Source organism: Pagrus major, chromosome 23, assembly GCF_040436345.1.
Source record: "Pagrus major chromosome 23, Pma_NU_1.0".
Classification (NCBI taxonomy): domain Eukaryota; kingdom Metazoa; phylum Chordata; class Actinopteri; order Spariformes; family Sparidae; genus Pagrus; species Pagrus major.
The window spans coordinates 8,898,079-9,019,974 of NC_133237.1; the positions used below are offsets into that span (position 1 = coordinate 8,898,079).

The following is a 121,896-nucleotide window of genomic DNA, read 5'->3' on the forward strand; positions in this document are numbered from 1 at the left end:
CTTCACACTTGTGCATGTCAGATGTTCTAATAGGTGCTGATCTACTGACTCAGCTAAGACACAAGTGCAGATAAAAAAAAGGCACACAGTCAAGAGAGACCTGTTGATGATAGATCATCTTATAGGAGAGAAGTCCTGGAGGAGAGGGAGGAATGAGCAAGTGAGAATGGAAAAGGAGACTAAGAAGGAAATGAGGGAACTAGAACTGACAATACTTTATGTTGTCTGGATATGCTATAAACTCTGCATGTGTAAGAGGAGGGGTGTGTACCTGGGTCATCTTCTCCCTGTTGGCTTTGGGGTTCAGGGGGGCCTCTGTGAGCAGGACAGGGTGCTCCTCAGGGGCAACTCTCAGCTCGTTGTAGAAGGTGTGATGCCAGATCTTCTCCATGTCATCCCAGTTGGTCACAATACCGTGCTCGATGGGGTACTTCAGGGTCAGGATACCCCTCTTGCTCTGGGCTTCATCACCAACGTAGCTGTCCTTCTGGCCCATACCCACCATCACACCCTGAACACGAGAGAGATTGTTTAGTAAATCTGATTCTGCACTGAAACATTGAGATCCAAATCTAGATAGACAAATTACAATTTCATAATGAATGTGTAGTTTATGTTTAGATCAATTAAAACAAATGCCACTTTCAACTGGCACTAAAGAAAATAGCTAATTATATTAGGACATTAAAGTGTATTTATCAAATTAAAATTTGCAAATATTTATTCAAGTCGTGACTTTATCTCACCTGATGCCTGGGGCGACCGACGATGGAGGGGAAGACAGCACGAGGGGCGTCGTCTCCGGCGAAACCGGCTTTGCACATACCGGATCCGTTGTCAACAACCAGTGCGGCGATTTCATCTTCCATGGCTGAACTGTTAAGAGGGAGAAGAGAACCGTTAAACACTCGAGTCTCACATCCACCTCCCTCCCCACCTCCGCCCGCTGTACTCTGAGCTCTCACTTCCTGTTAACTCAGCCGCAGTTCACTAGGCTGGCCGCTGGGTGGAGCTCGTGCCCCACATTCCGACCAAAGCCAGACAAAAGGAAGTGGCGCTGCATTCTGTTATTACCATATAAGGACATGGTTCGGTTTTGAGCAGCTTTGCGGCTACCGGCGCCATGGCGCGCGGCCAGATAACTGTACAGCACATGAAGAAAAAGGAACATTCGACACCGTCAGACCCGCGACCACTCCCTCCACCTCACTGCGACTCCTTCCGTCGCCACCTCCCATTGTTGCTCACTCGCACTGGTTTTTTAATGCCGAATGAAAGCTTCAATATCACTGCGTCATCGTCGCCCTCAACTGCTTCATTCATTACCCTTACCGGCCGTCTGACACGACTACTTCTGTTACTCACAATTCAACTGTTTTCAAAATTATTCGCCGCCCCAACCGTTAAATACTGACCACTGGCTTTAAAAGAAATAAAGTTGCATAATGAAGTCATACGTTGGCTCAATGGGCCACAAGTCCTTGACTGATGCTCCATTTCCTGAAAGCCACGCCTTTACTTAGAGTGGATCATCTGTCATCCGCAGTTTCCCCTTTTCCTTGTGTGCGAGTTTACGACATTATTCATAGCGAGGCAGGACTTTTCTATTAACTAATTAATGATTTTTGCAGGCCTCCTTTTCTTTGCCATTTACGGATTAGAGGAAGTCTGATAAATGTAAATTATTCCGATGAAAAGGCGAAATTTAAACACGCCCAAGAAATGTGCACAAGTGTCCGTGAAAAAAAATTAATCTTGATTAAGACCACTACTGATGCAAGTCTGAAGGGCGGTGTTAGCATGGCGTGGCTAGGCTAATGTGCTAAAGTAGGTCACACCCCGCCGCATCGGGCGCACAAAGGGAGCAGCCGGGATCCAGACGACCTCAACTCAAAAGCCTCTTTCAAACTAACCTGCTGGGTGAAAGATATGAGCCAACATCGAGGACAACAAATGTTGCACAACTACACGGTGGCGAACCCAGTTTTACAGAGACTGTCAACTTATTAAGTATAATTAACCATAAGCCGGCAACATCCAAAGGCACCTGTCGCAAAGTAACCGTCTCTGGCCGTTAATAATGCATACATTTAAAACAAGCAAACATCACTATCATAATTACCTTTTTCAAAATCATTACGTTAAATTAGCAGTTCAGTGGTGAATGGCAGGACAAAGAACCTCGTGGTCTCTGCCATATTTCCATTTCAAAAATTACAAATTTCAGACAACAGCAACGAAAAACAAATCAACTCATTGTTTACTTGCCAAATATTAGCCAACAATTGGAAATATGCAAATAGTTTCTGTCTTCTTACCTTTGGGTGGGGGGCTTTTCGCTTTAAGGGAACCGGTTTCAGGCAAATGATATCCCGCACAAGCTGCGTGTGACGGCGCTCAGAGTGAATCTGTTAGCTGTGGGCGCATGCCTTATATACTCCGTCAGTTGCCCGGCTCTAGCCATAAAAGGTAAACTTTCGGAATGGCGCCCTCTGATTGGTCCAGCGTCATTCACTGGGGCACGTCGCGTGCACACTGTGGTGCACTGGGCGCTCGCGATTTGAGGGAGAGAGAGAGAGAGGGAGGCGATAATAGCAAAGGATTGGAGAAAATAAAAGGGAAGGGATTGATGTTGTGAGGCCTAGTAAGCTTAATCTCCTCATGTACTGCTTTATATACCGCTTTAATGATGTCTAAACTTTCACATGTGTGAAACTATCTTCTCTACACCTGCTCTGAGCAGTTGATCACAAACTAATATGATAATTGACAGAGCTTTGCACCGAGGACTCCTCCCTGTGAAGGCTGCAATGGCCCAGGACATGTTATCCAAAGGCTGTCCTCGCTCACAGCTCTTCTCTTAAGATAAACCTGATGCTGTTTGATATTTCAGACATTACAGAGGACGGAGGCGGCGACGCTGATGTCGCTGTCCACTGTCGCTGAAAGCCCCCGGCTGTGAGCTCAGTGGGCCTCGCAGCCGCTGCATCACCAGGTCAAACACATGACATACATAACACACACACAGCGTGGTGGAGCTGCCCTGCCACAGGCTGGGGAATGACCACTTATGTAGGCCACCCCTTCCCCATACTGCTTGCTGATAATGTTCATTTTGATCAAGCATTCATGTTCGTGGCTACATGGTCTTGGGCTCCTCCTGAATATCCTGTCACTGGCTGCTTGCTCGCTCTTTCTCTGCCTGTAGTACAATGGTTTGACAAAGGTGTGTCGTCTACAGACAGCATGGGATGTGTTTGCATTCTGCTTGCAGTGCACTAAATGTGAAAATTACAAAGAAATCACTAAAATGAGTGAAAGTACCGTAGGGGTTTTCAGTTGCTGTTTCAGCTGCCCTTCAATCATGTAGAAAACACCTCGGCTATTGTATGTCTTGTGCACCCATGAATGAGGAAGTGCCATGACTCTTCCCTGTATCAGACACACCATCTTCTCCTATTCACCTTTATTAATTGAAACTCAGACACACACCGCTCCTTGTTCCACTTCCTGATCCACTGCATTACCATAAGAGTGGAAATTTCAGGGGCTTTCACCCTCTGCCTCATTCACATCCTGACTAATGAGGCCCACGTGACACTATCTCAGACTTAAATTTGAGGCTAGCCAGGGGCCTACAGGCTGATCAAATTTCCATCCCTGATTCACAGCCATGTTAAGGTTCCATACACATTCAAACCATGCTCAATAATTATGCCGCCCCACTTGTGTGTGCTTTGCTCTTCTCCTCTTTAACCCTCCTCTCTCTCCTCTTTCCTCCATCTTTACCTTATTTATCTTGTCCTTCATTTAAAAGATCTGGCTCGCACTTTTATTCATTTTGTGCTCCTTAACTGTGAGTGTACATGCTAGAAGAATGATTGAGCGTCCTCAATGCCATTTAAAGCTCTAACTGTGGCCACCGAGACAACTTCTTCTCTTCCTCTTTCACCACTTCCTCTTCCTCTCTCAGTTGCATCAACTCCTATGTATCTTTCTCCCCTTTCTTCGCCTCCTTGCCTTAATTCCTGCTGTTAAGATGGCTTAAAATCAAGATTATTGTCGTGCTCACATGGTTCATATGACTCCTTTAAATTAGCTACAGTTGGGCATGAACAGCATGAAACAGCAGTCTTTGAATATGCAGGAAGATGGTGTTGGCTTACCCTGCAGAGTCTGAAGGGTTAATCAGAACATTTCATTTCACAGGGATTCATTCTAGCCCCGTTCCTAGACTTAAATAACTATTTGACGAAAGTGAACAATCAGAGCTAGAACTGTCAGTTTACCATCCGTGCAGTCTCATATGGACGCTGCTGAAGGGTTTTACAGATGGAAGAAAGAGCGTTCAAGGTGATCAAAGGTCTACTGAGCCCACTTATTGATTTACAAGCCTCAAATCTCATCATTCAAGGGGCACTTCAAACTCAGAATTCAAATATTTACAATAATAATGAGGCAATAATACAAACTCAGAAATATTTACATTTTCAATAACTGAATAAACAAGCTGCTTTAAGGGGTCAAATCACAATCCTTTTTTGTGTCTGTCTGACCTATCCGGTTATCTATTCTCGTCATAAAGTTGCATTTCTGTGATGAGGGAATGTTATAAAAAGGTGCGTCCAGTTGAAGTGGACTACATGTTGACGCTGTAAGGGTGTAAACAGGGACTGGCTAAGAAATGTTTAATCTGGCCTCAAGGGAGTGCCCCTCAAGTTCACAGTGTGTTTGATAGGTATACGTTTGCACATACTTTACACGGGTGACTCATTGTTCCGGCCCAGCCTACTGTGATTCAGGTGAAAAACATTAGATAGCATGACATACACTTCTTAGTAAATCCTGGATAGAGAGTGACACTAGAGTTCAAGTTTCATTCAGTTTAGTTAAGCAGGACTTTGGACATGCATGTACTTATGGACCACTGATGGTAAGTGAGAGGTCTCTGGTTAAGTGGTGTGTTGTCAACACTCCTCACTGGGAATTTCTACTATCCAAGTGCTTGGAATACTGTCCCAGTAAGACTCCTCTCATGTGTCATAACAGTGTGTGTGTGTGTCTGTTTACAGCCCGGGTGCCAGTGAAATGCAGTCTCTCTGAACCTGGACCTCGCTGCCAAGTTGCTTAGTGCAATAGAGCCACCTAATGAATTTTTCTGAGGGTTTTTCATCCAGACAAGAGTTTATACACAGACACTTGAGGTGTTGTGTATAATGACTATTACTATGAGTCGTGGTTATCTAAATAGACCACTTGTCAAACTAAGTGACACTTTAAAGAGAGCAACAAGTGGAAGCTCTGGGCTTAAACCGGTCATTTAGAGTTATGGAGCTCCTGCAAATAACTGTAATTTAGTTGTTAAAGTCATGTGCCCTTAGGTAAAAACACTGCCTGTGTTATATACAGACTGTGTATATACATATATACATATATATATATATATTGTATTTTCCTACATAAAGGATGTTCAGCGGCTGGACCGAGCGGCCACTGGTGGAAGCCAACGTGGGGCCAGAGTCAGTTGTTACAAAGGTTTTTCAGCCAGGTGAATTGTTCAGCTGCCTTTCAATGCTTGTTGTTACCACTCACCTTTTCTCTGTGTGGCATACAAGAGGCCGAGGGCTCAACCTGGAATATCATCACCCAAACATGTCGGTGGTTGGAACTGACATGGACCGAATGCAGTTGAAATCCACAGGGCTCTGACAGTGTGACTCACCTATAGCGACCTTTGCATTTGAAGGCCACTCTGCACAAACAAGTTTTTTTGTTGAAGCAACTGTTTGTGGACCACTTTGTTATAGCTCATTACCTTATTTAGTTGTTCGTCTTGGTTTTATTTCCCCAAGAATGCCACTTCAAATTTGCCAGGATTGTACAAGCGTTCTTAGCCTTGGGTTATCAGCTTCTTTATCCTGGGGCTAATAGGTTCTGAGAAAGCTTATAGCCCTGGGCTAAGTGCAGTGTGAAAAGCCCTAAAGTGGGCTAACCCAGTCTTCAGCCTAGGACTTGCTGGCTCTGCTCTGGAGCATGGTTAACCAAAAGTTTGCAGGGTTGTGTCCTGAATATTGAATAAAAACAGGGCTAAAAGGTGCCAGTATATACCGGGGCAAAACAGTCACATGTCACTCTAGAATGTAAACATTAGTTGCATCTTCTGACAGACATTTAACCTAGGGGGTAGTAAAAATAAGACTGATACCCAGTCTAGTCTGTAGAAAAAATGTGTTGCTGGAGGCAGATGCTGTTAGCTTAGCTTATCTTAGCAAAGCACAGAGACTGTAAACAGGTGGAAACAGCTAGCCTAGCCACATCCAAAGGTAACAAAATCAACCTATCAACAGGTCTAAATGCCAAAAACTAATATAATATGACTGAACTTGTTTATTTTTTACAGAAAGCTATGTGCTGAACTATTTCTTGGATACTGCCTGGCATTCAACAGAGACACACAGGTAGTTCAGTAGTGAACCTCAGTGGTGCTGACTTTACGAGGCAGATTTTATTACAATGAGACAGAGCCAAGCTAGCTGTTTCCCCCTGTTTCAGTCTGTATGCCAAGCTAAGCTAACCTGCTGCTGGCTGTAGCTTCATATTTACCATAGGCACATCAGAGCGGTATCAAGCTTTGCATCTAACTCTCGGCAAGAACGAAATGTCCCAAACTATTTCAATAAAGGAATGTCTATTTGGGAAGTCATCTGTCCAGCTGAAGTACATTGCAACTATCCTTTATTAAGCCATTATGTGATTAGCACCTGCAGGAGAGCACTTTGACTTTTTGCTTTCTTCCCTCTGAAGTCAACCATCAATATTGCCATGTGATAAATCAATCAGTAACCAACTGACCACTGCAGCACATGTGTTTATGCGCGAGACTCAAAGGTCAAAGAACTAATATGACAACATCTAATCATAACCCAATGCTATCTTTGATGACAGTGCAAGTGTGTCTATATGAGTAATTCACAGCTCAGTGATAAGCTTTATATGGATATATGATCAGAGTGAGTGCTTACATGTGTGTCCTATGGTCAAACAACAGACCTGACTCTAGTGACTTCTCACCACTCAACTACATGAATAAGAGTTATAGTTCACTGACATAAACATGCACGCACGACCCTTTAAAGTATCCACGTGTGTGTCTGTGAGCATGCATATGTGCCTGTGTGGACTCACTGTTTACCAGTGAATTAAAGCTGTTGTGACACCCACGTGTGACGTCATTAGCTCAGGTTTTTTTTTCTGCAAATAAGGTAACCAGCCATCCAGCCAGTAGCACCAGAGAACAAACAGTCTGTTCTGCAGCGTTGCCACTCCCTGCGTTGCTAAACCCATCCCACCATCGCTTCCTGTTCCTCTAATGAGTTGAGATGCCGCAAGTTTCTCTTTACTCTCGACCTAAGAAGGCCATCATTGACTAATTCACCCCTAACACCTCCTCTTCTCTCCTCTGTATCTACATCTATGGTGTCACCTCGTCTTCCTCTTGTGCTGCTCTTTAATATGGAAAATTTAATATTCTGTACTCATGGCACTGGCTAGCTGAGGCTATAAACAAGGGCATTCTGGTGTGTATGTGGGTGTGTGTTTGCGGGGGAGGGGAGAGCAACCATGAAAGGCCTTTTGCTAATGGGTAAAGCTGGCCATGGGGGTGGACATGAATACTATATCTATTATCCTCACAAACACACACACAGACAGAGTTAAACATCTGCTGCCTTGAGTCTAACTGCAACTAGACTGCAAGGCTGCAGCTCAATACAAAAAACATTAGTCGTAATTAGCCTTGAGTGAGGCTGAAAGCTAAGGCCTGGAAATGTGGACATCAAGAGAGGGGTAGAAAACAATGAGGGTGAGATGAGAGCAAGAGATAAAACCCTCAAATGGCATCTGAGTGGAGTGAAGACATAGACAGAGAAGAGGAAGATGATGGGAAATATGTTATGTCATACTGGAAATGCATCTCGTGTGTCACCCACAAGAGTTTCATTCTTGCTTCACTTAATTTTTTGTATGTGTGTAAAAGTGTAACTTACAGGTAGGAAGTTTGAAGGAATACTTCAACTTTTTGTAAAGTGCACTTATTGACTTTCCTGCTGAGTGTTTCTTGAGAAGATTGCAACTACTTTCATGTATGTCTGTTGGAATTAGAGCTAGCAGCTGATTAGTGTAGCTTAGCACAAAGATCGTCAACAACAGCTAGTTTGGGTCTGGGTAAAGGTAAATAATCCACCCACTAGCACCACTAAAGCCCACTAACTAACATGTTATATGTTGTTAGGTTAATCTGTAAAAAAGCGTAAAAAACAACAATAACATTCTTTTGGGAGGATGTTTTTTGGGTGGATATTTCGTGGCCAGTGCCTTCCCCACAGTCTCCGCATCTCCGCATGTTATCTTTCAACAGAGACAAGCTAGCTGTTTCCCCGTTTAAGCTAAGCTTTTGGCTCTAGCTACATATATTTAATGGACAAATATGAGAATGGTATCAATCTTTTCATATAACTTTGCACCAGAGCAAATAATTTATAACACTTCACAACATGGTGAACCTTTACTTTAAAATGCAGACTATTCAGTTTTTGATGCAGGGACAAGCTTTGTCCGTCAGCTGGACGCCCCCTCTTTCTCTCTTCTTCCCTCATTCTTCCATTCCCCAGTCTTGCTAAGCAGGCATGTCCATCCTCTCCTCTTTCATGACATGTTGCCTCTCTTTCTTTCTCTCTGCTCTTTGCAGCCTGGTGAAAAGTGACTAGCTGACCAATTGTTTGCCATCTGTGACTGGTCATAGTTTCAGAGAGGGAAGCCCTATTCACCGCTCTCCCCTCACCCCCTTCCTGCCTCACCCCCTCCTTCCTCTCTGCCCTCCCCTGAGCCAATAGATTGGTCGACTGCAGCGTCATTGATCCGTGGGTCGCCGTGGTGACAGTCTGACTCCAAGGCACGGGCCAGTCACCAGCTGTGTGTGTGTGTGTGTTGTGCCTGCCAGCTGGCCTGTTCGTGCTCCGATTGGATTAGCTTCCCATTTACGGCCCAAATGGATCCTTAACTCCAACCCCCACTTCTTAGACACACACACACATGCACACACATAGTTAACTGGCCACACCCAGTCCTCACCAGTATCTCATGCAATTCATCAAACTTCACACAATTTTAACAAATCATTTACACCTCTGTTTTTGTCCCCTGACGAGTTCATCCACGGCCGTGCAGCGTCAGCATCAGATTACTAAGCACATATTGTTGCGAGGATGCAAACACATTTTAGTTTACTTACAGGCTTTGCACTTCCTTTTTTTAAATCTGTGTCACAGCTCGTGTTGGGCTCGCTCCAGCCACTGGCATGGAGCTCTAAAAACAAATGTGATTTGCTTAGCGCTGGCTGCACACAAATGTCAAACGTCTCCTGCTAACAATCCATCAAAGTCTTGAGCTGAATCTCGCCGCTTTGTGTGATGAATGAAGGTAAATCTGATCATCTGATCAAGAGCTGGAAGTGTATAACCCAGTTTTCAGACTTAATTGTCAAACAAGGAGCTTCTCTGTGGTCAGACTGATGTAATAACCACATGCAGCGCTTGAGGCTGGATGTTTTTTTTCTGCTCCTCGTGAACACACACCAGGCCCTCTGTCCTCCTCTTCTTCTTCTCTTCCCCTTCCTGTGCACCACCTCACTTCCTCCCGCTGATCTGTCCTCTTATTGGCTCAGAGTAACGTCTGAGGTGCCTTTTAAGGTTTTATTCAGGTGTCGTGCACACAGGGGACTTCGACAGCCTCCATCGCCTTCACCATGAATGGAGAAATGTCTGAACTCAAAGCAGCACTTTTGGACACTACTGATGTGTGCAAAGATAGAATTGCATACATGATCACACACTCTTAGGTCCAAAATAAGGTCCACGTTAGAAAAACTTTGCAGTATACATGTGTCTTTGTGCAAAAATGGGAGTGACATATGAAAGAAATCTTGGAGCTCAGAAGAGTGACAGTCTTATCTATCTCTTTATCTAATTCTCCCACTGACGCACACACACTCCTTATTGACCCCCTGCATGGTGTCGAACCCAGGGAGGCTTATCTATCCTCTGCCATCTGTCTCTGTCTGGTGGGAGGGCTCCTCCCCTCACATTGGTTCATTTCACAGGCTGCCAGCCTCCCGATTGGCTCGTTTGGGGGGATTTTGAGCCTCACGGACTGGTCCCGGCCGTGCTTTTACTTCCTGATCTTCCTTATTCCAATCGCTGCCCCCTCAGCTGTAGCCCGAGCGCACTGAGAGAGGTCAGCCACCTACACACACGCCCATGCACTTTGGTCTGCAGTCCTTGGCAGTCAGCTCTGTTTGGACGTCGCTTACATAACATTACAGCCCGTCGTGCCTCCCTGCTTTGTCAATAATTTCCCTTATTTTCTTCATATCTCTGTGCCATTCTCTTCCTGTCTCTGTCTTCTTCTTATTCTGACGAAAATCAGATATTTGCCAAATCATACCTCTGTCTACATCCTCCTCTCCTCCCCTCTCCTCTCCCCTGCATAGTAACCGAGAGCCCACCCTCTCCATTTGCCACCGAAAAAAACAACTCCAATGCGGCGCTGCAGCATGCACCCAGTGCCCCTGAAATGCTGAGTAAAGTTTGCATGCGTTGCTTTGCTTTGTTGTATTGTAGCACCTCTTTTTTGTTTCAAGCCAGCAGGCAGGTTTGTTATGTGTCTGTGTATATGTGTGTGTGCGTGTGTGTGTGTGTGTGTTTGTGTGTGTGTGCGTGTGTGTGTATGTGTGTGTGTGTGTGCGTGTGCTCGTGGGTTATATTGTTTTGTATGGTGCGATGCAGTTCATTTCTGTTTGCAGTTCCCACCCTCCTCATCTCTCTCTCACACACTCGCTGTTTGAATGAGCTGCCTGCTCCGCGCTGATTGGCTGCTGGCGGCTGCCATATAAGGGCATAGGCCAGCAGCAGAGGCAGGAAGTGTGGTAAAGAGGAAGTGGGGAGCCGGCTCTCGGAGACCAGCAGCAGAGAATGTGCAGCCTATGGAGGATTCATAAGACACTGCCACACCTTTCCCTTCGATTCTTTCTCAGTCTTTTCTTTTCAGTTTAAAACATGTCATCTCTTCATTTTTCGGACATATTCTCCCCTCTCCTCCTCTCCTCTCTCATTCATCGTCCTTTCTTTTCTCGCCCTTTCCTCCCCTCCTTACCAAGCATCCTTTCCTAGTTAGCACAGTCAAAAACATGTGTTGTGCCAGTCACTCCTGTGTGTTACCTGCTGAACTTATGTTTGCTCCAAGTGTGTGACTGGAAGCCTCATAATCACCCGTGGCAGCAATCTTTCAGCTTAGTGCAGCACACTGGCCTTACTTTACAGCCGAGGGCCGGTCAAAGTCCACTTGGAGCTATGCAGCAGCGGCACATGTTGCTGTTGTGCAGCAGACTGTTATATGAGTACAGCATGATGTAATGCGTCAAAGCGCGACATGAAGGGAGAGAGCTGGGTTTATGATTAAAAAAATGCATGTGCTGGGCGTTTTATGAGTTGATTCCATTACTTTACTCTATTTGACCACTATAGTTCACATTTTATGCCTGGGGAGGGTGGAGAGGTGGGCTCCTTTGCGTTGAAAGGAGTCAGCTGAGGGGGTATAGGGAGGTGTCCTGATGCCTGCTGGAGACGCCTGAAGGTGTTCCAGGCGCATGGGGAGACAATGGAGAAAACCTACTGGAGAGAAACATCTGGCCTGGAAATGCCTTGGGATCCATAGCTATGGAGAAGGAGCTGCCATGCTTAGTCAGCTGCCACCACAAACAAGGCCAGGATAGGTGGTGGAAGATGGATGGATGAGTCAAGTATGGAAAGAGTTATGAAACAGCATTTAGACTTTCATGGAGGGGAATACATTTACAGAAAGTATAACAGAACAGTTAAAAGAATGGATTCATTCATTTAGCTAAATATGTTATTGCTTTCTTGCTGAGACACTGTCCAGTGCAGCAGCACTGTACCTCCACCACCTGAGTTGCTCTGTATTAGCTCCTGTCTCTTTACAGCCCTGTCTCCCGAATACCCAGTCTGCTCTGATTGGTCAGCTCACACATGCCTGAGCCAGCCGGCTCTGTCGTGTTTTCACCATCCAGTACACTTCTACTGAGAATATAGACTTAAATTATGTAAATGTATGACATGGTGATGCAGTGATGTCAAGAAATCACGGAATTGAAGGCAGGACTACTGATGAGGCGTTTCAGGAGCTGTGTTTTCTGTGGGAGAGAGGAGCTAACATTGGTGCAGACTTTGGGCTTTTTAACTTTCAAGACCTTTGACATTCACAAAAACATGTACAATGTAACACACTGAAAGAAACAAAGGAAAAGTATAATAAGTTTCTTTTAATGGGAAGATTGATACCACTTCTATGTTTGTATGTCAAATATGAGGCTAGAGCCAGCAGACTGTTAGTTTAGCTTATTTCAGCAGAGCACAAAGACAGTAGTTGGGGACACCTGGCAAACTCATGGTGACAACAAGACTCCTTTAGAGCATGGGTGGATTTTATTGCACTTTATGCTAAGCTAAGCTAACCAGCTGCTAGCTATAGCTTCATGCACAGACATGAAAGTAATATCAATCTTCTCATCTAAGTCTCAGCAAGAAAGAGAATATGTGTATTTCCTAAAATGTCTAACCATTCCTTCAACAGAATAAATGTTGAAAATCCAAGTATAATAAAAAGAAATGGTCAAACTTGTCTAAATGTTTTCAGGTGGAGCTCACGGCCTCCGTATTTCTTTAGCATCCTGTCTGCAGGCTTGTTACCAGCCAACAAATACATATCTTTATGATGTTGACAGAGGGAAAGCACAGTGAAATCTGATTATGATGATATACTAATAAAGCATGCTGCCGTGCTAACAACTTTAGCATAGGTGGAGACCTGGGAAAACTGGTCAATGTAGCTGCCAACACTGGTCATGCTAGAAAGAAATAGTCCAAGATGTTCAATGACAGAACAATAACATTGATGGTATTCATGCTCTCAGTTGGTTCTGAACTTTTAATTAAATTAATTTGAAATAATCCGCCCTGATGAGTCTATTTCTGTCTTGTTAGTGACTTTATGACTATAATAGTTGTTTAGTCTTCCGCAGCAGTGACTGTAACATCACCTCTCCATTTACCATTTACATGGTAACACTGACGTCAGTCTAAAAGTTAAACTGGTTTTCAGTCATAGCAGATACAGCATTGTGATCCAAGTGTTATGTCATACAGAAACTGCCAGTCAGCAGCAGACTGGCAGTACCTGTGACTTAGAGGAGGAGGACAGTGTGATTTCAAACTCTGTCACCCCCTTTGTCTTCCTCTGTGTGTTTATTTCTGTTTGATTTGACAAGAGTGTGTGAGGTGTTATGGTGTACAGCTATTGCATTCTTCGTGTGTGTGTGTGTGTGTGTGTGTGTGTCATTGTGATTGTGTGTGTCTTTGTTGACCTGGGAGTGTATTAGTGAAGCCACGCCCTCCTGTTAACGCTGACGTCCATAAAAGGAGATCTTTAAGTTTGTCACATGACAACAATCTGAGGAATGCAAGACCGGTCACATGGGATGCCGTCTCAAGGAAATCAGCTTCACCCCCTGAGGACTGCGAAATTAAGTGTGTGTCCTTGTGTGTGTAGATGTGTGTGATTGTCTCATTAGGTGTGTGTGTGTGTGTGTTCCTATCTGTGAGCACCTTCAGTACTTCCATATATGTATCAATGTGTCAGCGATGAACAGTGTGTCTCTGTCTTTTTGTAATGTGCATGTGTCCTTCAATGACTGTGTGTGTGTGTGTGTGTGTGTGCGCGCGTGTAATTACAGGGGAATTCACAGCTCGAGAGATTTCACTTCTCTTTCAGATGTGTTTCAGTAACTGGAAAATGCAGAGGAGGACATTTAATTTCCTTCTTAGACAGAAGAACAAGTGTGTGTGTGTGTGTGTGTGTGTGTGTGTGTGTGTGTGTGTGTGTGTGTGTGTGTGTGTGTGTGTGTGATGGTGGATTGTGTACTTAATGTGTGGCCTTTACAAAGTACAAAGGCGAGTGAGGTCAACCAGGATCAACACATAGCCGTGTTCTTTTATTATTAGAAACACCAAAATAAAAGTCCCTATTTCCTGTTCTACTATCTAATAGCTTTGTGCAGAATTAAGCATAAAACAATGCTATTTTTTTGTGTGAATGTGTTATGTGTGTGAGTAATGAAGATGTTGAAATGAAAATCAGCACTTAGACCACTTCCTAAAGCTAAAAGCCACTGTGTGGGCTGCAGCTGATGCTGCTCTTTGCTGCCTCCTATAGCCATCGACTAAAACCACAACGCTGTCACTACACACGGAGAGGGACTTCCTCTTTATTCACTATAAGGCACCATATAAGGTTAACAGTTGTCAGGTATAGACATTACTACACAGACAGTGGCATAGATGTGGAGCAGGGGGAGGCCATATCTGGGCAAACTGAGGCTGTTTATACCATCTTTCCTTTTATCTGCCGCCCTGTCAGCATGCATGTTAGTCATGAGGACAGGAAACTTTGGGCTGGTGAGGCTGTTTAGCTGTCATCAGCATACCATTTCTGTTTTTCTACAAACTGGGCCAACAGCATAAAAGAGTTCCTGTTTTAGTCATTTAAATGTTCCTGAGTTGAGAATTTTCATATCAGTGTTGCATAAATATAAAGCTTGTTTATGCCCAACATGAACCCTTAAAAATAAACATCGTCGTCACAGCCCGTCTTCACAACTAATGTGTCAATGTAGGCTTTATTTAAAGCAACATTATGTAACCTTTTTACCCTAAAGTAACAGCTTCAAAATCATTTTGATGGTACAGTGTCTTGTAATAGGGTGAATGGTGTCTCAGTCTCAGCCCCCATCACTTGTTTCTGCATTATGTAACTTCAGTGAGAGGGAAGGATCACAGTGTGACAGACATGATGACTTGATTTAGGACTCTGAAGCTCTGCTAGTAATTCAGAGATGCTGCACATAGTCACAGTTATGCTAACATTAACATGCTAACAATGACAATGCAAACATGCTAATGTTTGGAGGGTATAATGTTTACCATGTTTACCATCTCAAACACACAATATGTAATTTCTGCCTCCAGAGGTGCCTTAATCAAAACATTGAGACAGAAGAGATAGTTTGATAACATCATGAAGAAGTGTGGGATCATGGGAGTTGTTGTCTTCATTGTTTAACAACCACCATGCTGATAAAAATCTGTCTGACGTGACTCGGGCGGAAATGTTCACAGGCGAGGAAATGTATTACAGTTTCATTCACGCTACATTAAGTCATGTTTGCGGACTTCCTTCATCACTCTAATGTTTCATCTGATGTTTCCGTGAAAGTTTAAGCAACATGAAACCAGATTAAACGCACCCTTACTGTGAATAAAATTATAAATTTCTCTGAAATTGAAATTGCCGGAAACAGGAGAATTCTGTGTTCACGAGCAGACGGGACCGCCTCTTTACGGAGTTCTCTGTCCTCATGACAGGATAAAGTGGGCAAGGATACCAGAAGATTTCTTTTCTCTTTAAAGACATGAGCCAGGACATATAAATGTTACTACATAGTGACTACTGTTGGAATACAAAGCTATTTAACATTCATTTTAATAAGAGTAACACAGCAGCTTTAAGGAAAAGTTATTATAATTCATCCTGAGGGGAACATGAATGTCTAAACCCAGTGCTACCCCCAAATGTTCCAGTCCATCCAATAGATGTTAAAATATTACAGTGGATAAATGGCCGGCTGGTGGTGCGAAAGATTCATCCTCTTGGCACCATGAAAATGTGAACCTAATTTCATGTCTATCCCTCCAGTAACTATTGAGACATTTCAATAAAAACCCAAATGTCAACTCCTTAGCGGTGCTACAGGAGGAGTCAGGGGATCACCAAAGTCAAATGATTCATCCTCTGGGGACCGTGAATGCCATGAATTTAATGGCAATCCATCTAATAGATGTTGAGATATTTCAGTGGATTAGTGACCTGCTGGTGGTGCTAGAAGAGAGGTCAGGATATCACTAAAATCATAAAGAGTCATCCTCTTGGCACCATGAATATGTGAAACAAATTTCATGGCAATCCTTCCATTAACTGTTGGGACATGTCAATAAAAACCCAAATGACAACTTCCTGGCGATGTTACGGGAAGAATCCAGGGATCACGTCATTAGTCGTTAGGATTCATTCTTTGGGGGTCATGAATGTTCGTACATAATTTAATGGCAATTCTAAAAATAGTTGTTGAGATATTTCAGAAGTGAGACACAAACTCTGAATGAAAGTACTCTTCTTCTGCTGACCTTTGTCCCCTTCTCATCTGGGGAATGTGCTGTCCTGCTCTCAACCAGGAAATTAATAAACAGATTCTAATTTAAGCATCTTTCATCCCTTGGCAGATTTTCGTCGGTGTGCATGACCTCCACTGACTCATTTCATTCCCACAACCTCACCTCCACCCCCAGGCTTTTGCAAGAAAGGGAAGAGGAGACAGTGATGAAGAAGGAGAGATGAGAGCATGGGGGGAATAAATACAGAAGAAATGAGGTGAGAAAGAGAGCAGCCTGGCAGAGTTAGGAGACTACAGACAGGGATATAAGCCCGATTCATTCATGATCCTTCTCTGACTCTTTCCCACTCCTCCTCCCACCAACCAGAGCCATCACTCCCCGTGGCCTCACCCGTCCTGCCTGCACCAGCCCGACACACACATCCCAGAGGAAACAGGAGGTGATGTAATGGCCGACCGGCCCTCCTCGAGAATGGGCTGCTGGATTCCTCCTCCTTTCTCTCATTTTCTATCAGACGCACTGCCTCCATTCACTCACTTTGCTCTCTCCCTGTCATCTCCTAGACGTTGGTATGTTTCTCTGGCATGGCAATTAACTCCACCATCTGTGTGTGTGTGTGTAGGTTAACAAGCCTGTTTGGCAGTGTATCCACACCCCTCCCTCCTTCCCTCCTTCCCTCCATTTTCTCCACACCTTCTCTTCTCCCTCTGCATTGACCAGAAGATTTGCACAAAGCCTTGGCCTGACCTTTTCCCTCCTCACTTCACTTCCTGTGCAGGAGTTAAAGTGGAATCGCTCGTTTCACGGGAGAAGGATGCGAGGAAAGAAGAGCTTAGAAGAGAAAGGCAGGATGAAGCATGAGAAGATGTCTGTGTGTGCATGCGTGTTTGAGCTCATCCGTGTGTGTGAGTGTGTTACAGCTAATGATGTGGGATTCCCTGAGCAGCTGGATCGAGCCAAACCCCAAAATGTAGGTCAAGAGGCACCGCGTTTTCCTTGCGCTGTTGCGTAACCATGCACACACACACACACATATGCAGAATATAAGTGTGTAGCTAGATTCCCGCACAGCCAAGATACACGACGTAAGGCTGATATGCAGGGAACACATCCAGCGTAAGCAACCGTAAAAGCTCTTCATGAAAGCGTCCGTTGCAGATATTCCCTCTAGTGCCACACTGTACGCATAGATATGAAAATGTACAGTGCGTATATGAGTGTGTGTGTGTAGTAGTAGTAGTAGACTAGAGAGATAAGGCTTTTGCAGGTGGATGACTTACTGTGCAGCCATTGGCTGAGAGCTGCAGGTAATCACCAGGACTGGATTACCTTTGAAGGAGACTCTAATTCTATCTCTCCTTGTCTAGTTTTCTCTCTTCACCTCTGCAAAGTCTTTCTGATTCTGTTCACGTGCTCTCGAGGACAATTACAAGAGGAAAAGGAGGAAGAGGAGGAGGAGAAGAAGAAGAAGAAGAAGTGAGGGGGTGGGGAAGATGGGGGTTGAGAGAGGGGGAGCTACACCTTTCTTGGCTCATCTGATTGTAAACTGATAACCTGGAACGCACCAGCAAGCTGTTACATAAGCGATAGGACACAACCTGAGTGTGTGTGTGTGTGTGTGTGTGAGACACAGTGAGCAGCAGTCCCATTTCTCCCTTGTTTTCCCCCCGTTTCTTTGGTAACGCACTATAACATTTTTTTTTCTGTAAAAGGAATTTGCTTGTATCTCTGGTTCTCGTGTGTGTGTGAGTGTGTGTGAAGAAACCACATTGTTTTTGAAAGGAAATGGAACATGTTGTGTGTGTGTGTGTGTGTGTGTGTGTGTGTGTGTGTGCGGGTCCTGGCTTTAATTCCTGCTCCTTAGCCTGACCTAAATTCACATTATATCACCATATATACACTGCAGTAGGGAGCTGCCTGTTCATACATTATAGACGGCTAAATGTCCTGCCCAGTCATGCGGTGATGAATCCTGTAAACTCATCTGGATCATTTTAGAAGTAAAACAGGGAGGAGTTTAATGGGGGATGTTGCTGTTTGCATTAATTATTGAAAGTAAAACTTTGACAGGGGAAGAAAACAACGTACTATCCCTTAATTTCCATTCTGACTGTATCTTGTACTTTGAGAAAGTCAAGCTTGAGCAACCGTAAACAAATAGGGACAAAAACCTTTAATGTGATGATTATTTACTGTGAAACACAAGATGTTATGTTCAGCTTAGTATACAGATAATGTGTCAAACGTGAGTACTGTGTAACCGCACTGCACTTTACCTAATGACTAATAAATCAGAGGAAAGTTTTTTATACCCCCTGATGGGAAAACTGATGAGTCCTCTTTCATTTTCACTCAACAGCGACAGTGAGTGCACATCGTACATCAACAAGGGCTGCACAACACTCTGAAATATTTGTTTTAATAGGAAAAGTAGCAGGCAAATACAGGTCTGCACACTTACAACCACACTGAGAGGAAACAATATGCGCTCAAGAACAATGGCTCACGAGAAAACATTTTTTAACATGTTCTTTATCTTTAGAAAACATTCTGTAACTTTTCTACCTTATAATAACAGCTTCAAAATCATGTTGATGGTACAGTGTCTTGTATTAAGGTGAATGGTGTCTCTGTCTCAGCCCCATCACTTGTTTCTGCACTATGTAACATCAGAGAGAGGGTAGGATCACAGTGTTACATACATGTTTACTTCAACATACAAGTTTTCAACACACAACATTGTTATGATGTAATTGGTTTTGTTTGTAGTCAGCACCTACTTTACATCTGACAAATTGTTACAGAGCTGGGATTTTTGTTTACAACAGTGGTGTTACACTGTGGGGGGAGCCAAATCGCACAAAATGCAAATTTCTACCTAATGTTGCTTTAATGTACAAAAATCTTTTTTTTTTTTTTTTAAAATAGCTGGATTGTCTCAAAAAATATGAATCTCTATTCGTTTCCTCATCACCTCTCCTTTTCACCAGACTTTTTTCCTCCTCTCTGAACCCTTGCAGAATGTGTATTGCGTGCTGCACTTGTTCTTCTTCTCCTCCTTTTTCTTTTCTGTGTTCATAGGTGGAGTGCAAACCAACTGTAAAGGTCCATGCTGTCACCCGTAATGGACGTTGTCAAGTCTAATGTAGCCTGATATTTATTGTGCATCCCTACTGAAAACACAACCTAATGTGAGAAAGTTATCACAGATCATAGAACTCTTCAAAATGTAGTTGACAAGATACAAGATTGGTCAAAATTGAGTTATGACTGAAATTGGATTGTCTGTTTTATCTTGTGACAAAACTTTGAAGTTAAATCTATCTTAGAGAAAAAGCTGTAGAACAACTGCAGTAACTACAAAATCCAACAAAACCCAGAGGCTGACTGCAGTAAAGGTAGTTACAGCACTCTGCCTCGGCAGTTACTGCAGTCTGTGACAGCTGTCTAATAAGACAGGGACTACATTATATCGCATGAGAATATCATTCTTAAAATAGGTCTGCATACATTTTACAATAACACTACATATACTGAGCCAAGTTAATCGGTTAAACCTCACAAAATATTACTGGAGGATTGCTTGAATTTCTCTTAATTAACAATCTATTTCAGCTTTTTAACATGCAAACATTAAACTAATTGCACACAGATATGATGTGATAAGAAATAAAATTAGATTCAGATTTTCTCAGGAAGGAAGAGAGAAAGATTTTAGTTTCTGCACTTTGCCGCTGCACTACCTTGAAAGTCCAGTATCTGCATTTTTTAGGATCGTAGGACAAATAATTGATCATGATTGTCAAGACATGAAAATGTCCTCATATTTTATACATATTTAATAACAACGTCAAGAATCTTTCAAGCCATTTTTACTTAGTTTTCATTTTCTTACAGTGGCACCCACCTGAGTGAGAAAAATGTATAATATAGCTGTAATCTGTAATATACAATAGCTGGTTTTACTCTGGGTATTCCAAGAGTTGAGGTTAATTCCAGGGGCAGAACTGAGAGTGTGTCTGCTTTCAAATGTGGAAAACTTTAATAAACTTTTCTGTCAAGTTTGGTTCAGCTTCACTACAAATCCAGTACACTGAATGTGTTGCATCATACAGGTGGTGGCCAACACACTGCAGGTAACCCTTTGGAAAAAGTTGCTTTGTTATTATTTTTTTTTTACGTCTTTTATGAGGTAGATCTACTGTATCTGTCTGCAAACCGCGCTCAAACCAGTGTACCCCCAGGTTTGGCCCAGAAGGGTGACTGGCCAGTGTATGTGTTTAAAATGACCATCTGTGCCAGATGTTAATGATCCCCTTGTGTGTGTGTGTGTGTGTGTGTGTGTGTGTGTGTCAGCAGATGGTGTGTGTCTGTCACACACATGCTGTCTTCCATTATCATTTCTCGATCATCAATTATTCACAGCAGGAGTTTGAAACCAACCAAGAAAAAAACTAATTTACTGTAAAATCAGTCAAATCTATTCACATTTCACGCTATAAAAGCTTCAAAATTACAAAAACATTTTGTACTGATTAAACCTGGAATCTCTGAGTCTGTGTCTGCCCATGCTTTTATTACAAAACGTGTGTGTGTGTCTGTATGTGTGCGTAAAATGAAAAAGAACCAGAGCAGCTAAATCTTTCAGAGGGTCTGTGTAATAAGAGGCCAGCAGAGAACAGCTGGTGTTTGTGCTGGAGGACGTATGTGTGTATTTGTGTGTGTGTGTGAGTGTGAGTGTGTGTGTGTGTGTGTGTGTGTCCGTGTCCAAAGAGGCTCTGTAAGGGGGCCTCCAACCCTTTGTTGCAAGGGGGGCCATATCATTAGCATCTAAAACTCCTTATTGCCCATGAAGAGAAGGAAGGAGAGATGAAAAGCTGAGTAGAGAGGAAGGGATCGAGTGAGAGACAGAGAAGAAGAAAGGGGGTGAGGGAGGGAGGGAGAGGAAGAGGGGAACCCAGGGGATACAACAGGAAATTGGTGGCAATGACCAGCAACACCTGCCAGTTTAAACTAAATGTACCCTCTGTGTGTGTGTGTGTGTGTGTGTGTGTTGAGGATACACATGTGCTGCTCCCACTGTAGCTGTGTGGGTGTGTGACAGTGGTAATCGATGCAGGAGTAGGTGGATGATCTGAGCGGTGTAGTTTGCTGCTGCAGCCAGTGGGTGGAGCTACAGAGCTCCTTTAGACTCCACCGCTGATGACACAGAACAGAATGTTCATACAGGCAGCAGACCTGACAGCCAGTCACAATACTGTATGAGACACTATACAATAAAACTTTATTGATAAGTGAACAGAGGAACAGTATACAGTATGTACATTAAGATACCTTAGACAACTGAAGTGGCAACCACAATGTGTCAACTATATAAAAATATATGCATGTACTTTAGGTAAGTATTAACAATAATGAGTAATAAATACACAATATTTGATGTGCAGTATATTAGATGTATACACACAATAACAATACAATGCTATGAAATATATATAATTCTTGTAAAGTGTTTGTTACAGTGTGCAACATTAAAGGGGCAATATGCAGTTTTGGAGAAGAAATTCAATACTGACAATATTAATGAGGTCATAATACAAACTCAGAAATATATATTTTTTCCATAACTGGAAAATAAGTCCACAGAACAATGTTTGTAGCTAGAAAGGTGGCAGGGTCCGCCACAAGTAAAACAGTATGACACTGTGTTGTCCTTTAAGGTCAGTTTGTTTATTCAGTTTATTCAGTCATGAAACAACAATGTGTTTATTTACTTTGTTTAGGCATAAACAATCAATCAATGCAAAACAATACAATCAGTCAAATGAAGATCTTTCTCTTTTGATTAAAATTGAATCCCCAAAATTACATAATGCACCTTTAAAGGAAAACACCCAAAAATGAAAATTCATTGTCTACTCACCCCCATGCTGATGGAAAGTCAGGTGAAGTCCACAAAACCTTCCAGGAGCTTCGCAGCAAAACAGGGCTGAAGCATTCTCCTGAACAACTGAAGTAGATGGGGACTTGTTTTAAAAAGTAAAAACAACAGATAGAAAACATAAAATGGATCCACACAGCTCGTCTTTAGTCTTCAGAAGCCCTGAATGGACTTCAGAAGATGTTATTTACACCCCTTTTTAAGCTGAAATCTTCACTGTAGCTGCTGAGCTGAAAGCGTCAGCATGCACCTGTCTAAAGTGGGTGCACATTACCTCTTCTCAAATCATTTGGGGATCTCAGGGGCTTGAGACATTTGGATTATACCAGATGAGCTGTCTGGAGCCATTTTATTTTTCTTTTAGTTGTTTGTTTTACTTTTTAAAACAAGTCCCCATCTACTGCGGGTTGTTTTGGAGAATCCTACAATGATGTTTTGCTGGGAAGCCCCAGAAATGTTTTGTTGACTACAAAACTTCACCTGACTTTCCATCAGCATGAGGGTGAGTAGATAATGACTGCATTTTCATTTTTGGGTGAATTTATACAGGCAAAAACTGGGTTGTCTACAGGAATTGGTGTCTATATGCTATAATATATAATCTTGTCTTATTGTTTATAATTAAATACATACAATTATTATAACTAAATGTACAGAGTTCATAAAGATACTGAACAGAGTTGTTCCAGACACTTTTAAAGACCAAACATATAAAAACTTTGGTAAGATCCTCTAGTACAGATCACTGCTGCACATGATCACATTTAAAGCTGCTCTGATCAACATTCTTATATTTACTATGGATTAAACGACTACCTGAATGAAGCATCTTTCAGCCTATTGTTTTTGTTTTCCAGCCAATCATTTTGCTTTACTCTCACTGTTGTTTTTCAGCCAAAATAACCCTGATTAAACTCCTTGTACACTTCCTGCTCAACACCAAACAACAGACAGACAAAGCTAACGCCTTCCTGATGAACATAGTGTTGCATTTAGCTGCTTAAGAGCCAGATATTTCTCTCATGAGCTGATGGAGACCGAAACAGAGCTAAAAGATGGTGCTAATGCTAAAGTTGCTATGTGTCTGCTTGATGTGTAGTTAAGCCACTTTTTGCAAAAATGGCAGCCATGTTAACTTTATAAATGCCCCAGATTATATGACAATGTTGTGTTTACGGCTATTTCTGCTTAAAAATTGGCTAATGCAGCTTTAATATCTCGCATGTAACAGTCAAATAGACAAACTTCCATTTCTTTTTTAAGATAGAAATAGATTAATGTAACACTCTGCAGCTGTTTACTGCCTCGGGGATCAAAGTGGCTGCACAAGGTGTTAAGACAAAGAGGGTAAGAGGGAAGGAAGGAGGGACATTCAGCCTACGGACCACAGCAACACTGTTCATTCATGAGGACAGGATGTGATGTCACAGGCCCTCGCTGAGAGGCAGGAAGAGGTATTTTTGGTGGCATCCTGATCAAGTTTCCCTGTAGTCAGTACTGCAGGCGCCAATCAAGCACCACAATCAATCCAAGCACGCACACTCACACTCACACAAGCACACGCACACGCACACATTCTCATGACCTTGAGAGGAAAATCAGCGTCTCGTTTCATCTCGAATCAGTGTGTCTGCTGTGGGGGGATGGGGGACTTTGAAAATGAGATGTGACAGTTGCACACATAGCTGGCCGTCATGCTATCACACACACACAGACACAGACATACGCACACACAAACATATAGACATACATGACACTAGCATGCAAACACACACAGAGACACGCTGACACACAAACACACACCCTGCAGTGTCCCGGTCATGCCTCGCTGCTCTGCTTCTCTTGACTGACCTATATCTTTCTGTCGGCTGCAGGCATTGTGCCCCTAACACACACACGCACAGCTACACACTTAGAATAACACACACTTCATAATGTGTTAAACAGAGCTATGAAGTTGCTCTGCTGATTGCTGATCTTGGCTCGACTGCCTCGCTGTCGCCATGACAATAAGAGGGTGGAGGAGCTGGAGGCACCCCCAAAGCACACACACACAAACACACGCACACACACACACACACACACACACATGTTGACCTTTAACCTGACCGCTGTGCTGAGAATGGAGGCGAAGGCGAGGAGGGGAGTGTGTGGTGTTCCCCAGTGGCTCCAGCTTCCAGCTCTTTGTTGGTGGAGAGGAGGCCCTTGGTAGGGCTGCAGCTGTGCGCACACACAAGCTCACAAGCAAACACACACGCATTCCTTAGTGATTGCAAGAGACACCACACACACACACACATACACAGCTCAGTCATTCAATCATACAGCCGTTTCACACTTTCAGCATTGTTTCACACCACGTTTGAAAAAGACTGTGAGTCATTTTTCTATATAAGTTGTTGTGGTACTTGCATACTGGTAAGAACAATGATACCTTCCCCATCTGTCTCAGTTGCCTACAAGCCTGTGGACAATTTGTTTAAGTTGTTTAAATGTGCAACTGAACTGAACATGAACTGAACTGAACTGAAGAAATAACTGTTTTGATTTTATGACATCATTGTATTGTGTTACAGGTCTGTGGTATGCTGACCAGCGAGCCCTGGCCTGTCCAAAGCTCCTGTGCTAGTGGTGTAAACATCAACACTTCCCCGGTGCTCCGAGCTCCCAGTCCAGAGCACTAACTGCACAGCTAACTGAGCTAACTAGCTAATGGCAGCTACATTTAGCAGCAGTGAGTGTCTACCCTTGTGATATGCTGTTTACCGTGTTTTTCCTTTCCTTAATAGCATTATAATTTTCCACATATATGTATTACTTGAGTAAAAATTAAAATGCAATAATTCAATTATCATTCTCACATACTTGTATGAGCATTCTATGGCTTTATTAAAATGAAAATGGGAAAGCAGTTTGACATTTAATTTACATAGACTTAACCTAGTGCTGCTAACTTTGTTCTGTTCATACATCCATGACTGTAGCGAATGTTAGCCTGCTAGCTCAGTTAGCTCCGCAGCTACAAAGGGAGTGTTGGTGTTTACAACGCCAGCACAGGAGCTTTGGACTGCTGGGAGAAAGAGGTTTTCAGGCCCGGGGCTAGCTGGTTAGCATGCTAACTTCAATAGATATGTTTTGAATGACTCAAATTAAAATTCTTTCATGGACATTTTGAGATTAATCAGGTGACTCTCTCATGCTCCAGCCGATTTTAATAGACACGCTTGATCCTCATGGACAGATCTCTGAGAAGACCAGATCAAGGGTGTCAAAATAGAACTTTTACACAACTTAAACTAGATTTGACAAAAATGTCTCACAGTAAGTGGTCAGCTTTAGAGAACTTCTCCTGATGTTTTCTTTCTTTGTGTCCCTGAGGCAACGTGATCCTAACAACCAGACAGAGAGGTAAGGGAAAGAGACAGAGACAGAGGGACGGATAGAGGTCTGAGGACACGTGGCATCATGAAAATGATCAATACAATCAATAAAAAGACCAGCTGTAATCAGGGATACAGAATGAATCACATTAGAGACAGAGTAGTCACGAGACACTGAGAAATAGTTTCATGCTTTTGTGGAACCAATTTGAGATTTGTGTCATCTACCTGAGGCAGATTTATTGGAGTACTTTACTGTGACAGACTGTGACTGAGGCATGATGGCTTCACCCACATACAGAACCATCTATTTAGTTGGTCGATGGTCACAGTAAAATGTAGGTTAATGCAGCAGAGGTGAAACACATCTTAAGCCCTCGTGTTTGTTACAATCATTCTGCTGTGAGCCAAATCTCCTGTGCGTTCAGATCTGACACAGTCGTATGTTGACTAAGGACATTTTGACAAGGAGCACATACTCATCACATGGTATTTTCTACAGTTTTAGCTCATGGCTGAAATGACTGACAGAATTAATGTAGGTCAGAGGAGAGACAGGAGGCTACTCCCCGCCTCTCTCCATCTAATGTTCACTTCACTTCAATCTTCCTCTCTCATTCGGTTCTCTTCTTCCTTAGCTTATGTTTCCACTTTATTGTCTTTCTCTGTATCAAATGCATCTTTGTTGTTCTTCAATAAAGTGTCAGAGTCATGAAGAAAGCTGCAGCCAAACACAAAGAAAGAGGACATTTTGGCCATTAAATTAATCAGTCTCAGACCTCCTCGAAAAAAAAAATCCCTGGACTTTCCATCTCATTAAAAACTTCTCACAATCTGGCTGCTGGTTGGCTCATATTTTCCAGACACATCTGGAGATATGTTTCCCTGATTGGTGGGTGTTATAATGCAGCTGGAAAAAAGACGCTCTGATTGGCTCTGGCTCAGAGGTGTGTGTAAGGCGAGGATGCCGATTGGTCGGCTGTGTGTCTTCTGACGCAGTGCTGCAGTGCTGCGCCGTCTGCAGGTGTTGTGAGTGCAGCAAGTGTGTCAGTGTGTCAGTGTGTGTGTGTGTGTGTGTGTGTGTCAGTGTGTGTGTGTGTGTGTGTGTGCTCGCTGCAGCAGACCAAGAGATTTGAGGCTCGTCTCCATGGCAACCGTCCTTGAAGCCGGGTTTGTGAACAAAGATAGCTTCCCTCTGTCTCTCCCCTCTTGATTTGGACCAGCAGTGTGCGAATCCTGTGGCGACGGCTCTCCAGAGGCTATAATGCATATGTGTGTGTGTGTGTGTGTGTGTGTGTGTGTTAGGATGTGGTGTGGTTTCATCATACAGCACCGATTGTCTCATTTTATGTCAAAATCTCTTTAAGAGATGCAGAATCAGTGAAAACTGTGTGTGTGTGCATGACAGAGCATCTTCATTAAAACACAAATGAATTTCAAGTTGCAACAATGGAGGCGTCCATGTGGAGGGAGGTAGCATGAGGATGAATGCACTCACACACACACACACACACACACACACACACACACACACACACACACACACACACACACATACTACAGTGTCATTTATTTGTGGTTGTTGCAGCTTGTGTGACTCGTTTGGATGACAGCTGTATGTAGATCACTCTGCTCAGCTCACAGGCAGAGATTAAGAATCACTTTGCTGAATCGAATCGTTCAGTTCAGAGGTTTCAAGTCACCGAACATGTACTTGGTTCACTTTTTTAAAGCAGAGTGGGTCTATTACCTTTTCAATGCACTCTTCCCTACATGTATGAACACATCTTTATTCAGCGAGTCTTCAAAGTAAACTGACTGTACTGATTCACACGGTCACCGACTGAATCAGCAGCTTTTAACAGTGGAGCGCTTCACTGGTGACTGATTGGCATATTTGCCAACCCTGCCCATTTCCCAGGGTGACAATTCTCCCATATCTCTCCTGAGTTTCTCCTGACTACGGTGTGTAGTCAGCTGTACTGTTGCCTCATCCTCCTCAGAGAAATGGAGAGGAGAAAGAATATTTGAACAAATTTCAGACGCCCTGGAGAAAATAATTCACAATTCTTAAGTCAAGTTTGAAAGAAAATCTGTAAAACCTGCCAAATCGATTTTTTTGTTACAGCACTACGATCCCCATCGACAGGCTGACAAACTCAGGGCACAGACCCTCTAATGGACAGGGGTAAAAAAGGACATTGGAATAATGAAAAAGTAATGAATGTTACTTTATGCGGAAGGGCAAATTATTCTGCCTTGTTTTCTAAGAATAAAAAAAAGAATGTAATTTGGCCTAAAAAAAATGTTTGCATTTTCATTCTTTAAATGCAACCAGAATGCAGGTAACACAGTCCTCGAAACTCATTCTGCACAATAAGAGTCCACTGTTATTTAGTTATTTAAAAGCTTTTACTATGAAGCAGCAAAATCAGGAAATCTTGTTAGAGTGTGGGAATTAGGCTGTTGTGAGCTCAGATGTGAGTCACTGTACATTACGTCCCAGAGCTAAACAGTGTGGTAGTATGAACAGTGAATCACTCACTGAAGTACAGATGAACAGGGGTGAAGTGAAGAAACCTTGTGAAATCTTGGAACTGAACTGAACGAAGTGATTCAAATCGAAAAAGTGATTTGTAATTCCCAGCTCTACTTTGAGTAAGAGCTCATTTGTATTCACCTGAAGACCTCTGACTCAGCTGCCCTTCAGCTGTTCACGCCTCTGCTCGGTCTTGTTGGACCAATTTATGGGAATACAACAAACAAAGCTGAGTTTGTCTTTCTGTTTGAATCTCACAGACTGAACAGCTGGAATCCCTCTGTGACCAAGTTGGAAACAAACTCTTCCAGTTCATTGTGTTTTGGGGGGTTTTTGGTAATGAGGACGTCCTCTCCTGACCAGCACACAGACTCACAGAGGACCATCTGTGAGTGTTGACTGTCTGTTAATCTAACAACAAACCCGAATCAATTATTTATTTGGATCCTCTTAGTTAATTTGTGCTGCAGTTGGCTCAGGATGATGTGAGGGATTTGCTCTTTGCTGAGAGAGTTTATTGACGCCACTGTGCCAGGCTCTGTCAATCAATCCCAAATCGTTGACTCCTTCCATTTTAGGACCAGTATGCAGTAATTCTGCATATATAGGTCTGCTGCAGAGGCCTTATCACTGTCTTTAAACTGCAATAGACAACTCTTTTGCTTCTACTTCTATCATCCTGAAGTAAATACTGATTCTATAATGTAATGGATGTTGAAAAATGGCACTATCTACATATAGATCGGTTCCCTAAACCTCTCTTTCACTCTGCTATATCTGGTCTGCCCACCGGGATCAATTCTTCCCACAAAAATGAAATTCACATCACCTCACAAAGGAAGTGCATCTGTCATTGCACAACCAAAACAGGAAGAGAGAGTTTTTTCCCCGGTCACTATCCCCAGGTAACCGTGTAACAGCTGGAATAAGTGTGGCTGCTACTTGTGTGATCAACATTGCTGTACGTTTTATACTGAGTATATTCGCTAATTCAACTCCTAGACTATGCCCTGTTGATGTGCCGTTATGCAAGATTTTTCCAATTGTAATTATCTCCTCTGCCGTCATACTGAACCCCCCATACCATTGTTAGAATCGCATATGTTGAAGACCATTTTAAAAAATGTTTTTTCATCCGAGCCCTTATGTCCTCACCACATTTTGACACAAAGCGACGCCCTCGCTTGAGACGGTTCAAAACCGGCATTCTTTCTACTAGATCGGTAAGTCACCAAACCGGCCTGCTTATTAATACAACCGGGTGTTTAACTCTGTCTTCTCGAGGTCAAACTGGCATTCTTATGGTTGTTTTTGCTGTGGACAGTAACCAGGCTGCTAGCTGTAGCCATGTTGCTAATGCTGTCTTTGCGACAGGTATGCCAACAGCAATACAGCAGGGAAACACTGGGAGGAGGGAACATTGAAAAGTTGTCTGTTTCCGCTTTAAGGATGACTCAGACCATATATTAAAGGTGCACTATGTACGAATGTGTTGCAAAGATATCTAATTAAGTTAGCATGCTAACCAGCTAGCCCCCTGAACTCACAATGTAAACACCAGATTCCCATGTAGTCTAACTAGCTGCATAGCTAATTGAGCTAAAAAGCTAACGGCAGTCATGGATGTATATAATACAGTTAGCAACAGTAAGCAGTTACTCTGGTGATATGCTGCCCCCTATTTGTTTGGAGTAGAAATTCAACAGGTGGCCAATTCTTACATACTGCACCTTTAAAAGGAAAAGTGTTGGCAGTTTAGGAAAAACACTTACTTGCTTTTTAGTCCAGACCTATGAGGAGATCGATATCACTCACACATTTGTCTGTTCAATATAAAGCTGGAGGTTTGCATGAGTAAGCATTGAGACAGGAAACAGTGAGAAACAGACAGTCAGGCCTTGTCCCAATGTTACATCTTTTTTGTTAATCCTTGGTAGAAACTCCAAATTATGGTTTTAGGAGTTACGTACCATAACTTTCTGTCACAGTTTCTTTCTTAAAATTGTAATTAATCTTTTTAATATCCCCAATATTGTGCTTTATTTTTTTCTTGATATGTTGTTAAATATTAGTGCAGCCATTTCTTAAACAGGATTGTTAAAATTTCAGAAGCAGTAAATTTCTAAAAATAAATAAATAAATAAACAAGCATTAATGTTTCACCCAAGTTGTTTTTTTTTTTCAAATTAAAAGCTTCTGGTCAATCTTTAATTGCGCAACCTTCAAATGTTCTTCATTAATGTCTAGCTTTAGAAAATTAAGCTTAAAACACCGGCTGAAAGGTGTGAGCAGTTTTGGGAAATAATAACAAACTGAGTCTTGTTTAGTGCTTATTGTACTTCTTTTGTATTTTGTTGTATTTATGTTTTAAATCAAGAAGAAATACACAGCAGACTTGTATATAGCACTGACATCAGCAGCTAACAGCCCACAACATTTTATCCTTCAAATGACACCAAAGTTTGGATATTTCTGACTGGACCTGAAGGCAGCATTCTGTCTGCAGTGCAAAATTCAGTGAGCAAAATCATGGACTCAAATGCTGTTTTTGTGGTATAAGAGGGTTCAATTCAACATTTCACAACACAGAGAAGCAAATCTGTATCAGAACAGGTCTGCTGATTTCATTACTGTGTGATCCTGGAGCTGAAATTACATTGAAATTGAATTTATTTGAAGATGTTCTGACTGGAGATTGGATTTATCAGACTGCAGGACAAAAAGAGAGAGCTGGGGAGAGATTACCTATGATTAGATTACAAGTCAGGCTCAGATTACTCTCCCTGTGCAGACCCACCAGCACGCACGCAGGCGAAGGAGAGGATTTTTGATGCATGCTGGTTGTGACTCACATATTATTTATTTATGTGAGAAATCAACATGTCTTTTTTTAATTACTTCTGCTTTATTTTCGTTTTATGTTTAACTGTCCAACTCGGATGGAGCAGAGGAGCAATAATAGGGGTTATTACAGAGAAAAATGCTCCAGTTTTCTTCAGCTAAAGATAAAAAACACTTTAAACACTGAACTCAAGGACACTTCATCAGCTGAACTTGAGTCCTGTGGCTCACGTTTGGTTAGCACAAATTAATTCTTAATCTTAGATACTGCCTTCAGTGACGCAGACATGAATAATGTGTGGGATGTAATGGAGGTGGAGGATTAAACCATCACTCTCACTCTGATCACTTTGTCTACAGACACACAGACAGCGGAGCATCATCCGTGAGTATCAACGCTCATTCACCGGGAGACAAATGAGGTACGGACCACTTCTGCTTTGACCTTTGTGTGCGTGTGTTTGATCAAAAGAGATGTACAAAGTGTGCAGCTGCTGCTGATATGACCCCCACGCTTTTGTATACGTGTGTGTGTATGTTTGCGTGCACGGTCTTGCACTCACACTGAGAAGATGCCAGAGTGATCTGTTTGGCCTCTTTGTTTATGGAACCGGGCCTTTCCTGCCCTCTGATGTGCGTGCTCGAGCCATGAATGGAGCTTTGTGTGCGGACACACACACAACCCGTCCTCATGATTTGAATGCTGAGTCCATCTGATCGGTGTGTCCAAGAGAGAGCGAGTGTGTGTGAGAGGGAGTGATATGATGCTGAGTTCCTATACGTGAACGTGGGTAAAGGGGATGCTTATTTTTGGATGCTGAGGGTGCAGTACTTAAGAATTGGCCAACTTGAATTCATACTCCCAACTAATAGGGGCAGTGTGTCATCAGAGTAACTGCTAACTGCTGCTGACTGTGGTTTGTTGATGCATTCGTGACTGTAGCAAGTGTTAGCTCAGTTAGCTGTGCAGCTACCAAAGTAGTGTTGGTGTTTACATCGCTCGCACAGCAGCTTTGGACTGCAGGGAGAAAGAGGTTTTGAGGCAAGAAGAGAAGAGAAGAGAAGAGAAGAGAAGAGAAGAGAAGAGAAGAGAAGAGAAGAGAAGAGAAGAAAAAAGAAGAAAGGAGAAGAGAAGAAGAAGACAAGACAAGAGAACAAAACGAAGAAGAAGGAGAGGGAAGAAGAGAAGAAGAAGAAGAGATAACGTGAGGAGAATAAGAAGACGATAAGACAACAGAAGAAGAACAGAAGAAGAAGCACAATAGAAGAAGAAGAAGAGGAGGAGAAGATATAACAAGAGAAGAAAAAGAGGAGGTGGAGGAGGGGGAGAAAGTCAGGAGAGAAGAAGAAAGGAGAAGAGAATGGGAGGGAAGACAGACAGAAGAAGTAGAAGAAAAAGTAGAAGAAGAAGAAGAAGAAGAAGAGATAACGAGGAGAAGAAGAATTAGACGATAAGACATCAGAATAAGAAGAAGAGCAGAAGAAGAAAAGACAACAGAAGAACAGAGGAAGACTACAGAAGAAGAAGAAGAAGAAGCTTATTTGAATTTAATGGACAAATAACGGAGCAATAAAAGTTGACTTCAGCTCCCAGATCAGATTTGTCTCCATCAGAAGGGGCGTGGCCTGCGCTGCAACGTCACTGATGGTTATATAGGCTGCAGCTGTGGCGGCGGGCTCGCGCTGCTGAGACAGGCAGAGCACTGAGGACCGGCGGCGCGCGCTCACAGACTCCCACTCAGCTACACACACACATACACACACACTCCCCAAACAAAGAGAAGCACGCGAGGCAGCACAGCATCCCACCCTTTCAGCCGCGAGCTCACTTCCAGAACCACCCCCCCCTCATCCCTCTCACACAGAACCGGTCCGGTCCGAGGCTCGAGCGCACGCACACAACCGACGATGACAACCAACGGCGCGTCCAACGGAACCAGCGACATGCTGCAGATCCAGTTCGGTCTCATCAACTGCGGGAACAAATACCTCACGGCGGAGACCTTCGGCTTCAAAATCAACGCCTCCGCCACGAGCATGAAGAAGAAGCAGATCTGGACCCTGGAGCAGAGCGACGAGTCCAGCGGGAACGTGTTCTCCCTCAAGTCACATCTGGGCCGGTACATCGCCGCCGATAAGGACGGGAACGTTACCGGGGACAGTGAGAGCCCGGGCCCGGAGTGCCGGTTCATCATCACCGCCCATGATGACGGCCGCTGGTCCCTGCAGTCCGAGGCGCACGGCCGCTACCTGGGCGGCACCGAGGACCGGATCATCTGCTTCGCCCAGACCGCCTCTGTGGCGGAGAAATGGAGCGTGCACATCGCCATGCACCCGCAGGTGAACATCTTCAGCATGACGCGCAAGCGGTACGCGCACCTGAGCTCCAAGGTGGACGAGATCGCCATCGACCGGGACGTCCCGTGGGGGGTGGACTCCATGATCACGCTGGTGTTCCGCGAGCAGCGCTACCACCTGCAGACCTCTGACAACCGCTTCCTGCGGAACGACGGCGCGCTGGTCGCCACCACGGACAAGAGCACGGGCTACACGCTGGAGTTCCGCTCCGGCAAGGTGGCGTTCAGGGACTGTAGCGGCAAGTACCTCGCGCCCTCCGGGCCCTCCGGCACCATGAAGTCCGGCAAGAGCGCGCGCGTGGGCAAGGACGAGCTGTTCGTGCTGGAGCAGAGCCACCCGCAGGTCGTGCTCACCGCTGCCAACGAGAGGAACGTCTCCACCCGGCAAGGTGGGTGTGGTGGTGGTCAGAGGAGTGTGTGTGACAGGTGTGTGTGTGTGTGTGTGTGTGTGTGTGAGAGAGAGAGAGAGAGAGAGAGAGAGAGAGAGAGAGAGAGACTGTTGTTGTGTCATCCTCTGGCAGAGGAAGGGTTAAAGTGATGGAATGTCAGACTGCATCCCCCCTGCAGCCCACACACACACACACACACACACACACACACACACACACCCTAATGGGTAGGATATAGGACATGTAAATGGCCTAAACAATGCTTTGTCCAGATTCTTGCATGGAAATGACCCAAAACCATGAGAGGCCTGTGACCTATTAAAGTGCAGGGCAGCAGTTGTGTGATGCACACCATCACTGACTGAAGCTTAATCCATCGAATTTAATATCTTGTCTTCCCAAAGCCCGCACTAATCTGAACAGGTTAGAAAATCAGAGCTGATGAAAGCACCCTGAGTCTTGTCCACGCCGGCTGCGAGTGCTTTCACTGGATGTTCCCGACAACTGGCATGAAAAGAGTGTAACAAAGGGGCACAGAGCCCTCGGCCCTCTCAACACACATGCTGCACCGTGTGCACGTGTGCCAACATTCAAATGTAAAACAGCCTTAAACTGGCGAGAGGCTGAACTGGCACGAAGCGGAGCAGCTCAGAGGAGAGAAGAGATGTCTCAGAAACGGCACAATTAATCCAGATGTTTTGTGAGAGCAGCTACTTGGCGCCTGGTCTGTTCGTTATATGTTGAGGTTTATGATCCTTTTCATCCATGTTGAAGCATTTCACATCACCATTAACTTTAATGAGCCATTGAACAGAACTCCATCATCAGCATTTTAGTCCTCTCCAGAATATTTCCTTCAATCTGACTACAAAAGCTGAAGTTGGAGCATTTGAAAGCAGCTCCAGACTGATTCATGGCTCTTCAGTTATGTGTACTGGTTTGTGTATCAGCAATGATGAAGTACACATGTTACCTCGCTCAGGGGGGCTCACAAATGGGTTTTTTCTTCCCTTTTTCACATTACGTCACTGTTCGAGTGTGTGAGAGAGCGAACTCTGCCCATGTGTGTCTGGTTTTCAGCTGTCAGAGTGGGCCGAGATACGAACTTGTCCCTCCACCTTCTTCCTTCCTTCCTTCCTTCTATCACCTCCTTTCACCCCTTTGCTCCATCACGCCTTCCTCTCTCCCATCACCTCCCCCACTCCTCCCGCCTCCAGGCCCTGGCTGCTGTGTGTCTCGGGTCATTATCAGTGACATCACTCATCTGGTTGATGGGTGTCAACACAGAAACAAGCACGTTCAAGTTAATCAAAAGGCCTTGAATTTAAGGTCCCAGTGAGCGTGTGAATCACACTGAGTCAGCACAAAGAGTCACCGGTGTGATTTAGGTTGGGTGCCTGAGAAAGCAGAGACACTGTGGCAGTGACTGTCTGCTGTAATGAATGATAGGAATATAGTAATTGATGCTCTTTAAATCTATATTTAGCGTGTGGTCGGAGGAGCTCACCAGTGAGAACACCGTGCGGTTCTGTGGTTTTTCTTCCTCTTTTGAGAAAGTCTGATCCGTCTATCCTTTTGTTTTCTGTTTGTTTTCCACCCCTGCTTTGTTTACTCGTCATGAAAATATTTATCTCCTTCTCCTCTCCGTCACTTTTTCTCCACAAGTGGTGCTCAGTCTCGGACACAAAATGGAGGCCGGTTTTGGAAGGTGGAGGTTGAATAAAAGAGGGGATCACGAAATGGAGACATTATGAGTGCTAAACTGATGCGTTGGATTCAGACGATGACATCCTCTGTAATGCGAGGATGAACTGCAGTTTAATAATCCCTGGGTGAAAAAACGTTATTTTGCTAAATCAGATCATGGCTTTTTATTATGGAGAGTGCAGCTCAGTGACACGCCAACATCCTGCTCACTCTGGAATACTAAAACTATCACATTTAATACATTTATTTGGGATTTATAAAAATGCAAAAAGGCCTGGATGTGTTTCAGTATCCTGAATCAGAAACGTGCTGTCCTGGAACTGACAGTAATGACTTTTTATGGTTTGATATTGGCATTCAATTGCTTTTCACAGCCTTTGCATTTTCATTTGATATCATGAGGTTTTGTAGCTGCTAAGAGTTAAGCAGGACATTATGGCTGGAATCAGTTTAGCTCTGCCGACTTTAAGGGCCATTAGTCACAACAATAAAAGTCTTCAAATGCAGCTCTTGTTACTTGAGTGATGCTCGTATGACGCATTGCCTCCCTAGAAGTGGAAATGCTCCAGTACGCCGACATTATGAGACTGATCAGGTATCAGTCATGGTCTGGTCTATCCACACATTAAAGGTGCTCTGAGGAGTGTTCACACAAACCAACAAGTTACAGTTACATCAGTTTTTCTCACCAAAATACACTGTAGCCCCTTCACCACCAAATCAGTTCTGGTTCTGGAACTGTTAAAGATTCTCGGAACCGTGATGCTACCATGTGTAATAGCCCGCGTTTCCACCAGTGTTGCGCTGAACTGTTGTAATCAAGGTTGTGTCATCAACGGAGGGCGTTTCATATTGCACAACAATCTGTAGAATCGACATGCCCACTTCGGTTCCACTTCGGTTCCACTTCGGTTCAAGGAAAACCTGCTATTTTTGGGCTCCTGCTGGGAACAACCTTTACAGACTCCATTACAGGTATAATACGACCTGGACACGGTGTTGGAGACAGAGCCCCGTTCATTCTTATGAAAGCTGCTCAGTGGTGCTTGAAGCCAAAAAGGTGCCCGGCTACCTTGGGTGGGGATGAAGTGATTTAATTGTGCAGCTCTTCTAGACTTAATGGACCAAATGGTTCAATTTATGATAGTGAAATGAGGAGTGTCGCAGAGGTTGTGACACTGAAAAAATGAATCTGCCGTTTTACAGGTGCTTCTTTCACAACATAAACTTAAAAGTATTTGTAAGAAAAGTGAATTTTTGAGTCTCATTGCCAACGCGTCAAATACTTGACATTTTGGGATGGTAGGTCAGGACGGTCTGCACCCCAAAGAGTCGGTATTTAACGAGCTGGGAACTCAAAATTCAAAACTTTCCTTACAAATAGGACCTTTTTTAAGGCAAAAAGTATTTTTGGGCCATAGTGCATCACGTAATTACACGGTTTGGTCACTACGAAAACTGGGGTCTTAGGTCCAAACCAAATTTAAGTGTCTGAACCATAATATGGAACCAGCTCCGTGTTGGTGGAAATGAACCAACACGTTATCTTCTTATCTTCAACGTTATGCATTTTTGACATCCATGTTTGCCAGCTTGCAGCGGCCTTCTCCTCCCCTTTGTTGGCGTATTACTGCATTACTTTGCACGTTACAGCCAATTTTCACTCTGTGGATTAGTGTGAAAGTGGCAGTGGAAATGTTGTGCACATTCATCCTTGTGTGCACAATACAAATAAAACAAAGACCCATGTGTTAACACATTTGTCCTGCAACTAAGGATTTGTTTTAATAGTATATCCTATCTTTATTAATTAATTGATTAAGTGGAACCAGAGGTAAAAAAAAAAATGTACCTCTGGTGATTAGATCTTCAGTAATAATGATTTCAATGAGTCCCACACAGTGTCTTATACAGATTTGGGAAAAGGACAGCACTGGTGTCAGATAGATACTCACTATTGTTGGATACCTTGACCTGAGATATCAGGGTTTATGCTCTCATGTCATCCCTGCAGCTAAAATCTCTGTGTCTGAGAAATTGTGAGTATTTAGAGGAAGACCTCGTTCAACCCTCCAACAACTGGATCACTGTGATGTGGATTAAATGCTGGGAGGAATTAAACCGATTCCACATGTTTTTTAAACCAACAGCTGCTATTTGCCCAGCAGACCAGAGCCAAGATGGCAGCTGAGGTCTGCTGGCTTCCTTTAGGATTTTGATGCAAGCGGATTCAAGTGGGCTGGTCCGAAAGCTGCTTTGCTCAATCATAACGGTGGATTTTGTGACTTGCACTTAATTTGTCAAGATCAAGTTGAGATCTCAGGATTGGTGATCGTACTTGGGAGGGGTTACTGCCGTTGTAAATCTATGTTTACAGACAGCTCGTCCTTAAAGTAGAAGTGTAACTGTTTCTACAATAAATACCCTAACAGATGGTAATGATTGCCAAAACTACAAAGATGAGACCCATGCTGCACAAAAAGAGCAGAAATGTTCTTCAAGTTGCTCTAATTGACATTATTAAATAATCTCAACTGGTCCAAATTGGATCAAATGTTAAAGATAATATAATACTCTAAGGTCACTGCCATTTATCATGACTTTTTGGACATTAACTGATACCGCCACCAGCCTTTTAACTCTCCAGTGTCATTTATTTCTTGTTCTTCGTGCCATATCCATCATCAGTGCTTCTTTACTTTCTGATCCAATAATAACCAGAGGGAAGGCTTTTAATTAGGCCAACATGCTCACAGTGCTTCTCTTGTGTGGGAGGTGGGATTCTCTTGAATTTCTATCAAAATCTTTTAGTAAATCCATTAAATTCAGTCTGCTGTCTAGTCATGTCGGGTCCTCTTGCTTCCGGTGTCCTAATTTGTGTTCTGACCAGTCATAATTGTCATTAATCCGACCCTTGCTTGCCCGTTTCCGGACCTTAACGTCCACTCTTGTCATCCCTGGTAACAGAGATGGTCGCAAATTCCCTTAGACTGTTTAATGACCCTCATATGGTACGAGACACAATTATCAGTCAGTTAGCCTGGAGCTCAATGGCCTTTTAAGTGGCCTGTTCTGCCCCTAAACTGTGGTCAAGTGTGAGGGAAGACTGAGCCCTGGTTCATCAGCTTAAAGGATGAAAGCCCATCATATCCCACCGGCTACTGGCGTGACCACTGGGTGCTGACTGGTCTTTGTATCTGATGGTCTTTTCTGCCCCGGAGACGTAAGGGGGAGGTGAGCTGGAGTGTGATCCCTGTTGGGACTTTTCATATTTGTCAAATATGATGATTGGGCAATAATTCAGTGTACCTGGAATGTTTTCTGCCTGCAGCACTGTGACTAACCTCCTTTCTGTTAGCTGGAAACTGGCTTTAAGAGACTTAGTATGAATGTTCCTGCAAGTCCTATGAAACATGACTAAAGCCACATGACAGGATTGTGAAATGCCAGGCAACGGAAATATTTTCCATATATGCAGATCTTACATATTCACTTTCTAGTTTTTCTCATTCTTTGTCAGTTTAACAGTGTAATGACTAATATTTTCCACCATGTAACAGAAATGACACTATCAAAATATATAATTAATAATGTACTGTATAATTGAATATATCAAATGAAATATTCTCTATATATTGACAAATATACAGATTATTGGCATTTTTCATATACTGTAATGTAAAATATTAACCCATATATTCCAAAGATATAGGATCTAATAATTCCTGCAAAATATAATAATTTTCAAAGTAATATATTTTAAAGTAAGTATATATACCAATGTATTAGTAAAATATACATTTTTATATTTTGAAATATATTATTGAGGCAAAATGACAATATATTCATGGGGAATGTCACGGCACCCGGCCACAAAATATTCCGCCACATAACCTCCCCAAAAAACACAAATTGTTGTTTTTACACTCTGTTTTTTTCTAGGAAATAAAACAAGCAAGATATTACATGTCAATAATTGAAACTTTAGATGTTTCAGGAAGGTAAAATTTGTTTGGACAGAGCCATGCTAGCTGTTTTCCCCTGTTTCCAGTACTTTGTGCTAAGCTAAGCTAACCGGCTGCCGACTGTAGCTTCATAATAACGGTTGAAACATGAGTGGTATCAATCTTCTCATCTGACTCTCAGCAACAAAGTGAATGAGCTTATGTCCCAAAATCTAAAACAATTTAAAGCAACAATATAACTTTTGGAGAAAACCACTGGACCCAATCCGCCAATCCAATGTGTCAGTATTTAACAGCTTGGGAATGAGACTCAATAATTAACTGTCTTTCTCCAGAAGTCACATATTGTTGCTTTAGCAAATGACATTTAGACGTCACAGCTCAAAGTATGCGTTCAGATTCCGATTTCAAATAAAAATGTGTGAAATTTAAAGTTTAGACTGGTCTAAGAGGAGGTCTGACTGTGGCTGTGCTGTTTGGACACTAACTCAAAAGCGTAGAAAAGCAGTCATCACGTTAAATCACAGTCATAATCAGACTTTGAATCATGCACCGTGCCGCATGTGGTTAGAGAAGGAGACACAAACTGTGACTCCATGTTGTGTCTGGCCATGATTCAGGCCCTGACACCCTTTCTGTATCCTTCAACCCCCCATCGCTGGCAGGAAATGAGACATGAGACACACAACTCCGACCTTGGCTGGTGTGTGTTATTCCCTGCAGGGTGTAAAGGGTGAGGATTTGCACATCAACTGCACACTCACACACACACACACACACACACACACACACACACACACACACTCGCCAGATAGAGAAAAAAATGAAGCATGCAGTCGATTTATACATCCTTGGTAGTGTTTACTGGCTGCGACATTTAATGTGTTTAAAGACCCTCTGTGTGTGTGTGTGTGTGTGTGTGTGTGTGTGTGTGTGTGTGTGTGTGTGTGTGTGTGTGTGTTGGTAGCGTGCCAAGGGAGCACCAGGGAACCTCTCCTCCTTAATGTCGTCTACTTTATTATAGGTTAGGCTTTAGCTGCTCTCTGGGTGTGTCTCCGCACTAATGCCCTCTAACTCACAGTCCGACCGCTCTTCAGTCGATTTTTGCAACACACTGGACACAGAATTGGGTTAAAATCAATTCACCAAAAGATTTGGGACATCCCCGGGCGCAATACTGTATCTCGTATGTCTGACCTACATTTTTTTTCATTTGTCCGAGGAAATGGGAGCATCAGAGGGTCCATACTGTACGAGCAGCGGTGTTACAGTCAGCACAGTATTTGGTGTGTAGGCTGGCTGGCTCATCGTGTGTGTGTGTGTGTGTGTGTGTGTGTGTGTGTGTGTGTGTGTGTGTGTGTGTTTGTTTTTGGATCAGAACAAAGGCCGATGATCTGCCTCCCTGTTCGTGCCCCAGCTGGTCGCCTCCTCGGTCAGGCCTGCTGAACAATAGCAGACACACACACAAACACACACAACTGCACTTGATACAATCGCGTGTGTTCACAGCAGGCCTCTGGTGCTGGCTCACAGTAACCGGGGCCAACAATCTGTGCCTGCCGCCATCAGGCTGAATGCGGTGGGTGGGGTGGACGGGAAGATGGAGGGGTTGTTTTCAAGTGTGTGTGTGTGTGCGCTGTGTGTGTGTGTGTGTGTGTGCGCTGTGTGTTTGGTGTGGTTTGGGTGGATTCTGTATGTGTGGTCGCTACTTTTGGTGTGGTTTGGTGTGTTTAAGTGCGGACCCTCTTCACTCCTCCTCCATTGACCCTGTGAGCGTTACAAAGTGATCAGCGTAGACATATCTGGGAACACACACGCATAGACAAACCCTGACAGGCAGCCCCGGCCCCTCTCTGGGTCATGGAGGCTCTACAGGCCTCAGGGTGAGTGTTTTGTCTCCGTCAGTCTTGTATTTTCATGGTGTGTGTGTGTGTGTGTGTGTGTGTGTGTGTGTGTGTGTGTGTGTGTGTGTGTGTGTGTGTGTGTACCCACCCACCAGTATTTTTCTTTCCATGTGATAACTTGTGACCTGTTTGTGTGTGTGTGTGTGTGTGTGTGTGTGTGTGTGTGTGTGTGTGTGTGTGTGTGTGTGTGTGTGTGTGTGTGTGTGGAGATGAGACACTAAGCCTCTGACTGAAGAGACAAACACTTCCTCCTCTCACAGACGGTTAGTCAAATATCAGCGTCATTCCTTCAAAACATCCAGGTTTGTAAATGATGTTGACGAGAGTGTAAGGTTTTAGGTGATAATCTATTCAAAGCAGCTCAGTTGTGGAATAAACATTGTAATGTAGTTCTCAGTACTTTGCTGCTTTATTTTCATACAGTGATATTCATCTTTTTCCTTCCTCTCTTGCATAGAAACTAACACTCCCAGTATAATGGACTAGTGTGGAGTTTTCCAGCTTTATTTATAAATGTATACATTTATTTGGATTTTTGATTTATACTAATGAGGTGTAACAGTTCAACCCACAGCTGTGATGTTTGGTTGTTTATTGTTGATGTTTGGATTTATTTATTTAAGTAAATGTTGATCTTGTCTGGCTATTTTTAGGCTGAACTCAAGGCCTGTACATATTCCATTATTGTAGGGTGAGTTAGGAGCTGTAGTAGTAGTGTTGCAGGGATAAATTATATTTTTAAAGATCAAGAGCATCCCAAATGTTTCCAACAATGTTCAAACTCAGAGGAATCCACACGTTTCCTCAAGGAAACGGAGCGTTACATTTGTTCGTCTGTCGCTGTAACTTCCGGGAGAGAGTCGGAGAGTGAGGAAGGAAGTTGGTGAATGAGACTAAACATAATGTGAAAAACGTTACTTCATCTGTGAACATCACTGCCCGAGTCACCTCAGATAGATTTTCATCGGCAGCGGTGGTTGCTTTAGATTACTGTACATTAGCTGTAAGCTAGCGAGCAGGGTATGTGTTTCTCTGGGTTTGAATTCAGGTCAACTCTCACTGAACTGAGCACTCACCAGAGACTCTGGTTCTGGCCTTTCTTTTCCTCTCTCTCCTCTCTGTATAGTTACATTCATGAAATAAAGTATATTTGTCCTCCACCTCCAGTCGGCAGTCAACATTACAGAATATAAATGCCCAGACTTTTCGTAGCAGTGTGGAATAAGCTACTTCATGACGTAGGTGAGTCAGGAATCCCACTGTAAGTTCCTGGTGGGTAGCAGCAGATGTTTTACGCTCTCTCCCTCTTGCCACAGTAACAAATGGGCTCTCCTGCGCTACTGTACTGAGCGTCGGCGTTGGCCGAGCAGGAAGCAGCGAGGATTAGAGCAGAGTGCAGTAATGTGACTGATGGTCCCGGAGGCGAGCAGAGTCTGACCCTCTTCTCTCCTCATTTTTCCTCCTGTTCTCCTCCTCTAATGTGTTCCTTCAAACCCTCCTGTCTGTTGCAGCTAAACTTACATTTCATCTTCTGTGCCCCCCCCCTCTCCACACCATGTGGTTCCCATTATGGTCAGTTATATTTTCCCTCTCAATCATCAGCGTGTGTGTGCTGCATTGGTACGTGTGCATCCCCACATATTTCTGCAGAAACTCAATCTGTTCAGAGGCCAGGGTGCCCGAGTTGACTTGGAGCACTCCACAGGAGAGGACTAATATGCGTTTTTCTTTTTTTCGTCTGTTTTTCAGACACACATTGTGAGCAGTAACTCTTGTGTGACCAACACCTTACATAATACTTTTCTTGGTTGGTTCTGAAGAACATCTTTGGCTTCAGCTGGAGAGAAACATTGTACAGCTTGTACTGAGACGCCATGTGTTATGTGAAAGGACAAAAGAATACTAACTGAGAATATTGTGAAACTTGTGAACTTTGCTGACTTACTAAAAAAAGCAAGGCCCTCAGAGTCATTAATATTTTCCTTGGATTGTCCACTTAAGTTAAAAAAAACACTAACACTCCAACAAAATCAAAGTGGCTCAATTTATTTCATTATTTAAGTGGAACTCCACTGATTTTACACATTACAGTCTGTTTACTGGAGTATTAATGCCTCAATTTATGTCATTTGAATCAGCATCTGTTGGGACTGAAGACTGTAAATCTGAAAATTAAATCTGGGGGTGTACAGTTAGAAAAAAGTGAGCCAACTAGAACACTGCAGCCCGCTCCTGATCTCAGCTCGAGGCTACATTAGTCACTAGTAGTATAACACACCTGACTGTACGACCCAACTGTTTACAATCAAGTTGAATTGTGGGTGATGTAGCTGCCAGGATATGACAAAAAGAGCAATGTGTTGAAAAGACATCATTTTTGGCACTGCTGCATCTGAGTCTGGGAACGTTATAGGAGCTCAGTGCTAAATTGGCTGAGTAGTTTTTCAACTAAAGGAGGCAAAATAAAGCAAAAGGAACAATCACTTTTAAATACCCACTGATCGTGCAAAAATCTAATTAGCAATTGTCACATTAATGGTAAACACCATTGATTTGACCATTAAAATTAAACTATACTATAGGACGGCTGCAGCTCAGGAGGTAGAGCAGGTCGTCCAGTAATCGGAAGGTCGCTGGTTCGAAACCCAAATCACTCCTGATGAGCCGGTACCTTGCATGGCAGGCTCTGCCATCTGTATGAATGTGTGTGTGAACAGGTGAATGTGACGAATGTTGTAAAGCTCTTTGAGCGGTCAGTAGACTGGAAAAGTGCTGCAAGTCCATTTACCATAAAATGGCTAATAAAAAGTAATAAGTAATAAAAAGTGGTAAGTAAACAGTGATTTCTGCCACCTGGGTCCAATTTGAATTATATTATGGGCTAACTTATTATGACAAATAGGGTTGGGAATCATGGAGTAACTCATGATAAGATATGATTTAAGATACGTTGCCAATGATAACATGGCATCTCGATACAAAGTTGCGATAATCATGACACTGAATGACAATCGTCTACTGATACATCACAACGTCTGTCTAACTGAAGAACACAAAACACCCATAAAAAGCCAAAGTGCAGGAATTATGTATTTATTCACTGCATTGTTATGTCACAAAATGTTTAACCTTTTTTCATGTTTGTGAAGGTGGGAGCACATTCATGTGTAATAGTTATATTCATAAACATCTTGTGTATTCTGTGTTTCTCAAAACTGATTATGACTAAACATCAAACAGATGTTTTCCTCTTTATATGAAAGGGCATACATTTATGTCACTAAAGCCTTCATTCGTAAATATTTAATCATTTTTTAATAATAAATCTGTTAAAAATCTAATAAAATATGAATGTGTGGTGAGGAAACATCATAAATGAAGCACCCCTCTCGTGAAAAAGAAAAATGCATAACCCTCCCCTCTAATAATGTTCATACAGTCCCTCAGCTAAAAATATCATGACCAGAAGACATGCTTCCAATTTTGACACACATGATCATATTATTCTTTATTATCAACGGCATCTTAGGCCAGATTTCCCCCTTTTTTTCAATCAATGTGACCACTGCAGCCAGTTGTGAGGCTGTAAGAGAGCAAAGAAACATGGAACAAATGAGATGCAGTGGGGGGAGGGTGTCACACATGAAGAGGGAGGCGGATGGGGAACACATGAGTGTGCTGGTTTGTTTTCTCAAACACATCTCTCTTTCTCTGTCCCCGTCTCGCTCGGCACACATTTACACAGCGGTCCAACAGACAGTCCATCTCTCTCTCTATCTGCCCTGCAGCTATAGGTCCGTCCACGCCATGACCTCATCATATACAATAGCACACATTGTGCTGCATGAAGTGTGTGTGAATGGTTGTGTAGGAGAGTTATACTAGAGGGTTGTGTAGGTCTCCATCCTATAGTTCTCTCGTGTTTGATTACCTCTTTGTTGTACTGAAGTTTATAAGTGGGTTGATGGGATTTTAATGAGGTCTGGTGTTCTGTACACACAGTCTGGCGTATGGACACACACACACGCACACACACACACACACATGCACATGAGCTGTTAGGACAACAAATGTAGTATCTGTTGCTCCTATAAAAGTAAGCAATTTAACAATTTGCTATCATTTCTGTTTGTTATGATATTTTTTGTATCTAAAATGACTCAGTCTTGTTACTTAAATAAACTAAACAATGCGTTGCTTATGTGTCGATCGATTAACTGTTTCAGCTCTACATTCATGGTAGCTCCCCACGAAGATTCTTGTGGGATTTTTTCTGATTTCTGCGACCGTCCACCATGACGACTAATCCTTTGAACTCGAGTGGGGTCTGTCTGGACTTTGACAGATGTGTGTGTGTGTGTGTGGGTGTGCAGCTGTGTGAAATCCTTTACTAATCCAAACCGTCTGATGTTGCTCATTTAGTACGTCTGATCCTGACCAGAGGATGTGTGTGTGGTTAGGTGTGTGTGCGTGTGCATCTGGACTGTTGGTTGATGACGGTCATCTTCTGTGGCTATTTGCAGCCTTCACATGTGTGCTGGATTCATGACTGACCCACTAGCCTGTATTTTAGCTAACCCCTCCTCCCCATCATCTCACCTCATCCAGGTATGGACCTGTCAGCCAACCAGGACGAGGAAGGCGACCAGGAGGTGTTCCAGGTGGAGATTTGTCGTGAAAACAGGAAGTGTGCTTTCAGGACCGCCGCTGGGAAATACTGGACCCTGACTGCCAACGGCGGCCTGCAGTGCACCGCCTCCACCAAGTGAGCATCACACACACACCGCTGTCTGTCCTTCTGTACTAACACATGTCTTAAACTTCAAAATCCACCACGACCACACCTGCTCCAATCTGTCCACTCACTCACTAATCAGAGCCAGTAAATGTATGTGAGAACCTGATACTGGTGTGTCACAGCTCCTAGTCTGTTCTCCTCTCTGGTAATTTGAGCTGACTAAGGAGGTTTGTGTGTATTTGATGGGGGTGTGTGTGTGATGTGTGTATGTGTGTGTGAGCAGTGGGGGGTGGATGACGAGTGTGGGAGGTGAAGAGTGAGTGACCTTGTGTCATGGTTCTGGCATGTTGTGGGAGATATAGCGCATTTGTGCGACCTCAACTTGTAGAGAGTGATTTTCTTTAATGTGCAGTGGATCTGTCCGGCCAGAGTGCTCACTGTTGACTCCTGACCTTTGACCCTGTACTCCTGGATGATTTCACTGTGAGGCTCCGAACAGATGCAGGAGTAGAAGCTTAGACTCCCTGGAGTACTAAGTAGAGTACTTGTGTGTTTTGGCTCATGTTGCTTTAAGCCCCCCCCCCCCCCAATCTGCTCTGATTGGTCAGTTTGCCCATGCCTGAGCCAGCACTGTTAACAAAGGCAGAGCAGCTGTGTTAAATTTATTCTCACATGCCAAACTAGATGCTGGCATTAATTTATGCAAATGTCTGATATGAGGACATGGTGTGATGTCATAAAGAATTGGAGGCGAGACTACTGACGAGGCGTTTCAGGAGCACTGTTATACTAATGCTTTTATATGAGTTGTATAAGCAAATGAGACCATTAGTGAGTGACTGGCTAGTTAGCCTGTATATAGTCATTCATAATGCTTGCCACTGTTAACTGAAATCCTTTTTCAAGACATTTAACCCAAAACCCATTCAAAAATGGGAACCCAGATAACCTGGGTTTTAGGACTCATTCCTGCTGCACTCAATAGAAAAATAGTCAAAAACAAATGCTGTATTAAATAAACTTTACTTACTTAAATGCACAAGCTAGCTAGATCAAGATCTTTAGACACGAGGCAGGGGTGTCCAATCCGCTTTTGTCCACAGGGGCTGCCAGAATCAACACATAAGGAAAGTGCCTTTTAAAATGACGTTTATTTTGAAAATCGTAGTGTTTGTAGTGCAGAAACAGAAGCTGCAGATGTTCAGTCATGAAGAAGGTATGTATGTGTGTAGGAGTGACAACAAAAAAACAGATCCAGAGTGGCCAGAGAGGTGTCCTGAGTTAACCCTCCATTTCTCAAGATAAGCTGGAGCAGAGACGCACTGCAGGGCTCTCTGCAGGAAGTAACCAAATTCCTCCATCACATTCTTGAGATTCGACTTGCTTCACTCTTCACTGATTAAACCACAGAAATGTTTTCTCTCACCAAGTCCTCCTGTGGTTTGAGGGGAACATTTCAGAGCGCCTCTTACAAAAGTTAGCAAGGCCCAAGAATGTGACGAGGAAATAACACCCTCCTCCGGGCCAAGTGAAAGGATTAACAAGCTACTTGATTCAACTTAACCAAAGACTACAAGTGAAGCTGATCCCTCCACCCTGAGCCTACCTATCCAATTACCCAACAATTAAGTTGTGGATAAAGCGGCTGGGTGTAGTTTTCTGAGCAACAGGAGAGCTAAATGTCACGGTGTGTTTACACTTGACACTCACACAAGTGCTACTGGATATCCACATGCCATGTAGAATTAATTATCCTTCTTACCTCTCATGCCTTTACTCTCTCTCTCTATCTCTCTCTCTCTCTCTCCCTCCGCAGGTCAACTAATTGCTACTTTGACATTGAGTGGCGTGGGAAGAGGCTGACTCTCCGGGCTGCTAATGGGAAATACGTCGCCGCCAAGAAAAACGGCCAGCTCGCAGCCACCATCGACTCTGCCGGTCGGTGAGATTTGTTGATTCAGCCGAATGTTCAGACAATGACACGTTCGCTAACTGATTTACTTTTCAGCAGAGATGGGGGGGCGGGTGGGTTTCAACACTGCAGAAGTACAGTAATTAAATCATGACTGGATGTTCCAGTTGTTTCTGGCTTCAAAGGCTTCAGCACTTCTCAGCAGAGCGGTTCTGTTTCGTAACAGCCGAACGTCGCTGTTTGGTCTTCAGAGATTCAGATTAGTTGCAATCTTTTCTCTGTTCTGTTGCCATGTTCATTTTAAATTAATCATGTTGATTAGAACAGTATGTGAAAACTGAGCAGTCTGCATTATGTCACCGAAGTAACATTTACTCAACTACTGTGCTTCAGTACAATTATGAGGTACTTGTTCTCAGGCATTTCCAATGTATTGTATTGTATACCTTTACTCCACTACATTTATCTAACAGCTACAGTCACAGCTACGTCAGATACATTTACGTTTAGGCTAATATTTTGGTACTTTTACTTAAAGGGCAACTCCACCAATTCTTAATGAAAGTATAAAGCCTTTTGTGGCTTTAAAGCTGCATGTAATCTGATAATTACACGCAGCTTCCCCTGGAGCCACAAAAGACTTTTTACTACTTTTCTCACATATGGTGTAGTATTCCCCAAGATCTTTAAATACACTTTAAATTACACTTTAATGTGTAAAATGTGTGAAGTTACCCTTTAAGTAAAGGAGATCTGACTACTTCTTCCACCACTGCAACAAAATATCACCTCAGAAAGCTTCCTAATGATGCTGGTCAAACAAAAAATGTCATTACATCTGTCACAACCATGCCCCACATATTAAGATGAGGCCAAATGAATATACTTCCACATTGTACTTGGGAAATGCGCTTATTTTCTTGGACTTCTTCTCTGAGCAGTAGCAACCGGTGGAGACTTCAGTAGTTGCTCCTCTGGGCCAGGAAATAGTCTGCACATAATCCCATGTAAAGCGTCAAATTGTTTTACAGACTGACATAACATTTTAATTATTGAGCTGTTATTATAGAGGTGCTGATAGGTGGAACAAAAGCTCTCTCTCCCTGTTTCCAGACTTTATGCTAAGCTAAGCTAAGCTGCTGGCTTGCCTTACAGTTAATGGACAGATATGAGAGTAGTATTCATCTTCTCATCAAACTCCCAGCAACAAAGCAAATGTATTCCACAAAATGTCAAAGTCTTCCTTTAATAACACCGGCTCAGCCAGATTATTATAGCACACGGCTGCTTTCATTGCAGCAAGCAGATCAGAAGATACTCCAATTAAAGCAGCGTCTGTGTGTGGATCAAAGATGAAGCTTCACTTTGTGCTGCAGGATCTGATAAGGCTGTCGGCCACCGCAGAGCTCTTTTTAGGGCATATTAGAGCTGAGTTGCTTTGCATAAATTTTTAATAATATGTATGTAAACTCAGCACTCTGAGCTCGAGGCATGAGCTGCTATATAACACACAAGTCGCTCTTATAGGACAGCTTTTGGCATTTTGGAGGTTAGAACCAAAGTTTTGTGTGATAAATCAATTAAAATTGATTATTTGAGCATACAATGAATCGAACTGTTGAGGTCGTCGTATCCTCACAGTAGTTTTTACACTCTGAGTAAACATGCAACGCTCTTTGTCTCCAGGTGAGACCGAGGAGTTCATCATGAAGCTGATCAACCGCCCGATCATCGTGCTGCGCGGCGAGCACGGTTTCATCGGCTGCAGGAAGGTGACGGGGACGCTGGACTCCAACCGCTCCACCTACGACTACTTCACTCTGGAGTTCAGAGACGGAGCCTACAGCCTGCAAGGTCAGTTCAGACAGAATACACGGTCTTTCTTTCGGCGGCTTCCTGACAGACACGTCGGCTAACTTGCACATGTGCAGCAGCATTACACATCCGGCAGAGAGGTATTTCGTGTCGCAGCATGCGGAGGGACCTCCCGCAGGCATACAGGGGATTAAATCATTTAACGGATTCTCATTATGGATTTACTCATGAGGCGTTTGTGCCAAAAAGAGGGATTTGATTCGGATAATTTCCCAGCCTTCACATTATGTAATTCAAACAAAGTGATTATAAGCCAAACCTTTTGTTCCCTCCATTTTTTTCACACCCTTCCCCCACTCATTCAACTCCACCATCTTTTCTCTCTTGAATCCATCCGTCTCCTCTCCTCCCGCAGACTCGACGGGTAAATACTGGATGGTGGGGAACGAGCAGTCGGTGGTGAGCAGCAGCGACACGCCCGTCGACTTCCTCTTCGAGTTCTGCGACTACAACAAGCTGGCCGTCCGCCACGTCGCCGACAGCAAGTACCTCCGCGGCGACCACGCCGGCGTGCTCAAGGCCAACGCCGACGACCTGGAGACCGCCACGCTCTGGGAGTACTGAGGCGGTCGCCCACTGCTGGGAGGCTGATGAATGAATGAGGTGTGGCGACGCAGCACGGCAGCACCACCCGTCCATACGTCTACCTATCCCCCCGCTCCCCTCCCCCTCCCGCTCCTCATATTATATCCTGTACTTATGACTTTATATGTTGATGAACTGCACAGAGAGAACAGGAAGGATAGAAGATGAAGGAAGGAGACACTCCCTTCTCTCCTGCCTCCCTTTTCCTTCCCTCCATCCTTCCTTCCTCCCTATACCCGGCTCTGCTCTGCAGCGCCGACCTTTATCTGTTGCCATAGTTACCGTGGGGCTGTGCACTTTTTTTCTGCTCCGATCTGGTTCGCTGCTCGACCTGTCACTCACTCCCCTCCTCGCCTTACGTATGGGCCGTCTCTTTCTCCCAGAGCAGAGCAGAGCCACGTTTAAAGAGCCCCTCTCTCTCCCTCCCTCCCTCCCTCCCTCCTCCCCCCCTCCTCTCTGAGTTAACCCCCTCGTCTTTCTACTTGTCTCTATTGTCTGTGTGAGCAGCACATGGTGGCAGTATTTATGGTATCCGACCTGGTCTGCTAGATCTGTTCCTACCTGATCTAATCTCCAAAAACAGATCCCACCGCGAGGATGAAATCTACTTCAGCTGCTTCCTGTTAGCTGGAGGGTCTGTTTTTGTGCGTTTGGGTCCGATCTTCTGCTTCTATCAGACCAGGTCGAGTATGTTTGTTTTCATGAGCAGGCCCTGTTGCCTCTGTGTGATGACTATGTGATATAACTGGAGTGGATCTGATGATGATGATGATAAAGATATCGAAGATGATGTAACAGACGGGTTTAACCCCCCACCTCCTCGCTTCATCTCAAGTGTAAAATACTCAAATGTTTCCTGTGTCGTCCTTCTAGCTGTGTTCTCATTGGTTGGCGGGGGTTTCTCCTGGACCAAACAGGATGTAGGAAGTTAAAACCCCCTTTACCCCCACTCCCCCTCCTCCACAAGCTAAACCTATTGTCCTGAGAACAGTGTAAAGAAAATAGAATTAAAAACGGTGCGGACACACGCGTTTACTGCACTCACCTGTCTTACTGGAAGAAAAAAAAACACTCGCTAACACACAGTTGGATTTCTTTTTCTACGTCCAAGGCACAGACATTATCATGGGTAGGCGTTCAGTAGGTAGTGGATAAGTTTATAGACCCTTTTTGAAAGCTGCTTTTTTGAATCCCTCGACCAAACTTAGACCTCAGCCTTTATCTACACCAAACCTTTGATACTGGATTAAACAAACTGTCATCTCACACACACAACTGGCCAAACTGGAACCTGGTGCTACTAACTCATGTTACAGTCCTGTCACGCATCTCGCACAGCGTCCGGTCCAACAGAGAGTGATCTCCTGCCACGTCTCCGTCCCTGCCCTCGAGAGCCTTGCCATATAACCGAATGAGCTGCAAGAGTGCCCTTAATGACCTAAACCTGCTTCTTCTTTGGTTTTTTTAATTTCTGTCTGAACTTCGAGGAGTATCATGACAGCCTTTTTCAATGAGAAATGACCAAATTGTGTTTGTTTTTGTTGGATTTTTCTGTTCCTGACTCGTCAGTGAAGGTGGGAAGAGTTATGTTTAAAAAAAAAAAAAAAAATAGAAAAGAGGCAGACTTTGAATTTCTTTTATTTAACTGAAATGTCTGTTATGCAGTCATGTAGCACATTGCACCCATAGGTCCTGCCCTCTTTGATTCTCTACCCTTCAGCAGCCTGTTTTCTCCATGACGCATTCAGCAGCAACGGCTTCTGTCTACTAATTTTTATGATAAAGCAAAGGGCCCTGAATGAATGGGCTCCTCCACCCGTCATCGTAGTCCTCATCAAGCATCCAATCATTGTACTTCTATGAAATGATACATGACTGTAGCCAGCTCCTCACCAACTCCGTCCAGTTTTGACCGTTTTTGCATGAAGGGTTGAGAATCTCGAGCGAATAAAAGGAGCGGTTATCCTCGGAGAAACAAGCGTCTCCAAGGTAACCAAGACCAAGGCTTAGACAAACGGATGTGGAAGGGTAAACATGTGGTAATGACTGTGCCTTACTCTTGAGTTTTTGGGCAGTAGGAAAATAAAAGATGAAAAAAAAGAAGAATGATGAAAGTCCACATCTTTGCTTTGTATAACTGGAACTTCTTTTTGTATTATTATTTTGTATAATTTTTTGATATTGTGGATTAATCTCTCTCTCGTGCCATTGGTTCACCTGAAATCCAACGACCAATAAAACTGGGATTTGGAACGCTACGTGTCTCTTTCATGGTTTCTTTTTGTCCTTGTTTGGTGAGTTTCACTCGCTGTTCCCCTTCTTAAACTACCAATTTGACTTTTTTATTCATATAAACCTTCCATTTAGTTAACAGTCACATCACACATAACATATTATGTAACTAGCAGATTTTATCAGCTGTAGCTAACTAGCTAATCAAGGTAACATTGTCTCCAGCTGAGTTTTTAATGTTTCCAATTACAACTATATCATTTTAAAATGAGATCTCTGTCAAGGATCTTAAATATGCATTTATTGGCTTCATACATTTTATATACACCGATCAGCCACAACAATAAAACCACTGCCAGGTGACGTGAATAACATTGATCATCTCATCACAATGCGATGTTCTGCAGGGAAACCTTGGGTGCTGGCATTCATGTGAATGCCACTTGACACGCACCACCCATCCAAACACTGTTGTGGACCAAGTACACCCCCTCATCACAACAACACTACCTGATGGCAGTGGCCCCCCAGCAGGACAATGTGCCCTGACACACTGCAAACACTGCTCAGGAACAGCTCGAGGAACACAATAAAGGGCCCGAGGTGTTGACCGGGCCTCCAGATTCCCCAGATCCCAATCTGATCGAGCATCTGTAAGACGTGCTGGAGCAGCTTTATGTGCGTTTATGTGCTTTATATACATATAAAGTAATTGTTGTATACAGCTGGTCAATATTAGCCTCTATATTAAGTCTTTTATAGAGTATAACAGAAATGAAGGCCTACAATCAAACTCTATGCCGTGGACCATATTCACAAGGCAGCCATTTTCCTCTGACACGTTGCTCAGGGTGGGAAGCTCAGATGTTGTACAGCTGTGTTTCAAGTTGTATGAATATAGGGAATCTGAATCTGTTATCATTTCACTGCTTCCTGATTGATTAGCAACTGAAAAGATGATGGATGGTGAAAACAGACCATATTTCAAGGTAAAACAACATATTTGTTAACCAATTAGCTAACATTAGCATTCAACCGATGAGGGTAAGGTGTGGGCGAAACGGATGTGTTTTGTAGAGCAGAAAAACACAGTTTAATTCATTCTCAACACTTTTTTCTCTTGTATTTCTTTTTTTAAAGAAGGTGTAAAAAGAAACCTTCATTACCGTGGGGCTTGACAAACCTGCTGAACCGGGTTGCTAATCTTTCCACAATCACTAGACATGGGAGGTGTTTAGCGGTCATCTGGAAAATGGCTGTTGACTGTTGATGACCATTATGCAAATTTTCCTTGAACGTTATGTTTAGGAGACCGTTGGAGCTGGAAAAGGTGATAGATGATTGATTTCAGTTAGATCTGAGCAGAAAAGAGACACGTTACTTTACACACACAGGCCTGAATTCTTGCATCATGTTATACCTACAAAAAAACCCTTTGTTAGTCAGTTTGTTACTCACAGTCCAACCTGCATCATTCTGGAAATCACAGCCTCTTCGTGCTCACTCTCATATATAATCGCGGTGCTTTTTACTTGGTCTCCCGCCAGTTTCTGTCCACAGCGGCTCCATGTGCTGTCCCACTTACACACACATACATGGAAACACACACACTTTTTCCTGTCTCCTGAATGGAGCCTTTGTGTTGAAACATTTATTCTAGTGCAGAGAAAGGGCAACCCCCTCTAAAGATTCACACACACTCATGCACACACATGAACACCATTCAGGGAGGTAATGTAATGATGGAGCCTCCAGAGCAGGTCTTTAAGCCCCCCCCCAGCACCCCCACCCGTCAGGCTGGCAGATCCCAGAGGAACACCCAACATGGCAAAACAAACACACACCACCCCTCCATCTCATCTCCCCCCCTCTGCTGCCTCATCTCCCCCCCTCCCTCCTAATCTTTCTCCCCCTGCTCTCCCCCTGCCAACCATCTCCTCCCATTAATCCCTCAATCCCTCATACAGTTTCTCTCCCACTGCTTTATTCCTCCCTTTTTTCCTCCCCCCTCTTCTGAAAAACTGCTGAAAAGATGAGTCACTGAAAATATGACCCAGATCCCAGAAATGGGTGCAGCGGTTTGTGGGTAAAGTGTCAGGCTGCAGGCAGAGCCCTCTCTCTCTCTCTCGCTCTCTCTCTCTGAACAAATGAACGAGTGACGAGTGGAGATGGAGGGGTGGGGGGAGGGTTAAGGGAGGGAAGAGCGGCTGTGTGCGAAATGGCCGCCGTCTCCACCCACATCTGAGTCCCCCAACACCTCAGCCGATCCCCTTGTTACCATGGAAACACCAGCTGCTAGAAGCTGAAAGGTCTGAGTGTGTGTGGCGTCGTCAAGGCCTCAAATGTCAAAAACCTTAGTTACATCCAAAATGCGGGCTGATTGAGGGCCTGGTAAGGCTTGTGTGGTTTGAAGGGGTGGGGGTGCAAAGAGCTTAGGGAGGTTAGGAAGATGAAGAGCCCCGCGGAGCAGCAGGAGGACGAGGAGGAGGAAGTGGGCGTCTGCCTTTGATCAGAAAAGACCTCATCATTGAGGAAACAGCACGAGGCCAAGCTCTGCTCAACTACCTCCTCCTGTATTCAGCCATCTACTCGACTGCAGAGGATGTGTGTTTGTGTGTATTTACCGTCCCCTTTCTGCCAGCTCTCTTCGCTCTAATCGAATCTATAGCCAGCCATATTTTTCCATCACTCACGTGTCCAGGCAGTGAGTCAGTGGGCCAGTGGGTCAGTCAGTAATCTCTTTAGGGGATGTGAAAGAGCAACATGGGTCGTGCAGGATGAAAAGCACGTTGACTCAGTATGACGGATCAGCCATCAGAGACAGAGACGGCACACTGGCATACTTTCACATCCAATGTGTTTGATCAAACCTGGTGTAAAAATAAGCCACACATTCCCCTTGAGTCAGTCATGCTACCAGCTGCATGCGGATGTGTAAGTGTGGGTGTTCTGTGATAGTATGAGGTAGCTCAGCTAGTGTGCCAGAGAGGGCAAGACACAGACTTCACACTGTGTGCTTTTATATTTTGTAAGCGTTGACCTTGTTAACTGGTTCATTGATTTTCTGCGGAAACATAATGTCAGCTATAAGATCCCGTGTTTTCTTGTTTCATAGAGGCAGCTGCTAAAACTGCACGGCTATGCTAAAGTTATTTTTGAAATAGTCAAGTCAAATAATTAACCCTCACAAAACATTTGGTAAGTACAAAATCAGGTAGAATTACAAATGGGTTTTGATAAGATTTGGGTGCCAGGCCAGCCTTGCGGTGGCGATCCAGATGTTAGATCCCAACAAGGGATGTGATTGATGCTATTCAGTCAGTTTTCTGTTGTGAGATATATTGTATTATTGAATATCTTCATGTAGAGCATGTTGTACATCCCAAAAAATCACTAAAAATGTAATTGTATATTATTGTTTAGTCACCGTTGTCATCGTGTAGACAGGTTATTTAAACATCCAACAAAGGCTGTGTGAGCAGGTCACAGCTGTAAAAGCACACGCTCATTAAAAATATACACACTCATTAAAGATACACACAAACAATAACAGACACAAACAACGCCAGCGGAGGTGGAGCAGCAGAAGGTGTCTGGGGAGCAAACGCTGCCAGACACCAGCGGTCCTTGAGGACGAAGCAGCAGAGGGCTTTAATATGCATGCACACACACACACATACACACATGTTGGTCTCTCTGTAGTTGTGAGGACCCTCATTAACATAATGCATTCCCAAGACACTTACCCCAGCCTAACCATCACAGCTACTGGTAAATGCCTATTTCAACCCTAACCCTATATCCAACTATGTGATCCAAAAAAGTGTCAATACAGATACAATATAGGTTCCAACCGACTCCAAATGGCCTGAGACATGCTCCTAAACACTTTCTGGAGGAACCGTTTTCGCCCTGACACTCTGTGTGTGTGTGTGTGTGTGTGTGTGTGTGTGTGTGTGGACACGTACTGTTACAGTCGCACTAGCTCTCACAGAAACATGAATCCAGAATTACAGGATGCTGCATCAGAGGTGGTATTTGTCCTTCTCAGGTGTCCCAGGAGATATGCAGGTCACAGCTGGTTCATTATTGACTTTGAATCTGTCTCATCAAAATCCAGTTAGAGCAGCAGGTTCCCACCAGCTATTCATTGAAAGGCCTGAATGCTGTTTTCAGTGGTTTGAATAGGGAACATTGACACTGTTATCTTACTGACTGATTTATAGTATATACAGTATATCTGGAGGCAGATAAGGTGAGGCCGGTACGACACATTTCTATACACAATAACAGTTAAAGGTGCCTTACTTATTGCATAAAATAAATATAACTGAACAACAAAGATAGAAAGAAAAAGCAACAGTAGTAGAACAACATAGGGTAAGGTGTGGGCGTAACGGATGAAATGATACATAACTACATAGTGCACCTTTAATATCAATATATGTATTGATGTCAATTCTAGCATTTACACAAAGCAGTAACACAAAGCCTAGTTAAACCAGAGATAGCCTAATAAAGAGGGGGCTACCTGTAAACAGTATGATTGTGTCTCTGATAACTTCAAATGAAAAACTGATGTCGTCTAACAGTCCATATCATCATATTGTCTCCCTGTGTTCAAATATCAAAACAGTCCACAGTTATGCTAGCAGCTCTGTGAGGCTGTACTGAGGAACAGTGGTGCTTTTTAGCTAAATGCTAAACATTACCGTGCTAACATGCTCTTTAAATGCTAACATGTTGATGTTCTGATGTTCAGCAGGTTTAATGTTGACCATGTTAACCCTCATGGTTTAGCATTTGAGCATGCTAACATTTGCTAATTAGCTATAACAGAAGGTACACTTTAAGCCAGTAGTGCAGGTGTTTGGTCATTAATCAATGTGGCAGAGGAATACAACTTCTGACCTGATCACTGAGGTCAGTATGGATTCATCCTCTGTGCACCATGAATATCTGTTTAGTAGTAAGTAATGGCAACCATAACCCTAACCCAACCAGTAGTTGTTGAGGTAATTCAGTCATTCCTATGTGTGTTTGCACCTTCCTCTACTGAGGTTTAGGTCTCCATCCAACAGCATTTTCATTTTCATGTCGAAGTGAGCGTGGGACCTCCAAGTGTGTGCGAGTGACAGCGCTGCATTGTCAGAAGTCTCCTTCATTGAGCGTTATCACATCATTAAGCCCGTCCTTTGTTCTTTGAATCAAATGAGTCATTAGCAGATAATACTCTATAATACTATCCCACTGTAATCCATGACTCACACACTCGTCTGATGGGCCGTGGGGTGTCTTCAAGGACTAGAAAAATAAAGCACAGTAGAGTGCGATTCATTCAAAAATAAGGCGTGATTGTTTTTCAGGGAGGCATCACAGCTTTGTCCTCAGAGCAGCAGGGACAGTCAGGGTGAAGGGTCGCGGGCTGAGGTCAGGGCTTATGGAGGTGATTACACTCAGCTGAGCAGCCATCATGTTTACAGTGGTCATGGGAGTCACACACACACACGCTCACACCGACTCTACCGTGAACCTATTTAACACATTAGGATAATTTTATTCATCATGTTGAGTGCCGCTCCGCTTATAAAAACAGCTGGCAGTCATGTCAACAGTAGTCCGCTGTGGTCAAGTCTGATGTCATGGTGATGTCATAAGAAGTGTAGATCTGGGTCATCTCTGACAACAACTGCCATGAAATTTGGTCCTGACATTCATGCCCCCTCGGGATGTATGGTAATGGCTGTGACACTCCCCTTTTTATTTATCGCCACCATCAGGTCAAAATGATGTCAGCGTTTGTTCAATACTTTGGTTTATGACCTAATACCTTCATCATCATCAGCCTCAACGCAAATTTTATGAATGTGCAACACTAAATCAACGCTTCAATGATTGCGCTGAGGTCTATTTTCAACTGTGGCAATTGTCTACGTTGCTCCTCTCCTTCTCATTCAGCAGAATTACTTTTGGTGTTCTTGTTGTCACATAGTTTCAGTCAAGCTACATTATCACAGTTAACACTATGCCAGGATTTGTTGGAACAAAATAATAAATCACACATTTAATTGAAGTCCATATTTTGTTTCTGCTGTCTCAAGCACCAGACGACACAGTATTAAGCTGCCAGCTCTGCCGCTCATATCCTTATAGACTATAGAAACCCCTGCATGTCCTCGTGTGTCTTTGTTATATACATTATCTCATTCATGACGGCTCGGCTGGTGTTAGGAGATGCCGGTTCTGATTAAAGTCTGATTCTGGCCCTCATACAAACACAGTCTGTCTCATACCACCCATGACTAAAACCATTAGGACCCCTGGGCTAAAACGGGGGTTCGCTGTGCCGCCTTTATAGTCCACATGCAGAAACAAGAGGCTGTGAGTGTGTGTGTGACTGAGTGTGTGTAGCAAAGTGATTTGTCACACTCGCAGCACACTTGGCTGAACAAAGAAGTCCCCTCTCTCTGTAACATCACAAAGCCCGGCTGTCGCTATGCCATGATTGGTAGAAACCACCCGCTCTGTCATGTGATTGGTGCATAGCCCAGGGGCTCAGTTATCATGAGTCAGCCCCTTTTTGATTTTTTCAGCATGAGACGAGGGAGGAGGCGGTGGGACAGACGAAGGAGGGGGGAGACAGACAGAGAGGTAGTAAGTTTGTTTAGGTGGAAAAATGACCAGAAAACCTTCACAGAGGCACAGGTTTGAACTCTTCTGAAGCAATGTGAACAGAAAACTTTATTAGAAAACTGTGGTCTCAAACATGTTACACAAAAGATACAGGGAATGCTAACTGTTTTTTTTTTTCAATTATTTACTCAAAAATATCTGTATAAACTGGAAATAAATTGCCTCAAGATTCTATACCGTTCATCAGTTCAACCCCAATATTCAAACCGAAAAAGATGAAAAAAGGATCATGTAACGTTGGGATCCACTTCTTTACTGAAGTCCAAAGCTCAGGGGGAGAAGGCAAAGTGTCTGTATGTTTCGCTTTCTACAGATGCACTTATCATTTCAGTGTGTTTTATCATCGGAAACAGAAAAGAATAAATCAAGCGGCAGGGCAGAAACCTGCATGAGTGTGCAGGAGCTGTGAAAACGGATGGAGAGGACCCATAGAAAAAGGTGACGCACTCTGACATCATGACATCAGATCTCAAAAACAGCACTGAAATGAAAAGTCTGACTGTACTGAGCTGATCGCACCAGGACCGACACACTCGTCACGGAGTGTGTTAGAAGCGTCTGTAGTAGCGGTGCGGCCCATAGTGCATGGGCAGGTCAATGTTGTGGTGATGAGGGTTGACAGGAGGGTTGTGGTGGTGATGGTTGTTGTTGTTGTTATTGTTCAGGGGGGGCAGGTGCTGTAAAGGGGGAACGTAGGGTGCGGGGGGCAGCCGGGGCATGATCACCTGGTGGTACATCCCCCCTTGGGGTGGAGCCGGTGGGTAGCGGGCGCGTGGAGGCACGAAAAGGGGAGCTTGTACCGCCTGCGGGTGAGGAGGGGCAAGGGGGTTCGGGTTCGGTGGGTTTTCAGGGGGCGGACCCACGCGTGGTCGCTTGATGTCGGTGATGGGCTCCGGAGGAGGGCCGACCCTCTTCCCTGAATTATCTGAAGGAAGAAGAAGAAGAAAGGGAAGTTATCGATGCAGCCGTCCGGTTTTATAGCATGTTGACGTGTTGTAAGACTTCCCCCCGGAGGTTTGGATCTAATCCCGGTCCACCCTCGCCTGCCTTACATAATTTACACAAACACATTGAGGCAAACCAAACACAGGAAACACCCCTGCAACCGCTGCCGGTTGATGCTGTAAACAGGCAACTTGTGTGAATAAATAATGGTTTAAAAGACAAAGAGGAAGCAGCAGAGAGGAAGAATAACGTTGCTGCAGGGCAACGTTTCCCTGCTGGGGAACATAATTCACCAGATTTGATGATTAATGGGACAGAAATGTTGAGCAATACTCAAACGTTGTTAAAGCGGACAGTACTGACCTGCAGACTTCTTATTCAGCTCTGCCTCGCCTTCTTTCTGGATCTCCTGAATGATTCGCTCATCATCTTGCTGCAGAAACACACAGAAGTTTTCAGAATTATTATTTCCAATAAGATGAAGACAACGGGTGTTTTACTGGTTTATCAAAGGGAAATCAACTCCTGTGGTAGATAATTAACTTGCAGTGTGACAGCCGCAAATAAACTCTCTTTACACAGGAAAAACAGAGAGACCTTTGCAAGATAATCAGGGTTCCTTTCGAGGCCCAATTCCCTCAGATTCAGGGATCCCAACACAGCAGAGTTTGAGACACAGATCAGCGTTAATCACTGATACAATAATGAGATTTTTTAATGAGAACTAGCAGGCGTTACAGAAGCCCACAGACAACAACTGAAGAGAGAGAGGCTTGAGTGTGGGAACACTTCTCTGCTTCACCTTGTAATGCTCATCTGTAATTAAAGCTTCAGCCAACACAGCGTTTGTTTAGTTGTAGACTTGCTGTGTCTGAGTTTAATACAAACTGTCTCCAGACAAGTGGGAGGGACGGCAGTTTGTACTTGTTTGTGACACGAGTGTTTCTCCAACCTAAAAAATTAACTTTTGGGTTAAGGGAGCATTAACTTGTGAGCCGTGTCAAGGAAATCCTTTAAATAATGATAAGACGACAGCCGACCCCTTTCACCATCCCTCCAGTGTCCCTCGGGTTACCAGTATTTATCCATTTCTTGGCATTGCCTTCAGGAGCAGCTCTTGGCCAGCTCCTGTGCCTCTCTAGAGCGGCTGGAGACGCTCCAACTCATTAACTGCTCGGGCACTAATTGTTTCTCCTGTTTGCCAGTGATGCTGTGGCCAGGTAACTGTAGGCAACCATGAAGTCAGATGGTCAGGGTCAAAGTGCAGCGAGAGATGGTCAACATGTTTCTGAGTGTGTGTAGAGGACCACGGACATATCTTGAGAATGGATGTGCACTGGCTGAATGATTGGACTAAATCAGACTAATTCTAAGTCTTCCATCAAAGCAAAGCCGGGCAAGAAGACAGAAAAAGTCCCTGGTTAACATGTCTGAAAGATTACCGTGGGGTCGGTCCAAAGGGAGCACTTGCGGCAGTGGCGGCAGGGAGCGCCCGGAGAGCGGGCGTGCTGGCAGAAGTGGTTGTAGCCTGTGATTGGCTCTCTGCAGAGGTAGCACATGAAGCTGCCGCAGCGGCACGACATCCGGTTGCAGCCCTCCGACTTGACCAGGCCCGTACCGCACTTGACACACTTCCTCACCCGAGCTGCCGTCATTCGCTCCTCACTGCGGCACAGGGAACGTGGCCAGAGTTAAAAAAGAAAGAAGAGGAAAGTAAAAGACAAAAGTAGAGTCGAAAAGAGACATAACAGCTGCAAAAACATGTTACTGGTTTGGTGGCTGCAGATAATCACATGAACTTCTTCCAGCGTGTCTCAGGGACAGAGTCTCCCTTGTGTTGCTTAATTTTGAAGTGAAAACAACATTTGTGTCTGCGGCTCAGCTTCATGTTAGTACAGTCATGCGAGAGACCGTCGCCCAGAGGATTTGTTCCAGGGTCAAATATACACAGCTGTCCTGGAAAATATTTTAATTTAACTAGTTAACTGCAGCTTTATAAAGTTCATAAAGTGACATACAACACAATTGATGCTGCTGGAATCAAAGCTAATTTGATGTCAAGTGTTGGTTCAGTATGGGAATGGCGGACTCCGCCACTAACAAAGATCTCCATACAAAGGTAGTTACAGAATGTAAAATAAACAAATTGGCTTTGACCATAAATTGCATTAAAAAAACTGGGCTTTCATGCAAATTTTAGGGATAATAACTTTAAGTACATGGTTTAAACTAGGAGGAAGCTGACCCTATAAGCAGCTTACAACAGGCAAATGAATGTAAATAAAGGGCATGTTATCATATTGCACCAGGAACATGATTAAATGAGCAAGGTGAAAACACAGAGAGCTTTAAAAACCAGAATAGCCAAACAAGGAAGTTGCATCTGCTCCCTGGACCGATGTGACCCGCTGGCAGTGCACCGATATCCAACATGTTAAAACCTCCAGCAGAGGAAGAGGTGACAGGGCTGGACACACAGTATATATGGGTGTGGTATCCATTTTTAAACATCCTGACCTGAAGGGGATCAGTGGAGTCAGTGTGTGGTTGTTTGGGACCAAACCCTAAAATCTGGAGCGGTCTAACGTTGCTGTTGTGATTCTTTCACTGATGTCCTGTTAGACTCATCAGGTCAGTGCTGCTCAGACCTGCTCCACTGATCTTTCCACCAGGCCACTTCCTCTCTCTTTCAGCATCAGGAAGTAAGAGGATCTGTGAGCGGCTCAAAACAGGAAGTGCTGCCTGTGGGCCAGCTGGGCCGCAGGAAGCAGCCGGCCTCTCCGCTTCCTGGAGTGTTGTCCGGGAAACTGAGCTGTGTACCCAGCATCCTCTCTGAGTGAGGAGGAGCAGAGGGGACAGCGAGACAACAGAGAGGCCCTCGAAGAGTCACAGTGTGGATAAATGGGAGACGCCCACTTTTGTTTTAGTCTGACTTTATTCTTTGTCATGTAAAACTTTACCATGACAGGTGATTTCTGGGAGCCTGAGCACAGAACTGGTTCTACTGTGTTTTTCATGAGAAAATCTATATCAGACGCCCAACAGTATAAGACACTAAAAACAAAATGAATAAGCGAATAAGGCAAGACATGGACTGATGGGGAACAGAAAGGAAAAACCAACGCTTTATTCTGAAAGAATAGTGTGAGGACTGAAGTGTCGGCTGGTTGGTGTCTTATGTTTTAGAGTTTATTGAGAATCCTGGCTCCCAAAACAACCACAAAAGCTTCATGAAATCCCATCAAAGGACATAAAATGATAGATAATATTAACATAGATGGCTGAGTGTCGGCGTGTGCGTCCTGCAGAGTCATGTTTGTTCCTGTGCAACACGTCATCACACCTAAACGACAGAATAGGTCGTTTGCAAATGGTTCCTAAAACGAAATATGTGACAGTTCCCGTAACGACGGGTTTGATATTGGATTGAGCTTGATTGAATTAAAGAGGACTGTTGTGCCTTGGTGAAGCTAGGAGACGTTCTAGTTACCACAACCCCTACAGGTCACCACCAATTTAGAAATCGGTTGTTTTCACCCCGTTTAACAGTCAACCAGTATTCTAGTTTTTCTGGCGAGGACGGGTTGTTCTCGTGAAAGAACTTACAAGAGCACCCTCATGCGGATCTCGTCCCTCTCCAGGACCTGCTCACACGTCTTCCCCACGTGCTGCTTCCACTGGACGTGGCACTTTCTGCAGCTCTCCTGTAGAAAACGCAGAGAAAGACGTGAGACACAAGACAGTGAGAGAATGACAAAGCAAAAGACTGAATCTTTCTTTACAATAACTCCTTGTAACATTTATTCACATGTTAGTTATCAAACACCAACAGATGATCACATTTCCACCTCCGCCCATCACTCCTCCTCCTCCTCTAACATAACTCCAGTTACTGCTGAATAAGAGGAGCGCTGCAGTCGTCTCTGCTCTATATGCTGCTGGTGCCGCCACTGCAGGGACTTGCACTCGCACATACACAGCTAGGTGTGGCTCTCCCTGCAAGTGTGTGTGTGTGTGAGACTGCAGCGAGAGTGTGATTTGCTCGCCACTGACTGCTCGGTTGCCTAGAAACAGCAACTCCATCCTCCAGCCATCATTCGACGTGTCGGCCTGAGACGTTCAGTTAAAGGGCGTGCAGGGCAGACAGCATCACCGCACACACACTCGCACACATTAGCTATTGGTTGCCTCTCTTGCTAACCCTTAGCTAAGTGGTGCCACCATAAATATTTGAACCCCGCTCATCTAATATTGAAGAGTGTGGCATGTGACAGCTGATGCAGCACGGTGTGATCCATATCTGCACGTCTGAGCCTCAACCCCAGAAGGAAAGCCCTACATTAGTCACAAACACACCCTCTAAATGGTGTCCTATGACCTCCTCGCTCGCTGTGTGTGTGTGTTATTTCGTTGTGTGCTTAAGCTGCCTAGGGGCTGTAGCACTATATTCAGTGAGACAGCTGTGTGTGTGTGTGTGTTTGTGTGTGTGCAAGGTCAGCCAGAGGGTGGGGAACTGGGTTGGAGAAGAAGCCAGTTTTTGTTGGCATTTGGAGCGGTTCGGGTGGAAACATTTAAGACTCTCCGAAGTCAAATCGTGGAGCCTGTGTGGTAGCATTGAGCTGAGGAAACACGTAACAGATGAAAGGTCGACCAACTTTTTGTGGCGTTGCACATTCATAAGGGAGTGTCCCAGCAGAGAGAAGCATGAAACACGGCCGAGAAACGTGGGATTGTGCGTGACAAACTTAAAGCATAACAAGAAAAAACACTCTCTGCTCTATGATTTCAGTTAAATGAGAGTGTTTAGATGAGGAGGAAGAGGAGGAGGAGGAGGAGGAGGAGGAGGAGGAGGGCAGGTTGTGTGCCAGCCGAGAGGTGCAGAGCTGGACTCCAGTGTCAAGAAAAAAAGCCGGATCACACAAAGACAGATAGGCAGAGAGTGAGAAGAAGAGGAGGCTGGAAGGCAGAGTGGTGAAAGATCACCCCCTAGTGGTAACTTATAGACCAGGAAGAGGGCCAGCATGAGACAGAGACAGTGTGACAGAGTGTGTGTGTGTGTCTGGGACCTGTTTGACAAGCTGTTGAAAAGCAGGAACACACCTGAGTTCTTATAGCGCGGCTAAAAATACAGCCCGTGACGTCGGAGTCAACCCTTGCACGGGGGCGTGGCTTCCCAACCTCAGGTGATTTACGTGTATGTGGTTGAAATGTGAGGAAAAGGTTGCACGCACACACGCACACACACACACACACACACACACACACACACACACACACACACACACACACACACATGCAAAGGCAGAACTTTATGATGCACAAACGGCAGCAACGTGAGCAGCTTGAATCTTTAAAATAGTGCATGTTCAGCTGTATTACTTCAGCCTCTACATCTACCTCTACAACCTTTTCCCCATGCTGTTCAGACTTGTCCTCCATCGCCATTCACCGCACTCCTCTCCCTGGGGCTCTACCCTCCCCTCCTCCCCTCCATCTTCATTCATACCTTGCCTCCCCTCCCCTATCTTTCACTTTTTCTACCTTCTCCTCTCACGGTGCAGGCTGCAGCAGCCCTTATAAGGCAGTGCGAGCAGCTCGCAGAGCCTCTGATTGGGGGGCTGCATCGAGCCAGCGTGTGTGTGTGTGTTTGTGCATGAGTGTGTGTGTTTTTTTGTGGGGAAGTGGCTTTTACTGCAATCAAACTGAGTGCAGAGCAAAGGGCAGGGACGAGGAGAAGAGATGACGGCCTGACACGATATTTTACAGCTTGATGATGTGTGATGTAAGATGCTTTTATTGCAGAACTGATGCAGCGCATGTGATAATGTATGAAATGCCAACTGGTGCAACACAGATTCACAAACACTCTGGCGCACAGAACCAGCTCTTGTTTTCACTGTGACAGCCTTCCAGTGGCCTACATTCCTCTGCTTTCATGAAGTAATCACACACAGACCAGGAAACAGGCCTGTCCAACTGTCTCATAACCACATGTGGAATACATTAGGATCCGCTTGTGTGCATATATGTGTGTGTGTGTAGGTCAGACAGAGCCAAGGGAGGGGAGCAGGAGAAAGGAAAAGAGAGGGAGAAGAATCTGGGTCAAACTTGATGCAAAGCACATTTGAAACGGTGGACCAAGTGCGTCCAACCAGTAAGAAACCAGCGTAAAGTGCAGCCAGCCAATGAGGCGGCGGTGTGGGAAAAGGCGGGTGGGCTCACGGAAGTGTGTCAGTTACATAATGAAGCCCCTCCCTGCTGGGAGAGTGAGCAGGCCGCGGGGCCAACTGTACAATGACCGTCTTCAGCCGCGCTGATGCTGACACGACCGGGAGCCAGGAGAGAAATATAAAAAAGAAAAAAAAGGGAAAAACACAGAAAAGCTGCTTAATGAAATAATTATATTCTGGTGACAATAGCTGGGTTAGTGAGGGGGTTTCCACCACAGAGAGGGGAAACACAGCAGCCACACACACATACACACACCTCACATCCTGATTCCTGCACACATTTAAGAGGAAGCAAGTTAACTTTCTGTAGCACTTGACTCGAAAAACAAAGAAAGTATAGGGCATGGGTGTTTTTCCTTTCATAACTCTACAGTGTCCCTTTATGACCTGTGAGTATAAAACTGTATTCTAATAGTTGACCTAAATCTGCGGTCGTCTGCAGAATAAGATTCAGAAAAGCATCCGACCAACAGATATCTGGAGCATGTCGAACTTTTTGTATCTTTGGGTGTGGGTGTGTGTATGAGTATGTAATGGGGTGCAGCTGTGGAGTTACACTGTGAACCTCTGGCTCCACCTACAGGTTAATGGACAGAATTGCAGGAGAAACGATTACTTTAAGCAGAGAGGACTCTGGGTGTCTCAGCTAGCAGACACTTTAATTTAACGCTTTTAAAGACATTTTCAAGATAATTTTAACCAAATTTAAGACTAATTTTCAAATCATCTGTTATCTTATTAAAGCATTACAGGTATGTAGACAGGTGTAGTTTAATGTGGTCCTGTACTGAGGTAGGTTTAATGTAGGAATATGGGTATTAGAGTGAGTTAGGTAAACCAATATGAAACCTTTAGGTATATATAAGGTAGAAAGTGATAGCGCTTAGGGTCTAACTGTATCTAACATAAACATAAAAAATGTGGAGATTGACTCACTTTGACAAAAATAAATTAAAAGATGGATAAATGAAATGAGATAAAATGTAGGACAGCGGGTCCATCTCACGATCCAGCTGTTAACATAAAAGCCACTGCAAAGAAAATGCTTTTATAAAATAGGGCTTTTGAGTAGCAAGAGGGAACTTAATGTAAAATTACACTTTACAGAGACAGAAAGTGTCTGTGTCCAACAGGACAATTCTGTAAATGTACATGCAAATATGTAAATGTATACTAACATTCAAACTGCATATGTGTCGCCATTGAGCCTTTTTCAGTTGAGGCTGAAGTGGAGGCGCCCCTAGTCGTAATTCACTGATACCAGTGGCGCCCAGTATTTTATTGGAGAATGAGAAAGCTGTTTCTGAGGTTTCTTTCTGAGGTGTCTGTATTTGACCACTGTAGCTGCATTTTCACTGCAGGGACTAAAATTAAGTTACAGGGACATTGTTTATCCTCCAAAAAGTCTTTTCTGAATGTTTAAACGTTACAGCATTTTTTTCCAGCCATCATTTTTAAACATCTGCAGCTGCAAACCAGTTTGTTTTTTATTCATTGTGCTTTGACACATCCACATGGAGGAACAGAAGAAAGTGTATGACAGATGGGCTGACAGTGAAGTCAGGTTATCATCCTTGTTGTATAGTTGCAAGTGGAAATGCATTTTTTTCATACATCTACAGACTAATTGACATAACCTTGATGGGTCATTAGACCACGCCGGAAATGCAGATGACAATGGAGTGAAGGAAGCTTTTAGTTTCTTGAAAAGTAGCTCCTGGGACTTAAAGTTTAGGGACCTTGGGTGGAAATGCAGCTTAAGTAACCGTCGGCCCTGCCCCTGCAGTTTCTGAACAATCAGAGTTTACTTCCACCAGGCAAGGACAATTGCTTTACACCTGGAACTATTGTACAGGAAGTCATTTAAGTCCCTGGTTCCTCCGGTCGGAACACAGGTTTAGTTCCTCAAAAAGATCTCTTGCTCCCCAGGTAAAGTTCCTGCTGTGAAAACGCCCAGTAACACAACAAGTATGCAGTGATACACTACCAAGCTCCCGCTGAGGCTCTTTAAAACACAGACACAAACACATTTCTTATTGTCTCCGTGTGGTGTCTGCCCTGCTGTGAGAGCCATTTAAAGGCGGCAACATCAGATGAATCACAGTCCCATGACTGAAACTGGTGTTAGAGACTATAAAATATGTTGCAATGCAACTTGAATTGAATTATTCTCATTGCTGATTAATCATTTGACAATTTTTTTAACTTGACGGATTAGTTGTATTGATCTACAGAATATCAGAAAACAGAAAAATCAGATCACAACCTCTCAGAGCCAAAAATGGCATTTTCTTAAACTGCTTGTTTTGGACCGTCACGAGTTAAAACTACAAAGAAATTCATTTTTATATCATATACAAAACAAAAAGCAGCAAATCCTCTCATTTGAGAAGTTGAAACCAGTAAATGTTTGTTTTTTTGCTTGACAATGGTGATTAATGTCCTTCTAACCTCCTCAGATTATTAGCTCAGAGTTACTAGAGAACTCAACTCCAGTGCCATTAGGTGAATACACACATTTATTATTTTGCATGTGTTGACACAAACCCGTCTCTCTCTCCCATTCCGGGAATGTAGTGATAGCAGAAGTGTGTGTGTATGTGTGTGTGTTTGCTTGATGAGTTACAAAGAGATAGTGGTGGTGTGGCAGGAATGAGTGTGAGACACAAGAACAGAAACAAAAAGAGATACAGACCAGCAGGAGACAGAAGGGAGTGTTTTTTGTTTGTGTGGTGAGAGCGCAAATATGATTGCAGGTATGTATGTGAGTGTGTGTGTGTGTGTGTGTGTTTCTGCCAAATAATGGAGATTTTAGACTGGAATGCATGTGACAGCCTTGGCAGACACAAAGCTTTGCCTCCCTCATGCATTCCTCAGACAGAGGGAGGAGGCCCAGAGATAAACAGAGAGGGAGAAAGAGGTGGCGACCTCGCCAGATGGAACCGTTTCATCGCGTCCATAAAACTATTCATCAATCTTTCCTCTCTAATTCTGATCTCTGTCTCATGTCCAGGCTGTATGGAGATGATTTATGCTGAAGTGGACGATGCACGCAGAGCTTTCAGGTTTTACCATCGACTGAATTATTCATGAGGTCTCCTTCTGAAGTCAAATCCAGCTTCAATCTCTCATTTGTACACTATGACTGAACTCTGACATATGTGATTACATCAGAGGATGCAAATACTGAGCAAGAGCCAAAGCATTTACCTACACTTGACCGAACATATTTATGAAAAGAAGAGTAGCAGCACGACTTCCCCAGAACAACAGAGTGTTTAATGAAGTAAATAAATACAGATCGGGACTGACCTTGCGGCACCGAGGGTTTGGACAGCTAAACAGAGACATGTCTTTGTCCAACAGGGCTGGGAAGTTGCAAAACGGACACCTGAAAAGACGAGAGAGGAAGGAATGGTGAGAGGAAACATACCATGCAGACATCCCTGACATAAGAATCCCACTGAGAGGAAACACAGAGGCATTATTTCAGACTTCCTACAGACTCAGTAATTTCCATGATGGATCATCTGCTGATTATTTTCTCCTCTTGTTGATTCATGGTTTAGTCTTTATAATGTTAGAAAATATTGAAAACTGCCTATCGCACTTTCACAGAGCCTAAGTTGATGTCTCTAAATTTGTTGGAGTTTCCAAACAAGGAAACAAAGAACATCAGCAAATCTTCACGTTAGAATCTAGAATTTGAGGCATCTTTGCTTGTAAAATGACTCAAACAATCAATTGATCATCAGAAATTGGTGGCAAATTAATGTTCAGTGGCTCTACAGATTGATCCTGATCTATAAGTGATGTAAACATCACTCACACACATACACACACTTACCTCACAAGTTCATCAGCACAGGTGGCAGCGACAGCCTCCTCCGCCTGCCTCTCGTAATATTTACACAGTATGTTCTCTGGTAGGACCTTCTCCAGCTCACACACTGGGTAGGAGCACAAGCAGCCCCCCTCCATGCAGCTCAGCTCCGACTGAAACGACGACACGCACACGTCAACGCACGCGCCGGTAATTACACATGCACAGGTACGTTTAAAAAAAAGTCAACGCTCAGAGCGCAGATACAGACACTGAGTTAACAGATGATTCGGTCCATTCTGATGGCTGTGAATGGAGGTGGACAAATAAACGAATCACCCCTTTTATTAAAATGCAATCCGATACAACAGCGTGACAAATTACAGCCTCATAAAGCAGCAAAGAGACGATTTATTACTGAGCAGTTTTATTGGATTGCATTAGATTATACAGGCGTACCTAATAAACTGACAGCTCTGTGTATTTCACACCATTTTACTACTAATTTTATGTTCATTATTTATTGCCGTGTCCCATGACATGATTCTTCTTGTTTCAGTGCAGAATAAAAATCAGCCTGCAGAGACTTTAAAACTGAACCTTATCGACAGACTAATTAAATCGCTTCCAACTTACTCCGATATTACCATACAATGTTAATAAAAACAGACAGGATTTGCCCTGCAAGCTTTAAAATAGTACAACTAAGTAAAACTAACTAATTCTCTAGCTCAGAAAGACATTGTCTTTTATATTCAATAGTCATTTGTAGTAATTTATAGTTGCCTGGCAACATTAGCAGTTACTTCCTTTTCTGATGTGAGAAAAACTGTGTGCGTGTGTGCGTGTGTGCGTGTGTGCGTGTGTGTACCTTCCCGGAGCCGAACACTGCCTCCTGAGCGTATTTGACCAGACACTCTTTACAGAACAGGTGGCCGTCTGAACACTGTGTCATCTTCTCGAATGCAAACTCCCCGTAGCAGCAGCCACATTCGATCAGCTGGCCGTCCTGCAGAAACAATCATACACAGACATGATTTATGCAGCTCAGATGTTTACAAACTTCATCTTTTTCATATTAATGGCAATGTCAATCGCCACATGGTAGTAAAAAGGATTAAGAAGTCAAATGAACCTTCAAAGCAACCAGTCTACAGCATTTTCTATAAGTAGGCTGCTTTTCAAGGACCTTTACAACTTTAAGATAACCAGCTATAATCAGCTGTTTGACTTTGAGGGAAATGCAGGATTATTTCAATATTTGTCACAACTCTTAAGTGTAACCAGGATAATAATGTAGGTATCTTCAACATATATTCATTGGATTTCTATATGGCAGCATTACAGTCGGTCAACATTGTTGAGTTCTAAACCACACCACTGGTACCATATGAAAATAACTGACACTAAGGCTAAAATAATAATCACTAGACAGGTATATTACTTATATTTAGAACTTAGTGTTTACATTTTAATGTTCAGGGTGAACTCTAAAACAAATATTCCATGATATTTGTTTGGTACATTTAAGGGATACTTGTACAACCAAGAAAGCCTTTGCTAGACTTGGTACAAATTGTGTGAACTGGCTAGACAAACTGTAGCCACGGGGGCAGACAGTGCAGCTCCTGCAGTTTACCATCTGCCTATAAACGTAGTTATTCAGCAAAATCTGCTTATATTAGACCCAATTATTTCATATTCTGAGCTATTTAAAGATAGGAGCTGGGGTTTTTGAGTGTACATAAGTAAATTCTCAATGACTGGGAAAGTATATGACCTGCTCCACCTCATCTGCAAAACACGTCACCACAAATCAGATCAATGCAAAAACATACTGGCAGCCTTACACATTGTCTTTGGCCCAAAAATACCTGGAAACTAGAGCTTTTATATGATTGACAGCTGAGCTAAGGCTCAACTATGGTTGGTGTTCTATTACTGTGATAACTGACTTAAAATGATGTGCCTGTGCCTGAAGGGAATCATGTGTTTTGTTTTGTGTGTTTCTTTATTTCTGGTCTATGGTGAGCTGTACAGTGTCATGTTTTAAATATTTGTTATCCTATTTGTCTCATATTTGTTAAATGGAAACTAGAAAAACACAATTGGACAAAATAAACAACATGCAACCGACTCATCAATACCATCATACTATCTAACATGTACTACCTGCTGTATCCTATAATGTTATTTCACAATACCTGTCAATTCTTACCATTTTGTATTCGTCTTCATTGACCTGCAGAGCCAAGAGGAAGTCTTCATGCTGGAGAGAGAGACAAAGCAGTTTGGTAAACAGGTGTTGTATTAATACTAGAGGGTAAACAGTAAACAAACTTTTCTACTTTAGCGGACAAAGGCCTTACAAACTGCACGATCCCCATGGGTGTAACTGTGACACTGTGATGTGGGTGTTTAACTGACGGACCAAACAGTCAAAGTGTAAATGACTTCTCGCTGATCTAATAAGTAATTCACTGGAGTCAAGTGGCAAATGAATACATTCCTGTTCATGAAGGGAGCCACTACACAGGGCATTCAGACCTAGGTGAAGAAAGGTATATAGTAATAAATTACTATACAAATATTCCCCACTGTATTATTATGCGGATGAAAAAAACAATGTAGAAAGCAAAGCTCCCTCAGCGTACTGGTCTGTAGCCTGAATTTACTACAGAACTGTGGAGAGTGTGAAAGAAATACCTCCGCCCATTCCTTGGCCTTCTGCTGATAGAACGTCAGCTCCTTCTGCAGAGAACCCTCCAGATTGTTGTACGTCCTGCAGTAACGACGGTCGTTCTCCAAGAAATACATCCTCTTGTCAAATTTGACTGAGCCTGGTGGACAGAGGGAACCCAGTCAGTGAGACGGTCTGCAGCAGCAGTTTTAAACTTAAACTGCTCTCTGTGTTTGCGCTCTAAATACATTTTCTCTCGCTCTCATATATATATATATATATTTACATTAAAATTAACCTTAATACCTTGCCACCTTGTTGCTAAAAACTTACACTGAAATCAATATATAATCCTTTATATTTTATTTTCATTTGTTTTGTAATCAGGTGATATCCTTTCAATTTAGTTTTAGTTTTTCTTAAAGTGGATCATTCTTATTCAGTTTCAGTTAATGACAATTTATTTCACGGTTTATTTTAATTTTACTTTCAGTTTTAGTTTACGATAAAAACCCTGGAAGGAACAAAAAACACCTGCACTACAAGTGAGTGTATCTCAAGAATGCACATGCAGGTGGCGGCCTACATCAGAGCATGTGGTGCGGCCACACAAAGAAAAGCGTTTAGAAAGTGTATTCACCGTGCTCAAAGTGGAAATCGATGTAGCAGCGCTCAGAGGAGGCTCTGCTCCGTCGTCTCTTTCCTGAGAGGTCGCCTGAATCTTGCCACTTCTTCAGAGCGTCACATAAGGCCTGGGAGAGCGGGGGCGTAAGAGACAATTATAAAAGAGAGCAAGTAAGTAGAGAAAGGGAGGAGCTATAACTGCATTACCAAGGGGCACAGTGTGCTATGTGGCCGTGGGTACCTTGCGTGTGATTGCATAGTGTCCCTTCAGAGCATTGAGGGCCCATTTGATGTCCTGACAACTGAGCATTCTGAAATCCGCCATGAGCAAGTCGGTAGCCTGCATCACAGCCTCATGTCCCACCTTGCCCAGTCTGGCGTAGTCAAACAGGTCCTCGGTCACCTGAACAGACCCAGAGCAGGCTCATAAACACAGCACCCCGACACAGAGGTAGACAAATGAAAAATGACAGTCTGAGTGCAAATTTGACAGGTGAGGCTTTTCTCTGCTTGTAGTGTGATTGTTGCCCAATCAAGTCTGCTTGGGGAAAAGAACAATGCAGATAAACAACAGTACAGAGTCATAATCAGGTCGACAGCAGACACCGAGAAAAGCTCCATTATAAAAAAATGTGTCTGCTGAGCTTGATTGATGTAATTATGTGATGAGGAACAATCTATCCTTCCTTTGTTATGTTTCCAGTTCTTCAGTTTGTATGCACACTGTACATAATGCTTATTGTGCCAGTGAGGACTTGCATCTATAACCTTAGTGAACTAAAGTTTCTTGATTAAACAGCACTCTTTATGACTGAAAACTACAATAATCAGGAATTCCACTTTAGAGGTTTTAACTAGAGCTGTACCAAATAGTACTAAACTAGAAATTACCATTTGAATGCTGCATTGTTATGTTCTGTTTAATCTGATATTTCTGCACAGTTGCAGTTAAAGATTAGGCTACACTGATATTATTAGTATTACACTATTTGTAGAATTAGATTCCATTGGCGGCTGCGTAGGATTGTTTGCGACGTGTCAGATCCAAACATTTCTCCAACTCCAGAGCGTTGTAAAGTCCAAAAGTTAAAAGATATAGAAAAAAACAAAACAGAAATAATGTATCTACAACATGCTTTTATCCAACCAAATGTTATGCTTCAATCAATAAACAAGATTTTCATTGCGGTCAATGGTCTACTTGATTTGCTGCTTGCCAAAGGGAGGTACAATCTAACAGCACCATAAAGTGCATATTAGATTAGCCTGCTGCCGACTTGTAATGACATTGATGAGAAATACAAGTTATATTCATTAAAGACAGTCAATTTAATAAAGAATAATAATATAATCCAATGCATTTCTTGATTCCTATTGATTATTATGTTCGAAGATTTTCTCCTTTTTTTTTTGAGGGTGATGATGATATAAAATATGATGACAGGCATTCGAAGCTTCACTTGAAAACCTCCACAGAAGCTTTGACACACATACACACCTCTGTCTGGGTGTCTCCAGACTCCAGTAGGATGCTGGTTGGAGCTGCTGTGGCTGCTGCAGTCTCCTTCCTCGGATACTCTGGGTTCTCCAACAGCAGGTTACAGATACTGCAAACAGAGCAGAGAGGAGCAGCATGTGAACACAGGCAGGCTTGGGACTGTCTCTTATTGCATGTGTGGCAATAGAGTATACATCTAATCCTTTTTTCTGCTTTCTGTGAGAAAGAAATATAATCACAGTAACATATAATAACATACTTCAACAGACCAGTCAAAACTCAGTTGTCACAGGTCAATTATCTGACCTTTTAGCAAAGGGTAATACTTAAAGCCAGGCACTTTTAAGAGGTCAATATATCCCTAAAAATGAAAAAGGAATAGACCTTTAAGCTATAATAAAAGTTAACAAACAAACGTTAACTCCATAACCACACTGCAAGGCACAAAGGATAAAGCATGAAACTTAGAAACCTTATTAGTGTTAATGGTAAACCATAGCTTCAAGTGAGCAGACAGTCGAATCAAGTCTGACAAATGACGTTAAACCCAGAATTCTGATCCCTCAACAAATCCTGTTTTAATGAAATGTCAAGAGGCACATGATGTACCGCTGAGACCAATTCAGACACATATAAGACGTAAATACTGAAAGAGCTGGGCTGTAAAAACGCTGCAGAAATAAAACCAAATTTTACTTGATGGCTTTGTGAGTGGTACAATGTGCTCCTGAGGCTAGGGTGGTAGCCTCGACTAGACAAGAGGCTCTTTTAATCAATTAATCAAGACAATTCATTACTTGTGGAGATGAATCATTCATCATAACTCTACATGAAGTACTGGAGAAAAAAAAAAGCCTCTTACACATTCAAGTGTTTCACATTATTCTTTCGGATCAGTTCTGCTACATAGGCTTCCTGGACATCTGGGAATAGATCCAACTGTAGAAGACAAAGAGTTGAAGAGGCGGGAACAGAGGAGGTGAGAAGTTTCACAACAACCAAAATCATTTAACTTGATATGAACCGGCTCATGAGCTCACTGTTGTTCTGTTCAGATGTGATACTCACAACACCAGTGATAAGAGTTCTAACGAGGGCGTCCTGCTCCGCTCTCTCTCGTGGTACAGACGGACCAGGCCTCGCGTCCTCTATTCGGGGAATGTCCTCTGTAGCAGGAGGGACCGCTACCAGAGTGGCGAATGGGTTGACCCGTTCTGGGTTTGGAGCTGGAGCCAGAACGAGCCGAGCCTCTCCTCCGTTGCAGGGGGCTGAAGCAGTGGGTGCTGGAGGAGCGGGGGGGTTAGAGTTTACATTAGGCACCCTGATGTTGAGGCTGACAGCTGGTGGGCCCGCGCTGGAGGTGCCTGCCTGCGTCGGAGGGTTGGGAACAGCCTCCCCAGGCGCCTGACTCCCAAGGACGATCCGGTGACCTGCCTCTGGAGGACCTAGTCTCTCCGGCGCTGCAGCTATTAGCACTGCAGGGGGGATCACCGGTATCACCTGAGGGGGCTGAGGGGCCTGGAGTGGAGGCTGGGCGGGGGCCTGGGCCAGGGGCTGAGGCTCAATCTGAATGAGACTGCCCTGCCTGCGAAAGAACGACATGGGCTGCAGCAGGTTCTGGGACCTGAGCAGCAGCTGGGGCTGTGTTATGAGAGCCGAGGCTTGGATGCTCGGTTGCTGGGGAACAACTACTAGTTTCACCTCCTTCGCCTGGATGAGGTGGGGCTGTGGGGTGGTGGTCCCACTGGACTGCGTGGATGTACCGGGCTGAGACTGTGTCTGTGTGCGAGACTGTGCAGATGAAGTACTTGCCTGAGGATTGTCTTGTGAATGAGTACTTGTACTCGCCTTTTGCTGTGAGTTCGTGTTAAGTTTTGGCTGAGACAGTGTGTGTGATGAAGAGCCAGGGAGTGGCTGTGTGTGTCCCGAAGTACTAGACTGCACTGGTGTCCGTATGGCTCTCCTTGCTAGGGAGGCGCTGGCCTTGGCATCTCTGGAGGTAGAGGGGGCAGAACCAGGATCTCCTGAAGTTGCGCTACTATGACCTACAACTTGAATCAGGTTGTCCGAGGCCCCGCTCCATTTTGCTGCTGGGCGAATCACATGTCTGCGTGCAGGAGTTAATGGCTGCAGAAAACACAGGAGGCAAAAGAGACAAACTGATGAAGGACGGGAAACAAAAGATTCTACTTATGCTGCAATTTCTGCCGCTTATGTTATTTATTTCTGATTTCATGCCAACTGTAGAGCAAAACAATGTTTACACACTAACGCTTCTATCTATTGTGTTTAAAATAACAGGGAAGATTCAAACATAAGTCTCTTTGATAAGAACAGTCACCTCCAGTATGCTGATGTCGTCGTCATCGGCATCGTCCGGGACTAAAACAGGGCTGCCAGGTACCAGAGTCACCGGCTCCTCATCAGAGTCATCAGAAATGGTGATGAGCTCCCTTTTATGAGCACGGGAGCCTACACACAAACACAAACACACACAGTTAATGTCAAAACTAGGAATTTGTATACTGTGTGGACATTTTTGTCTCAAAGGAAATGTGTGTGAAAGATAACAAGAAAAGCATGGCATGAGCCAGGAATGAAATTTTTTGATGTTCTTATTATTTTGACCACAAACATTCTTGTTTATACTGTGTATGCTTATCTTTGTTATGATACATTAATCCCTATGGGAAACATGTCCTCTGCATTTGACCCATCCAAAATGTAATGAGCAGTCACAGAGCAGCACCCAGAGAACAGTTCTGAGGCCAGTGTCATGTGCAGGAGTATTGGTCGTCCAGTAATTGTAGGGTCACTGGTTCGAATCCCAGCTCCCCCGGCTGCAAGTCAAAGTATCCTTGGGCAAGATACTGAACCCCAAATTGCTCCTGATGAGCAGGTCGGGACCTTGCATGGCAGCCTCTGCCATCAGTGTATGAATGTGTGTGTGAATGTGACAAGTGTTGTAAAGCGCTTTGAGTGGTCAGTAGACTGGAAAAGCGTTATAGAAATGCAAGTCCATTTACCAATATGGAAGGAGTATAGCTTGTAGTTTTTATATCTGAACTTGTTTGCTCACTAAACACAGAAGTAGAATAGATTGGAGAGGTGGGTAAAGGCCAAACTTTCTGACTCATCCTTATTTTACAAATTTTACCAAAACAAATTGTTATGTGACTGCCCACTAGAGCTTTTCCAACACTCAGAAATAACCTGGTTTCCTTCTGTCAAGGTACAAACAATTGGGGGTAGACCCATTATCTGCCTAATCTGATTATTGGTGCCGATATTTAGCATTTTTCCGATTATCAGTATCGGGGGTTTTTTTGCGTCCGATTGCAGATAAAATAAATTGATTTAAAAATGCTAAACTTTGGCTCTGATGCAACCTCCTCTCTTTATCTGTAGATATCACTCTGTGGTTTCACCACACATGTCCCACCCACAACACTATCTGACTGCTTACACAAGTAATAGCCTATCAACACTGAATAATCTGTATCTGCAGAGTAAGTAGTCATTAAAGTTATCAAATAAATTGAGTGGAAGTATTAATTAGGGGAAATACTCAATTACCTCAAATGTGTCCTTGCAAAATAACTAATAATCGGTATCAACCTTGAAAAAAACACATTGGTTGACTCCTAGTATGAATCCATGTTCTACAGCCCAACCAATACAGGATTTTTGAGTCGACTACCGATATTGATTAAATTTTTTAAAAATCTAATAATGACATATTAGCCGGTATTAAATTATAAATTAATTAAATAATTGTTTTTCTTCTTAAACAATTGAGAAGAAATGTAAGAAAAGAAATGCACTGAGCGGGAATATTAACAAATAAATATTATAATAAATAGTAAAACAAACAAACCTGTCATGCTCTCTGGTGGGCAAACTATAAAACGATGACACTGTTTCAAAACATAAATTTGGCTTTCTGTGCTTTCTTGTCTTGATTTACTGGATGACATATACAGCTGTATACAGATATATCTGCAATGAGCTAATATCAGCCAATTTATAGGTTGGACTTCAGACAGATCAACTATAACAGCCACAGAGGACTATAGCTGGGGCAGCACAATTAATCGGAATATGATACAATATGGCCAAGTGCAATATCCTACAATGTGTGACAGAACAGCTTTATAATGAGGTACTGTTGTGCTGCAGAGATGTCCTGGCCTACAAGTCTTGCTCTCCAAATGTAAGAAAACATGATTGTTAGCTACAGACCCCAATGAATGTCACATCCTCATGTTTGAATTGTTTTTTTCAATGAAAATTGTGATGCAGAAATGATTGTTCCTACTAATCGTGAATCATATTGCAAACATAATATCTGTATAAATAACCACAACATGATTGTTTTTTACCATATCCTGCAGCCCTAGCTACAGTGATACTGACCTTCATGTTGCAGAATGAAAGGGGTGTGCAGAAAGTTCAGTTTATTCAGTCTATGTTGTAATACCAGGGCCACTATGACACGGAACATGTGTCAGCCTCACTCAAAACAGACAGTGGTGTATGGGCAAAACAGTGGAAGATGCATTGCCACTAATTATCATGACGCCCTGTCAAAAACTGGCATTGGTATATAGTATGTTGTCATTGATGATTAAAGGGACAGTTCACCCCAATATAAAAAAATCATGGGATTCTTGTCACACATTATGCCTGCATTTTATTCTGTTTTGCCCATACACCTGGTCTAGTTTTAGTCAAAGTTGCAAAGTTTTGGAGATACCATGTGTAGATGATGTATGCCATTATTGATTTGGGGGGTGAATTGTCCCTTTAAACTGAAGCATGCTGACTGTATGTTTTCAGTTGGAGTCACATGCATGTGAGTGAGCATATGAAGGTGTCTCACCTTGGCTGCGGTGGACGTTGAAGCTTGCCAGGTGAATTACATCGTCATCGCTGCCTCCATCTGCCATTGTGAAACTACACTTACCAGCTCCCTGAATCAGCCCGCACACAGAATCACTGCACAGTTGATACCATCTACTCCACACACACACACACACACACACACACAAACACTATGTTATAGCTGGTATTCCCCTGGAATTTCAACTAATGCTTTCACTTTAAAATTTATGATTTGTCATGACATTTATCAAAATGGAGAAGGGTTGGACTCCACCCTGGTGTTATGAATAATCTTATGACACAAAGTTCAGAAAAAAACATATAAGCAACTATCCAATGGCCATCTCAACCAGAATGTGCTAAGAGAGAACTGAACAAAGAGGAAGCTCATGATAAAGCAGAGGGCTAAAGCATGATGAGCAGTGTTAAAGGGTCAGGATGTGTGTCATCAACTAGAAGTAACATTAGCTGACAAAATGACAGTTGATTTGTTGCTAAAAACCTGATCCCACAAGACTATGTTGTAACATTCACTCCGTCATCTTTACTTGCTAACCCAGCCCCGCTTGCTCCAGATCTGATCAAAGTTGGCATGAAATCAATGTAAATCTTTCATGTTGTTACACTGCACACGCTAACACTGCGAGAAACTGGCAATAATGCCTTACTAGCTAAGTGAACTTGCGTTATAAATCATCATCATCTTGACATTAGTGTGAACATTGTGCTGTTATCTTAAAGTTAACGATGCTGTGGCTGAAAACAAACATGTCAGATCATGTATTCGATCATTTCCGCGCACACACACACAGAACAAACCACTGCTCTCAGCTAAGCTAATGTTAATTAGCTTGGACTGCTAGCTAGCTAGTAGGTTGAGTAGTTAGCTCACTTCTGTCGGGATTTCTATCCATAACATTGCTTCAAAACGACCATGTACGGTCTGAGATGTACGATTGAAAAATACAAATGCAGAAACGTACAATACCACAGCTTCGTGTTGGATATCCAGTACAAAAGGGCTTCTTGGTGGACTGACAATCCGTGAATATCGAAACAAACTGCCAAAACAAGAACAGTAAACGTCACGCGTACAATGTCTGTCTCTACGTAAGGGCGGAGGTCCTGTGGGAAATGTAGTCCTAGAGGCAGTCAGGCTCAGGGCTCCAATAAACCCAAGCCATGGACAGATGATAGAGTCTATTTAGATCATATATATACACACAATACATATAATATACAATAGCCATCCTAGCTAAATAGCATCATTACTGAGTAGCTAAGGTCACACATGATAGAGAAAGAAATGAACAGTGAAGTCTCATTTTAAACATGTATTATGGTACAACCAAAGTGTATGATTCCAAAATAATATAGGATATTCATCATTTCAAATAACAAAATCATAAAAAAAAACCAAAACAATAAAAATCTGTTCTAAAATGGCATAGGCCTACATTACCTTTTTTTTTTTTAAAGGGGCAGTATATAGTTTTGGAGAAGAAATTCAAACTCAGAACTCTAATAATTACAAACTCAGAATAGTTTTTTTCCCATAACTGAATAAACAAGCTGTTCTCAGAGGATAATAAGGTTCCCAGAACACTGTTTAAAGCTAAAAAGGTGGCAGGGTCCGCCACATATAAACAAAGTAAAACAGTGTGATACTGTGCTGTCCTCTAAGGTCAGTTTGTTTATTTTGTTTATTCAGTCATGAAAACAAAGACAATTGTTTATTTAGGCATAAAAAAAATCAGTTAAAATCTCTTCCCCAAACCTCCACAGTGCTCCTTTAATTAATTCCTTCAAAAATCCTTCAAATTAGTGCATTTAGTCTGTTTAACACTTTCTATACACAGTAGATATTCTGTTTTATTCAGATAGTCACATATGCAGAAAGAATGATTCACACAACACAAGGAATGTATTTTCAATTTAATTTCTTTTAATATAATCTTATTTACATTGTATTTTTTCATAAATGTTTAGTACATAGTAAGTTACAATACTCTTGCATCCATTACACAGTGAACTAAGAACCTAGAAAATGCAGATTGAAATGATACTGCGTAACTACTTTTTCTAACATTCAGGCCAAAGGAGAAAAAGAGATGGGCAGAGAGACAGCAGGGCCACAATGTAAAATGAAAGAAGAAGATGGTGAAATGGATGATGAAACATGTATGAAAGGCTTATGAGATTTTATTATACATGTCACATACAACCCAAGAATTCCTGAAACTGACTCTTCCTTTCCATTCTCGTGGCTCATTTTGTTAAATATCCAGGTCATGCCCTCGGACCTCTCCATAACGTCAGCAGAGTTAGATTTTAAAATTAGGGCTGGGAAGGATCCCTTTCACATCAAATAAATGTAACATGGCATTTAAAACACCAAAACACTAACAGCTTTCATTCACCGACAAGAGTATTTCTCCGCAATAGTATGAATGTTAAAAAAATGTAACAAAATTCAATAAAACCCACTTTGTGGATTACTTGAATTGCAAGTGAATTGACCCTTCAACTCTGGTAGAGGGGGGTGGTGAAGAGATTAGTGTGGGCTCTTTGTAGAGCATATAGCAGCTTGGTCAGTAATCACTTAGTAATAAATAATAAAACATCAGAGTGGATCAGAGTGGTCGCAGATACAAACGGAAGAGACAAAAAGTCACCAAACAGAGGAGCAGGCTCATTTTGATCATTTTTACAGCGTAACCGGGTGCCATGCCTGACACACATACAAACACACACCCTCTCTCTCTCTCACACACACACACACACACACACACACATACATACACAGACACAAATACAATCTCACTCTCTCATCGTCTCACATGCACTCACACAAACACACGTACATGCACGCGCTCTGATACACAACAGTGGTTAAACATGAAGCATGAATACTAGTCAATCAATCAGCTCGTCAGACAGAAAGACAATCAGTCTCCGCCTTGTTCTTCACACGTCTGATTTTCTTTAAAGTCTCTGTTCGCAGGCTCGCATGTGATTGGCTGATTCTGTCCGGAGACTCGAGTGTGTTCGGGAGTCAAAGTCTCTGTGGCGGTAGACATTCTGAAGAATGACATCATAGCTTGTTAAAACTGAAGGATAAAAATGCTTCTTCAAAACATTTGAAAAATTTTTAAAATACTTTATTTTTTTTTGTTTGCGTTTTAGTTTTTTTTCCACCTCCTGCTGTGCTTCCTCCTTTAACCCCCAACAGTTCGGTGGGGAGGGAGGAGGTGGCAGGAGACCGCGAGTCTTTGTGATGCTTGGCCACTCCGTATACTCTGCGTATACTTGATATTCAGTCTCTGCCGATGTGTTTGTGTGTGTGTGTGTAAATGTTAAATGTCAAATGTCAGATAGGTTGTGTGCAAGTGCAAGCGCAAGTGTGACTGTGTGTTTGTTGGTTTGGTTGTGGATTCATCACTCCACAGCGAAGCCGCAGGTCTCCTCCACAGCCGTCAGCAGTTTCTCGTAAAGTTTCTCGTAAGACTCGTAGGGAGGGATGTCTATCCGGTTAAAACTGGAGACAGAGAGGGATAATTAGTGACATCAAACCTGACATTTTTCCAAGTATAAAGAAACAGAAACCAGAATCTTCCTCTTTTGTGGGTTTCTTACCACGTGTGAGCCTTGGGCAGGTTGTCTGTGTTGGCGTCTATCAAGTGGATGGTGAAGAGCCTTGGTCCTGCAGAACCTGTAGAACCTTACACACATACATTCTAGTTATCACTGCTCTACTCTGGTACACAGAGCACTCATGAGTCTTTAAACAGTAAAATATAATAATAAATAATAATATATAATACTATAATACAATTAAATATGATATATGAAAGCATCAAAGGAAACGTGATGAAAGCTAAATTTTCATTAATGTAGAACCTTTCTTGTTAGGATTGATAGTGTTAAAGTTTAATTAAAGTCTTCTATTGTTCAAGTAATGTGCAGCTGCTGGGCTGCAACTAATGATTATTAATTATAATAATTAATTAATTATTAATCTGGCACTTTTTTTGATGATTAATCTTGTAACAGTCCATAAAATGTCAAAAACTTCTTTTGTCCAACTAACAGTCTGAAACCCAGAGACTCTTCATTTTTCATAAATGACAAAGCGTAGAAAATCCTCAAAAACTTTTGATTAATCGATAATTGAAACAGTCTGCAATAATTTTAATAATAATAATAATAATTTTTTAAAACCAGTACGCAATGTTTAAATGAGAGCTACGCAGATTAGTTAATTAATTGATTTGTCAAATAAAAGAGAATATCAATTATTATATTGTAGTATTTTAATAATCAATTAATCTGTTCAATAGCTGTTTCTAGCTTCTCAAGTGGGTTATTTTGATGCTTTTGCTGATCCAATAGTGAACCAAATATCTCACTTTACTTTATTGCAGGGTTTCACATGAGAAGTTTGAACCAAATATTTTTGAGTCTCTTGGACTTTGTACTCTTCGGACATTTTATGACATTTTATAGACAGAAACATTAATTGGTTAATCAAAAAACCAACTGATAGATAAATCAATCATAAAAATAATGTTATTTGAAAATAATGTAATAATGTAATTGTAAAGCTATACAAAATACAACTGTGTGCCAAATATATTTTTGTCAGGATGTGTATACACCAGTAAAATGTCCTCAAAAGTCTAAAATAATTAGGCTCAAAAACAGAAATTTCAATAAGGCCTTTGCTGTAACTCTCTTTAGTTCTTATGCTGCTAAGTTTGCACATAGTAGCTAATGTGTGTAACTGTATGTGTGCGTGGTGTCTGTGCCAGTCCATGACCCACCCTGCAATGCTTTGAAGCCTTGTAAGGGGACCCTGGTGGAGCCCGTGACAAACTGCAGGAGGCGTCCTCTCCTCTCCTCACTGAAGGCCTCCACTGCCTGCCAGAACCACCGCACCACGTTGCTTTCACTTGTGCAATGCTTCAGGCGGGTGTTTGTCTTCCAGTCTGCAAGGTCTATCTTCCCCAGTCCACCGATGATCAACTGGCAGAGGGAGAGGAAGATTAAGAAGAAGGTGGTGGACCATGACAAATATAATTTAGTCTTGTATTTAGCTTTCTCAGTTTAATCTAAGTACCAGTTTTTGTTCACAAACAGCACATGTACCTCCAGTTCTTTATGGTCGAAGGGTTTGAGGAGGTGCTGGGGGATGAGCTCACTGAATCCCTTCTGTAGAGCCAGAAACTGGGCTTCAATTCCACGCATAAACCTCCAGTTCACATAAAGTCTGAAAAATACAAACAAATGATGTAGGCCAAATAAACATATAGTACTAAGCTGGCTAAAGGATTGTGCACAATAGCTCTTCTTGCAGAGAAGATGGTACGTTGCTTACCTCACATATTCTTTTTTGTTTTCCTCAGTTACAGGGATATTGCGGCCATTCGGTTTGAGCTCATGTTGTAAGAACTTCCCAAAGGCATTGTGCTCTACGCAGAATGTGTGGTCGAGGACTGAAGTGATGTCGTTCTCTCTGCACAAAGAGCATTAGAATAAGTTAACATTAAGACTGAAAGTCTGTCCACACTCAAAGAGGGACGAGTGCAGGATATGAACAAAGAAACTGTTCATGATAAAAAAGCTCTCTGCTTACAATATCCAAACGAGGCTCTTGTGCAACTCTGGGTCGGTGGTCTCTAGGTCGTTGAGCTGGATCGGTTTGCCTAGCAGCTGTTTGTAGAAGGGCAGCGTGAAGCTCCCGTTGATGTAGTGACCATGAAAGACTGCCAGGCCCATCACACGACCCACAAAGTGGAAATATGACAGGTGGTCCTGAAAGACGGTAACACAAACGGAGAGACAGACAGACAGAGGGTCAGACTCCCCTATTCAGTTCAACCTCAAAGTGCTTTGTGTGTGTGTGTATGTGTGTGTGTGCGTGTGCGTGTGTGTGTACTCACAGGGTTGATGGAGGAGTCGGGGTTGATCTGTAGTGTGTAGATATTGTCTGTTGAGTACTGGAACAGGCCGTAATAGGGGTTCAACATTTCATGACACAGCAGATACAGCCACTCCCTAAAGACAACAACCAGATTGTTAACAAACGTTTAAACTCACATAGGAAACTGTGTAACACAAACATTTGCAATGGACTAAAACATTCGGCCCTCTTACTGGAAGTATTAATCTTTCTCTTCTATAAACAATGAGAGTTTCTCCAGTTATTACTACAGATTAGTAAATGTAAAGGGAATGTTGCAAAAATGCCAAACGTGGTTCTTTGTTAGTTTTAACGTATTATTTTCCTTCAGTTCTGACTAATTCTATTATATTTTTGAAAACTTTCAAAGAGCAAAGCTTAGCTAAGTCCCAGGAAACCTGCTTACACCATGATTTTAGTGTCAGAGTGGGAATATTTTGCACACACTCACAATTCTCCCTCAGTAACTCTCCTACTTTAAGCCTGACACTTACAGACGTGTGTTTAAAAGTAGGAAGATCGATACTGTCAGTACCGGCCAAGGAGCCAGAGTTACTTTATGTCTGATCTTTTCTCGCCTCGCTGGAGGCCCTGCAGCAGCTCCAGCTGAGCAGGAGTTACCCAACCACAGCCGGCACTGGGTTAAAATCACTAACTGGATGTCAAATTGAGATGACAAAGACAATGACAGAGTGAGGAGGAACAGGGTGTGGAAACGTGTCCACACTTATTAGTATACCCCTGTACTTTACTTGTCTTACTTCTTTTATTAATGTATTACACTGTTTTTTTTTTTTTTGCATTTACTCCTTAAACACTTGTGTGTTTTGTATATTCACTCACTCTGTGTATGAAAGAAACTTTCAATAATTTACAGCTTAAAAAAGTCTGATACAGACTGAAAGGCTCTTTCAAGAAATCTAAAAAGATGGGGGAGCTTTCTTTGCCTATACAGAGAAAATCACCTTCCCTGTTATCCCAAAATAAGAACCCATGTTGTCTTATTTACTTATCACCTTCATTATTTTTTTTATTATTCTTATTCTTGTTCAACTTTTCACTTACTTCATTTACATAAACAAACAAAATCTACCAGGGTTGCAAGAGACAACAATTAATTTGTTTTAAAACTGCATCATAATAATTTGTTCAGCTATAAATGTAGACTCATAAATGTATACTTAAACTAGCTGAACTTAACTGAGAGAAAAGATGGACTCATGGACTCGTTTACTGCCAAAAATGGATATCCTACAACAAACACAGCACGTGGAACTGCTCAGAGATGTGGATATTCGTTAATTACCTTGCCACCCCACCATAGTCGAGGCCCTCCTCTCCCCTGAACTTCACCATCAGACGCTTCTTCAGGTCTTTGGGCCTCATCTTCATTATCTGCCGATATGACTCCTACATCCACACGCAACATAAATACACGTCAGACAGGCACATTATCACAGACTAAAGAAACAATTAGTGACCCACAACAAAGCCCTTTAGATCAGTGATGTTCTGTCAGACAGTTTATTAATACGCTGCCTTTGTGCTCGAGAGAAAGACGCTAAAAGAATGGCTTGTTTTGACTGGTGTGTGAGTCATGAGGAGTGTGGCTATGTCTGTATGAATGTAAACCTTCACAGGATCTACCCACTCCATCCACACTGCTTTCATAGCTCCACTGTACACACATGTCTGATCTGTCTGTGTTTGTGTGTTAGAGACAGCATTGTTGTCTGGTTTTGTGGCATTCATGGAGGACAAATCTTTTATTTTCTTCCTGGTTTGACATTTGCACCCACCTCAAAGATCTCCTCTCGGGACACCTCTATGCGACAGTGTCCTGCCTGAGGCTGCTGCAGGGACAGCTCGTGGCGGAGCAGTTTCAACTTGTGGACCAAGTCTCTCTCGTAGCGCGCTGCCACATCTCCGTCTCCACCTCCTCCACCTCCACCCACTCCCCCGCCTCCCACCTCCTCACCCCCAACTTCCATCTGGGGGGCCTGGGAGGATTCCTTCGCTTGGGATTGCTGGCTATAGGTTGGAAGAAGAGTAGGACCAGGGAGAAGGACATGACAAGAGTTGACAGAAAGAAAGGACAGGAAAGAAAAAAAGGGGAGAGTGCAGGCTGGATTACATGCTGTGCACTCGCCCCGGAGCAGCTAAATCTACCATAAACCCACATTTCTGTCAAATCACACGATTCACCATCATTAACAGAGCTGATGACTGTTAGTAGGTCATGTTCAGAACCAGTCTGAGTCTGGCATTACGGCCGTGAGAGATCAGATTAACAACAGATTAGTCCTGAAACCACTTTTTCTGTTTATGTGTCAGGGAAGTCTGCCACCCAGGTAGACGCTGATTTTCATACATGAGAGGATTTGAAGAGTGTGTGCAGCACGTGCCTGTACCTGATGATGGTGTGTAGGCGCGGGTCTGTGAACTGTGTGGTTCGGTTGTTGTGGTCCACGAAGTAGATCCGACCCGACACGGTGCTTCGGACCTCCCAGCCCACTGGTAAAGGTCCAAGCTCCTCGCAGCTCACACTGGCCAGATCCCTGCACCAGAAACAAGGAAGCAGACTGAGCTAGCCGCACAAATCCACCAAATCAAGTTGAGACTAGAGCCTTCAACCAGACGTCTTGTCTCCAGCACTTCTGACCCCACATACTGCTTGTTCTTAACCTTAACCCAGAACTGAGCGGGGCTGAAGGAAATAACCTCAGATTTTCTCTTAATCTGTTGGTGTAATTAGCACTCTAGCAAACAAAAAAGTAGGACTATTTTCATACATTTCTAAATACATTTGTCAATTCAAAGACAAATTACATAGCATTACAAAGGTGCTGCATATTCGCAGTATAATCTACAATATAACCCAGTTTTCATCTCACTCGGTTATGCTTGGACTAGACAGAAGTGATGTGGGGGTGTGATCGTACCGTGGTATCCGAGGGTCATGCCAGGTGCTGACGCCTGTCTGTGTGTGAAGAAAATAAACCTGGCCCTGCACTGTTGTTCGTTGCTCTGTTTGTAAAAAGAAAACAAAGGAAAATGTTACACGGCTCCAGAAATATACCATGCAGGATATTTTAAGAAAAGTCAACTTTTAAAGCACTTTCAAGGTACCTAAACCAAACATTTCGAGACTTTTGAAGCGTTTATCATCACATCTAAAATGTTAATATAAATGCAATTGCCAAAAATAAAGTTTAAAGAAATTCCTTTATACCAACACCAATGAATGTATATTATCACTTGTTACTTTTAGCAGCTGTTCATTTGAACTTTGTATGTTTTTGTCATGATTTTTTTCAACTCCAAAAATGACAACAGGATCGTTTAATTTGGTTCACATGAGTGATTGTGCAGATGAAGAAAACGTTGAAATGTTGAAAATCAATGAGTACATTTGAATTAGAGCATATTCTTCTCAACCTTGCAAACAATATGGTTAAAACTAATAATTTTCTAAACTTTAAAAACTTTGTACAAAGCCTGAACATTAGAGACTTGGAGTAGTTTTGTTCCAAGAATATGTGAGATAAAAAAGCCTATAAAACTGTTCAACTGACCATATCCCTCTGGCAGGTCAGGTGGTTGGTGCCCGTGAGGTCTGTTCTGAGGGGTGTGGCCATGGCCTCTTGAATCCTGCCCTCTGATTCGCTGCGCCTGAAGACGACTCTCTTGACTGGGCGAGTCGAGCCGACAGTTCCCGCCTCCTGCCGCGCCAGTGGGGTCGGAGTAGGGCAGCGGCTCTTCGCTGAAACATCCCTCAAACACAGGCCTACACACACAAACACACACCCTGAAGTCCTATTTTCTGTTTTATTGGAATCACATGATAGTTTAACTGTTTTTTATTATGAGTCAAAAAGACTGGGAGAGGATCAAACAAATAATAATTATGACTGAACTGACTTTGCAACACAACAAGCACTCTAAATGGGTCTCAGTCCTACTTTACAGGGTGTCCCAGCATGACAGGCATAAACATAAGACTGAATGTAATGTGTGTCTGGTGACACACTCACCCATCGTTTTCCAACAGTCCTCTGCAGTCCACCACAGGGCCTCCGCTGCCAATGCGGTCTCGCGTCTGTAAGCTCACTGAAAACAAGCAGGTGGTAAAGGTCAGAGAGATGACAGTGTGACAGAGCAGAGGGGGAGCAGAATATGCACAGTGTAAGAAAAAGTGACACAGGGAGAGTCGTCCTTACCTACAATCTGCCCTCGCACTGCGTCACTGTCCGAGGGGTTCAGTTTACATAGATCTAAACGCTGGTCTGGAAGAGGAGGAATAAGGAAATGCATTTAATCAAATACCTCTCTTATGAGCATGTGTGCAGTCACGTGTATTTAAATGTATAAAAAAGACAGACTTACATCCTGTGTCTTTCAGCCTGCTGATGGCGTTGGAAAGAAGTCGTATGCAGCCCAGGAAGCCCGCCCCCTGTCGTTTATGGATCTTTTTGTGGTTCCATATACTGATGGTGATGGAGTCTGTCTTTCCAATGTAGCTGAAAATAAGACACCAAGTTAGATTCTCAGGTGTCTCCTCTGTGTTTTTCAACACAGTCTGGTATCAGAGTGAGCTATATATGCTCAAATCTAAAGTGTCCTTTAATGAAAGACAACCCCAGGTTTTTTTTTTTGGGGGGGGGGGGGGGGGGGGGGGGCGACTGTCGGGAGATGAAGGAGCAAACTGACTAAAGGAGATATCAGGGTTGGGCATATAATGCTACAGTGGCCTGTGCTGCAAACTTTGAACCTTGTTAGCATCAGTGCTATGTGCAAATAAAAGTTAAGACACAGCCCTGCTATTGATTTTATATAATTTCTCATTTCATGTTTTGCAGTTGTATATTTTCAAACAGGGAAGAAAACCCTGTCTTTGCATTTTATTTTGATCGCAGTCTGTTGTAGGAAAAGTGCTTGCGACATCTTAAATGTGACTTTGACTTAAAACTGAACATTTAGCCCACTTTGTAGAAAATACTAAAATATAAATTGTTTACTGCCCTTCAGCACGAAAATACTGACATGTGAATTTTGGTCCATATCGCCCAGCCCCAGCCTAAAAATAGCACAATATCTTTTAAATCTTCAGTGTATTAGTTGCGAGTGTGCTGCGGGAGACTCACAGGTCGTAGTGCTGATTCCATTTGGGGTCCAGTGTGCTCTTGACTGTGTCTGTAGAGTGGCATTGACCTGATCCGTCCACCACAACCTTGGCAAATGGATCTGGCAGGCCTGCAAGCACGCAATTCAAATTAATTGTTGACTTCCTTTTTATCAAATCATGTAGAAGATAATATCAGATTATTAGAAACAATTACATTAGCTTAAGCACGGCAGATAACACAATCTCAATAACAAAGCCAAGCTTTCTTCTCCTACAGACATTTAGCAGATTCTGTTCTGCAATTTGAAAACCTCTAACCCAGTAACAGCATTTTCCATTTGGTTGTCATTGTTATTTAACAGCATCTGGGGGGCATCATTTCATCATAGCATAGTAAAACTGATTGTGGCACACACAGACCCTTATTGAAACACATCATCTCATCATGTACACCAATCACCATAATGTTAAGATTCAGGCACGTGAAAATGAGCACACAAAAGGTACTTACGAAAGAAGTCTTTCTTTGCGAGGTTCTTGGCACATAATACTGTAAGAGATAAAATCATTATCAACAAAATGCCACACACACAAATATGTAAATGATGCTAGTGTGTAGGCTGGTTTAAATGTATGCTGGTGCACATAAAAACTGTGTGAGGAAGAAGAATGCTGGTTAGGATAATATATGAATGCCAGAGGATGGTAATGTGCAGTAGAACTTATGTGACATGCAGACAAGACGGAGCAGTAAAGTATAGGCTAGTGTCAGGATCACTAGCGCGCGCGCGCACACACACACACACACACACACACACAAACACACACACAAACACACACACACACACATACATACATACACTCACACAGGCCGCCCACAGTGAGCGCGGCAGAATGCCTCCTCTGCCACATCATCTTTATGGATTCAGACTGACCAACACTTTGTGAATTCGTCAGTGTTTCTAAGTATTTAGTTTATTGTGTGTGTGGGTGTGTGTACAATTTCTTGCTATTTGTCTGCCAGACGGCCTGTATGGTGCGAGAGCTGGCATATGTCACTCCAGGTCAGCTCAGCGAACAAGGCTGTAACACTGAAAAACACAGCTGGACCACAATACGCCAATTTTTAGAAACACAATCATGTCCAGTCACAAGTATGAGTCTTGATTATAGGGTGGTGTGGGCAGCGAGCAAAAACAAGCTGCGTGTTCCTATTCAGAGCTGATGTAAGGCACACAAAAAGTAACTACACTTAAAGTGTAATTGACATGAAAACAGTTATCGTTAGACACAATGTCTCAGTTTCCAGTTGTAAATGTCAGCATGTAAGCCCACTGCTGGGAATCTTGTGTGGTCAAAGAATGCATATTAACATATCCTTTAATCATCTCTCTACAGTACACCTTTCTGTAAAGGAACAAAAGACTGATTCCTGAAGAGGGCTGCATGATAAATTGAAATATTTTTGAAATTCCAATATGGCCAAGAGCAATAACTAAATCGCAGAAGCTGCAAGTTTATGGTAAAGGTCAAATGTGTAACAAAAAAGAAGTATAATGAGGTACTGTAGTGCCGTAGAGATGCACTGGCCCATATATCTTGTTCTCCAGATGTAAGAAAAGTTTTTAACAGTTGCCAACAAACTTCACATCATTTAGTAGTTTTTCTAGTGAAAATAAAAACTGTGATGCAAAAATGGTAATTTCTACTAATTGTGAAACATATTGCAATCATGATATCTGTCAGAATAATATATTTTTTTAACCGTATCATTTGGCCCCGTTTCCGAAGGACAGTGATTCAGCATCTTAAACTACCATGCCACCACATCACAACTTTCAATTTAAACCACTTCATCTACAGAGTTTGTGTTCACACACAATAGGTTTTCAGGGTCATTTTGCTTAAGAAGATTGTGGGGAGTGGAAATCACTTTAATTCTTAAACATCAAACTATGCAGTCTTGGTGTTTATGTGTAGGCGACAGAGCAGCAGTAATGCCACAAGCTGTTGTTGCCAATGGAGAAGTCAGACTTCTGCCTATTTTGCAAAAATATTCATGTGGCAGCAAAGTAATGTGTGGACTATGGCTACTATATAGATACAGATTTATTTCCACAAAAAGTTACTATATGATTGTTGAATGTCTGTCAATAAAGCAGAGCTGCTGACGATTAGTTTCAATGTTCAACACAGCAGAACATATAAAAACCTCATTATAATGTCCTGTCATCTATGTTCGACTGATTATTCATACACCACACTGGAGCAGGGCATGCAAGGTACCCTGGAGCATCACCAACATGTGCACAGGTTTTAAATTACCATTTGGATTCTTCCTTTAAAGCTACAGCAGGTACCTTGCATCCATTTCACCAACAAGCAATTAAGATTAATTGCCATGTTTGGTATTATTTTAGAAAAAAATCTTTGCCCCATTTCAAAGACACAAAAATTAAATGGGAGCCCATCTGACCCAAAGAGGTGGAACATGAAACTATATCATGTAGGTCACCTTTATCCAGTTAGACGGGGGAGGAGGAATGTCCTCCCCTGCATTGGTTTTAATTATTGAAGGTTCTCTTTCTTCCTGAGCATTTCTACCTGAGCTATAAAATGGGTTTCATGCGTTAAAATCAGTGCTGAAACAACGTGTTCACTGTGGAATAACCAAAAATAAAAAAGGATTGTTGCAGGCCTGGTGCTGTGCTAGTTGAGTAAAGGTGGGGTTATATAGAGGGTTACAAAAATCCATCTTAAAACCCAGAAATAAATGTGCATTTTTGCACTTCCTGGTCCCTCACTTTAAGGTCAATGGGTTTTTTTTGTAAGATGCCTAAAATAAGGTCTGTAGTTGAGATTTTAACGTTCTTCTTTCTGACATAAAATGCATCTGAAAATACTACACTCGTGAAGTTTGAAGCTTTTACATGTCTTTAAAAAGGCAGTTGCTGACAAGTGGCTAAATGAGAAAACAGGTTGCCAGGGAACTCAAATTTCATCACGCTGAACACAGACTCATTTTCTCACAGGTCCGGGCAAACTTTAGTTGCAAACGATTTTAAAAGGTGCAAAATGTAAGAATTTTGGTTGAATAAAGTCAAAACTTAACTAAGATTATCGAGAGAATGCAAAAAAAACAAAAACAATTTTCATTACTTCTGTTGATTGCATTTAAGCTTCAAAAATCATAAAGAGATGCTCAGCTGTGAAGATTATCTTGCTGAACAAAATGTGTAAGATTAAACTTTTGCCACAGATCTTATTTTCTTCAATAATTCAAAGCCGAATGGAAGAATCCCATTGGCTTTTTGTCGAGGGAACCAGGGTGGTGCTAGCCTCTGGGTTGGCCCACAAAACTGTGTAAAACAAAAGCATCTCACGATCTATTGTATCTTGTCTTAACTGATTTGCTACACCACCTGAGCCGTTATCTTATCCTTGAGGTTTGCTTCAAATCTGGCATGATTTGGCTTGGCCCCGACAGCCTTCTAGGAAGTTAGTCAGTCTGCCGGTGGTTAAGGATGTGGTGACTGTGTGACGGCGCAGATGTGTCTGGCTTAGCCTCGTTTATTTCCTGTGATTAACCCATTGAGAATGGCTGCAGGATATCCTTCCCTCTTCCTCATCAACCCCTTCCTCCTCCTCCTCCTCCTGACTCACACATTCCACACCGAGACCTCATCTCTTCTACACAGACACAATAAAGGAAACGCAGCTACAGAGGGAGAGAATCAAGTTTCTAATTTGCCCCTGCCTTCTCTTTCAGCGTTAGAGGAAGACTTCCTCTGCCACTGTCACCACCCCTCTCACCCTCCAATCTCTCACTAGAGACGAGGGACACCCCTAATTTCACCCTGTCTCTTTTTCCGCCTCCTGACCAGCTCTTCTGTGGCACTAACTGTGTGACAGGGCCTTTCTCAGTGTCTCAGGAAATTCCTCATCCTGCCAAGGTCACGGCTGGTAAAGACTCACACAGTCACAGCTCAGCTGGTTCTCCGTTTCCCCCCACTGCCGCTTTCTTTTTTGGCATTTATGTCCTTTTCTTTAAAAAACAAAAACCTGAGAGCTGGAGAGAGCTAGCGGGGGGACGTATTCTATTCATCCAATCTTGGGGGAACAAGCAAAAACAGTTCGAGGGAGATGATGAAAAACGGAGCTGCTTCTGTGCCACGCTAGCAGCTCCTCTAGGAATTTGAAGTCACAACATGTTTCTAGCACAATCAAGCACCTCTCACAAACATTAAGAGGGTTTGCAGTTTTACTCTACTCTTGCACCACAGAGTCTACTTGATATTCTTAAGGTAACGACACAAACCACAAAATTGTAGGAGCTTCGAGGCTCAATTCAACTTCTGAAATCACAGAAAAAGGTCAAGTTCTTTGGAGAAGATGCTAAAGTGAACTCTGTTCATTGACATCAATAATCGTGATACTAAGATGCTTCTGCAGCTGTTGAGACTGCACTGTTTTACAAGTGAAGTAAAGCGACCCATGTGAGATTACAACGATGTCATTTCCTGTCTAACCCTCTCCTCTCAGCTCCAAAAACAAGACAGCGGCCAGCGGGCACGTGAGCAAATATCTCACCTACTTATTAACATGGCCTGCACCAGAATCCACACACACACACACACACACACACACACACACACACACACACACACACACACACACACACACACACACACACACACACACACTAAGGATGACGAATTGGCTCACAAAGGACAGGTTTAATGGTCACAAGCCACTTGCAAACCAGTTGTTTAAAAAGAAACGTCAAAAAAACTAAATAACTTTATGCTTTCTGTCGCAATGTGTTCCTTTGAGCACATGTGTCACATTCTTCGTCTCTCCATTCTCAGTTTCTATATTTATTTTGTTGCTTTTGTGAGTGTATATATGTGTGTTTGTGCACATGCTGGCGGCTCAGTAAGTGAGCGGATTAGAAGTGCTTATGCAGCTTCCTAAGTAAGCAGGATTCCCCACTTTCCTCTCTCTCTTTCTCTCTCAGACACTTCAGCTGATTTTAGTATCCTTTCTTTTTTTGCTCCTTTTTCCTTTAGTTATTCCTCCTTACTCCATTTTTTTCAGCCCTCGTCTGTTTCAGCTCTCTCCAACCCTCTCTTGTGGTTGTCCCAGGCCACCTGCTGTCCTGACGCTGCCCTGAGTTTGTTCCTTGGCAGGTTGGTGTTCAATCCGACTACCTGGCACGAAAACCTGAGCAGCACGTGTTGCTTCCACGAGCAAATTAACTTAATCCTGCTGAATCACTGATTCTTTCGTGCATTAGACGGCATTTTCTCACAATACAGTCCATTCATTTCCAAACAAAAACAACCCTTTTTTCCTTCTTTCTGACCTATTTATTTCCTGACGTTTTGCATCGTCCTGACCATGTCCTGCATTCAAACCTGGTCAGCAGTCAGGGAACATGCAAAAAAAAAAAAAAAAGGGGCCCAATGTTGTTTGAAATTTGTTAATGTTGTGCGTGTCACAAACACTTTATCAAATGATAAATATTCTAATCAAATATTTGGTGCCGACTTTCAGAACTGGGCCGTGTTTGATACTCAAATGCAATTTCAAAATGTATTTACTGGTAGGTCAAATACAAACTCCTAAATCAGATGACAAAAAACCCGCTAACATCTGGCTTTTGGCCTCAATGTGAATGAGCACAATCGGTATTCATTCCCAGGTCACGTGACTCTGGAGCAGTCACAGGTGTTTATCAGCTCCAGCTCTGATCGGCAGTGATGAAAACATGACAATAGGCTGGACACAAACATTTTCACCTGTTCTTTGGCACGTTGCTTTACCATGCAGTGAAGTTATATGTACATTGGCGCGTAAAGAGTTTTCATCCGTCTCTCAAGCAGCACTTGAACGCTGCTCAGTTGGTGTCAAGTTTGAAAAACAGACTAAAGTGAAAGACAAAAAATAACCACCATAACATTGTCACTGGCCTCAATGTTAGTACCAGATCTGTACTGCGCATGTGCAACAGCGACGAGAATGAAGCAAGATGTCTCAATCTTTAGCTAAAGCACCGATTTCAGAATGTTATTTATTTTGACTTTTTTTAAAACAAGTTTTTAATGTGTTCTTGGTGTAGTCTGTTGAGGTGTATGATCTGTCTCGTTCCACTTAAGCTGATCTGCAAAATAAAAAATATATGATGGCGACAGAAAGACAACAATCACCTCTTGGCTAGCTGAAACATGTCCATGTAAACCCACCGCACACGTCTCTGAAATCTGAACCAGTGTCAAACTCGCCTGGTCTTTGTCTGTGTCCCTGCTGCCACAGACACACGGACCTTTCTGATGTAGGCCAAACAACCCCTCTCCCTGACAGACTAAACAGAGCGCTGGCCTGCCGGGCGGCAAAGCACTCCCATTGGCTCGTCATCTCACATTCCTCACCCAATTAGAATTCCACTCATACCTGTGGGGGCGGGGCACAGTCAGGGGCAATAACCTTTGTTTGTAACCAGGCTGAAATAATGTGTGACTGCTTTACACACATACAAACCCACACACACCCTCCACAGTCTAAAACATCCATACACACTTTCTCTGCTTTCGTTCATCTGGACTCATCTGAAACACAACTGTCTGATAATATATACTGTATGTCACTAGAGGAATGTCTTGGTGTTATTTTGCTAGATTACCCATATTTATTTACTATGTTAGTACTGAACCTATTAGAATACTAATGGATGATTACTGTTACTGTATTTATTAATACTTCTCACTAGGGCTGAGACTAGGGATTATTTCAATTATTGATTAACCTATCAATTATTTTCTTAAAAACTGAATGTTCTGTACAATGTCACAACACACTCCCAGGGTTAAAATGTGTTATTTTGTCTTATTATTAACATTCTATCATATTACATTAGAGCTGCGACACTTAATCTATTGATTAGTTGTCAACTTTTACTTTTATTACCAACTTTTTTGATAATCGATTAATCAGTTTGAGTATTTATTGAAGAAAAAGGGAAAATTCTAAGATTCCAGCCTCCTAAATGAGAATATTTTCTGGTTTCTTTACTCCTCTATGACAGTAAACTGAATATCTTTGGGTTGTGGACAAAACAAGACATTTGAGGACGTCATCTTTTGGCATTAAGAAACACTTATCAACATTTTTCACCATTTTCTAAAGTTTTATAGACAAACAACTGATCAATTAATTTGAGAAAATAATTGACAGACTAATCGACAATGAAAATAACTGAGCTGGGTCCTAAATTACAACAAGAAATTCAGAAAACTGCCACATTAGAGCGGATGGGACCAATGAAATGTTACCATTTTTGCTCAAATATATTAACTTTATCAATCATCAAACCCCTTGCTGACTGATTTTCTATAAGCTTAACTCCCAACTGTAACAACTTTCTAATCTAAATTGCTTCTTGATTTTTCTATCAGTTGTTTCTTTGTTTGAACGTATGTCCATCACTGTGTGTTATGATGATACCTGATTTGCACTGTGATCCAGTTTCAGAAAAAGGGGAACAAAGTAGTAAAATTAAAAAGACAGTATGTGGCAGACATTTTTAGACACGCATCTCATCAACACTTTTACTCAAAAATCATCCATCAGTCACACACACTTCTCTCTGCACCGTCCATACAAACTACATGAGGAATATTCAGCCTCCCAGCAAGCCAATTTTGGTGTGTGTTTACTCAGTTTTGAAGCAGTAAAAAGACAAGGCGTCTGCCCAGCGGCACAGAGAGGACATTTCCATTTGAATAGAGGCCCCTGGGTGCCCAGTGGGGTTACATTAGCTACAGTAAAAACCATTGTTCCAGCTGTGTCCGTGTGTGTGTGAGAAAGACAGAGAGAGAGGCTCCTGTGTGCCCTACAGAGGAGAGTCTGACCCCAAAACGGACAAAATATCCGAGTGGAGTACAGGGTGTCCGTAAAGAGCAAACGTGTCAAGCTCCTATGAGTGAGGAGAAGTTAAACGACTCAGACATTTGTCTTGCTACAGCTGACACAGCCGCGAAATGCCAATCAATACTCATGGGTAATCTAGGCTAGCATGTCAAATCAAATCTACCGACAGATTGATTTTCAGAGAGGCTGGAGTTCGACATTTGCTTTCTGGTACAGAGCTCGTCGCATTCAGGTCAAGCACCGGGTTCGGCTGGTGGTCAGCCCCCAAAAAATGGGTGTAGCTAGCGAGCGTTAGCGGTCAACATTACCCACTATGTTAGTGTTAGCTAACGCTACAGGCAAGTGCTAGCATTGGGTAAAGTTTCTGAACGTGGCTTTCAAGAGTCGGTGTTCCCAATGAGCCGAAACAGCTGACTAGTCGGCTGTCTCAGCTGTGAAACCCACAGGACAGTGGACTGCTTCTTGACTGTCCTCTCGGTAATTCGCTTAGCATCTCAGCTAACAAGCTAGCACTTGTGCCGCTGTGTTTGCCACACAAAAACCGGATGTTTGGGCAAACAGCAGAGCCGAGACCCTGAAAGACACTCGGTGTTGCCTTGTTAGCTTTCCGATAGCAACACTTTACAAGAGTGGCGTGTCTGTAAAACATTTCAGCTTCAGTTCAAACATGCACCGTAAGCGCTTTCTTTCGGTCTCGTTTTTTTTTTTTACCTGTCAGTCGGATTTTGATGCTGGACCCGTTCCTCCGAGTCCCAGGATTCGACATCACTCCGGGAGAAACGATCACACAAACTTCCCGCTGGAGTCTCCCAAAAACACAGTTTCACCACTTAATGGGAACGCGAACGAGTTCAGTACAAAAACATGCGGTTTGTTTTTGTTTTCCTCACGGGTCTATATGTATTATTTCATCGCAAAGTCCTGCGCTCCTTCGAAATCCAACAACACGAGAGAACATTTTCGGGCAGGCTCAAGCACGTACTGACGTCATGTCCTTAACGGGTATAACCTTACGTGCTCGCGTCTGGGAAGCGTGGGCGTGCCCGTGAGGATCAGCTTCTCCAGCAGTCCAGGAATCCTCCACACCTTCAGTTTTGCTTTTATTTTAGGTACTTTATCCTACATCGTTAACAACAAAAATACCCTGATTATTCCCCATGTCTATTTGCAGTGATTAATAACATCTATTACGTATGTTATGAATTGAAACAACAGACAATCACACTTTAAATCTATTTCAATCAAGAAATGTAATAACTATGAACAGATAAGAATGAAATGTGTCTTCTCTTTTCACTCATACACTCTCAAATTATTATTATTAGGTTTCTCTTTTAGTCATACTTTCATTTTCAATTTTTCAATAGGTCTACACTTCCAGCTGCTTTAAACAAATAGATTTTTAGCTTTCTGTCTTCTACCTACTTCTTTAACACCACCAGTTCTTGGATATTCATTCACAAAAAGTAGCACTCCTATACTGTTATCTGCCGGCCTCCATTCAAGCTCCTTCATCATCACTTTGTAGAAACTGAATGTATTTACGACGAGAAGACAAAGCTCCAATTTGTTATGAATCTTTGTTTGGCTGTTCTCTTCTCCCACCTGATCCCCAACAACAGATCTCAGTTCAGTAGATTCTCATCAATAATCTCTCCATTCAGAGGAGCTTGTTGTTTGTCATACTTGCCTACATTAACCCTCCCACACTTCTGCTCTCCATTTCTTATTTATATTCAGAGTTTCACATTATTTAACAGCTCCACAATAATAAGTCTGTAATATTGTCATCTTTTTTATTTTCCTACTAGGCAACTGCAGTATTCACCCATGTTGATGCTTTGTTTGGCATCATCAGGGTCAAAAGTGAAACAGCGAGTACAGTAGTGTAGCCTTGGCAAAGATTATTCATTTGAGAGCGCTTCTCTTAATGTATTCAGGTGTCTATGAAAACCTCCAACATACAGACTTCAGAATCAGTTTACAAATGGCAATGAGCTAAACTGATGCAAGTTTCTTCCCACAGGTTTTTGATCAGGATCAGAGCAACACAATGACCTCATGGACTTTGTGAAAGGGACAGTGACATTTTAGTGGTCTCTGGTGTTAAATGGTTGTCTGTATTGGAAAAGTCAGGCGATCACAAAAGTCATTAGGGTTCATCCTCTGAGCACCATGACTATGTCTCTCTACCAAATTTCATGGCAATCCATCAAGTAGATGTTAGTCTTGTCTGTAGCGTGGCTGAAAACTTAATTTCAAGGTAAGAATATAGATGATCTGTTCACCTGAATAGTGACAGGCCGTCCCTCAGCCTCAACAAGCATTTGAATGCAACAAGATGGGAGACTACCAACAAAATCCATAGTTTAAAGGTGCAATATGTAGGATATTTTAATTTTCAAAAAAATAAAAAAAATCAGAAATATCTTAAGATTATCAACATGATGAAATAACATTTTTTTATGTTATGTTATGTTATGTTATGTTGATGTACAAGCGATGTAAACAACACCAACATGCCCCCAGTGCTCCTCGCTCGAACACTAGCTGCCAACTGAGCTAACAAGCTAGCAGCAGCTACAGTTAGCAGCAGTTAGCGGTTACTCTGATGATATGCTGCCCCCTATTTGGTTGGAGTACAAAATCAACAGGTGGCCAATTCTCACATAATGCTCCTTTAATTATAGTGATGATGAAGGTGAGACAGAGAACACAGAAATGACACCAGATCAAGTTCAAGTAGATGCATTACTTTATCTAAAATGATATGACATGCTTAAAAAAATGTTCATCAGGAATGTTAAGTATAGCATACAGTGGTCTAAAACGCTGGCACGCTCCGTTGAAGGAGCTGGGTGGGCAGGGATAATGGCTGAGGGGATTTGGCTCTTTAGCAGCACCGGGGTTAGCAGTTCGGCTCCAGTATTAGCTGGTGGAACAATGGACCCTCTCACCAGCCTGTTTACAGGACACAGTAAATCCACATAAGCAGTGAAATGGCTCGCCGGATACTACACACTTCCAGAAGCCACACTCACGCACGCACACTTTTTCTCACAAGCACACACACACTAACACACATACAGTTGTGACCTTTATATCTATTTTTTTGTCCTTCTCACACAGATATGCTCACAATTGCGAGAGGAACAGGTGGAAGTAATGATTTAGAGGTCCTCATTGGTGTTTTTGCCCTCAGCCTGTCCCTCCTCTCAGTCTCTTCTTCCCACTTTTTATCCCCGACCGCAACATCTGTCTAACTAGCACTTGTGTTTGTGTATCGTGTATCATGTATGTATCATGTACATGTCAACACCTCACAGATGGCTGTAGTAGACGCGCCAGACAGACACGCACACACACACACAAATTAGTTGATCCCTCCAAAACGGTCATGTACAGCTGTTAGTATGATTATGTGATTATGTGTGTGTTTGTGCACATGCGTGTGTGCGCATGTGTGTCTATACAGAGTGTGTGTGTTATTCAAAGTGCCGTTGAGACCCCTGAGACAAACCAAGTGTGTTCGCAACTACTTATATCATACCGATCATAGAGACAAACTTAGTTACACCTCTGGGGACACACACACACACACACGCTTAATGAAGATGAAGTCATTCATTGCACAGAACAGTTGGGAAATCCCACTGGGTGGCCAAATGTGGGTTTGTTCTCGCAAAAATGGTTTTGATAGACAAAGTAGACATAAAAATGGGAGAGGGGGAAATTACATGAGGCCATAAGAAGAGAAACAGTGAGAGAGTTCGAACATCTGTGCTCCTGAGAATTGGTGAAATACCAGAATATTCAAAAAGATGAATGTCAGAATTTATCTCAGACTACAACAATATTTCTTTGGAGGGCTTTTAGATTTTTAGATGGAGTCGAACCACAAACTCTCCTGAGAGTGTGATTAACGTCAGTCTGTATCTATTGGAGCTCCCTTTGGGAAACAGGAGCAACAGCTGCTTCAGTCATGAGGAAGCGAGACTGAGGCTACACTCTGGATAACATGATAAGACAGTGATGCTAAAAGCAGTGAAACAGGGTTTTTTTCCTCTCATCATGTCTGTTACTTGAGCCAAACTCCTTCCTTTGTGGCCTGAAACCAAACTCAAGCCTCAGCAATCTGTCTATGTATCTACTTTTTCAAGATGTGACTTGCACGCCCTGTCATATACAGACAATAGGGATGGAAATCGAGGTGTGGAAGGCCGGAGGGATGAGGAATATCTATCTATTTTCGAGTGATGGGGTGAGGAGATGGTTTCAGCCTGAGTGATGGCCTTTTTCCACAGAAACCCTAAATGGACGGCGGAAGATTGAAGAATTCCCAGATCCCGTGCTGCCAGGCAGATCAGAGGGATGAGACCTTGGGGTGATGGCTGATTTTAGAGTTGTGACCATATCAGGGAGGAGACGGTTTGATATAAAACGACATGGCCTCATCTCACACACCCGTATTCCTCCTGAGCGTACCTCCAGCCTACTGCATTGGTGAGTATTTGAGTCAAATACTGGATCTTATTAACTAACGGCCATGTCTTTCCTCTAAATTTCTGCTGTCTCTCCATTGCTCAGCCTCTCTTTGCAGCAGCCAGTAGGTGAGTGAGCTGGTCAGTTGGTTGGTATTTGTTGGTGGCAGCAGCAGCAGCAGCCATGCCGGGTGCGTATAAAGGGGAGTGCGGGGATGATGTGGACCCCATGCCGTTCCTGGTTCCCTCAGAGAAGGAGCGCCTGGATGCTATGAATAAACCATACGACATCAAGCGCTCCTGCTGGATCAAAGATGAGAAGGAGGCTTTTGTTGCTGGGGAGATTCAGTCTGAAGATGGGGACAAAGTCACCATCAAGACCACCAAGAATACTGTAAGAGTCACACTGAAGCTAATTGTTTTTGCATACTCTCATGGTTACAAAGTCAAATTCATGTTGATGAACTGATTATGAGTGATTATCCCACTTTTTGATCAGACTGTGGCCATGAAGATAGATGACGTTCAGCAGATGAACCCTCCGAAGTTCTTCCAGTCCAGCGACATGGCCAACCTCACTTTCCTCAACGAGGCCAGCGTCTTGGAAAACCTGCGTAGCCGCTACGTCAGCATGAGGATCTATGTAAGCCTGAGTTAATCAACAGTGAAGACCTCGCAGCTCCGCAAAAACCTACTCAAAACCTTGTACACCTCAAGGACAGCTGTTAAAACAGTTGTATAACATCTTCTGTAGCTCTTGAGAAGATTTGCCAAGCCTGAGAAAATAACCCTGATGATGTCATAATGATGTCATTGGGGTTATCTGGGGTTGGCTTTGGAGACTATGAATATTGTAAGAGAAGCCAGAGTTACAAAATGGGGGTTTGAAGTTTGAAATACAAAGGGGTTTACCAAATATAAAAATATAAATATAAATATGCTATTGGCATTATGGGAAATGTAGGATCCAACACTAAGGACTAAAAGTCAGAATATCTTGGCCTCTGCTGCATCCTGATGCATCCTTTAAACCTCCCTGTATGTTCCCTTCCACTTCCAGACCTACTCAGGCCTCTTCTGCGTGACCATCAACCCGTACAAATGGCTGCCCATCTATGGAGCCAAGGTGGCTCAGGTATACAAGGGGAAGAAACGCAACGAAGTTCCTCCTCACCTCTTCTCCATCTCTGACAACGCCTACCACGACATGCTGATGGGTGAGGAGAGGAAAACATTTTTATCAGACATAGGTCACTGTTCGGTGAGGGGAGGGAGGTAGAGTTGGCAATGAGGAGAGGTAAGCATGCATGTGGTATGCGGTGATTTGGGATGACCCCCCTTGAGAGTTGTTTGAAAGTCATTATGTGGAAAATGGGAGTGGGGCAGTTGCTGGAAGTATGTAATCAGTGTGGCGTGTGATGATTTGTTCAGGGAGTAGAAAAATATTTGAAGCCATTATATGGCATCAGGGGAGAGCTGACAGCTGTCTGTGTTGTTAGTACTGCTGACAGAGAACATCAGCAGCCCTCTGATCTGCTCAGAGGGAAAATCAGCAGTAATTATTCTTGTCTCTCACACACTCTCCCTGTTTCTCTCCTGCCCTCTTTATGTGCCATCATCGCAGAGCATGAGAACCAGTCCATGCTGATCACGTAAGGACATGTTTTCACACATGTATTCAGTGTATCCTGCAAGTCTCACTATTATTAATCCCGTATTGTTGTCTCTCCTTCAGTGGAGAATCTGGTGCAGGCAAGACTGAAAACACTAAAAAAGTCATCCAGTACTTTGCCAATGTTGGAGCCACTGGGAGCAAAACCTCAGACTCCAAGGCAAGTGTGTGTTTGTGTACGTATGGACATGATTTTATAAGTTGCTTTTCTTGTCGAAGAAAATCATATACACTTCTCTTCTCTTCTCTTCTCTTCTCTTCTCTTCTCTTCTCTTCTCTTCTCTTCTCTTCTCTTCTCTTCTCTCAGGGCTCCCTGGAGGACCAGATCATTCAGGCTAACCCGGTGCTGGAGGCATTTGGCAACGCCAAGACTATCAGGAACAACAACTCCTCGCGCTTTGTAGGGACACATATGCAAAAATATTTCATCCATTTTTTTTTTACATCATGAAATAAAAATGAAATAAACACATTTGTGAGAATAATATGGAGGCTATGTGTCATTTTAGGGAAAGTTCATCCGCATCCACTTTGGGCCGACAGCTAAGCTGGCTGGTGCTGACATTGAGAGCTGTGAGTGCATTACTTAGTACAAATTCAAAATACCAGTTCCTGCTTTTTACATACTATGTTTCATCAAATAGAATATTGTCGTATTATTGTCGACTTCAATTAGCATCCTTTAAACCTGTTTGTCTTGCGGTGTGTGTGTGTGTGTGTGTGTGTGTGTGTGTTTGTGTGTGCATCAGATCTTCTAGAGAAATCCAGAGTGATTTCCCAGCAGGCTGCTGAGAGAGGATACCATATCTTCTACCAACTCCTGTCTGGGAGGAAGCCAGAGCTCATGGGTGAGACGGATGTTGCTGCAATGACATCAGTTACTATGGACATATAGTGAACATCAGCAAAAACTACAGATCCTTATCACTGCTGGAGACACCTTACTGTCTCCAGCAGTGAATTGTTTTACAGATTAAGATGACACACATGTTTCCATAGATGTCAATTGATGTTGAGAAGGGTAGTATTGTTAAGAGTCTGGTCACATACCGTTTTGAGAAGACTGTGTTGCCTGAAGTTCATTCTTAAATATTAAACCTGGAATCAATAGCATACAGCAGTCTAGCCAGCGGTGCTCGTGGCCCAGGGTGAAGCCTACTTCTGCAGTTGCCAGGAGGTATGTGGAAAGATTGTTGAGTTTCAGCTAATTTGAAGAAATAGAAACTAAAAAAACAAACACATTTTATGTCAGTTGTTACACCTTAACACAACAAATAGCCTAGCCTAAGTAGTTAGTTAGCAAATGAGCAGAGATGTTTAAACAGTTTGCTAACAGTGGATTAATAGTTGAAATAAAGCACATTTCAACAGCTGAACTAACTAGTTAGCTAAAAGTTATGGATAAAGAGTTGAAATAGTTTGCTGTGGTGGATAAATGGATGAAATAAATTAGCTAAAAGTAGCCTAGACCTAAACACAGCTAACATAACAATGTTAACCCTAGTTAGCTCAAAGTAGTGGATTAAAGCTGAAGGAGCTAGCTAAAACTAGTGGGTATGGCCGAAGTAGCTAGATAAAACTAGTATAAAAATGATGAAAAAGCCTGAAGTAGTGGATTATAGTTGAAGTAGCTTGCTAAAACTGGTGGATAAATGGTCAAAAAGCTAAAAGTAGTGGATTAAAGCTGAAGTAGCTAGATAAAACTAGTGTAAACTGATGAAAAAGCCTGAAGCAGTGGATTATAGTTTAAGTAGTTTGCTAAAACTAGTAGATAAATGGGGAAAAAGCTAAAAGTAGTGGACACACAGTTAAGGACAGGTAAAAAAAAAAATCCCTTTGTTGGTAATAATTAATAATATCCAGTATTTAACAGTGGGGTTTTCTTCAAAGTAACAATTAATCATTGTTTTTTAATTATGTGTGTGACTATGTCTTTCAGAGGCTCTGCTGCTGAGCCCAGACCCCAAACAGTATGTGTGGGTGTGTCAGGGAGTCACTGTGGTGGACAACATGGACGACGGGGAAGAGCTGATGCTCACTGATGTCAGTTCAGTCTTTCTCTCTTATTAATGCTTTGCTTTAATTTTAAATCAGCAATAAAGACAGAATCACTCCTTTGCATATCCAAAGAAAAAAGTCTATAAATGCATCGGCCAGTTGATGGTGCTGTTGCTTCTCTTTGTGCAGCGCTGCTACTCTCGTCTCTGTCCTCTCTATCTGTCTCTGTCTATGCTATGTATCCACAGGAAGCCTTTGATGTCCTGGGCTTCACCCCTGAGGAGAAGATGAGCGTGTACAAGCTGACTGGAGGCATAATGCACTTTGGCAACATGAAGTTCAAACAGAAACCCAGAGAGGAACAGGCTGATGTGGATACCACTGAGGGTACCAAAGTCCACCTCTCTCTCTCTCTTATTCTGGTGTCACAGCTCATATATTTCAAACTCTATTGTTGTTTTTTTTTCCTTTCATCAATTTCCATCTTATTCATGCTGTCGTGCTAGGACTCACTTTCCAGCATGTGCTACACGACATTGTTATAAACAATTAATTCATTCCTTGTTCCTTCTCTCCTTCCCTTCTTAAAGTGGCTGACAAAGTCGCCCACCTCATGGCCATCAACTCTGGGGAGCTGCAGAAGGGCATAACACGGCCCAGGGTCAAGGTTGGCAACGAGTTTGTGACCAAAGGTATTAAAAAAGACATTATTCAGATCACTTAAATAATGAATTATCCTATCAATTACTGTTCTTGTAAACAAAGACTGTTCCACCAGGTTAGATGATGCACTCGTCCACCATTAAAATGTTTAAATTTGAATTGTCAGGTCAGAACCAGGACCAGTGTGTGTACTCCATTGGTGCTCTGGCAAAGGCAATCTACGACCGCATGTTCAAGTGGATGGTGACCCGCATCAATCGGACCTTGGACACCAAAATGCAGCGGCAGTACTTCATAGGAGTGCTGGACATCGCTGGGTTTGAGATCTTTGAGGTGAGACGATGATGACTAGATTCATTAGGTGATCATGTTATCTCATCGTGTTGTGATCCAACTCCGCCTTTCCTCTCCAGCTCAACAGCTTTGAGCAGCTGTGCATCAACTTCACTAATGAGAAGCTGCAGCAGTTCTTCAACCACCATATGTTTGTGCTGGAGCAGGAAGAGTACAAGAAGGAGGGTATCGACTGGGTCTTCATCGACTTCGGCCTGGACCTGCAGGCCTGCATCGACCTGCTGGAGAGGGTGACACACACACACGGACACACGCAGTCAGTAGGCATAAAGTCCACAAACACTCACATTGAATTTTTGTATCTCTACCTCCTTATCTCTGTCTCCTCTGTAGCCTATGGGCATTTTCTCCATCCTGGAGGAGCAGTGTGTGTTTCCAAAGGCGACAGACGCGACCTTCAAGGCAGCTCTGTATGACAACCACCTGGGCAAGTCTGCCAACTTCCTCAAGCCGAAAGGGGGGAAGAAAGGACCCGAGGCCCACTTTGAACTTGGGCACTATGCCGGCACTGTGAGTATCATTTGACATGACAGTGTTAGTGGCTGGAAAATATACAAATACTCAGATAGAGATGGAAATATAAAGCACAATTAAACATATAAATACAAACATAGGTTTGTGTGTATTGGCTTAACTTAATTACAAGACCTTGTTTGTGTTTTAGCTGAAAAAAATAGCACCTTTGCTTCTTCACATCATCTGCAATTATGTGTAAAATATTCTTTACCTCTGTCAACAAAGTACTTCATATCTCTGAATGTAAAGTAAGGTGTGTACATGGGTGCAGTTAAGCTGCTTGTGCCTCTCACAGGTGGGCTACAACATTGCTGGCTGGCTGGAGAAGAACAAAGACCCCCTGAATGAGACGGTGGTGGGACTTTTCCAGAAGTCCTCCCTGCCTCTGCTGGCTCTGCTCTTCAAAGAGGAGGAGGCCGCCGCAGGAACCAAGAAACAGAAGAAAGGGTCTTCCTTTCAAACCGTCTCCAACTTCTACAGAGTACGTCACGCAGACACACAGGGATGCTTACACACATTGTGTGGATGCAGGCGAACATACACAACTTCATGCCTGAACTGTACAGTGCTCTAATCTGACGGAAGCTGAAGGTAGTCAGAATACCGAAAACTATTGAGTGGCTGATTCCTGAGAACTGTAACAGCACACCTAAATAATGTATATTTAATATAATATCATATGTTATTATATTATCAAATAATAATAATAACAATATCTAAAGGAGCAGTGTGAAATATTTCTAAATAATGTTCACTGTTATATTATGCAGTTTCATGCTGAGAGATAGAGTTAGATATGGAGCTACAGTCAGCAGCCAGTTAGCTTAGCTTAGCTTAAGATAAAAGCTGGAAACAGGGAAACAGCTATTCTCTTGCTAAACCCCTCATAAAATGTTGGTATTACACTTTAATGTTTGTTCGGATTAAACAAACGTAATATAATTCATGAGCTTTAGAAGTGCTGGTAGGCAGCCTTGTTAACCTTTGGACTGACCCGGTCTTTATGCTAAGATAAACTAATCAGATACTACCTGTAGCCTTATGTTTAGCAGACAGACGTGAGACTGGTATTGATCTTCATATCTAATTCTAAGTAATCTATCAGCCATACCTCATCATAAAGTTTAAAGAGCAACTTGCAGGTTGGAGACCCCAGTGAATCAAATTGTAGGGATAATATACATACATGTATACAGAATATTGTGTATGTAAATATTATTAAGTAAGAAAGTAAGTAAGAAGATAAAAGTACAAAGACATACAAAATACCTTCATTTAGGAAAATTTCAATACTCACAATATGTTCATAATCTCAGGTATAAATAATTATATTACGTATGCACAACAGGAACAACTGAATAAGCTGATGAGCACCCTGCGAAGCACTGCTCCTCACTTTGTCCGCTGCATCGTGCCCAACGAGTTCAAGAAGTCAGGTCAGTGGGTGAAGCCACTTCCATGCATACACTTCAGAAAGATTTTGGAACTGTGTGATGCTGATGATCACATTTTTCTCTCTGTCATGTCATGAAGGTGTGACAGATAACCATCTGATCCTACACCAGTTAGCATGTAACGGCGTGCTGGAGGGGATCCGTATCTGCAGGAAAGGATTCCCCAACAGATTACAGTACCCAGAATTCAAACAAAGGTAATCTTTCATCTTGTTCATCTTTATGTTATTTATCAGCATTAACATTACCATGATCATGATGGTCCTTCTCCTCATCATTGTTTCCTCTTCTCCCCTCATAACTCCTGTGTTTCATCCCCCTTCCTCTTATCTCATCTTTATCTGCCCTAATTTTCATCATTCCATCATCTCTTCTCATTCTCTTCCTCCTCCTGATGTTTCGTAGGTACTACATCCTCAACCCCAACGTCATCCCTAAGGGATTCGTAGACAACAAGAAGGCCTCTGAGTTGCTCCTGAGTTCAGTTGGCCTGGATAATATGGAGTACCGCATCGGCCACACCAAGGTACACCGCTGTTATAATCGGCCTAAAACACAGTAATTAAATAATATCTCTTACTGAACGAATTAAATAAGATACTGTATGTGTAAAGACCCCACATATAACTGTCAGTATATGCCAACATCTTCTCATATCACGTATATTTCCTACATTTACTTGAATAATAAATATGTGAAAACATGTGTGATTATGTTTATAAGACATTTAAAGTGTCAATAATTGGTATTTTAGTTGAAAAATGGCAAATGTACTTACACTACATATTGGACACTACACTGCAAACAGTATGCTAATATATTACATCCCTACATGTAGCTTATATGTAACAAACTCAGCTGTGCACAAAATTATCTTTGTGTTTTCCTCTCCAGGTGTTTTTCCGTGCAGGCATCCTGGCGAAGCTGGAGGACATGCGTGATGAGCGGCTGGCGAAGATCATCACCATGCTGCAGGCTCAACTCAGAGGAACTCTGATGAGGATCGAGTTTAAGAAGATGGTGGACAGACGGTCAGTGTGTGTGTACACAGAATGTGTTTTCCGTTATGACAGCTGGGTCACAGAGATGTTGTATTCAATGCATGCTTGTAAGCAATAATAATGTGTCTGTGTTTATGTGTGTGTGATGCAGAATTGCACTGATGGCCATCCAACGCAACGTGAGGAAATTCCTTCAGCTCCGCTACTGGGGGTGGTGGAAACTCTACAATAAGGTAAAATGCTGACTTTTAATCTCACGTCAAATGAAAAATTATCACCATCTCTATCACCACCATCTTCATATTTCCTGCCTCGGCTCCTGCAGGTGAAGCCCCTGCTGATGGTCGCCCGTCAGGAGGAGATCTTCAAGGAGAAGGAAGAGGAGCTGAGGGAGGCTGTGGAGAAGGTCAAAGAACTGGAGGGTAAAATCAAAGATCTGGAGGGGAAGATGGCCACTCTTTCACAGGAGAAGAAAGACCTCACCCTGGCATTGGCTGCAGTAAGTTTATGTCATCTGCACACAGTTTACTCAACTGACGCCTGTGTGAATGAATGTTACATTATAGTTTTGCAAGCATTCAAGAAAGAGAGAGTTTAAATCCTCTGTTTTTCTTGTTCATTTGATATTGTTTGGTATAAAGGAAGATAGAAATCTCTGGCCCTAGTTTGTGTCTCCTAGTAACGTTACATTCCAGTCCAGTCACGGTGCTTAGATCAGTTATTCCGGAAAATAAATATGATCTTTGAAAAGCCCATAAGGTCTTGAAACACATACTGCTGCTCTGAAGCTATTTACTTAACTCTCCTTCCTTCTGAAATAAATATTTTTCGGAAAGCTCTGATGGAGCTCGGGATTCGTCAGGAGTGCTGCTTTATTCTGCTGTATACGTTTAGATGTGTAGAATGATGCGTAGCGCTGCGCCTTGAATGTAATTTTAATACAAGAGAGGCACAGACTGTGGCAAAGAAATGTAATGAAATACTTTTGGGGTTTTTAAAACTTTTCCTTAAAATGCAAAAACTTACATTTTGGTGTTATTTGGGTTGACGCATGGCACATAAATATATAAATATTCTGAGGCCAGAGCTGTTGATATATCTTTCCTCTATCATTACACCAGTATAGTCAACACACACATATACACACTTTATCTGCTTGTCTTTCCACAGGAGCAAGACACACTGAGTGATGCTGAGGAGCGCGCCACCCAGCTGATGCACCAAAAGGTCCAGCTGGAGGAGTCATTGCAGGTAATAGATGGTTACAGATAAACCATATATATATATATATATATATATATATATATATATATATATATATATATATATATATATATATATATATATATATATATACATATAATTTCCTATAGTATAATATTTAATATTTAACAATAGGATTCCTCCTAATGCGGCAGCAGCCGTGATTTCTGCAGTATTAACAAGTAGCGTTGCAGACAATCCAGAACAATAACGGTCTAATATTATAAGTGATGGCTGACAATATTACATGCATAATGCTGGAAGCATGAACAATACCAGATGATCTTGTTAAGAATCTGTGATATTTGTGAAATTTGATAATAAGTCCTTTAAGAGGGTTAGATGTCCTAGAAACAGCTGGAAAAACTGTCCTGTGTCTAAAATAACTGAATTTAGGATCTACGTGAGCGCCTGGAGGAAGAAGAAGGCAACACAGCCTCCCTCCACGGCCAGAGGAGGCAGCTGGAGGGGGAACTGACTGAGCTGAAGAGAGACCTGGAGTCTCTGGAGTCCACACTGGCCAAGACTGAGAAGGAGAAACAGGTAGAGAGGAGGAGGAGGAGGATGAGGAGTGGAGATATTGTTTATTTTGTTCAATTTTGTGTGGTTTGATGGACAGAAAAACAGGACATTAGCTTTAAGATTTTACCACTGAGTTCTGTTTAATGGTGTGTTTAGGGCCTGGACTACAAGGTACGAACTCTGACAGGCGACCTGAGTCATAGAGATGACCAAATCGGCAAACTGCAGAAGGAAAAGAGAGCTCTGGAGGAACTGCAACAGGTAGACAAATAGGCACACATGTGCGTAGGTGGACATGCACACATGACAACATGTGTAAAACATAAATAATGTAATTTTATATTTTAATCAGAAAACTCTGGAGGATCTGCAAACAGAGGAAGATAAAGTTAACCATCTGACTAAGACCAACAGCAAGCTCAACAACCAAGTGAATGAGGTACAAATAGAAAGACCTGCTTGACCTTATGATTTCTGATTATCAGGCCAACGGCTGAATGTACTATATGTTTGTGTGTGTGGGTGTGTTTGTAGCTGGAGGACAGCTGGGAGCAGGAGAAGAAGATCAGGGCGGAGGTGGAGAAAGCAAGAAGGAAGGCAGAGGGAGACCTGAAGATGACCATAGAGAACCTGAACGAGATGGAGAACGCTAAGCTTGACCTGGAGGAAGTCATCAAGAAGTGAGAGACAAACACACACACACACACACACACACACACACACACACACACACACACACACACACACACACACGGTTCTGACTGAAGCTGACAAGTTCAATAAAGTTTCGAAAGTTTCTTGACTTCTCATAACATACAAAACAAACTAATACAGTACAGTAGCAATACAACTGTGTGCGTTCCTCACTCTTTTGTACATAATGATCCCCTTCTGCTGTATGCTGCTGTGTGTGTGTGTGTGTGTGTGTGTTCATCCAGGAGAGACTTTGAGATCAACAACATGAACTCGAAGCTGGAGGACGAACAGGCTCTCAGCTCCATGCTCAGCCGCAAGCTCAAAGAGCACCAGGTACAAAGGACTACGCTACGCCGATTGTGTGTCTTCTTCTGTGGTATTTGTAGATATTGTTCTTGCATATTTAAGCTATAGGAGACGTGTAGTTATTTTAGCCACGCCTGCAGCCACTGTAGTCCAGACTGAAATATCTCAACAACTGTTTGGTGGATTTTAAATTTTGTACGGACATTCATGATCCCCAGAGGATGAATGCTAGCGACTTCCATGATCCCCATGACTTTGCTTATAGCAACACTATCAAGTCAAATATACATTTGTACACTTTTGTTTGTTGAACTAATGACATTTAGTGCTAATTAGTAAATCAGCATGCTAACACACTAAACATACCTGCTTAAAGGTTCAATATGTAAGAATCACCCACTTGTCAAATTCATACTCAAAATATAGGGGCAGCATATCACCAAAGTAACCGCTAACTACTGCTAACCGTAGCTGGTGTTAGCTAGTTAGGTCAGTTAGCTGTGCATCTAGTGGTCCAGACTGTTGTGGTATGATTCTCATTACGATTCTCAGTTACAAAACCATTTTTATTTTGGAGCTATGAACAAACAGTGGACGCTATTTCTGTAGTTGTCTTCATTATATAAGTGTTAATTTTGACATTTGATGTGTTGGGCTCCTGATATTGGTGAATTCAGTGCAATGAGCCTGGCATTTTTTGAGCAGCGTTAAATGTCAGGTGATGAATGTTGCGTAAGGTTAGTAGAATGAAAAGAAAAGGATGATGGGATGTAAATGTGAGATAACAGATGACTGTGGGGAAAAGCAGACAGAGCGGTGTGAATTTAAGGTTTGGCATTCGAGTGAAAATGAGGAGTGGAAGAAGTCAATGAGAATAATAAATGTCTGGTTTTAAAGATGTGAGTTTATTTTTGTTTGTGTCGTTCCTCTCAGGGCCGCATTGAGGAGCTGGAGGAGGAGCTGGAATCTGAACGAGCCATGAGAGCCAAGGTACAGCTCCAGTCTGTAATGACCTCGTTTAAACAGGCTACTGTAGTCCAAACCTGCTGCACTACAATTATGTAATCATATGTTGCACAGTGCAACCAATTCATTATCGAATAAACTGCTAATTATTTTAGTTTGATTCGTTTAGTTTAGTCTGTAAAATGTCAAAAGATTTTGAAAAATGCTCACCACAAGTGACCCTTCAAATCGCTTTTTTTGTCCAACCAACAGTCCAAAAGCTAAAGACGCTTCATCTTGTATCATAAAAGGACAAAGAAAAGCAGCAAATCCTTATATTTAACAAGCTGGAACAAGCAAATGTTTGACATTTTGCTTTAAAAATGACTGAAATCCTTAATCAATTAACAAAAGAGTTGGTGATTATTCTTTAATCGACTAATCTCTATTGACAAGTATAAATAGGCAGACAGGTGGTATATGACTCATTGCAGTTAGAGATTAGAGTTTGTTGTCTGTCTGCTCTCTGAAAGGTGGAGAAGCAGAGGGCAGAGCTATCCCGAGATCTTGAGGACCTCAGTGATAGACTGGAAGAGGCAGGAGGAGCCACTGTCACCCAGGTAGGTGTGACTGACAGTCGATCAACCTCAACTTTGACCATTTTTGTTTTGGTCAGACAACTTTAAACTACAACTTTGTCTGTGGCTGACCGGTTTAGATTGAGCAGAACAGGAAGCGGGAGACGGACCTGCTGAAGCTGAGGCGGGAGCTGGAGGAGTCAGCGCTCCAATCAGAGGCCACTGCGGCGGGGCTGAGGAAGAAGCACTCAGATGCGATGGCAGAGCTGGGGGAGCAGCTGGAGAACCTGACCAGGCTGAAAGTGAAACTGGAGAAAGACAAGCAGAGCATGAAGGCGGAGATCGAAGATCTCAATGTCACCATGGAGACCATACAGAAAGCAAAGGTGCAGACTAAATCTTGAGTGATCAACTCTAAGAAAACACATCAGACGTGACTCATGACTGATACGAACTCCTGCTTTTGCATGTAGATGAACTCTGAGGCCCACGCCCATAAGCTGGAGGACAACCTGGCGGAGGCCAACGCTCGCCTGGCGGAGATGGAACGCACTCAGACGGAGCTCAGCACCGCTAAAATCCACCTGACTGGTGAGGACACACACATAGACGTCCACAAACACTGTTTCTTTGAGCGTTTTTTTTTTTTAACAGTTTGTTCCTTTTGTGTGTGTGTGTGTGTGTGTGTGTGTGTAGCGGAGAACAATGACATGAGCAGGGAGCTGGTGGACGTGCAGAGTAAGCTGACCCAGGCGACCAGGCTGAAGGCCTCCCTCACCTTGCAGATCGATGAGCTCAAGCGGCAGGTGGAGGAGGAGAACAAGGTACATGTTACCCCACACACACATACACAGAGATTTCTGTTTCAAGTCTTTTTCTGATCTTTAGCTGACTATTTCATCTCTGAAGTTGTCTTTTTGCTGCCTTAAAACTTGCACATAAAATGATTCTCCCACTCCTCTGCAGGGTCGTAACACAGCAGTGGTGTCTCTGGCCAATGCCCGTCATGACCTCTCCCTGCTCAAAGAGCAGCTGGAGGAGGAATCAGAAGGCCGCGGGGAGCTGCAGCGCCTTGTGTCCAAGCTCAACGCTGACGTCACCTCCTGGAGAAGCAAGTACGAGACGGACGCCATCCACCGCACTGAGGAGCTGGAGGAGACCAAGTAGGTGGAATAAAGCGAGACAAATACAGCAGAGCCAAAAGTTTTATACATCTGTCTTGTGCATGAATGAAACATGGAGGTTGTCATAATACTTTTTTCCATCTCTCTCTCCGTCCACCCACTCCTCTCCAGGCGCAAACTTGCAGTGCGTCTCCAGGAGGCTGAGGAGGCAGCAGAGGCTGCTCAGGCCAGAACTGCCAGCTTGGAGAAGGTCAAGCAGAGGCTGCAGGGAGAGGTGGAGGACCTCACCATAGACCTGGAGAGGGTAACACACAAACACACACGCAGACAGATAAATGAATGCAACAGTGATTCTAAGATCACAAAAGGGACATTAATTCGCTTACGGTCTGCATTTGTTTGTCCAGTCCAACGCCGCTGCAGCAGCTCTGGATAAGAAGCAACGAGTTTTCGACAAGCTGGCGGCCGAATGGAGCCAGAAGAACGAGGAGCTGCAACTGGAACTGGACAACAGCCAGAAGGAGAGCCGCTCCTACATGACGGAGCTCTACAAGCTGAAGACAGCCTACGAGGAGAGCCAGGATCACATAGAGACCGTCCGCAAGGAGAACAAAACCCTCTCAGGTAGCCTCTAACTGCTGCGTGTAACGTGCTGTGTGAAGGAGGGATGATATCCTAAAAAGATGGATGATAATACTGAGCCCTCTCTCCCCACAGAGGAGATCAAGGAGTTGGTGGACCAGCTTGGGGAAGGAGGCCGCAGCGTCCACGAGCTGCAGAAGGCAAGGAAGAAACTGGAGGTGGAGAAGGAGGAGCTGCAGCTGGCTCTGGAGGAGACCGAAGCTTCACTGGAGGTACAATGAGAAAAAAGCCCTAGGCATGTGTGAAATCTGACTGTATGACAATATGAGAAACAAGGGACATTTGCTTCTGCCCACAGTACTGTTGTCTATATTCCAGTTGTCAAAATATGTGTATGGTGTGTGTGTGTGTGTGTGTGTCTAGGTGGAGGAAGGTAGACTGGTACGTGTGCAGCTGGAGCTCGCTCAGGTCAAGGCCGACATCGACCGCAGAATCCACGAGAAGGAGGAAGAGTTTGAGGTCACAAGGTTAGAAAACGAGCGTACACACGTGAATAGACAAAAGATGAAGATTACAACGGCCATCAAAAACACAGAAAACAGTTAAACCTTATAAGAAAGTAAAGATTTTATCATGAACTTAGTGACTGTGTACAAATTACTGGAGTGGGGATGGGAGCCTTATGTTTGATTTCGTAAAACAGTCTCCACGGTTATTAATAAGTGAGACATTAACATTAAATGTCTCAACTCAAACCTGATTTCAAGCTTAATATGTAAATGGAACTGAAACAGAACTGCACAAGTTGTGCTGTATAAGGGTGCAATGAGCAAAAATACATTGATAAAAAGAGGGGTGATGGAAATGCATGTAAATTGAAAAATTGAGGGGTAAATGATCAAGAATGATGAATGACTGTCGTAAATACAAATCCCTGGACTGTAACAATTTATCAGATGTAATGTAGGTGCCAGCTACAAACAAAACTTATTACATCATAATAATGTTATGTGTTAAAAACTTGTATGTTGAAGTAAACATGTATGTAACGCTGTGACCCTACCCTCTAGTGAGTCTAGAAACAAGTGATGGGGGAGGAGTGGCTGATAAACTGTCAATCCCAACGATAACTTTCATACCGCCCCTTAAGTAAACCATTATTTCACTGATTAACTACAGATTCACAAGTGTACAAGTTGTACCTGTGCCACCATGCAGCTCGAGCTTTGTTTCATTATTAACTCGTCCTTCACCTGTGTCATTCCTCCAGGAAGAACCACACGCGTGCAGTGGAGTCGCTGCAGGCCAGCCTGGAGGCAGAGGCCAAAGGTCGTGCCGAGGCCGTGAGGATGAAGAAGAAGATGGAGGGGGACCTGAACGAGATGGAGATTCAGCTGGAGCACGCCAACAGGAACAACGCTGAGCTGGTCAAAACCCTGAAGAAGCTGCAGCAGCAGATCAAAGTAGGAACTTGGTTTGAGGAAGTGCTTAAAAAATCCTTGTAGTTTGTGAACGCCACAGCAATAATCCTCTGCCTCCCCGTCTCTCATCCAGGATCTGCAGGTGCAGATGGACGAGGACGCCCGTCAGCACGATGAGCTGAGGGAGAAGTACAGCCTCCAGGAGAGACGTCTGTGTCTCATGCAGGGAGAGATGGAGGAGCTGAGAGGAGGCCTGGAGGCGTCCGAGAGGGCCCGAAAACAGATTGAGCAGGAACTGGTCGACACCACAGAGAGGTTCAGTGAGATCAACATGCAGGTAGGTGGCAGAGACAACCATGAATTACATTGTTTTGTTTTACAATCCCATTTGTCTTGATTCTTAATTAAGTGTTGCTTCTTGCTGCTCTCTTTTCTTGTATTTAATCAATTTCTCTTAATCTAGAACCAAAGTCTGACCATCCTGAAGAGAAAACTGGAGGCCGACCTCGCCCGACTGTCCAGTGAGAATGAAGAGCTGATCTCAGAGTTCCGCTCTGCTGATGAGAGAGCCAAAAAGGCTATGACTGATGTAAGCTGCATGACTACACACACACAAGTGTCAGAATTAGGTATACATCAAAATGGCAGTGTACAGGGAATAAAATGCACGACACTGAAGATTTAAATAGTCAGTTCATGGCCATTTTGTCAATGAATGGACAAATGTGTCTTCCTCCAGGCGACGCGACTATGTGAGGAGCTTCGGCAGGAGCAGGACAGGAGCTCCCACCTGGAAAAGATCAAGAAGAACCAGGAGCAGAACCTCAGAGACCTCACACTGAAGCTGGAGGAGGCCGAACAGCACGCTCTGAAGGCCGGGAAACGGACCATCCAGAAACTGGAGACCAGGGTGAGGAGTTGGGCTGGTTGATGGGTGGTTGATGGGGTGAATAGTAGTTCCACAGAACCACACCATATTGTGTTGATTCTTTACTTTTATTGCTTCTAGATCAGGGAGGTGGAGAATGAGCTGGACCAGGAGCAGAAGCGCCACATGGAGACGGTGAAAAACCTCCGTAAGGGAGAGCGACGACTCAAGGAGCTGATCTTCCAGACGGAGGAGGACCACAAGACCAATCAGCGCATGCAGGAGCTGGTGGAGAAACTCCAGAACAAGCTCAAATCCTACAAACGGCAGATAGAGGACGCTGTGAGTAGGAGTGGTGACGCTGGATTTAAAGATATAATATCAACATTTCTGAGACTACGACAAGGCCTTCGTGATATATCTTGTTGAGTTAACCCAGTTCCAAATGATTCCAACAATGATCAAACCCAGAGAAACCCTGTGTTTCCTTTGGTTCACCTGTCGCTATAACTTCTGGGAGAGTCGGACAGCAAGGAAGGAAGTCAGCGAATAAGACTTTGCCTGAATAATGTAAATAGATTTTCATCAGCAATGGTGGTGTCCGTCTTTAAATTTGATTGAGAGACCCCTAGCAGCAGAAATTACATACTGCACTTTACAATTTTTTATTTTTTTAAGAATCTCTTTCTTATTAAAGGGGCTACATGTAAGAATTTTAGTTGAAAACAGTAAAAAAGATGAAGATTCACTTTTTGGCTTTTTGGCAGATAAGCTTGAAAGCACTCTAGCCAGTTAGCTTAACTTTACACAGACTGCTAGCCTGGCTCTGTACAAATTTAACTAAAGCTCACTAATCAACAGTTTGTATCTGTTTGTTTAATCTGTACAAAAAACAGCGAGTAAAAACAGCAAAACTAGCTAACTGCTAACAGATGCTTAAGTAATCGGCTGCTGCGGGTAGCCTTACATTTTACAGACAAATACGAAGGTGGTATAAATCTTCTCATCTAACTGTCCAGCAGAAAGTCCATCAGAATATTTCCCAAAATGTCGAACAGTGCCTTTAACATGTGCCACTTCTAATTATGCATCTCGGATCCCTTTAGAGCCTAGAAAATTCAAAAATGTGTCAATCAAAAAAAAAATATATAGGACACTTTCCTTTAATTCCTCAAAAGCAGACAAATTAAAGAGCGACGTGTTTCTTTCGTATTAAAATGAACCACTTGTTTCTCTGTAGGAGGAGCAAGCCAACACCAGCCTGTCTAAATACAGGAAGACTGTCCATGAACTGGACGATGCTGAGGAGCGTGCAGAGGTGGCGGAAATGACCTTAAATAAAATGAGGATGAGGAACAGAGCCTCCGCCACAAAGGGCTTCACCTCGGTGGAGATCGTCCAGGTCAACAAGCCTACTGGTGGAGGACAGGACGAGTAGAGGGGGAAAGAGACACACACACACATCGCTTGCAGGTGGACATTTAAACAATTCATCTAACTCAGATTATCATATTTGGAACACACAACATTGTTCAGTGTGTCCTTGTCTTCCCACAGAGTGACACACACCCGTTCAGCCCTCCAAAGGACGCCTGACTGAGGAAGTATGGGCTCAGGCACCCAGCCAGAAAGTCTTAAAGAGGCCCAGACAGATCCTTCCAAAGTCTTAAATAATTTAACATGTCTTTAACATCACCAATAGTCTTAATCAATATAGTCTTAGGGTGAGTCACTTAACCTGTGCTAGTCGATTTCAGCCTGCACGCTAAGTATGTCTTACTGTCAGTGTGGCTTGAATGTACTGTATGTGTCTACAGTCTTTGCTTTAGTATGTGTAAGAGAGTGTGTTTAGTGTGTGTGAGTGTGTGTCTGCGCCTCGTATGGTCTCAGTTGGTGTCTTTACGCTGGAGGGAGGAGCGAGTGAAGCTGTGCCCTCACGTCAACGACAGAGAGCCCACCTGCGTGTGTCGCTACCTGCCTGTGTGTAAAAAGTGTGTGCGTAGTGGCCCGCTGCAAAAGTCTTAATAAAGTGTGAGCAAATGAGCTGGAAGGTCTGTGGGATTCTTCAGAGAACACATACGTACACCTGTTTAGCTTTTAGCTTTGTACCTGACACATCTGTGCCTTCAAGTGACACCCAAAACGATACAACTATGAACAGAAACCCCATTAAGGGCCTGTGGAAAAATGACCTGAGGTTAGTGATAATTTGATTGCATCAGTTTTATTTAATATACACCATGCACGCATAATATAAACTGATGTAATTAAGACATTACAGCTAGATTTTGACACAGGGCCTCTCTACAGAAAGACGAAAGACGCTGTAGTCAACT

General features: G+C 43.0%; 5 protein-coding genes across 9 annotated transcripts in view; 2 read left to right on the top strand and 3 right to left on the bottom strand.

Annotated features, from left to right (window-relative positions):
• The window catches only part of actb2 (actin, beta 2), a 4,280-nt gene extending 1,794 nt beyond the window's left edge, over positions 1-2,486 (bottom strand). Inside the window, exons 1-3 of the mRNA XM_073493822.1 lie at positions 2,319-2,486; positions 747-876; positions 272-511 (exon numbers count right to left, since the gene is read on the bottom strand). Coding sequence (XP_073349923.1) covers positions 272-511; positions 747-869 — 363 coding nt within the window. The 5' untranslated portion in view covers positions 870-876; positions 2,319-2,486. The remainder of the gene's footprint in view (positions 1-271; positions 512-746; positions 877-2,318) is intronic.
• Positions 2,487-32,738: 30,252 nt separating this feature from the next.
• On the top strand, positions 32,739-52,749 carry fscn1a (fascin actin-bundling protein 1a). The gene is made up of 5 exons (XM_073495204.1): positions 32,739-33,805; positions 45,990-46,146; positions 47,936-48,057; positions 49,718-49,885; positions 50,262-52,749. Exons 1-5 carry the CDS (start codon positions 32,968-32,970, stop codon positions 50,468-50,470), a joined length of 1,494 nt encoding a protein of 497 aa, XP_073351305.1. The 5' UTR covers positions 32,739-32,967; the 3' UTR covers positions 50,471-52,749.
• A 6,697-nt stretch (positions 52,750-59,446) lies between these two features.
• On the bottom strand, positions 59,447-81,169 carry rnf216 (ring finger protein 216). 2 transcript variants are annotated; one of them, XM_073494349.1, is made up of 17 exons: positions 81,084-81,169; positions 80,099-80,232; positions 77,558-77,688; positions 76,285-77,343; positions 76,079-76,155; positions 75,217-75,325; positions 73,960-74,121; positions 73,735-73,846; positions 73,121-73,254; positions 72,633-72,683; positions 71,286-71,423; positions 70,439-70,587; positions 69,904-69,982; positions 63,968-64,065; positions 61,804-62,026; positions 60,725-60,794; positions 59,447-60,341 (listed from the first exon to the last, which is right to left on the bottom strand). In XM_073494349.1, the coding sequence occupies exons 2-17, from the start codon at positions 80,163-80,165 to the stop codon at positions 59,965-59,967; spliced, it is 3,036 nt and encodes a 1,011-aa protein (XP_073350450.1). In that variant the 5' UTR covers positions 80,166-80,232; positions 81,084-81,169; the 3' UTR covers positions 59,447-59,964. The 2 variants fall into 2 exon arrangements, with proteins under 2 accessions (XP_073350450.1, XP_073350449.1); XM_073494348.1 differs by lacking the exons at positions 80,099-80,232; positions 81,084-81,169 and having other exon boundaries at positions 77,558-77,887.
• An 854-nt stretch (positions 81,170-82,023) lies between these two features.
• Positions 82,024-100,109, bottom strand: smurf1 (SMAD specific E3 ubiquitin protein ligase 1). 4 transcript variants are annotated; one of them, XM_073494346.1, is made up of 18 exons: positions 99,828-100,109; positions 91,699-91,737; positions 91,207-91,315; positions 90,449-90,582; positions 90,283-90,348; positions 90,097-90,172; positions 89,638-89,849; positions 89,005-89,089; positions 88,474-88,620; positions 87,862-88,093; positions 87,369-87,472; positions 86,043-86,157; positions 85,736-85,914; positions 85,478-85,615; positions 85,249-85,369; positions 84,924-85,125; positions 83,737-83,812; positions 82,024-83,638 (listed from the first exon to the last, which is right to left on the bottom strand). In XM_073494346.1, exons 1-18 carry the CDS (start codon positions 99,880-99,882, stop codon positions 83,539-83,541), a joined length of 2,190 nt encoding a protein of 729 aa, XP_073350447.1. In that variant the 5' UTR covers positions 99,883-100,109; the 3' UTR covers positions 82,024-83,538. The 4 variants fall into 4 exon arrangements, with proteins under 4 accessions (XP_073350447.1, XP_073350445.1, XP_073350446.1 ...); XM_073494344.1 differs by having other exon boundaries at positions 83,737-83,821; positions 99,828-100,054; XM_073494345.1 differs by having other exon boundaries at positions 83,447-83,638; positions 88,468-88,620; positions 99,828-99,983.
• A 3,672-nt stretch (positions 100,110-103,781) lies between these two features.
• LOC141019867 (myosin-16-like) lies at positions 103,782-121,017 on the top strand. Its single transcript, XM_073494890.1, has 43 exons — positions 103,782-103,991; positions 104,097-104,240; positions 104,658-104,814; positions 105,222-105,249; positions 105,333-105,429; positions 105,577-105,669; positions 105,779-105,842; positions 106,019-106,117; positions 107,209-107,316; positions 107,520-107,654; positions 107,858-107,959; positions 108,097-108,263; positions 108,344-108,514; positions 108,618-108,794; positions 109,096-109,281; positions 110,149-110,236; positions 110,334-110,451; positions 110,660-110,780; positions 111,149-111,285; positions 111,407-111,488; positions 111,581-111,754; positions 112,426-112,506; positions 112,915-113,061; positions 113,197-113,301; positions 113,393-113,479; positions 113,575-113,720; positions 113,979-114,069; positions 114,976-115,032; positions 115,521-115,607; positions 115,706-115,951; positions 116,039-116,156; positions 116,262-116,389; positions 116,532-116,728; positions 116,861-116,993; positions 117,097-117,313; positions 117,407-117,543; positions 117,695-117,798; positions 118,542-118,734; positions 118,826-119,029; positions 119,156-119,281; positions 119,432-119,602; positions 119,702-119,902; positions 120,801-121,017. Exons 1-43 carry the CDS (start codon positions 103,782-103,784, stop codon positions 120,996-120,998), a joined length of 5,832 nt encoding a protein of 1,943 aa, XP_073350991.1. The 3' UTR covers positions 120,999-121,017.
• The last annotated feature ends 879 nt before the right edge of the window (positions 121,018-121,896 follow it).

Excerpts from the sequence above, each read along its gene's own strand:
- fscn1a (XM_073495204.1), top strand. The coding sequence starts at position 32,968 with ATGACAACCAACGGCGCGTCCAACGGAACCAGCGACATGCTGCAGATC. Across the intron at positions 46,147-47,935 it reads CAGTGCACCGCCTCCACCAA|GTCAACTAATTGCTACTTTG; the intron begins GTGAGCATCACA and ends CTCCCTCCGCAG. Across the intron at positions 49,886-50,261 it reads CGGAGCCTACAGCCTGCAAG|ACTCGACGGGTAAATACTGG; the intron begins GTCAGTTCAGAC and ends CTCCTCCCGCAG.
- rnf216 (XM_073494348.1), bottom strand. The coding sequence starts at position 77,803 with ATGCCATGCTTTTCTTGTTATCTTTCACACACATTTCCTTTGAGACAA. Across the intron at positions 76,156-76,284 it reads GAACTCTTATCACTGGTGTT|TTGGATCTATTCCCAGATGT; the intron begins GTGAGTATCACA and ends TGTCTTCTACAG. Across the intron at positions 62,027-63,967 it reads ATCCGCATGAGGGTGCTCTT|TGAGGAGCGAATGACGGCAG; the intron begins GTAAGTTCTTTC and ends CCTGTGCCGCAG.
- smurf1 (XM_073494343.1), bottom strand. The coding sequence starts at position 99,882 with ATGTCGAATCCTGGGACTCGGAGGAACGGGTCCAGCATCAAAATCCGA. Across the intron at positions 88,094-88,467 it reads CACACCATCATCAGGTACAG|CCAGCAATCCCAAGCGAAGG; the intron begins GCACGTGCTGCA and ends TCCAACCTATAG. Across the intron at positions 86,158-87,368 it reads GACTATGGTGGGGTGGCAAG|GGAGTGGCTGTATCTGCTGT; the intron begins GTAATTAACGAA and ends TGTTGTCTTTAG.
- LOC141019867 (XM_073494890.1), top strand. The coding sequence starts at position 103,782 with ATGCCGGGTGCGTATAAAGGGGAGTGCGGGGATGATGTGGACCCCATG. Across the intron at positions 109,282-110,148 it reads CCGTCTCCAACTTCTACAGA|GAACAACTGAATAAGCTGAT; the intron begins GTACGTCACGCA and ends TATGCACAACAG. Across the intron at positions 116,729-116,860 it reads GAGGAGCTGGAGGAGACCAA|GCGCAAACTTGCAGTGCGTC; the intron begins GTAGGTGGAATA and ends ACTCCTCTCCAG.